Source organism: Erithacus rubecula, assembly GCF_903797595.1.
Source record: "Erithacus rubecula genome assembly, chromosome: 1".
Taxonomy (NCBI): domain Eukaryota; kingdom Metazoa; phylum Chordata; class Aves; order Passeriformes; family Muscicapidae; genus Erithacus; species Erithacus rubecula.
In genome coordinates, this window is record NC_136658.1 from 41,745,074 (window position 1) to 41,889,252 (window position 144,179).

The following is a 144,179-nucleotide window of genomic DNA, read 5'->3' on the forward strand; positions in this document are numbered from 1 at the left end:
TCCCATGAAGTCCCAAATGTGCAAGTACTTATCTGTAAGCTTCCAGCTGGTTTTGCAACCTCTTTTATATGGTTAAGATGTAACTATATGTCCATTCACATCCATAAATGTTTGCAGCATCACGTGGTGTGATTCTTGGGGCAGTCCCATGGAGGGCAAGGATCAATGATCCTTATGGGTCCCTTTTAAGTCAGGATATTCTATATGATTCAATAATTCTAACCTTGTCCTTCTCCACATGTACATTAAATACATGAAAGTATCTAATTGGGCTTCTCACACAAATGCTGGTGTATACTTTAAGAAGCTGAGCATACACTGATCAGCATTTTTATTTTTGTCATTTTGTTCATGCCTTCCAATGTCTGTGAACAACAGCAACAAAGTTTATTTGAAATTATAGCCTTTGACCAGAAAACTTTTGACATATATGCATTTTATTCAGCCTCTTTCCAGCTCTGCACATTTTCTACCTCTGGCTGTAAAAATCTGATGAACACTTTTGCTCCTATTTGCTGCTGGTAAGTGCAGCATGTCCAGGACTGAATGAGACAGAGCTCGAGTTTGCTGTGCCTCCTGATGGACACACAGCCCCTTCACTCACCCAGGGCACTCACTACCTCTGAGCATCTTTCTCCAAGAATATTATACTAAAGCCTTTTTCATGTGTAACTGAGCTGCTTCCCATTACAAACCAATAGACTGCCACAAAGAGGAAATTAATTCCTTCATAGAGGTTTGTGTGAAGAGGTATTTTTCAAAGGTAGAAAAGATCAACATGCAGGACCTTATACATCACTCATTCACTTGCTACCAACAGCACAGTAGGACTTGCAGCATCTGGAGCAATTGACATCCTTGCTGGATTTCAGGCTTTAACTCATTGCCAATGCCAATCTTGGGCAGTTGGAAATGCTTTTTTATTTAAATGGAGACTCTAATTGCTATCCTGATCATGATTTGTGACATTGGTAGTAGTGGAAAAGATTGGCCTGGGCCAAATTTACTAGAGAAATTGTTGTGGATTTTGTTCTGTCCTGTCCTCCAGTTCAAGTTCAACTTCAGGGTGTTATTATACATATGAAAATTAGGAAAGCATCAGACCAAAAGAATGGTCTGTTTTATGTTAGACCAAAGGTCCCTCCAGCCCCATTTTACAGCAACTGTAAAAAAGAAACTGGGAAAGAAACTAAGAATGAAGCAAGCATTGGTTTCCCAGAATATCTTCCCATCTATTATCAACATGCAGGTGAAGGATTTTGGACATGAGCTGGACATGGGCTTTGTATTTCATAGTGGTTTTCCCTTCCATGACATTGCATTGTTACATTTTGAACAAGTTTCAAGGTCCCCTATTGATGGAGACAAATAGCCACAATGGAAATGTAGCTCTAATTCGGTGCTGACAAATTCTGTTTTGTCTTGAAAATTTCACATTATACTGTCCATGTACTTTTTCAGCCTATCATAGGAAGGAACTGTTGCTATGAAATGTTATGCATAACATGGAGTTGAAGAATTTCAGAAATTCAAAAGAGTAAGAAGAGTTTTCCTGTGGAAAAACTCATGCATCTTTCTATTGATGGAAAAGACTTTATAACTTGTGAAAAATGAGAGTTATAAAGTAGGTATGCATTTATTCAGCACTGAAGTGCATGGAGGATAGCTCTTCTTAGAGTATGCACCCTGAAACTTCAAACTATTGTTCTTTATTCCCTAAAAAGCCTAGGATTACACAATATACCTAATACATATTGATGTCCTAGCCTTGCCTAATATCACTTACCTTTGCTTCATATTAAAATGAACCAAAACTCCTTTTGTATTTGTGCCTCTCCAATTCAGGGGTCACCAGGGGTCTCTGACGAAGGCTTCCAAACACTTCATTGCACTTGAACTTTTCAACTTTGTCTCTGGAGCATGTGTCTTACCCTCTTGGGCACATTCTGGGCCTTGAGATTAGTTCTTGCTGATTTAGGGTTTTGGATTTATCACTTGTCATTGGTAGCCTTGCACCCCTCACCCTGTTTGCAAGTTCTCGCTCCATTTATTATTCAAGCACAGTAAATGTCAGGAATACCTCATTGTCTTGGTTAGCTGATTTTGATAAACTATTCCTTACTCCTCAATTCCCTGTCTCACTATTACAGAGTAGCAAGATTTTCAGGCAACTAAATTTAAAATCCCCTACTCGGAGATGCAAATTCTCACGCAGATTTCACAGTCTGTTATGTATGTCAGAACCATGGCTTTGAAGCAATGGGTTATTTAGAGTTTAGTAGAATTTCTTGTCAGAAATTCACCTTGTGTAATAAGATAGACACAACTTCTTGGCTTTCCTGAGTGAGTAAAAAACACCAGGATCTCTGGTGTCATCTCTTTGAAGGACAAAGCTCCAAACATTTCTGTTTCCAGATGTATTTCAGGTGGTAGAGAAACCAGCAAAGATAAAGCATTTGCAAACAGAACACTTTCCTGCTCTGCTGCACCACCAGATCCTCACCTGAGACACAAATTGTAGAAAAGGTAAGATTTTAGCTAAAGACAGCTTTGTTGGAGTTAATTAGAGCAGATAGATAGGTAGGCCTTGCTGGAACTAATTAAGAGTTAGTAGTGAGTTAAAAGAAGCCGGATTTGATATGGTTATCCCAGATTTAAATAACTAATTGCTTGTCATTTTATGTTTGTTTAGCTGTGTTTGTTATGAAAAACGGAGAAAGTGATAAATAGACCTAAAGAAATACAAACAATTGCAAATCTTTCACATCTGGAAACCCATTCCAAAGTCAGGGACGGAGGAAATTTGAGTTCTCCCAGAGCTCATTTGTATTGCCATCTATGGGAGGGGTTACAAGTTCAGAACGAATAAGTTTAGCCTTACTTCCTCTTTTTACGACCCCTCCCCATAAAAAGGAACTCACAATTCGGGGAGCAAACTACTCATGCTTAATAGCCTTTCAAGCTAATTACCATAGAAAGGGAATGGGAGGTTTTAGTGTTATGAATATATAAATATTTAAACCATCTGTAGATAAATACACTCTGGAATTGCTTGTAACTTTGCAGCGCGTATTAGGGGACTACCCTGCACAGTTGGGGTAAACATACACTTTCTGACTCTAAACTGCTAGAGAGTCTTTCGTCCGCCAGAGCTGGATATCGATCTAATATCGATATCCATGTTTAATGAATCTCTTGGCTCCGGTTTTACCCGTTTAGCAGCGGCACGGTGGTTTGCAGCTGGAGGCATCGGCCGCAAGTTTTGGTGGCCGGGTGATCCCATTTCGGACCGCGGGGTACGGCAAAGACCGAGGTTTGTGCTTGAGAGTGTGGGCTGATTTTTGGGTTTGCGGTTTTGTGTATTCGGGCTGTGAATTAGCGGCGGGACGCGTGTGTTTTAGTTTGTAAGAACCTGTGGTATGTGCTTTGGTTTGTGTGTTTTTGGGAGCGCGTTGGCCGTGTATTGTACGTGTTTTGGATTTATGTGTGGTTAAATTGTGGAAGAGCTTTGCAATTTGCGCTTATTTAGCGGAGGGACACGGGGCGGGCAGAGATACCAGAGCGCTTCCATTACACTGGGATTGTGTGAACTAAGCTGTGTGTGTGAGTTTTGGCTGCCTGTGTGTATAAGCAGCGGGGTTTGAACGGCGAATGACCGGGTAAGAGCGGCAGCTGTGTGTGTTTAAGTTGTTTGTTTTGTGTTTAGAAGGAGAGAAAGGCGCGGCATAGGCCCGACTTTGAGCTGTGTCTCTCTGTCCCAGCTCAACCCCGAAAAGTTTTAAATGTGGATGTTTGTTTTAACTCCGAAAAAACACAGTTAGTTGTTTGTGAGGCTTTAAGATTGCTGAGGTGTGGGGCGGTATTCTGACAAAGTGTTGGTATCCCCTAGCCGCGGAGGAGTGAGGCGGGTTCGTGAGTTCGGAGCTACCCCCATCCCGGACGGATTCGCGCTGTGCCTCGGCCCAATTCCGCCGACTTTGTGATTATTCAGCACAAGGTACAACGCGGAGTTTGGGTTTGGTTTGGTTTGGTTTGGTTTGGTTTGGTTTGGTTTGGTTTGGTTTGGTTTGGTTTGGTTTGGTTTGGTTTACCAGCAATTTGTAACCAGCAATTTAAAGGGGGAGAAAACGAAGTTTTGTGTTGTTATTTTGTGTGTTTTGAGTGAAGTGATTGATTGTGCTGCCTGAGTTCCTTTAGAAGTGATCAAAATGGAGCTTTTTCCCCAGTTGTGTGCTGTGTGTAGTGAGCATTTTAGGAGAATATTGCCATTTCGTGTTGCATGTTTTTTGCCAGTGATTTGAGCTTTGAGCCTCATTTTTGAGGCAACACCGCCATCCTGTGTCAAAAGTTACAATTCCATAGCCTAGTTGATTTGGTTCACTGTTAACCCTTTTTCCTGTAGTTACTTTTACCTTTTCCTTTTTAATTTTTTCTTTATAGGAACAGAAGATACAGGGCTCAAAGGAACTTCCCTGTCCAAGAGGCAGCCGTGACTGCCACCCGTGGGTTGTGTTCTGTTGTGGAGCTTGCCAAGAGTTGTGAGTTGGACGAGGATTTGGGTGGAGGATAACTGGAAGTGGAATTTGTGATCTTTGTCGTACAGAGGAACAAAAGGCTACCCAGAGAGCTATACGGATTTTATTGATGCCTGGTCAGGAGGCACACACATTAGAGAACGGAATTTTAGGAACCCTACAGAAACCAGCAGACATTCAGACATTCTTAGGGTTGAGTGTGCTCAGTACATTTGTACCAAGTGAAGCTTTGGAGTTAGGACAACGTTAAAAAGTGTTGGGAGAAGAGGAACTCTCAGCATGGGGGCAAGTGAGAGCAAGGAGATTCCTAAAGTAAGCCCCTTGGGATGTATTTTGGCACATTGGAAAGAGCTGGTGGGCTATGGTGGTACAAAAACCAAGAAAGAACTTGTTAAGTTTTGCACACGATGGTGGCCACTTTATAGGCTTGAAGAGGGGGTGAAATGGCCATCAACTGGGACATTTGACTATGAAACTTTAATACAGTTAATGCTTTTTCTTAGGCGTGAACAGAAGTGGCAGGAAGCTACTTATGCTGATATGTTTTTCACCCTTCGGAAAAACCCCGAGTGGCAAAGGGACTGTGGGATAAGGCCACCCTCTGACCCCTTTGTATTGACTCTCGAAAAGGATTATAAAGCTAACAGGGGAAAGGTCGAGTGTTGTTGTTCATGTTCAATAAACCAAAGATGCATACATCCTGACAAGGTATACCAAACAGAGGCTTCCCCACCAACTCCTGAACCACGAGAGCCAACCCAACTGTACCCACTGTTACCCTCCAGTGACAGTGAGGAGGAAGGGCCCTCCCCACAGGGTCCTATAGCCTCAAGGACCCAGAAACAAACTAGAGAGGTCATACAAACACCTCTAAGGGAAGCAGTAACCCCTAAAGGGACAATAACGCTGATTAGAGTTCCCTTTTCTATGCAGGATCTGGAGGCCTGGGAAGAGATTGCTAAGAGGTATCAGAGTGGTCCAACAGGTGTTGCTAGGAGATTGAGGTTTATGATTAAACAGCATAATCCCGATTGGGATGACATGCAGCTACTGCTTGATGCTTTAACAGAGACAGAGAAGCAAATGGTTTTGAAAGTAGCTAGGGATCTGGCTGAGGATGTTTGTAGAAGAACACAGGAGCACATTAAGGATGTACTTCCCCTTCAGGATCCAGGTTGGGACCGTAAACCGGAGGGATTAGAGCAGCTAAGGAGATACCAAGAATTGATAGTGAATGGGTTGGAAAGAGCAATCCCTAGGCCATTCCCCCTATGCTATTAAACAGGGTCCCTCTCAAACACCTACTGAATTTCTAGATCAGTTGCGAGAGGCAATGCGTTTGCATACCACCTTGGACCCCCAGTCTGATGAAGAAACACCATAACTTGGTGAACTTGTTTGTAGGGCAGTCTACAGGAGACATCAGGCCAGAGCTTCAGAAGATCCGGGGCCCAGCAAGCCAGGACTTAGAGACTTTGCTGGATGAAGCATGGAGAGTTTTCAGCAGTCGGGAAGAGAGATATAAACAGGGGATGAGGAAATTAGTAGTAAGAGTAAGGGATGAAGAAAAGGGAAAACGTAGGCAAGGAGTACCCCAACTGGGAAAAGATCATGTGCATTTTGTAAGGAATTTGGACACTGGAAGAACCAGTGTCCAGAACGAAGGAGGGATGACAAACAGAGAAGAGATGATGGAGGAGAAAGGTGGTTGCTCATGTAAAGGAGGACTGAAGAGGACTGGAGGACACTACCCTGGTTGTAGTCAAACTGGGGAACAAAGAAAAAGGTGGAATTTTTAGTAAACACAGGGGCAACATATTTGGTGTTCAATAAGGCCCTGATACCTATAACAAATGATTACATTATGGTGGGGGGGGGGGCAACTGGCCAATCTGAAAGATTGTTTTTTGCAAAAAAATGGTTTTTGCAAACCACTGAAGTATAAATTGGGGGAACAGTGGGGAATTAATCGATTTTTGTACATGCCTAAGGCTCCATCTGTGTTTTTGGACTGCTAGAGCATCTGGAAGCAAAAATAATATTTTTAAATGGGAAAATTACTTTGGAGGTAAAAGATCAACAGTATGTGGAATTGTTAAGCTTAATGCTAATAACCAAAAAAATTAGAGCCACAAATTAAGAAGAAAATTTTTAAAAAATAATGGATCAGGTATTTCCTGGGGTGTAGGCCTCTAATATACCAGGAAGAGCAAAGAATGCTCTACCAGTACAAATCTGGTTTAAAGAAGGAAAACAACCAGTTAGGCTCAAACAATATCCCTTGAAAAAGGAAGACAGAGAAGGGATCAGTCCAATTATTGAGAGCTTTTTGCAGGTAGGACTATTAAAAGAGTGTCAGCCTGATTTCAATACTCCCATTTTGCCTGTGAAAAAGCTTGATGGGTCATGCAGGTTAGTACAAGATTTAAGGGCTGTTAATAAGGTAACTGAAGACTTGTACCCAGTGGTTGCAAACCCTTACACCTTGTTAACTCATTTAACAACTGAATTAACCTGGTTTATAATTTTTGATTTGAAGGATGCTTTCTTTTGCCTCCCTCTCCATGAGGCCAGCCAGAAAATTTTTGCATTTGAATGGAAGAATCCCAAAACTGGATATAAAACTCAACTCACATGGTGTGTACTACCCCGGGGGTACAAGAATTCCCCCACCATATTTGCAGAGCAGCTTGCAAAGGATTTGGAGTCTTGGGAACCCCCACCAGGAGAAGGACAGCTGCCTCAGTATATGGATGACCTCTTAATAGACACCCGGACCCAGGAGGCATGTGTGGATTGGACGGTAAGCCTCCTAAACTTTTTTATCCCAAAAGAAAGCCCAGGTGGTGAAACAGTTATTTACCTGGGCTTTGAAGTAAGTGCTAGACAAAGGACCTTGTGGCAAGACCACAAGGAAGCAATAGGCCAAACCCCAAAACCCCAGACAGTGAAAGAACTGAGAACCTTTCCAGGCATGGCGGGGTGGTGCAGACTGTGGATTTATAACTATGGATTGTTCCTTAAACCCTGTATGCCTTAATCATGGAAGGGAGCAGGGATCTTCAGTGGACAACAGAAGCAACACGAGCGTTTGACCAGCTGAAGAAGGCTCTTATGTCTTATGGGACTTCCAGACATGAGTAAGCCATTCTTTCTGTTTTCTCACAAAAAGCAGGGGATTGCCCTGGGAATACTAGCATAGAACTTGGGTCTGTACTGGAGGGCAGTTGCCTCCCTCTCCAAACAGCTGGACATGGCAGCCAAGGGGTGGCCAGGGTGCCTCAGAGCTGTTGCAGCAGTAGTATTTGTGGTAAAAAGTCTTAGCTGAAAACCATAAAACAACATTGCTAGAAGAGTTAAAAAGATTGTTGCTTACCTTATCGTTCTATCGACTCATTCGTTTGTTGGTTCTTTGATCAAGTTGTTATGTTCTTTTCCCCAGTTAAATGTGTAGTCCCTATGTAATTCAAACCCTGGTTTATTGTATTTCCCCTATCCCAGTTACTTCCTCCTTCCGCCCTTTCCCTTACCTCATTTCCGGCCTTACCATTTCCGCCCTTTCCCTTACCTCATTTCCGGCCTGCTGCTGCCTGCCTATCAAGTTAGCCACACCCTATATGTAAATCTCCAAAAGTTTCCCAGTACCACCATTACCGGAAGTTGTTGTTGAAGAAAAGATTCACAAAAATAGTCAACCAACACCGAACCCAAGTTCACAGATCATCTCAACTAACAAGCCAAGTCACCTGCAATATGTCCTTTGTAACTGTTTAATCACCGCAATCTAAAGGGCAGTTAAGAAGAATGACACCCCCAGACCAATGAGCCACTATGGAGATCTCGGACGTGTCCGTGAGGCTGAGACTCCCATCCCTACGTTCGTCGGGATCGGCAGGACCTCCTCCCGGCGTTGCCTGGCAGCAGCAGCAGCAGGCGTAGGGCCTACTCCCTGTGACCCCCCATTAATAAAGAGCTGTTTAATAAAGGCCTTGGCCCTGCTACATTCATTACAACTTGGGGGCTCGTCCGGGATAGGCCACGCCCAGAAGAGGACGTCGGAGGGGGAGGCACCACCCCGAAGAGGCCCTCTGGGACAGCTGGCCACCCCGGACCCGGAGCTGCGCGGAACCAGGACAACGCCTGGAGCACCGGTAAGTAGACCGGTGGCGGGCACGGGAGGCGAGCGAGTGTGGTGTGGATGAGACGGGGGCTGGCAGCTCAGACCCCCGAAGCGAGTGTGGACCCCTGAGTACCGCGGTTCCGGACTCCCGCGAGGGGGCCGGCCGGAAAAAGGGGGAAGCGAGTGAGGCCTACCAAGGCCTACAGTGTGAAAGAGGCGCCTCCTTGGGGCCTAGGCCCAAGCTTGGGGAAGAAGGAGAACCTTCGCTAGGACCCAGCTTTCTGTCGGTTGGGGAAGGAGGGGAACCTTCGCTAGGACCCAGCTTTCTGTCGGTTGGGGAAGGAGGGGAACCTTCGCTAGGACCCAGCTTTCTCTTGCTTGGGGAAGAAGGAGAACCTTCGCTAGGACCCAGCTTTCTCTTGCTTGGGGAAGAAGGAGAACCTTCGCTAGGACCCAGGTTTCTGTCGGTTGGGAAAGAGGAGAGAACCTCACTAGGACCCACCACTGTGTTTATTTTCAAAGAAGGGGGGGTGCAGGAAGGGGCAGCCGGCGCCCCGCTGGGACCGAGCCCCCCAGGGACGAGGGTTTAGGAAGGGGTATCCGGGCCCCGCTGGGACCTTACCTGACTCCCACCGGTGGAACTGAGAAGAGTAGAGGGAGGGGGCGACCGGGGCCCCGTTAGAGACCGGCTCTATCTCAGTTTAACTGTGGGCCAAAAAGGAGCATAGGGAGGGGGATATAGGTAAACCCCAGTAGTGACCAGCTCTTTCCTTTGCCCTGTTTTAGTTGCCCGTCATTAAATTTGCTTTGAAGTAGGGGCACCGTATATTTTTTTTTTTAAAGAAAGAAATTATACGTTAAGTTAGAAAGGGCCAAATTTTTTGTTGAGTGTGTCTTTAGTTGCCTGTCAGTTGTTTCCTTTCGAGTAGAGGCACAGTAAGTTTCTGTTAGGCCCGTTTGAAAAATCACTATGGGGTCTTGTATGAGTCAAAAGAGTAGAGCGAAAGAGAACAAAAATGTAAAGAACATCCCTCCTGATAGCCCTTTGGCGATAATGTTAAATAAGTGGGATACTTGTGAAGCTACTAAAAAGTTAGATAAAATAAAAATGATCCATTATTGTGTTGAAGTATGGCCAAAGTTAGATTTACCAGGAGCATGGCCATGGTTCGGTACCCAAGATCCATGGATGTGTACAATGCTGAATCAATATTTAAAGACTTGGGAGGATCAAATGTGGAACAACTTGAATACGCAGCTTGTTGGAGAGGGAGTAGAGCAAAAGAAGAACCAATAAAGATATGTAAAGTAGTAGAGAAAAAGGGACAAAGGAACGAGGAAGAGAAAAATAAAAGTAAATGGGACCCCCTTGATTATCTTCCCCCTCTTCCCCCGCCTGTCAATAACCCCGATTACCCACTTCCTCCTCCTCCGACCGTCACTCCCCTTCAACCTCCTCTTCCTCCTCTTCCGTCCATTACTTCCTTCGAACCCCCTGCTGTTTCTCTACCCACCAATGCTTCCAATAACCTTCCTTCTGCTCCATCTGTCAATTCTCCTCCTACCTCCTCTCCACCCACCAACACCCCCACTTACTTTCCTTCTTCTGTTCCACTTGTCAATTCTCCTCCTCCTCCTCCTCAAGCATCTAGCATAACTCCCCGGTCACCACCTTCCCTTAGTACCCCTATTCCAAATCAGCTTTTTTTACCTATGTGCCCACTTCCCAACCTGCCTTCACCCCTAGTATCTCCACAAACCCCAATTCCTCCTGCCTTGGTTCAGGCCCCTCCACCAATAGGTGTCCCTTCACCTCCTTCCAATTGGGAACTGAGTCTATCTCCATCCAACAGTAGCTCTTCCTCCAGTAATCAACAGAACCCTGTACCGGCACAAGCAGAGGGACCATATTATAATACGAGGTCAAGGGCAGCAAAAGCAGAAAGGATGTTTCCACTCAGGGAAGTCCCTATGGGAGGAATAGAGGGCAGACTTGGGTTTGTAGACGCACCGTTGACGGCCTCAGAAGTGAGAGGATTTAAAAAAGAAATTGGGAATTTAGTGGAAGATCCCGTAGGCATTGCCGAACAGGTAGATCAGTTCTTAGGACCTAGCATTTATACTTGGAGAGAAATGAATTCAGTTATAAATATACTATTCAACCCAGAGGAAGTTAGGATGATTAGAGAAGCCGGCCTACGCATATGGGAGAGGGAAAACCGGCAAGGACCACCGGGTGACTATAAACTACCTCTCACAGACCCGGGATGGAACCCAAACCAAGAAGAGGGGAGGCGGAATATGATTGACTATCGAGCTTTAATAGTGAGGGGAATAAGAGAGTCTGTTCCTCGCCAAAGTAACACCAAATTGGCCTTTGGAGCAGTACAAGAAAAAGATGAAACCCCATCCGCGTGGTTAAATCGGTTAAGGAAGAACTTTCAGCTGTACTCTAGTATAGATCCTGATAGTCCGGATGGCCAAGCAGTATTAAGAGTACATTTTGTCACCAAATCTTGGCCTGACATCCGAAGGAAATTAGAAAAGATGGAAGACTGGCAGGAAAAAGGGATAAATGAACTACTTAAAGAGGCTCTAAGGGTGTATCTGAGAAGGGAAGAGGAGAAAGCGAAATCGAACGCCCGAGTGATGGTAGCGATAGCTAGAGAATGTATAAATGCAACTGGAAATAAGCTAGAGAAGCCATGTGGATCTAGAGAAGGAGAACCTAAGATTGCGCCAGGCGCAGGAGGTTCTAATGCCAACCCTTGGCAGAAGGTCGGAAAATTTCAGGGCAGATGTTATTACTGTGGTGAAGTGGGTCATCTCAAAAGGTACTGTAAAAAGATTGCCATCGATGAAGCAATTGAAAAAGAACAGGAAAATTAGAAAAGATTCTGAGAGGGGAAGATTAGGGGTGTCAGGGGCTCTTCCCTTTAGGGGACCCAATGAAACATCTAGATGAGCCCTTGATAAACCTCAATGTTGGTCCCCAGAATTTAAGTTTTGAGTTCTTAGTTGACACGGGAGCTGATCGGTCCAGTTTGAAAGATCTTCCAGTAGGAGTCCATATTAGTAATCGAACGTGCGAAGTAATAGGAGCTGAAGGGACACCCTTCAAAGCACCAATAATTGAAGGAGTAGAGTTAAAAGGAAACTTTAAACAGTGTGTGGCAGAAATGATTTATTTACCACATTTAGAAAAAAATTTGTTAGGGAGAGATTTACAAGTTAAGTTAGGAATAGCAGTTATTCCAGAAAATGGGAGGATGGTTGTGCGTATTATGAAATTGACCGAAAAAGATATAAGTGAAATCAATCCCCAAGTATGGGCAGAAGAAGGGAAAACTGGCTTTTTAGACATAACGCCAATAAAAGTGCAAATGCAAGAAGGAACTACCCCAGTCAAGGTAAAACAGTACCCAATATCAGAAAAGGGTAGAGAAGGACTAGCCCCAATTATAGACCACCTTCTGGCGGAAGGTGTGTTAGAACCATGCATGTCCCCCCATAACACCCCAATTTTAGCAGTCAAAAAGGCAGAGGGAAAATATAGATTAGTCCAGGATTTGAGAGAAATTAATAAAAAAATCATCGCTAGACATCCTGTGGTGTCTAACCCTTACACTCTGTTGAGTAAAATTCCCAGGGAACATGCATGGTTCACCACCATAGATTTGAAAGATGCCTTTTGGGCGTGTCCGCTAGCAGAAGAATGCCGTGACTGGTTTGCATTCGAGTGGGAGTACCCAGGAGGGAAGAGAAAACAACAATTAAGGTGGACCCGTCTACCTCAAGGATTTACTGAGTCCCCCAATCTTTTCGGACAGGCTCTAGAAGAACTATTAGACCAGTTCACCCCTGAAAATGAGACACGAATCCTCCAATATGTAGATGATTTGTTAATATCTGGAAAAGAACAACAGCTAGTTAGAACAACTAGTATAAAACTCCTTAACTTTCTGGGAGAAAAGGGTCTAAAAGTATCCCGGAACAAATTGCAGTTCGTTGAACCAGAAGTGACATACCTTGGTCATATAATTGGAAATGGATACAAAAAGTTAAGCCCCGAAAGAATTTCGGGCATACTAGCCATTTCGACCCCAAAAACTAAACATGACATTCGAAAACTTTTAGGCTTGTTTGGATACTGTAAATTATGGTTAGACAAATATACTCAAAGTGTAAAATTTCTTTATGAAAAATTAGTAAACCCTGAACCCATAAATTGGACTGCACAAGACGAAAAACAATTAGAAGAATTAAAAGAGAAATTATCTTCGGCCCCAGTCCTAAGTTTACCAAATCTCACAAAGGAGTTTGAACTATTCACGAACACTGAAAGGGGAGTAGCTTACGGTGTACTAACTCAGGAATGGGGGGGTTGTCGAAAGCCAATAGCTTACCTCTCTAAATTATTAGATCCAGTAGCAAAAGGATGGCCACTATGTCTCCAAGCAATTGCGGCTGCAGTAATTTTGATAGAGGACGCACAAAAACTGACATTTCAGGGAAAACTTAAAGTATATACTCCACATGATATTAAGACTATCCTCAGCCAAGGGGCCCAGCAATGGCTAACAGAAGCCAGAATACTAAAATATGAAATTATATTAATGAATGCAAGTAATTTAGAATTGGCCACCTCTAAAAGTATTAATCCGGCTCAATTTCTCTCAGGGGAACCCTTGCCAGAGCTAGAGCACAATTGCCTGAAGCTTATAAATTTCCAAACCAAAGTAAGGGAAGATCTACAAAGTACACCGTTGCCATATGGAAAAGTATTGTTTACCGATGGTTCATCTAGAGTAGTAGATGGAAAAAGGGTATCTGGGTATGCAGTAGTAAAAAGAGCAGAAGGAAAAGAGCTAGAAGTGATAGAAAAGGGGAAGCTACCATCCAATTGGTCTGCACAATGTTGTGAGATCTATGCGTTAAAAAGAGGTCTAGACTCATTAGAAGGAAAACCAGGAACCATTTACACTGATTCAAAATATGCATTTGGAATAGTCCACACATTTGGAAAAATCTGGGCAGAACGCGGGTATTTAAACTCAAAGGGGAAAGATTTGGTACATAAAACCTTAATAAAATCCGTATTAGAATCCTTGCTCAAACCAACAGAAATTGCAGTTGTGCACATAAGAGGGCACCAAAAGGGAAATACCTTAGAAGAAAGAGGAAATCGGTATGCTGACAAAATAGCCAAAGAAGTCTCATTAAGTTCCGAAGGGCCTATAGAAGTCTTTAAATTAAATGAGATACCAGAGAAATCAGAAATTACAAAGCCCATTTCTAGTGAAGAAGAGTTAAAGATAATAAAAAAGTTAGAAATACATCAAGGAAATCAAGGAGAGTGGGTAATGAAAGATGGGCGCAAATTTTTAAACAAAAGTCTAGCCAGAAAGGTATTGGCAGAAATCCATGAACTGACCCACTGGGGTGTTCAAGGATTATGTGACCACTTCCTCAGAGAAAATTTTTGTATTGGGATATATAATCTGGCTAAATCAATAACTAAAGGGTGTTTAATCTGCCAAAAAGCTAATCAAAAAGTTATGCGAAAAATTGAATATGGGGGAAGGGAATTAGCATTAAGACCATTTCAAAGTGTTCAAATTGACTTCACCGAAATGCCCCCAGTTCAAAAATATAAACATTTATTAGTTATTGTGGACCATCTTACCCATTGGGTGGAGGCCTTCCCCACTATTAAAGAAACCTCAGAAGTGGTCATAAAAATAATCCTTGAACAAATTATTCCTAGATATAGATTAATTAATCACATCGATTCTGATAGAGGCCCACATTTTATGTCACATCGAGTCATTGAAGCACTGGGAATGAAATGGAGGTTGCATACTCCATGGCATCCCCAAAGTTCCGGCCGAGTAGAAAGAATGAACAAAACCTTGAAAAATGTATTAACAAAATTAATTGAAGAGACCCAAATGAATTGGCTCAAATGCCTACCTCTTGCCCTATTACGCATTAGGACCAGACCGCGTGCAGACATAAGAGTTTCACCCTATGAAATGATGTTTGGGCTTCCCTTTTTAATTACCCCTTTTAGCTCTGCAAACTATCTAGAAGGAGAAGCTGCCACCCAAGAGTATTTAAGAATCATTGGAAGAACAATAGAGCAACTAAAGAAAAAAGGATACCTGCCCCAAACCTCTCCCTTAGATTCAAATGCTCATCAGATCAACCCTGGGGACTGGGTTCTTGTTAAATCCTTAAGTCACACATCTCTATCTCCTAGGTATGAAGGCCCCTTCCTAGTCCTCCTAACTACACACACTGCTGTAAGAACAAAAGAAAAAGGTTGGACTCACATATCACAAATTAAAGGACCAATTCCACCTCCCCCTGGTGAATCGGACTCCACAGTATTTCAGCCAAAGGCACCTGAATGGACCATTACAAAAGGAACTACAGACCTCCAACTTAAGTTTAAGCGAAAAGAAAAAGACAGCTGAAAAGACTTAGACAGTTCCAATTTGAAAGCAAAGTGTTACTGTACGCAGTTTATGTTAACTCTAGTTGTTGTTATAACGTTGTTGTTGCACACCTGCAGTAGTCTTTCAAGTTCCCAGTAGTTCACTAAAGTTCTTGTTGTTACAAAATTGTTGTATCATACATCCTTCTCCGATTGTAAGTATCATTCAATCCTCTGTCGAAATCGTCAAATTAGAAGTTTGCCAAACCATAAAGACCAATTCCCCTACAGAACACTTTCTAAAAACACCTAAATTAGTATAAAAAGGGGATGAGAGAACTCTGGGAAAGTAAAATCTTACCTAAGGGGACCCCCACCTCCAAGAGGCAAGCCCGGGTGAGACTGAAAGCAGTTCATACCGGACTCTTGAGAGGAGTGTTGCTGGCCTTGCTAACAAATAACCTGATAAGCAGCGAAGAGGTTAAATGCAGCAAGTGTTACCATCGGATATATGATGGGGAGACCCAAGAGTCCCTAATAAGAATTCACACCAACGTGAATCCCAGCTGTTTCAATCATTCCCAGATCTCCACTTGTCAAGAAAGTGGAAAAACATATTGGATTGCTAAGAATACTGCCACTTTTCGGCAGCGGTTGCTCGGAGAATGTCCTATAGGAGAAGCCTGGTTTTGCTTTGAACACGAGAATAATCAAGGAGAATTAATAGATTTGATCAAAGAAAAACAATTAGTAATAAATACCAAAAAGGAAAACGAATTGGAAATACCTTTAAGGAAAAATTTATTCATAGATTTAGTTGAAAGAATTAGTAAAGAATTAAATATAACCAATTGCTGGGTATGCGGTAATACACAAATGTCTGAGATTTGGCCATGGGAAGGGATCAGTTTAAGCCCATTGGAAATTCTAAAATGGAAGCAAACTAACCAAACATCTCAATTACCTAAGCAAAAATGAAAGAAAGAACAATGGAATTTAAAATATAACCCTATTGGAGAGGAATGTATTAAAAGAGTTGGAAACCCATATAGAACATTTGTAGGAACTATGCCCTGCAAAAGGTACCTAACTATAAAAAAGTCAATTATAAGGTGGATACCTAAGGAGCCAAACAAATATTGGACAATACACCAAAAGGAAAAAGGATGTGTTTATCACGAAGGATATGATTTACATAAATGTGCTGGAAAGAAAATAAATCCCTTTTGGGGATTAGAGGAATTATCCAAGTATTGGTCATGTCCCACCGAAACCAACCAAACCTTTTGGACAGCACCCGAGTATCTATTCTGGATATGCGGAGACACTGCATATACCAATCTTCCAGGAGATTGGGCCGGGAGCTGTACAATTGGGATTATAAAACCTTCATTCTTCCTACTTCCCAAAAATTCGGGGTCTAAATTAAGAATTCCCTTGTACGATAATTTGAAAAGGGCTAACCGAAAGAAAAGGAGTATGATTAATTTAGGAAGTACTCAAAAATGGAAGGGACAAGTGTGGACACCTGAACGCATCATGGAAGTATATGGGCCAGCTACGTGGGCACAGGATGGGTCGTGGGGATACCGTACTCCCATTTATATGCTGAACCGAATCATCAGACTCCAAGCAGTATTAGAAATAATATCTAATCGAACAGCCCTCGCATTAGACCACATTACCGAACAGTTAACTCAGACCCGAGCAGTGGTCTATCAAATTCGGCTTGCAGTAGATTATTTATTGGCTGATGAAGGAGGAATTTGTGGAAAATTTAATACATCCGAATGCTGCCTGGAAATTGATGACAAAAGCGAAGTAATACGAAACATATCTAAAGAAATCCGAAAAATAGCATATGTAGAAAACCAACAATGGACCCCTCTAATGGACACTAGCTGGTGGGATGACTTCTGGTCCCTAAAAAATAAATGGTGAAAAAAAGTAGTCTTTTTAGTTGCAAGTGCAGTCATAAGCTTTTTATTTTTACCATGCCTACTCCCATGCCTAATTAGGCTTATAAATACCACTATACAAACCAGTATAAGGAATATGACTGATCAAACGAGAGCTAAAATTTTGATGATCAGAACCCAAAACCCAGAACATGATTCAGCTAAAGAAATCTTAAACCAATTTCTAGAACTACAAAAATTATACCCCCAAGAAACCGAAAATTGTGATTTGATGCGGGTCAAAGACCCGATCAAAGAGAAAGAGGGGGGATTGTGGTAAAAAGTCTTAGCTGAAAACCATAAAACAACATTGCTAGAAGAGTTAAAAAGATTGTTGCTTACCTTATCGTTCTATCGACTCATTCGTTTGTTGGTTCTTTGATCAAGTTGTTATGTTCTTTTCCCCAGTTAAATGTGTAGTCCCTATGTAATTCAAACCCTGGTTTATTGTATTTCCCCTATCCCAGTTACTTCCTCCTTCCGCCCTTTCCCTTACCTCATTTCCGGCCTTACCATTTCCGCCCTTTCCCTTACCTCATTTCCGGCCTGCTGCTGCCTGCCTATCAAGTTAGCCACACCCTATATGTAAATCTCCAAAAGTTTCCCAGTACCACCATTACCGGAAGTTGTTGTTGAAGAAAAGATTCACAAAAATAGTCAACCAACACCGAACCCAAGTTCACAGATCATCTCAACTAACAAGCCAAGTCATCTGCAATATGTCCTTTGTAACTGTTTAATCACCGCAATCTAAAGGGCAGTTAAGAAGAATGACACCCCCAGACCAATGAGCCACTATGGAGATCTCGGACGTGTCCGTGAGGCTGAGACTCCCATCCCTACGTTCGTCGGGATCGGCAGGACCTCCTCCCGGCGTTGCCTGGCAGCAGCAGCAGCAGGCGTAGGGCCTACTCCCTGTGACCCCCCATTAATAAAGAGCTGTTTAATAAAGGCCTTGGCCCTGCTACATTCATTACAGTATTGAACATCCAAGAGGCATGCAAATTCACCCCAGGTCAGAAGATGACTGTGCTGGTATCACACAGTGCCTGCAGTCCTGGAGGTGAAAGGGGGACATTGGCTTTCCCCACAAAGATTCTTGAAGTACCAGGCCATGCGGGGAGAACAAGATGATGTTGAAATTGTGGTGACTAACATTGTGAACCCAGCTTCCTTCCTCTGTGGGAGCATGGGAGAACCAGTGATCCACTGCCTGGAGACCATTGAAGCCACCTACTGCAGTCACCCGGATCTGAAGGACAAAGTCTCTCTAGGAGGCTGAGCCGGTTCACTGATGGGAGCAGCTATATCATCAGTGGTAATGACATGCTGGGTATGCAGTTACCACCAGCAGAGAGGTAATAGAGTCTGGGCCATTGCCAACAAACACTTCTGCAGAGAAGGCTGAAATAATTGCCTTAACCCAGGCCTTAGAGCTGGCAAAGCAAAAGAAATAAGCATTCATACAGACTCAAGGTATGTGCATTTGGGGTGGTTCACGCACACGGAACCATTTGGAAAGAGAGAGGACTGTTGAACTCACAAGGGAAGAATATTAAACATGCACAAGAAATACTAAAACTGTTAGATGCAGTTCAGTTACCTTAAAAGGTAGCTATTATGCACATCAAGGCACACCAAAGAGTAAGCTCTGAATTGGAAGAGAGAAACAGGCTGGTGGACAGAGAGGCAAAAGATGCAGCCAAAGGTGAGGCACCAGATGAGACATTTGAGGTAATGTTGATTCCAGATGGAAAAACTTCTATTGAAGGTAAGCCAGTATATAACCATATGAAAGATAGGATCATGGCTAGAAAATTATAGGGCACAGTAGTACAGGTAACTTGTCAGTGTGGTCTTTGCCTCTGAACTAATCCTAAGAGCACTCCAAAGCCTAAAGTTGGACAGATTGGGAAAGTTTGTGGACCTGGGCAGCAATGGCAATTTGATTTTATGGAATTACCCGGGAAAGGGGGATATTGTTACCTATTGGTGTTAACAGATACCTTTTCAGGGTGGGCAGAAGCCTTCCCTACCAGGACAGCTAAGGCATGAGAGGTGACCAAAGCACTGTTGCAAGAAACAATACCACATTTTGAAGTTACAGCCACCCTATCTTCAGATAGAGGGATACACTTTGATTTCAAAAATTGTGCAGCATGCTCTTCCATTGTCATTAGTGTGAATTTGGACAAAGCCAAGAGGAAAAGAGAAAATAAGCCCTTTTGAAATATTGTATGGGAGACCATATGTGGTTCAAGAGGGAACAAAGTCCATTCAAGTAGGAGAAGAAATCCTACACAGATACATGGTGGCCCTGAATAAACAACTTAGAGGAGTTGAAAAATATGTGGCTGGGGCCCAAAACAGAGAATTCAATGGGCCAGTACATGATGTACAACCTAAGGATTATGTATATGTTAAGTATTTTGCAGAGAAAACCCTCGAACCACCTGGACCATTCCAGGTGCTCCTCACCACTTTCACTGCGGTCAAGGTTAAAGAACAGAAGGCTTGGATCCATCACTCCTGAGTGAAGAAGGCCCCTGAAGGAATTTGGAGGGTCACACCAAGTGACAAAGGGCTGAAGCTGAAATTCACTTGGAATAATGAGTAACAGACTTATTATTATCATGAACATGAGGTAAAAGCTCGTTAGCACAATTACAATAGGAGTCAAAACAACACCACATGTGGGTATAATGTAATTAGGATATTTCAAAGCTTATGATCGCTACTCTCATAGGGCTTTGAAGAAAATGCTAAAAGTCATGAATGCAAGTATGTTGGAAGGGAAAAATATTTGGGGATGTGCGTATGCGTTCGTACCAGATGGGTTCCATGAGGCTCACTATCTACCTATGGAACTCGTCCAAGTTGGTCCTGGATGCTGTGACAAATGCTTAACTACGTGTCCTGAGTTTAGACTCAAAATTGAAGGGTGTGCAGCAAAAGGGTTTAATCTTGACTGTAACACCACCCAGGTATGCACTGAGTTTCATAAGGATAAAGCCAAAACAACCCCACCAGTGCCAAGGAAGGCTGTAACAACCCAAACTTCAATTATTTTAGAAGAGGAACAGTTTACTACTCCCACGATTACTAAAATTGGGCCATATGCTATTAAGAAAACAGGAATTCAGAGGCTATTGATTAACCTGGAATGATCTCTAAAATGAGTAGAAATGGGGATGCAAGTAAATGCTTCTGCCATACAGCCAGAATGTGCCCAATTTCTCAAAACTTCTTTTATGGATTGGACCATTTGGCTTCAAAGCTATATGCCCTCTAATTTTAGGGAAAAAAAGAGAGATTTTACTGGGTTATTAGGGAGAGGATTGGGAATTTAAATACAATGGATTTTGAAGTGTAAATGAGCAAATTGTCCGTAATTGGAGTGATTTGGTTACATTACAGCAGCCTTTGCAATCCTCTTCGTTGGCGCTAGGTAACAATCATTGGAAATTGTCCAAAGTATTACCAGAATGGGAAAACACAGAAGAGCAGAACCATGAAGTGATAATTAACACGCTAGGCACAGCTAGTGAAAACATCTCCTTGGCTCTTGGGTGTACTCAAGCAAAATGTGGATGCAGTCAGTGGCTGCTGCTGTTACCAGAGAATGGGGAGAAGGAACATTCCCTGCTGAAGTTCATAAAATTGTTTGGGGTAATGCCTCTGATATGGAGAGAGAGCTTCAGTCTTGGTGGGTTTTACTCAATTTCACGTATGACCTTGTAATGAATGAATGTGGTGACAGCCTTTATTATAACTATACACAATGCATCAGTGAGCTTCATACAGCCAACAGTCACTCTAGGACTAAATCATGAGGGGACTGTATTGTATCCCTCTGAACATAGAATGTGGGCATGAGAAACTGAAGGGAAGTGGTAAACCATTAACCTAGAGTCCTGTTCTATGAGGAAACAATTGGGATACATACATGAGGGGACTCTGGAAGATGATAAAGATACTTGTTTGGACATGGACCAAAGCATTTGTCACTTTGAAATGCACCTATATAATCAACCAGATTACTTCATTTGTGTATACAGAACAAGTTTGTCTCAGGACAGCATGTCCCACCATAATGATAGACAACCTAACAGTGAATGAAACTCAATTTATGATGTGTTTGTAATTTTGTTAAAATTGAGAGATGTGACTTTTCATATTGGCACCTGTATTTTAAATCAGTACATAAAGGCAAACCTAGTAACTGTGCAGAAAATACTGCCTGTGCCTATAGGAATGAATTTGACCCTAGTTGCTCAGTTGTGGAAACATCACAAATTGAATGAAATTTTAAAAGAAATTCAAGATGCAGGAAAAAAGACTTTGATCACAATGCACCATGACATGAAGACCATAAAAAGGGTTTTTAAAATGTTTGAAGAATACTTGTCTTGTCATTGCTGGGATGTGCTTTTTGGATGGTCACCAACAGCAACCAGTGCCTTGATTCACCCTATCATTGTGCTGCTTATTTTGGTTAGCATAAGTTTGATCCTGTCTATTGCAATATTTGTTTGGAATTAGAGGATGCTACGATGAGTGGCAGCTTTAGCATCACTATTGGAGGTGTATGGCTTGATCTTGAGAGACACTAGCTGTATGGTTTGGATAGATGAAAAAAAAAACTCTATACTGAGTAAAAGAATTTACTCATTTCAAAGAAGAGGTGGAGAATGAGACATGAATTTTAGAAAAATTAAGATTTTAGCTAAAGATAGGTTTGCTGGAATTAATTAGAGCAGATAGATAGGCTTCATTGAAAATAGTTAAGAGTCAGTAGTTAGTTAAAAGAACCTAGATTAGAGATGGTTATCCTGTACTTAAATAACTAATTGCTTGTCATTTTATGTTTGTTTAGCCATGTTAGTAATGAGAAACTCTGGAATTGCTTGTAGCTTTGCAGTGTGTATTAAGGGGCAGCTACCTGATATCAAATTAAATATACACTTTCTAACTCTAAACTGTTAGAGAGTCTTTTGTTCATCATAGTTGGATATTGATATTAGATCATTACTCATATTTAATCAATCACACCAACAAAGTGCCAAAATTCCCAGACCTCCCTTTAGCTACAGAATCACTTGGCAGCTACAGACACTCTCATGGTACTTGGATTACCATGGATTACTTGGATTACCTCTCCTTCACATTCCTGCCTTTTCTCAAACATGGGTTACTTCAGACCTCACCGCTCTTTCAAGTGCAGTGTTCCTGCTCTGAGGGTAACAGAGCCTGTGTCCCACTCACTCAGCTACAGATGGAAATTCCATGGGTTTATGGCTGGATGGATTCTTTCCTTTCTCTGATCTCCCTGAATATTTTAACTGAAAGGGATAATTTGACACGTCTATTTCCAAGAAAATCCTGGTTAAAACACATGTTCACAGGGAATTGATAGTGACCAGAAAAGCTAATGGTATATAGAAGTCTGATTACTTGGTGGATTTTTTTTTATTTTCAAATTTTTTTTTAAAAATCAAGTTGGATTTCTGTTTTGTAAATAAGTATTCATGCCACGTTCTTTTAGACAGAAGAAACAGAACTCAGAAAGACCCTCTGTAGTAATTTATACACATTATCTGCTGATAATGATACACATATTTAATGTTTATATCATCCTGAATTTTGGAATTCTTTATCCAAAAAAAGAATATGTGGTACCTTTTCTTAGCAGCATAAAACAATCCAAGCTGGGACTGCTTTTCTCTCAGGATACATCTTGTTCTGCAAGTGGGTCTCCAGGCTGGTTGATGGGAGTGAAATGCCTGGAAACTGCTTGCTTGCTTCTTTTTTCTTTCTGTTGTTTTTTTGTTTGTTTGTTTTGTTTAGGGTTTTTTTTTCCTTGTTAGTTTCTGCAAAAATCACCTGTGTGAATCCGTCCCACACCTGACTCATAAATCCTACAACAGCAAGAGAGGGACAGGTAGGGAGAAGAAGGGCCATCTTAGCTTCAGGTGAGGTTTCCCAGGTACTACCCACAAAGCTGGACAAGAAAAGGAAAGATGAAGCTGAGGACAGGAGGCTGTATCAATACCCATGTGCTATCTCTCTTGCTGAAACTGTTTGCCATCTAGTGGTTGGTTGGCCTCCTATAAATACAATCTTCAAAATGGTAAAGACTTGGAGGATATATTTACAAAAAAAACCCCAAAAAACAAAAAACAAGCAGCAATAAAAATCCTCCCCATTGCTCCAGAACCTATAGTAAAAACAAAACAAACAAACAAAAACAGCCCAACAACAACAACAACAACAACAACAAAAAAAAAAGAAATGATGAAGTGCCTCTTGCAAAGAGTTTACCATTAGAATGAATATCCCACAAAGACAAGGAACAGAAACTTGCACACAACCAAGGTGAGATTCAAAGAGATGACAGGTACACGTGGTTTGTAATTTTTTTTCTTTTATTTTACTCTGCTACTCTTTTCATACGAAAGTCCTGACCTAAATTGCTCCACCATTTTCTTTAAGCTTGCCCACCCAAAATTGCATATTATATAGAAATTAAATTATGTGGTCTCTGTGTTTAGGGGTGGTGGATGTCAGGGAGCAGCAAGATTTGGCTGCTTTGCAACAGAAGGTGTGCCAGAAATGAAGCACAATACCAAGGCAAGTGAAAGCAGTCACTTCATCACCAAGGAGCCAGGATGTGGAGTAGCAACCCAGGGCCAAGATTAGGTCGAGAGGCAGTGGTCAGGGTCAGACACAGCCCACACAGTCACCCAGCAGGGCTGCAGTGGCAAGGGAGGTCCAAGGCCAAGCCTGGCTGCCAGGTCAGTGTGTTGGGTTGATGTGGACAGCAAGTTATCCTTCTTTCCACTGGATTCCAGAGGAAAACCGGGCCTTTCCACATCATCCCTGGACCTTCAGAGGGAAATTGCACCTTCTACAGCAGCACTGCTTCAGCTGAACCACATCTGCCACTGCAGGAGGATGCAGCCACCATTTAATGGGACTGCTACCAACACCCTGACTGACAGGGTGTCAGGCTGTATTCTGACTCTGTCAGTGTTTTTGGGATTGTTCTTTGTAATACTGTATTTCTATTTTAATTTTCCTAGTAAAGAACTGCTATTCCTAATTCCCATATCTTTGCCTGAGAGGCCCTTTAATTTCAAAATTGTAATAATTTGGAGGGAATAATTTGATTTCAAAGACAAGTTTCTGCTTTTGGCAAACACCTGTCCTTCAAACAAGGACAGTCAGCAGGTCCGGGTGAGGGCCAGGCTCATGGAGATGTGAGATGTGTGATCAGAGCTGCTGCACACCTGAGGGCCAGCACAAAGCCACAGGTTAGAAGTGGCTCTCCAGGGACAGACAGACTCTTGCTGCTGGCTTTTTTCACAGCTCCTCTTATCAGTGAAGAAACTGACCTTGGACTCTGCCAACTAAATTTCTGCAAAGGGGTAACGTGCTCAGGGCCACAGCAGTCAGAGAGCTGGAACAGAGCTATGGAACATATCCAACACAAGGGAAGCAGGTTCATGGAATTGGCCTTTTCTGTTAACATGGCACATAAGTGAAAACCTCACATGAAAGTAGACTGAAGCTAAGTTCAAAGACCTTACTCTGTTCAGTTTGGGCAAGCCATGGACTCTTGCTGTTAATGATGGCTTCATTAATGAGAAGCAGCAAAGGACATCTGGATTATTAACTAATCACACTGACTTAAAGCTCACTGATTTAATTTGTACATGAAAAAAAGATCAAATGCAATCCTAGGATGTATCAGGGTCATGCCATTAGGGACACTCAGACTCAAGTTGAAAATTGATAAATAATTAGGCTTTCTCCACTTCCAAGGAATAAAATTTTGGGACTTTTTCACTGCAATTAATACAAGCAAGAAAACTTTAGGAATGGATAAATACTTCATTTAGATGCTTGAGTTGAATGTGACACCAAAGGTTTACATTGTAAGGTATAGAGGGTCCCTTTCCTGCATTATTTTCTGCATTAACCTTTAATTTACCATGAGCAGCCATCTGGTTGAAGTCAAACTAGATTATGTCATGTGCTCTTTTGGCTTTACAATATTAGACACCCAGCTGGAACTGTACACATTTAGCTGTATACTGCCTTAAGATTGTGCATATATAACCCCATGCTGTAGTGATAGCATTGAAATAATCTGCATTATTCTTGGCCACATTCTCTTGTAGTGCAAAAGAGTGAAATCCAATGAAAATGAGATCAGTGTGGTTTATGGATCACTTGGTTTATGGAAGACAGTTTGGAGGCTCTTGACAATTCCACCAGGATATTTCCACCAGAACCTACTCTTCTCCTTAAAGAAAATAAAGAAGTCCAAGTCATATAGTATATTATCTCCCTCTTCAATCTTATTCTGCTGCAACAAAATTATAAGGCATCAAGAATAATCTTTGCAACCTCAAGTGTGTGAGGTATTCCCTCCTATTTTCCCCGTTCATTTCCAGTCCCATTTGAAAGAAAGGTTTCATAGTAATTGTTGCATTTCTTCCTTATTCACTCAGAACTCTCCAGTTAGGGTGTGGTAGAATGAAGGGTATCAACATAACCATCTGATCAAAACTACCAGAGAGAAGTTAAGCCTGCATGTGCAGTCTGTGCTTGCTCAGGAAATTTCAAAATTTCCTGTGGCACATACTGGTACTTCAGCCACGCACCATGAGCGTTCACCCCCCGCTATGGAGCAGCACTGTTCTCCATTTGCTGATGCCCGTGTTTTAGAGTTTGGATCCTCTGTCCTAAGAAACAGTGATGAGGAACTGGGAACTTCTCCATGGTCCTGCCAGGACAGCACAGGCGGACGGCTCAGACTCCCCCGCTGCCAGCTGCTCTTCTCCGGGAGTTCCGCATTATAATAAGCTTTTTCAAGGGAGTTCCAAGTAGCATCGACCCCTTACCCAGCCCTTATCTGGAGCCCACTCCCCCACAGACCGGGCCACCCAAAGGGGCATTTGTGAAGTAGCGACGGCCCTTTGGGTGACTCCTCCACCGCGTGTCAGCGCCGAGTCCTCGCTGTGACGGGAAATCCGTCGTATACCCAGCCGGGCAGAGGATCAGCACACGCTGGGCTCCACGGCTCCGCTCTCCCGGGAAGCGCAGAGACAGGCTTGGGGCCGGGGGAGGCCGAGGGGGAGAGCCGAGGATGCCGAGGGCACCGAGGGCACTTGAGGGCACCGGCGGAGGCGATGGAGGCGGCGGGGGCGGCTCTCGCGCCGCTCCGCCCCTCCGCGCTCCGCCGCGCACTTTGCGTAACCCCGCGGTCACGCCGGCGGGGGCGGGTCGCGCGCTGCGTAAACGGCTGCGGGAATCGCCGCCGCGCGCGCCGCAGGCGTAAGCGGCGGGACTTTACCCCCGCCCCGCCGCCGAGCCTCAGCGCTCCCGTCCCGCCGCCATGGCCGCCCCGGGGCCGGCGCGGCTCCTGCGGGCCGCCGCCGCTTCCTCCCGCCGCTGGCTCTTCTCCTCCACCTCGCCGGCAGCCGGGCCGAGGCCGGGCTGCGGCGGCGCTGCCGCTGCCGGGAGGGCAGCGCGGCCGTTCAGCCTCTCTGCCCGGGCGGTGCTCAGGTAAGGGGGTCACGGCCGTGAGGCGCCAGGCGGGCTCCGGGGCGGCGGCCCGAAGGAGCCGGGCCGGGGCTCGGCGCTGCGGCAGCCGGGGCCAGCGGCTGCCTGTGGCACGGGCCGCCGGGCCGGGCTGGCGCGGCATGACCTTCCCGCGGTGCCCTGCCGGGTCCCGGCCCCTCCGGCCCTCGCCGGCTGTGGCGGGGGCACCGGAGCGCTCTGGGCTCCGCTCCGCCGGCTGTGCCCCGGAGCGCTGTGCCGCCGCTGCGGGCCCCGCGCCGTCCCAGCGCGGGTGAGGCTCAGGGTCGCTGTGACCTGGAACCCCGTTGAAATGGCTTGCAGAGTTATTGAACGCTAAACCTGCGTTCCGGTGCTCAGACTGGTTTTCCTAGAGGTTATGACCTTACTGAAGTTGCACTTGTTTTTCTTTTTGCTGTTGTTGGGTTTTGTTGGGTTTTTTTGTTTGGTTGGGTTTTTTTTTCCCGTGATATTCTGGCTTGGCTTGTGGTAGAAGTACAGTACATATCAAAGAGATCCTAATACTTAGTGTCTTCTGCTTTTGGCATAGTGTTTCCGTACTGAAGAGCACTTTTTCAGCTTTCTTCTTGGAACGACTGGACATGACAGTGCCATGATTTAGTTGACATGGTCATGTTTGGTAATAGCTTGGACTTGATGATCTCAGAGGTCTTTTCCAGGCTAATTGATTCTGTGGTCCAATCTAAACATGCAGAGCTCCTCCTCACCAATATGTATGAGCAGGTATTTCAGAGTGCATTGCATCTGTGGGTGTTTAATATTACACAGTCCACACCTGTAGTTTTGGTGCTTATTACAGGTAGTCACAGATTGTTTATGCACAGCCCTCTGGCTTGAAGTTTGTATATTCGAAGGCAGGTCAGAGGCTACAGCTAACTTTCAGTATTTAAAACTTATAAGTTTTAAAAGCATGATGCACTTGGTTGTCAGAGAAGTTTCCCAGACTTGGATCAGGACACCACAATCAGCAGCCCAGCATCAGGGGTGTAGCCTGGCCTGTTTCCAGAAGATTGGGATAGTGCCCTTGACATCAAAGCTGGCTCAGTAGTTTGTTTTTAAACTCTCCTGTAGGTAATCTTTGACTTTGTTCCAGCAGAAACTTTTAATATGGAGAGAGATACTAAACTTTTCTAGCCTATGACTTCCACAGGAGATGAATAAGTTGCTAGTCAGATCTTTTCTCTGAGGGATACTGATGTTAATCAGTTGATTTTGACATCCCTGATTTTAATTTTCAAAGTAAAGATGTGACATATTGACCATTTTGTTTAAAAGGTATTAAAATAATTGAAAAAAGAATTCTATAAGGGAAAACATTTCCTTACCCAATGTGAGGAAATTTCCTAGTAGTGTAAGAGCTGCAATCCCCTCATGTCTGTCACAAACAGGCTGAATACAGAATGGAATTTATTTGCATTCATTTTACAAGCACACCAGCAAAAAAGCTTATGCAAAAAGCATTTCCAATGTTGTTCATATACTCAGTGTCATAACCTGGCTGAGTTGGCAGAAAAGGAAAATTTTTGTATATTACTGTTTTCTCCATTTATGCATAAGTTACTTTCTGGGCATCGTTGAGACTCAGTTCCTGACCTTTATATAATCAGGCAGTGTTATTTCATTATTTATGTATGTAAAATTAGCTGTATTTGTGTAGAGGATGAAGACCTCACTATACAGAACATTACCTGGGGTGGTCCCTGTGAGCAGAGGTCTCCAAGGGTTTCAGTGGAGCATCAGGCATTATGTTTTCATTTTCCATTTCCTCCTTTCTCTTGCTCCTTTTTTATCCTTTGTTCTTCCTTTTAATTTCATGGTGAACAGTAGTTATTTCAGAGTTCTTTTATACCAATCTGGTTATCTGTACAAGGTTTTTGGTGCACAACATATTAATTGCATACTTTAAAGATTAGTCCAGATTTATAACTTCTGTTGATTGAGGCCTGTATAATAGTTTAATTCATGGAACTCCTCGGGTAGTTAGGGCTGTTAGATTTGCTGTTTATTAAAAGATCTGAGAATAACAGAGCTGGCTCACCATGTGCAGTACCAGGTTATTATGTTTTGTTTGGAGGAATGTAAGAGGTGATTCTTAACTTGGAAGTAATAGCTGGAGATTCAAAAGGATAATTCTTTTAAGGGGGAAGAAACAGTTGTTGAGATTTTTGCAGTATTTGCCATTATTTGCATGACAGGGACAACAGACAGCACTTACAGTTCTCTGATGCTCCTCTGTGCCTTTGCAGTATGCCTGATTTAGGGTATCCTTGTGAAGCTTGATGAAAAATGCTGCTAGTACTATAGCAGCCATATGAAGAAATTAATTGTATTTTACATCTGGTGAAAAGCATTTATCTGAGCATGGATTGGGATGTTTATGCTCCATGCAGATAACACAAAATAAATTGTGTTTTTCCTGATAATCCTGAGGCTATTCATACTTGCATAGACCTGGCTATGTTAATTGCTTGTGACTGGTTTGCAGCATGTTGCTGTTTGGATAGTTTTTTCTTGATACAAACAGTGTCTGGGTGGACAAAACCCGTATTTGAAATTTATAAAGCCTAAATATTGTTTCGTGCAGGTGAGATTTTTTTTTTAATGGTATCGCCCAGTCATTGTGAAGATTGGCTGAGTGTGTGGTTTGAGTGTCTGACTAGTCTGATTAGTAAATACACACACTTCTGGAAGTATTTTCCCCAAGTAAAGCATCAGAGATTTTTTTCTTTTAAATATTTTGGTGAAGTAAAGAGTGATAGAACATGGCAATAGCAAAAACAAAACAAAACAAAAAGAAACCAAACCCAAAACCAGATTTACTGAAATACTTAAGAAAGCTATATCTAACTATCAGGGTGATTTAGGTCCTTCCAAAAGGTTAATTACTGTATCAGTTTGTAACAAAGTCAGTGACCTGCCACACCATGAGGCGTGCATAGCCACAGTACAGGTCCTCAACTGGCTGAAGCAAATACCAAATTGCCCCTACTGACAAGGGCATCCCACTGCTGTTTCCTTGTTTTTGTTGTGGGCAGTGGCACTTTTGTCAGTTTTGCTTTCTGGTCCAGTTGGGTCTACTTTGTTTTTGTGATTGCTTTTCATCCACATTAGCAAAAAGGGTTGACTTGTGGTTGTACTGGTGCAAGGATGATGGTGGGTTGGTTTGGAGTGGGGATCATCTGAACCCACATTTTGATTTTGTAAAGAGATTTGTTTAATCTGATCATGAAACTCAGATTGTGTCATTGCAGCATGAAGTTGCAGTAGCACAGCCATTCTACACTGGTGTAAATTTCATCTAAGGGCCAGTCTGCCTCTGCTGGTTCTGACATCTGTGGGGTTATTGACCTTGGCTTTCAGCCAGTGCATTCCCGGACCGAGGTTACTGCAGGACAGTGTGAGTTTGGAGAGAGGAGGAACAAAGGAGCGGGGGTGGGACTGTTCTTCTCCTGGCACTGTGCTGTTTAATCGGATTCAAGTGTAACCACAGGTGAAGACAGTTTTCATGTGTGTTTTGAAAACTGGGAGGGAGCTGACTTGTTGTTTACAAATGTTCCAGAGATCTAATGGATGCCCAGACATCTTACTGTTTGGTCCATGGTACTTGTGAGTGCCTAATCGAATAATAAAGCATATGTTTAAGATACTGGAATAAATATTTAGTATATGCCATGTCTATACCTTGGGCAGAGCATACCAGAAATGCAAGTACGTATTGCATTGTGTCTTCTGTCAGTGTTGTTTTTTTGTCATGTTGACAGAAATATTTCAGCAAAGGAGAGTGTACTTTGAGCTCTGGAATGGTTTTTTTGAGGCAGTTAAAATTACACTGTCAGACGTTAGCTTAGGCTCTCAGAATGTGAATCTGTACCTTTCCAGATGCAGTCTAAACCCATCAATCTTAAGCTCCCAGAGGGGGTGGTGAATTTTGTACTAGTTTATCTAAGTGGGTGCTTGTTTCCTTGGTTCTGCTGTGGGAGGTGTTAACATAGCTGAGGAGCAAAATGAAAAGCAGAGTGGTTTCTTAAACCCCCACAGAATGGTTTGCTGGTGGTCCTTGGATATCAGAGGTGACTGTGCAACATAAGTCATATTTTGTAAAGATATTCAGAAAACCTAAATAATTTTTTTTATAGAACGTGCTTCAATTGCATGCTGCGGGTCAGCAAGGTCTACCCTTTGTTATCAATTACAGTTCTGGAATGAATTTGTAGTTAATAATACTTGTGGTTGCCTTCTGGAAAGTTGACTGAGGAATGATAGGTAAAGAATTGAACATGACATTCTAATGAATCATCCCTGAGCATACCAGTGCCAGTGAAACTTGTGACAAATGTAAGAAGTCCATAGCAACAAACATTTGTTGTTTCGTAACAAGCCAGGACTCAGATTGCTAAAAACATATTTTTTTGCAGCCAGTTACAAAAATAATTCGTTTACTGATTTTTCAGCATGGCCACTTGCAATTTTTTTCTTTAATATTCAGATGTACAGGTTAGAGTTTTCCAGGGGCTGACTTGATTTGCAAGTTTGCATATTTTTCATATGACATAAATCACAGTTACAAAGAAGAATATGGGTAATATGAAGCACGTGGTTCTTAAACATGGATTTGACATGGAAACATAAATTTTTGAATTAGTTTTTTAGTCATTCTATTTTTATCTGTCATCTCCTGGCAGATTTCTTCACTCTCCATCCAACAAGTTTTTGTTTTGCTCACTTACTGTTGGAAGAAAGTAGTCTGTTTAAAATGGAACATACTGTATTTTATTAGTATATTTAAAGCTTTCCTTTAATTTGCATATGAAATAAAGTAATATGGAAAGGAATAAAATTTAAATGTTAAAAGCTTTAGTCTTATGAAATTTTTGTGCAGACTGCAAGTGAATTTTTTCTTAAGTAAGCAATTGTCTGGGAAAAAAAAAGCAGTAAAAACTTTATTTCCTTGAAACCAGTGTAAAAACTTTGTACTTCACTAGAATTAATGTTTACAAGATGAACTCTTCAGAGAGTCTGTGCCTAAAAACAGTAGAATGCTATTGGAGTATTTCTGTTGTGGAAGGAGAGAATTAAATTTTGTAACTAATAAAGTAAAATACCTAAATCTCTAAGCAGAAATGGTAAAATTTAGAATTTATTCTAAATTATAATTATGAGACACAAAAAAATCATAAATCCAAAGCAAGAGTTCACAGAAAGGTGTGGAGAGAAGCATTTAAAATAAGCTCCTTTATTTGTTAAAAATGCAAATATTGTACCTAAAACAAACTGACTGTCTTTGGTAAAAGGCAAAACATCTGGATCCTATATAGCTTGTAGTGACAAAACAAACACCAAGGTTTGCTTTTTTTCTTATTTTTCACAGTCTTTGTTCAATGTACAGCAGTAAAAGCCTGTACATGTTACAGCTTTTAAAAGCCAGTAAATTAGATTTTTCTTTTCTTGGAGTAGACAGTAGTAGTATCAGCTATTATTTTAGTGGTATTCATCAGTTCTAAAGTGCTAAAAAACTTCTAGAATTCTTTAATTGTATTATATAATTTTCTTTTTCAGCTCAGAAGATAAAATAACTGTTCATTTCATAAACCGTGATGGTGACAAACTAACAGCCAAGGGAAAACCTGGGGATTCACTGCTGGATGTTGTTGTTGACAATAATCTAGACATAGATGGTTTTGGTAAGTAGATTAATTGAATATTTTAATCAGCGTCTAGAAATTATGTTTCTCTATGCATGAATATTTACAGTATCATTTAGATGGGAAAATACCCTTAAGATCATTGAGTCCAACTGTCAAAGAATATTTTAAATATATAAAACCTAGCTATTCTTCTCTTGGATTTTTCTCTCCTTTTTTCCTCCTGCAGATGCATAGAATCATTTGGTTAAAGTTTTGGAAAAAAACTTGGGATGATCTTGGCTTGAGTGTTAAAGAGGGGAAGGAATATGCACAGAGTGCTGTCAAAGTGCCACCTGCAGGCCTCTTCTGAGCTGAAAGGTTCTTTTCTGGAGGCAGCACAGAACTGGTGTATGTCTAACAATGTCTGGTTACTTTTGCAGTGCCAGACTGTCTCAATTTATTACCAGGCTCTTTGTAGCACCATATCTATAGCAGAGGAGTGCAAAGTGAAAGAAACAACCAAATCCGTGTTAGCAGGGAAGCGTGAAGAGTTTAATTCTTATTAAAGAACTAGGATAAAGGAAACCTTGTGATATTCTAGCTTGGTATGAGTTCTGTTTAAAATCAAAACAGGAGGAAGTTACAATTTGTCTCTATTTCTTGAGACTTTTGCACATTCCATAGTTAGAATCATAGGATGGTTTGGGTTGGAAGGGATCTTGAAGATCGTTCAGTTCCAAACCCCTCTGCCATGGGCATCTTCCACCAGCCCTCATTGCTCAAACCACTAGACCACATGGTTCAAAAGTATTAGGTAATTGCAGTTAAATACCTTGGGAAGGCATTTATATGAACATGAGCTGAAAAATTAATATAACTAAAGCAGAAAGTGGTAGTAAGTACAATTTTCAGAACTGAATGTATGGCGTGAAAAAAACCAGCAGAGTAGTGGAGCACAGTTTGTGTGTTTTAGTTAAGTGCAAATAAATTTTACTGCTAGTTATAAAATCTTTGATAAGATTTGAAATCTTGGTATCTGAGACATCTTTTATGTGTAGAGTTTCGTATATCTGGGGAAGAAAAATTGTCTTGAAAACTTCTAATGCAACTGGCTTTATGCACCACTTATTCAATGACTCGTTTAGGCTTATGGCTGGCCTGCTTGTATTCTACAGTAAATGTTCTCTGTGTCAATATCAGATGTGTTAAAACATTGTGGCAAAGCAGGAAGAAACAATGCTGTCAATAAAAGGAAGCCAAACTGAAAATTTGGAGTACTGTAACAATCTTTAATTATAATATGTGCTAGTCCCATTCAATAACCACTTGCTAATGAAACATCATACTAGGGCAGAAAAATAATAGTAAATCATAGTAATAATGTATGTTCTGTGTTTAAAAAAAAAAGTAATGAGGGAAAAATAAAATGTAAATCCTGCTTATTTGCTTCTGTCACTAGGGGGCATTCCATATGCATTAACAATAACATAAATATCTTTGTATAAAGGGTTGCAGCTCTATTGAATGATTCAGCTGCACTCAATTTGTTTGTTATTGCTAGTTGTTCAGTTGTGGAAAGACCTTCCATTGTTCAAAAAGACTGGTCAGTGTTCTTTCCTTCTTCCCTCACCCCTTCCCTTACTTTCCCAACATTAAGGATCCTTGAGCTGCTGATATGACAAATTTTCTGTTTGGTACTTTAATGAAATTCTGCTCTTTCATGTGTATTTGAAGACATTATGTAATGTAAAAATCCAATGTTGTATTGCAGTGTTGTGCTCACTATGCTTTTGGTACTGTAGCACCATGGTGCTTTCAGTGTTCTTGTGGTCTAATGATGAGTGCCACTATTTCTTTCCATAGCAGTAGTTATACATACAACCTTGCTTCCTTTATTTGCATATGATTACAAGGGTGATGTTGTCACAGTATTTTTGGTTCTGTTCTCCCTAGAAATAAGTGAAGATTGGCTAATGTGTTATCTGATTCTCTTCTGTCAATTTAAATCGGAGCCTGAGGTTTGTAATCTCCACAGTATTTAGCTTTCCCCGCTTCTTGAAGTTGCAGATTTCTTTTTCAACACTGTGGAGAACTTGATGCCAGCCTAAGACAGCCCAATATAGTGACAGAGAGAAATTTGTCAGGGTTCAAACTTCTCCTGTGCTGTGGTGTCCTAATTGCTGTAGCAGGTAGGTGGAGTTGGTGCTTGTGCTGCTCTGCCCTAGCAACTTGTTAGGTTCTTGATCCGAACTGGAACACCTCGTAATCCATTTAGTAGCCATCTCTCTAGCCTACCTTTGTTGCTGTGAATTAGTGTTCTGTTGAGTGAGAAGAAATAAGTAGAAAATCCCTCCTCCCTGTACTTCTAAGGAATTGTTTTTGTGTAGCAGGTATCTGCTGTTGAACTTTTAGAGAAAACCACCTCAAAAACCTGGAAAAGAGAGAGATAAGAAGGACCAGCATTGGAAATAAAGTAGTGTTGATTGACAGCATTGTCTGCTTTTGCATTCTTACAGTAAAAAGCTATTTTTTTAAATGATGGAGGGAGAATTAGTCAAGTATTTTAACTGATTTCTTAGCATTTTTTTAACTAATTATTTAGCATTTAAGTAAATCTTCATGGTATAATAACTGTAGAAATACTAGTAATAGTTGAATGCAGAGTAGGTGTGTGAAAGTGGGAATATGTAGAACATTATTTTGGCTAATCAACTGAGACTTCTTGTATGAAACAAACACATGTAGGATTTCTTTTGAAATTCAGCTGCAATTTGAAACTTGGGTTTTCTATTATCTTTATTTTTTTATTTTAGGTGCATGTGAAGGAACGTTAGCCTGTTCAACTTGTCATTTAATATTTGAAGACCACATATTTGAGAAACTAGATGCAATTACTGATGAAGAGATGGACATGCTGGACCTGGCATATGGCCTCACAGAAACGTAAGGCAGCATAACACTTCCCTACATTACTTCCCCAAAGAATGGGAAGAAAGGTTTGCAGAAGGGGCAGTCTGATATTCTTGGAGCACCTTAAATGAATAGCTGGATTCTGTTACACAAATTGGACTGCCAAGTTTAAATGTTGTTTGTCTGAATTAGTATTAAAAAGATGTTAGTGTTGGTTTTGTGACTGAAAAGTGCTTGGTCTTCAGAGGGTTTGGTGTAGAAATGTTAGCACTAAAGTATGACTGGAAACCCACTTCAGCTCTGCCACTGCTGTCCTCTGTGTAGATGTTCTTATTCTTGTTTCTCTTCCCTTCTGTTTTTTCTCCTGTGGTAGTCTGTAGATAATGCATTTTTTGAATGTATTTATGTCAGTATTTTAGGTTTTGGTCAGATCTTCTTTTCACAGAGTCACAGAAGGGTTGAGGTTGGAGGGGACCTCTTGAGGTCAACTGGTCCAACCCCCTGCTCAAGCAGGACTACCTAGATCCAATGCCCAGCACCATGTCCAGACAGCTTTTGAGTATGTCCAAGGATGGAGACTCCACCTTATCCAGCCTCTGGTATTTATGTACATTGCTAAGATCCTTCCTCTAAGCCTTCTCCAGGACAAACAGTGTACAGACATCAGTGTACATACTTGTCATGTTTTGACTCATATCACAGTGCTCCTTGTGCGCACAAACCAGATTCCCTTTTGGGAGAAACTCATCCTAAAGTGTGCTCTGGCTGCTGATAGGCATGAGGATTAGACTGCTGGTACTCTAAAGTAAACCTCTGTTCTGCATCACCCACACTATCACGCATCTTGTAGTTAATCCTCATCACAGACCGTTCCTGATGGGCTGTTGTATTTGCTGGTGCACAAGTAGCCTTTATCACAGAGCATGCTCACAAGAACAGTAGGCAGCTGTGCTTTGGGAGGTTTCATTAGGCCTTTCCTTCATGTTTCAATGGAACTGCTTGTTGAAGTTTGAGAATCTTTCCCATTACGTCAGAGGCTATATACCTTTATAGAGTTTGTCTCTGCAGAGAAGTACTCTGCATTAATTTGTCTGTCTCCTTGTATCGGTAAAAGGAATCCTGTACTCACAATTTCCTTGTGACAGTACACTTTTTCACTTCAGCCAAATCTGAACATTTATGGGAGGTTTGAAAGGCAAAGAAATGGCTATGAGAAACTTGTAGCTTTTGTTTTATAATTTTTCCTATGTTGCAAAAACCCAAAAACCCTTTTTCAGTTTTGGAAAAAAACCCAGAAGTCTACTAAGCCTGCCACCTACCATAATAAAGGGTAACTTTAAGGTTCAGGGCCAGAATAATTCCTGAATCGCTCTGGAGGCATATGATCTGATAAAAACCTTTTTTTCTTTGGCTACCTTTACTTAAAAAGTTTAAAGCATTTAAAGCATGAAGAATTGGGAAACATAGCAAGCCAGAGCTCTCTGTTTAAATGTTTCTATTTTGCCCTCTAAGTTCTTCATACAAAATTAAGTTTTGGTATTTGCTGCAGGTTACCTGGCTCCTGTGCTGATACAAATTTCTGTAATGGAATGCACTTCTAAGTTCTGTCGTAGGTATAAGCATAGCAGCCTATTCTTGTCAGTGACTCTGTATTTGAGAAAGCTTCAGGCAGCGACTGTCATGAAAGCTCATGTTTTTTAAAATGCAGGATTAATCAGGTTAAAATGAAATTGTTTTAATTAACTGCAGAGCAGTAGAAGGTAGTAATATGGAAGAGTGCAAATCCTGACAAGTTAAAATAATACTAAAGCAAAAATGACAAACAGCTTGCAAAAAGTAGTCAAATATTTTTTTTTCTAACCTATCAGAAACAGGAAATTTTGTCTACATGCAGAGCCAATGGGTGGTGTAGAATGTGCATGTAAAATAGAAAAAGATAACAAAGTTTCTTGTGTATTGTTATCTCTAGAGATTTATTGGGCTGTCTGTGTACTGGAAAGTTTCTTTGCAGAGGGTATCCTGGTATGTTCTGTGATCATCTTTCAAAGCAGCGTGTCCATGGAAATAGTATTACTGCAGATAAATAAACTTAGTGGTAGCAAAGAATAATGGCTGGGTAGCATTCACCCAGGAGCTCTATAGGAATTCAATATGGCATTTCTGAACTGCTGTCCGTAAGGCTTGGATAGTTGGTTTGAGATTCCTTCCACATCAAACAAATGGGAAGGTGGAAATCCAGATTTTAAAATGAGATTCGGCATTTTGAAGTGAGATTTCAAACTGGAGAACACTGTTGTGATTCTGTGGGCTTTTGCTTTTCTCTGCTGTCTGCTATGGGTAAGGAAAGAATTCAAGTGATCTTTTGTAGAGAGATGAAACAGATACGGAAGTTCTTCATATAAGTCACTGAGATGAAAAATGATCTTGCAATTCATGCAGTTTACTAAATTCTGAGATGCAACAGCATAAGAGCAAAGGACCTGTAACAGCTAACTAATTGGTTAAAAAAACCCCAACATCTTTTAACAAGAAGTACTAAGCTGCCTGGTAAGAGTATGTGATCAACAGCATGATGTAAAAGTCATTGGTCCTAGGTTTTAGTTAGTGTGAGCATCCTTGTGAAAGACTTAGGAAAACACAGTGAGGAGTAAGGTTTGTTTTCAGTGCTGTGCTAATATCATCACTTGCACGTGAAAATGTGCATGGGGATTTTATGCTCTTCAGCAATAGGAAATGACATTTGGAGTTGAAAGGCAAGTGCAGATAAATGCATATGGAGAGGTGGATAAAACAGTGGGAACTTTGCATTCTGGTAATAGGCTGTCAGCTAGCTAGTGTCTTGTCAGGAACTGGTGCTACGGAACATCCTTGCTGATGTCTTTAGTATTCTATACTTAAATATTGAGACATGGACATTGAATTAAAGTTATCCCAGCAATAAAAACAGCTTGTGATGTCTGCAGAGTTGTGTTGTGGTATTGAATCTTCTGGTTTTAATTGCTTGTGTGCAACATCTGTTTTTCTCATGCTGAATGATAGGTATAGAAATGAAGGATGACATCTCCTCCAGTGCCTTGAGTGTTTTATCTTTCTGCTTCCTATGTTTCTTGTGTTTTCACTCTTAGTTTTCTGGCTTACACCCAGTCTTGAGTTTTTTAGTTTGAGAACATTGAAATCTGGATGGAGGGGCTAGGCTGTACTTTTTCTGAGGCTTTTGTTCAGATCCATTGCCTTTATTTCTTCAGAGGTGCCAGATGTCCCTTGAGAGATCAGGCATCACTCCCTGCACTGGACTGCCCTGGTAGTGACCCACTGAAAAGGGAAGGGTCACCCATATTCTGCATTATCTCAGTGAGCAGGAAGTACTCAGTTGTGGGACTTTCCAGTGTGCTGAGCTCTGTTCTGGCTGTAAATCCTGGCTATTGCCACACAGATCCTTGTGCTGATGCACGTGGTTCACTCCTGTGCCAGATTAAGGCCCTGCACAAGAGAGGCTGTTCCTAGTTCATGATCTCTTTGGGATGACTGAGTGTTGGAGATGTAAGGGGGTAAATGCTGTTAGATTGCTGGTGGGCTAGAACTAACAATAATGTCCTGTTTCCCCACAGATCACGTTTAGGCTGCCAAATCTGCTTGAAGAAATCAATGAATGACATGACTGTTCGAGTACCAGAAGCTGTGGCTGATGCTAGACAATCAGTAGATATGAGTAAAAACTCCTAAAATAAACTATCCTAGGGGTTTTAAAAAAGCTTAATTATTTTTATAACTTATTTTTAAATGTGTAATTAAATATGGAAACTTACATAATTGTGAGTTATTTTATATGACTATCAATATTAGATTAATGCTATTTTAATTTTCTTTATAGAACCTCTTATATTTTTACGCTTAAAATGCAATAATACTTCTTATAAGTAATCATTGGATTCTAAACATTTGCAAGTGTATTACAGATTTCATATAACATTATTCTGCCAAAACATTTAAAAACTGGATCACTTGTACAGGACATCTCCTAAAACAAACTCTGAGCACTTCTAGGTGTCAGACCTGCATGTGTAAGATAAAAGAACTTGTAGGACTTCATGGGGTCTTTTTGAAGTGTTGCCATTAAAGATTGTGTGCTCAGAGCTAGTTAAAATTCTCAGTAAATATGATACTTCCTCAGCAAATAGTGGAGTTTCAGGATAGGAATTTTCCAAACTTTGGAATCTCAGTAAGATGTGGCAAATGTCTCCTGAAAATACTGCTAAACCCATGAGTTCTAGGAGCTGTGTTACAATTTAACCCAGCAGGCAGCTAAATGCCACACAGCCATTCACTTGCACCCCACTGCCCACCCCCCTTCCAAATGGGATGGGGAGTCGACTTGAGGGGAAAAAAGTAACACTCATATGTTGAGTAAAGACAGTTTAATAGGACAGAAACAGAAAGGAAAACAACAGTAATAATGCAAATAAAATATGTAAAATGAATGAGGCACAACACAACTGCTGACCACCTGATGACTGATGCCCAGCTAGTTTGTGGTCAGTGGCCCCTGGCCATCTTCTGCCCCAGTTCATATTTTGAGCATGACACTATGTAGTCCAGAACTTCCCATTGGTCACTTGGGGCCAGCTGTCCTGTACCCTCCCAATTCCTTGTGCACCCCTACAACGTGAGGTGAGAATCTGGAGAGGCCTTGACTTTGTGTTGCTAATCTATGTTTACATTAAAACACCAGTGTTTTATTAACATTTTGATTCTAATCAGTATAATAATCTGATTCTGGTACAGCACTGTACCCAGCTACTGATAGGAAAATCTCTCCCAGGTGAAATGAGGACAGGCTGATGCAGCATGTTGGCAGCAGCAGCTTAACCCTGGCCCAAATCAGATGTCAGTAAACCTCAACAATATTTACATTTGACTACACCACAAATACTGGGTGGCCTGATAGGTTTAGAAGAATGAATCCTTGGAGCTGTCCTACAGGAGAACATAACCAGTGGGAATTACAATTTACCCATCACAAACTCATTGTTCTCTGAATATGGCTGAGTGGGGATTGAACAAGGCAATGCTTGTCAATATCAGATTTGTTCTGAAATCTTTATCCCTTTTCAGTTTTGAGCTACAGGAGGCAGTCTGATGTTAGCTAGGGTGTTCAGCTTGAAGTGATAGCTTGATTCTGGGCCTTGCTTGCAGGATCATTCCAGTAATGACTAATGCAAAATGACCAAGTACATTTGTTTCATAGAAATGGCCTAGGTTCCCCAGAAGGTATAGGGAAACCCCTGTGGTGAAATGGCATCTGCATTGGTGATGAAGAGCTTTCAGTTGAACATTGTTTTAGTCTTTCTAAAGTAGCCCAAGTAAAATAATGTTTCTAAGACTGTTATTCTCTCCAACTTTACATAAATACTTACATGAACTGGTTATCACCAGTAGTTGTTAACTTTTGGTTTTTTTGGCATTTATTTATATATACATATATAAACCATGTTTGTTTACATTTGAATGATCTAATGCATTCATTAATGCTTTGTTTGAACTGGTAACAATGACACCTGGACATCTTTTCCTGCATTATTATATATATGGGAGGGGAGAAAAGTATTGGGATTATTTTGAGCTTTGTAAAGAGGAAAGGTTCCTCTTCATTATGAGAATTAATATTCTCTAGAACTGTATTGAAAATAGATGTAAGTCAGATTCTTTTATTTCTTCTCTTAATTACGTCATTTCCTTCTGTTATCTTTCAACTTTGTCCTAATGCAAGGTATGCTAATTGTAGTCTGCTCAAAACTTAATCAAGTAGGGGTTTCAGAATACACTTCTGATGTCACCTGAATAAAACTAAGACTTCAGAATTAAAATTTCCAGGCTTTATGAAAGGTGGAGAGAAGAAGGTCAGGGAGGAGGGTGGGCATAAATTGAAGAAATTTTCTGAATATGCTGCTGTCTTTCTCTTATGCTGCTGTGGCTCTAACCATGACTGAGAGGTTGCCCTCACACAGTCAGACATAAGGTATATGTCACTTTGTATTGCCTTTGTCCTGAGCTCATTTATATGCAGTTATTAGTATTAAATGGTGAGAATTTGGTTTAGTTTTTTTTTTTTATGAGACAGCTCATCAGCTTCTAAGAGAGGGAACTTGGATCATAACAATGTGTTGTGCATTTGTACTTCAGAAAGAAATGAGGTTTCAGTATACCTGTGAGGTTTAGGGGTAGATGTTGATATTTATTGAGTTTTGGGCTCTTGGTTTTTTGTTTTTCATTGGGTTATTTGGGGTTTTTTTTTCATACAGCACCAGGTACTTCTTGTGGGAATCTTGAAATGCTTAACACTGTGTTAAACAAATGTGGAACAACTCCCAAGTGAGTTTTCTTTCTATGCCAAGATGGTTTTGTGTGTTTCCTGTGACAGTTTCTCATTACAAAGACTTTGACTCTCCTACAGTGTGCCTGTGGAATGAATTACTCAGCACAGCAAGGCAAAAAAGGACACTTCGAAATTCATTTTGAATTCTAGAGATATCCCATACTGCATGCAAATGGACATCTCAGAACACAAAGGAACTGACTTGTAGTCCCCAAAATGCACAGCTCAGAGATAATAGTTTATTGTCAAAATGATTTGCAAATAAATCTTATTTTTAACCTCTTTCTGATACCTCTTGTTTTATGGATTTTTCTTTCTTCTCTAAACTGTTGCGTGTATTTCTGTGTGAAAAATGGAACTTACCCAGTAATGGTGCACTTTAAAGTGTAAGTATGAATATTGTGCAGTGACACACAATTACAGCATCAAAATCAGTTGAATACATGTTTACTTCCCTGTTCAAATAAAGATTACAGGTAATTTGCTTTCTAAAGCCATTTCCTTTCTCTGTTAAAAGATAGGGTCAGTGGGTTTCTTCTGTCTCTCCCCCCTCAAAAATGAGGAGCAAATCAAAATTACCTGTTTCCTTTAATTTGTAAGCTAAACTTTAGAAGTATACTCAAAATCTGGGGCTGGCACAGACCTTTACTTCACAAGCATTGCACTGTCTTCTGTTGTTTGTGGTATAAAAGGCCCTTTGCATTGGGTTGTGTTTGTGAGAAAAGCCAAAAACATCCCTCTGCCTTTTCAAGAGTGTGGGGGAGCTTGTCTGTGGCTCTAGACTACATCCCTTTCCTCTACCAGGTTAAACTGCAGTCAGGCCCAAGCCAGCAGTCCCACCTCTGTGACATTTTGTGTGTTTGTGTGGTGTCTGAAGGGGAAAGAAGGGTGTGCCTTGCATTCCCACAGGGCCACATCTTGCTATATCAGAAGTTCCCATTATCTGGACTGCATGCTGGCATGAGAGTGAAAAAGGCAAGTGCTATAGGCAGTTTGTGGCTTCTCAGATAAAAACTAAATTTTTAATTGGTTCAGAACTTAGAAAGTTCTTTATTTTTGGCTATGGGGCTCTAAAAGACTCAAGACAGCCGTGTCCAAACCTAATTGACATCCCAATTGGAGGCAAGTTGAAAAGGTTGTGCCCAAAAAAGCTTCAGGGAAGAGGCAGTGCTTGCCCTGCTCACCAGGTCCAGGCTAGAGTGTGGAGGATATTTCCTACAACCTATATTTTGCCCTTTCAAGGGCCAATGTGGTATACAAAGATGAGGTATACAAAAAAATCCTTACTCCTTGGGAGAAGAAAGAAGAAATAAATCTGTGAAGGAGGAGAGTAGATGCTCAAGTTGAGTCAGTGAGTTATCAAATAGTAGAAAACATTGGGAAGAGTGCAGCTGCTTGAGATGATTTCTCCTCAAGTGATCTGAAGAGAGGCAAGAGTGGGAATTTCCTGTGTCCTGGCTGTGGCCTCTCAGGGTGGCTGTGTAGTTCCATGTCCTGCTGCAGGCTGCAGCAACCTCGGTGCTTTCTCTCCCTGTTGCAAACATAAGCAAACAGGCATTAAAAGTATAAACTGTGGCATGAAAAGTAACCCCAAGATGTTCTAATCCACTGACCACCATATGATTTTCATGGAGTTAAGCAGAGGTTTTTGATGTGAGATTTAAAAATCCCATGACCTACCTGTTCAGCGCGGGACATTAGTGCTCCTGGTTCCCCCAGTGCTACAGCAGGGAGCAGAGCGTGTATTACACATGAGAAGTGGTAACAACTGGGGATGCTGGTGATAAGTAACCTCTTCCAGATAATCCAGGGAAGTCTGCAAGCGCCTGTGCAGCTGTACCTGCTTGCAGCTATGGCTGGTTTGGTTCTGCTCCTGTTGGCAGCAAGGTGGTGGGCTGGAATCTCTGGGTTTGGAGAAGTCTGCCATGTCACTAAAGGAACACCAGGCCATAGACTGCATTCCTCCTTCAGGATGTGTTTTGATCAAAAAAGCCTCTCCTTAAGGATCCAGTTTCGGATCAAACAAATATCCAGGTAAGCTGAATGTTCTTGCTCCATCCAAGTGCATCTGAGCAGGCTCAGGAGCAGGTTAGCAGCTCGTTTTTGGTTTACTCTTCAAGGAACAGCCCTGCTTTGCATAGGTAAACAAGCACTAGCTTTTGGTATGGTGAGTGCTCACAGGCTTTATGGGGAATGCCTTGGGAGAAGGGCATTCCCTTCCTAGAAAACTCTGACTGGAGGAGAGAAAGAGAAGGAGGCTGGACACAAGATCACAGTGATGCAGCTGCAGCTTCTCAGATGCAGGAGAGAGGCAGACATATCCCACCCAGAGAGCAAGCAATGGGTTTTGGCTGCAGATTAAAGGAGAAGGTGTCATTTCAGAGGAATGTTCAGCAACAGATGAAAATAGCTATAAAAGAAAACAAATGGTGACACAGAGACAAGGAACATGGCAGCTCAGGGTGATGGGGAAGCTTGTTCAGGCTGTGGTTCAGTTCCGAGGATTGATGACTGTCAGGAGGGAGCACAGAGTGGATGACTGGAGCAGGAGAGTCTCTACTTCAGATTTCGACACTTCTTGTTTTTTTTCTTCCAGCCTAATTGAGTTGTTGTGATCATCACAGCCTTTGGATTTTCATCAGAAAATCAGGAAAAACATGTTCTGCCTTGGCATGGAGAAATAAAAACAGTGTCCCTTGTCTTGAAGTCTCCTGCCCTCCTGGGGCTGTCCTTCAAGGAGAAGGGCAGCACAGGAGTCTCTGAGGCAGTGGTCTAGGAAGCAGAGCAGAGCTGCCCTGGGGGTGAATGTTGTCCTGGCAAGGAAGCTCAGGAGACTGGGATCTCCCTCTGCTGAGTGATGTATACAGAAAATGTTTTTCCAGCTTGTACAGCTTGTGTCTGAGCGTTGAATGCAAGCTTCACATTAAAAATTATCTTAATTAAATAACTCATCACTGGTCTTTGTTTTCTACTATTCTGCCTTTTATCAAATATTTGGTTAAAAAGGTTGGGAAAGACCTAGCATCTGAGTTGTTGAAGTATTTACTTTTGGAGGTAAAAGTATTAAAGGGGGGACAAAACATAAGAGATCTTGACAGCAGCATGCAGAAATGAAGGGGGGAAGGCAATTACTTTAATGCTTAGAATAAAAATAGAGAGTAACCACTAGATATGTGCTGTGGTTTTTCACTATAAAACTGGTTAATCAGTGCTGCCAACTGCCCATATTGGTTTACCATAAAGCCATCATATATAATACTTTTAATCCATTTCTACTTCCTTCCAGAATCTCCATAATGGCTCTAAGCACGGGAAATTTGCAACATTAACATTCCCCTGAGGGTCAGGTACCAGAAATTTTTATTCTCTGGCAGAATAATTTCCCCATATCTTTTAGCCAGTGAGTAAAAAATCAGCTCAGCTTGAGCTGTGCAACTGACCCAAGACCTGACTTACTGCCCGGTGCTGGCACAGGCAGCAGGTCATCTCTGCAAAGAGATTCTTCTTCACCAAACCAACAGAAACTTTTAGCCCTTTAAACCTGGAGTGAACTCAAAAATACACAAGAAGGTCCTTTTTGCTGTAAACTTGTGGTCACCTTCAAGCCTGGATGGAGACCCACACTACTCAAGGATTTCATTCCTGCCAGAAAATGTGGGTGGAGGCTGCTCTGACAGCATGTGTGAATCTGTCAACACTTGATCCAAATCCACTGAGGGAAGAAAAAGACCCTTTGCCAATCCTTGCCACTTACTTATCATCTCTCCAAAATAAACATGGTTTCATTTAGCAAAAACATTTTAACAAATTGCATTTGACACATGTCACAGTAGTAGTTCAAAAGTGAAAACCACAATATTCCTTCCAGAGCACACTGAACATTTAGAACTGAAAATAAACCACCTGGCCAGGCCCTGCTGGTGCATGCAGTGAGCTCCCAAGCCCTCTCTGCTGTTCCTACACTGCTTCTGCAGGAGAGCCTGTGATTTATTGACTGCTTCCCTGCCACTCCATTGCCTGCAGCGTCTCATGACTTCCACTCACTCAGGGGGCACATCTGTTAGGATTTTCTTCTACTCAATTTATGCCTTTTTTATGGTGTTCCTTTGTCAAAAGAGAATAAGGTATTCTGCAAAAATTTTCTTTGTACCACACAAGTCAATATTTGCATTGAAATTGAGCTCTGCTCATTTCAACAATAATGAAATTCTTCAGCTTTTTCTTACTTTCCAAGTAAGAGAACTGGATGTTCTGGATATTTCCAGATGCCTGGAATCCCAGTGGGGTAAACTGCTGGTAGAAATACAAACTCTGCAGGAGCTGCCAGAGGAAGCAGCTCCTGCCTCCAGTGCTACATCACAGGCTGTGTCCCCATTCCATGCCCAGGAGCTGCAGGAGGAGCCCAGGGTTTGACCCCAGCATGCCACTGCTGCACAGCTCAGCACTGGAGGAGCTGCCTGAATGAATGGAGCAGACATTCCCAGAGCCACACAAAGCCACAAAACCTCAGGTTTCTGCTGAGAGCCAAAGCTCTGCTGTGAAGTGCTGGAGCTGCATTGGTGGCTGAGCAGAGAGCAGGAGACAATTTAATTGGTGACTGCACAAAAAATCCATGTCCAAACAGCTCCATCCGACTCCTCAGCCTCCCTACACTGCCTCTGCCAGGCATGACTCTCTCTGCTGGGGCTGCTAGTGCTCCTTAGGAGCATTACCATCATTTCTCCTGAAAAGATGGAGCAGCAGTAGTCTGGGACCTGCTTCTCCATTTTCTCCCTCCAGGTTAAACTGAATTTCAGGCTACATTGTTTTCACAATTACTATTTTTATTTTCTCATGGAAAATGTAAATAAACTGCTGAATTTTTCTAAATTTTTTTCTAATTTTTTTTTTCTTGGAAAAGAAGTGTAGAATCTTAATAGTCTTCTTTTTGTTGGTCTCTACAAGTGCTCTTCAGTGAAGCAGTTAGTTTAAAATGCATGTGCAGAAAATCAGTTCTGGTTGGCACATGCACCATTTTATTCTGATAAGCTTGTTCATAATGTTTTCCAAGTCTGGAAAATACTGAAATTATCTGTCACACAGGATCTAAAAGGTCTTTCCTAATGTTGCATTATTTTTCAAAATGATGGACAGAAGGCTATAAACCCCAGCTATCTGGCTGGGGAGTCACACAATCTCAGAACAATTTGGGTTGGAAGAACTGTTCAGAGATCACTCATTTCAGCCCTCAGTGCACTTGATTAGGCAACTGCATAAACTTTGTCCATCTGGTAAGTTTTTTGCATAAAATTTCCAGTGTATCTGGTAAGTTTGTTGCTGACCTTGTCTTGATTTTTGAGGAAATTGATTACTAAAATTTGGTATGTTTTCACAGACTTTATTAGTTTAATATGCTAAATAATTCATGGTACATTATGAAGCATTTCTCCTTAACAATTTTTTTTTACTCCAGGAGGAGTAAAAAAAATTGCTCCAGGATAGCAGGAGTATTGCCCAAGACATTTTCTCAATGGGCTTTAAAATCAGTTTTATTACTGTTTTTCATAAATACAAATTCTATGAACAAGGATTCAGTTGAAGAGTTAGTTCAAAGTTTATTCTTTCTGTAGAGCTTCTGGTGTGGCATATGTGAACTCAAGGTGTCCTCCTCTGGCATAAGCTGAGTAACCACCAAGAGAATAAGTGGCTTTAGAAAGCAAAACTGTTCTCCTAGCAAAAGGAAAAAAAATCCAGAGAAAGCTCTTCAGAGATCAAGGATGAGAAGGAAAAATGATAATTGTTAGGAAACCACTCAACTGGGAAAATAGCCAAGTTCATGGAGTCCATAATTTTTAGTATCTGAAGTAATAATGAATTTCTCCTTTAAGATTTACTTTTTGAAAGCAACTGGATTTCTTGAGAATCAGAAGCTGAGAGCCAAAAAAAAAAAAAAAAAAAAAAAAAAAGTACATCTCTTGTGCTAACTGGATTCTTCTGGGTCTTTATCAGCTCTCCCAGTTAGTCAGATTTGGTGACTAATGGTCACTTAGTTTTTACCCAAATAATTTCTAATCTTAGGTAACTTGCTTCTGGTGATGAGATTGGAAGAGGTGGGAGGTATGTGGAGGGCCAGAGAGGTTGTGGGTAAAAAACCCCAACTCAGGTCTAAGAAAAGTTATTTATAAGTATGATCTTCCAACTAGATCATAATTATTCAACATTTTTCAAGATATACCCAGAAGGAGGAGAAATCTCTACAATCTTGGGTGGATCTTTTTGTTTTCCTGTCAGTCTGCATAGGGTATGTAAACACTCAGATGCTATCATTTGTCTTGGGAAATTAAGGAAATTAGAGTGGGAGGATTAGAGACATGTTTAATCACCCCTGGCTCTGCATCCAAGGATTTTTTTTTTGTGATTCATCTCCATCACAGGCAAGAAACTCCTGTGCTGTGCCTCAGAAGGTGCACACCCTTGTGTCCATTTCCCCCTGCTGAAGGGTTGGCTTTTAACCTCTCAATCTGTGGATCTTGGGCTGTTTTAGTTTGAGGGGGGTTTGTGTGTGCACCTCTCCTCCCAGGGCTGTGTCCGCACTCCCTGCCTGCAGTGTCCTGCCCTGTGGCAGCCTGTGGCTCAGGGACAGTGCCAGGGCACCCTCACAGCTGTAAATTCTCTAAATGCTTTCTTGTTTTCCAGGTTAGGACAGTCCCCTTCACAGCAGAGTATCTTTCTGTCTTAGGAAATGATCTTTGGAAGGGGTACAGCAGTGTTGGAAACAGAAATATGGCACCTATTTCTTGGGCCAAATATCAAGAGGCAAGCAGGGAGTTAAAAGGGTAGTACAGGCACTGTGTTATTTAAATGTATTTAGTGGGTAATGCTGATGAGTGGTGAGGACATTATGGAAAAGCTTTTGTTACAGGGAAGGATAAAAATAGAATTAATGTCTACCACAGGCAATTACTTTTAAAAATCACAGCTTGTTCCCTGTCTCAGAAGTTTAGTGGGATGATGGAGCTCTTGTATGGGAACAGAAAGGACCAATATGACTAAACTCAACTCCTGATTTGTGCCAGGTTTCTCCATGTGAAAATCCCCTCTCCCTACCACACCTTGCTCTTACCTCTGCAAGACCAAGAGAAGGGCAGCTTGAAGGGTCCAAAGAGCCCTTGCACACATAGCAACCCCTAGATCCCTAAATCCTACAGAACCACTTAGGCTAAAGGTTTCACAGCAAACAGAGAGGGAAATCACATGGAATCAAATGGAACCTCTAATTCCACTTGAGACATTAATTTTCTGACTTCTTCTCTTGGTATGTCTAAAAGTATGTCATTCATTGAAGCAAGATCTAACATGGAATTTAATTTTGCCTTTTTCATCTAAAATGTCTGAGAAAAATATGGATTTTCTTAGATAAAGAGAACAGGGATCAGCACTATTTAAACAGAAAAAATAATTCAAAAATCAATGTGTATTTATTAAATATTCCAATATAACTTAAACCCTTGTCTTCCAACAGAAAAATATTTTAACCAAGAATGTCCACCCAGCCTTTTGTGTGATCTACATTACCTGCCAAAAGCAGAATGTAGCAGATGAAAACAAGCTCTGTAACCACATGGCACAAGCTGCCTATCTCCCTTTTTTGCTTGCAAAAAGCTGCTCTCTAGTCACAACTGCAGCAGTAATAATAATTGCCAAGAATTTGCATTTCTGCTTATCCTAAAGCTTGGTATTTCAAAGCAGACACTTCAGAGAACTAATTAGCACAGAGGTTCATTAAATCTAAAACATGACCTCACTAGGTGAAGGGAGCATCCAGACCCTCAATCCATTTCCCAGAGGCAAACGCCTCCCTGCCTCCTCAGGCTTTTAGCTGAATCCCTTAAGCTGCAGGAGCGTGGGGAATGCCAGTTTAGATCATCTACAGCTCCTGCACTGGCTCTGGGCAGCCTGGGGGGCAGCAAGGGCTGGGGCAGCACCCCCAGCATCACCAGCATCCCCAGCATCCCCAGCACCCCCAGCACCCCCAGCATCCCCAGACCCCCAGCACTCCCAGCATCCCCAGCATCCCCAGCATCCCAGCATCCCCAGCACCCCAGCACCCCCAGCATCCCCAGCATCCCCAGCACCCCCAGCATCACCAGCACCCCCAGCATCCCCAGCACCCCCAGCACTCTCAGCATCCCCAGCACCCCAGCACCCCCAGCATCACCAGCATCCCCAGCACCCCCATCACTCTCAGCATCCCCAGCACCCCAGCACCCCCAGCATCCCCAGCATCCCCAGCATCACCAGCATCCCCAGCACCCCAGCACCCCCAGCATCACCAGCATCCCCAGCACCCCCATCACTCTCAGCATCCCCAGCACCCCAGCACCCCCAGCATCCCCAGCATCCCCAGCATCCCCAGCATCCCCAGCACCCCCAGCACCCCCAGCATCCCCAGCACCCCCAGCATCCCCAGCACCCCCAGCATCCCCAGCACCCCCAGCACCCCCAGCATCCCCACTATCCCCAGCACCCCCATCGTCCCCAGCATCCCCTGCACTGCCCCGCCCCGGGTCCGCTCCTCCATCCCCGCCACAAGGAGCGACCTGCCCGCGCTCCAGCACTCGGACAGCGCTGCCAAAAGTGCCGTGGAGAGCAAAGCTCAGCCTGCAGCCAACGTGCGTCTGTCTGCAGAGAGGAAACCAAAGGGAAATCACACCAGCTCTGCGCTCGCATTCTCCTCTCTTTCTTTTTCAGAGCCTAAAGAAATTGCTGTGGCTTTGTGTGGAAGTTAATTAATGATAGTAAATAATATTCCTTTGTGCTAGGAGTGAATAGCGCCCTTTATTGGGGGCTCTCAGCGTGCCTAATGCTCTGTATTTAATCCGGCTTCCCAGCTAAAGCTAGCTGAATTATTCATTGCAAATAAATTATCTGAAGAATACAGTCGTGTTTTTCGCTGCCTGTGAGCCCAGCCCTTCCTTTGATGCCCTTTTCCAGAGCCAGCATCGCCTTTGCAGCATTCTGGGGAGATGCCCCGCAGTGCCCGCTTCTTGTGTCGCCGGCTGATTGCGGGCGCGCCTGCACACGCGTCGGGACATTGGCACCGTCCAGGTCCTGCCGCTGCTCCTGCAGCCTCTGAAGGGCGAAGGAAGCAATAAGCAATGCTGGGCATGTTCCTCCTCTGCCCGCACAGATGAATACACCAGCATGCATATGGATATGGAGCTTTTCATAGGCATTTTCTGGCGCTCACGAGGTGCCCAGACTCCAATTAAGACCCATTTCGTATGGTAAACCGGCAAATAAGGGATTCAGAGGACATCCTTCTGGACTGATTTTTGGTATAACACTCAATGTTACGTACAGAATGCATCCACTCCCTGATATTCAGGCAAACACAAACCTCTCCCCCACAGCCTCCAGCAGCAAAAAGCTCTGGTTGCTCAAAGAGAGTGTGAGCTCCATAGCTCCAGGAAAGCAGCAGCTGTGTGTGACCTGACTGCCGGGGGTCCTGCAAGGTCCTGCAGCACACAGGTTCACTTCTGGATCCCAGGGTCTTCTGGATGCCCTAGGCCTGGGGAGGGGGCAGGTTTGAAACTTGGGTTGTGGTTTTAGCCAACCCTTCACCAGCATTTTTTTGCAGGTGGGCAAAGTGCCACTAGGTTAATTGTTGTGGTAAATAAATATGTGACTGAAAATTATGATTTCCAAGCTTTTAACATAAAAACATCTGCTTGCTGTTTTTTGTTGTTTTGTCTATTTATTTTTTTAAAAAAGAGCTCACCTTTGTAGGAACTGTTTGGGTTTTTCTTCAAAAAGATAATTCTGTGCAATTTTTTTCCCCTTTGGAAATAGCTAAGCTGCCAAAAAAAAAAAAGAAAAGAGAAATCCCAGGTGCATGTTTTTGTCAGTTCCTTGTAATCAATAACACCCACCAAAAAAAAGCTGAAATCAGCAAGGGAACAGGCTGAATCCACAATTGTTGGGCTGACATTTTGTAATCACATTTACTGAGAGGAAAATAAATGAAAGTAATCAGGCCTCCTGCCTTAAAGCTGATGGGTTATTTTGGTTTGTTGTGTGTTCACCCAAAGGCCCTCCAAGCACTGAGAGAAGAAAGCACTCAGACACTGGACTGGGCTCAGTGGGGATGTGATGCTCAAGGGATGACAAGAACAAGGATTCTCCATGCCAGGAATGGGCTTCCCAAATGTGCCCCATTCCTGAATTCCCTTTTCAGCTGATCCATGTAGGATGTTTTCATCTTGACTTCCAAAAGTATGGAAATCCATGGTAAAATGCCTGTCCTTGTCCCCAAGGACTCACCTCCTGGAGCTGAGCCCTGAGCTGCTGGGTCTGGCACATTCTGTTTTGGGGAGTTCAGCTGTTCCAGTGTCACCTGCACAGGAGACCAAAGGACAAGAGATTGGCAGAAACAAAGAGCAGTGGGCTTGCAACAGCAGAATGATGGTGACAAGTGTGTTGTTGGAGCCACTTTGTCACTGGACATGCAAGGATCATCAGGATCTGGTGGTTTATGCTGTTTGCTGTTAACTGATGGCTGCAGGTGTGATGGACTCTCTCTCCTGTGAGCTAAATGATCCACATGCCCAGAGACAGGTTTTCTCTTCAAGGATGGGCTCTAGTCTCTCACACAGGTTGACAATTCCCAGTGTTTCATTTTAGGCTATAGGAGAGCAGTGAAAAGGAAAATACAGCACAGTTCTTCATGCAATGGAGAAGCAAAAGAGAGAGAGAGCTTTATTTAAAGAAACACTGCACTTACATAGGGTAGTACATGCAAAACAGAAGAGAAAAGACTTTGATCAAAGAAGTCAACACTTCTTTGAAAATATGCTTTCTGCAAAACATCATGTTTCTCACGCAGCCTGCAGGTGCATAATCATTGTTATAATTTCTTGTCCTTGTGCAGCCTGAGAAAGGGCTACTTTTTGGTTCCCAGGAGTATCCTAATGTCACCAGAGTCCTCCTTTCTACTGTTTTTAAAGATGGGTACAATATTTTCCTTTTTCCAGTTACCTGGGCCTTCACTGACTGCTATGGCTTTTTCAATATCGTGGGGAGTGGCTTGGCAACTACATCAGCCAATTCCCTTGGATGGACCTCATAAGGTTGCAAAGATTTTTGTACATTCAGGTTCCTCAGATGGTTATGAACCTGATCTTCTCTTACAGTGGGACTCTGCTGCCTCAGCTCCCATCTTGCATGTGAGAGGTGTGGGAAGAGAGGCTGCCATCAAAGAATGAGACAAAAAGTTGCTGAATACCTCAGCCTTCTCCTTGTCCATTGTTCCCAGTGTACTGGGGTAGAGTGGATAGTCCCTCTGATGTCCTGCATGGACTGTAAACCTGGAGTGCAGTCAGGAGACAGGCCTGGCCATGCAAGCCCAATACACCTTCTTTTGGGTTTTTTTCAGAAAAAAATTCAGAGGAGGTTTCTCAACCACTTCTCTTGGAAACAAGCAGCAAGAGATCTCCTGGGATGCTTCAAGGACAAAGAAGCAGATCAGTGTTTGTTTTGGACCTGAATCCAGATTCCCAGTGCTCCTGGCCACCTCTGTCCCTGTCCTGCTCTGGACTGTCCTTTCCCTGCCCCTCCTCAGAAGGTGTTTCAGGCAGCTGGTGACACAGATCTGAAGAGCAAAGCAGTGCTGTACCCTGCTTTTGGGAGTTTGACTGCCAAACCCATTCATCATATTAAACCCAAATAAAATAAATTTGTTATAAAATGAATAGGTTTCAGGGCCTGCTTCTGCATCAGCCACAGAAGAAAATCAGATTTGAGAGCACTCATATTTTTATGAGATGGGAGTCTAAGCATTCCCAACAGAAAGGGAAGTATGGGGACTGCATTAAGGCCATAAGTACCTTGGGCTGTTGAGCCTGGACTAACAATCCATTCTACAGTGGGACCTGCTCTGCACCCACATCATGTGGGTCTCCTCACCCTGAGGCAGGGATGAGATTTTGTTCACTGAGACCTGTTTTCAGAATTATGGCTTTTATGGCCTTTTTGAATGTGAGAAAAGCGAAGAATTTACCCAGTAAAAATTCTTGGCAAAGTCAGAGCCTTCAATTTTTGTATAGTAAACCTATTACCATGTTGTTGAATTTACACACTTCAGACAAATCAACTGTAAATTCATATCCTAAGGTAAAAATATGGAAAAAATTTAGGCTTTGGCTTTGCCAAACATTTTATTGGACAAATCCTTTCTTCTATTTTTTTTAAAATATATCTAGACAGGATGCGTAAGTATTGAATACTTTTTATTATTTCTTACACAATATAAGAATATTTTGGAAGTCTCTATCAAATAATAGACCTCTGTAATATAAATTAAAACTGTAGATGGAAGCTTCATAGGAATATTTTTTTTTCAGTAAAGCAGGAACATCTGGTATGGTTTCTAATTTATTTAGAAAATAGGCATGGCTCCAGCCCAGTAAGGAATTTAAATGCATAAGCAATCTTATTGGACTTCTCTGGGACTATTTACACATAGAAGCCAAGCCCAGAAACTCTGCTGAAGGTGATCTTCCAGACTCCTCGTCTATCTCTGGGTGAAAAACATGACATCATTAGATTCTGCACATTTCTGTGAGTATTTGAATATTTAGTGGAGGGATAGCAATGCCATGGAAGTATTTGGATGGGACTGAGCAATGAAGAGCATCTTTCATTGACAGCCATCTGTGGAGACCAAGTCCTGCTTGGAAAGACAACTTTGGGCCATGAACCTCCTCATCTGCCTGCTCACCTCAGGTTCCTCGAGTCACAGACACCTGTGGATTTGGTATCAGGTGTCCCTTTCCTGAGCAGATGTGCCCATAAAACAATTTAGCTCAGCCCTGCCTCCCTCCTGCCACCCTCACCCAGCCAGGCCCCCAGCTCTGCTCAGGGAACTTTCAGTGGTGCTTTCAGACTGGGAACAGTGAATATAGCAACACACACACAACTCTTTCCAAGGCAGAAAGAAGCAGTTTGTTCAAAGGCCACTATATAGGGTAGTTTGTGCAATACAGAGTAGAAAAGGCTCACTGGTCCAAGAGGGCAACACCTCTTGAAAACACGTTTTCATTAAAACATCACACACACATTGCTCTGTGGTCAAACAGGTGCTAATCTATGTTTTGATTCTTCCTTTTCTTGTTTATCTTTGAGAAAGTCTTCAGCCTGGGAAAATAGTTGGAATTTTCCCTGAGCCTTAGCAGTGTCCACAGTGCTTTCAGTGGTGTTTCAGTGGTGTTAAATCCATTTCTTCAGGGAAAACATTCAAGTCGTAGCATTAACAAAGCTGCTGTTGCCTCCACGAGGTCGGGCTGCACATGAGCTGCTCCCTGCAGCAAATGGTGACTTGTCCCTTCTCTCTCCTGCACTAAGTCCTTTTTAAAGCATCTTGCACTATGTCTGTGCAAGCTGTCCCTGGGGCACCTGGCATTTAAAACCCCCCATTCTTGTCCAAAACTGCTCTCTCCTCACACAGTGCTGGCACACAGGTGAACAGCAGGTACTGCACCTTCCAGCTCATCAGGATCAACTTCCACCAGGCAAATGTGCACACACACAAGGAAAATGGATCTGTACCTTGGCTACTCAGCATGCCCCAGAGCTGGCCCCAGTTCCCCCGGGTGCTGGCACTGGCACCCTCCAGTCTCTGAAGTTCTGGTCTCATTCCAGCTGCTGGCACTTGGCACAGTTGCACTGCCCATTTGTCTGGCTTGAAGGTTGGTGCTGGTCTTTCACAGGGACTCAGGGCAGAGTGACCACAGAAAGTCAACGGAGAGAATGAAACAGTAATTATTATTAGCAGTGTATAATCAGTTGCATCATTACCTCTGAATATTTAGTAAGACCAGGGCAGGCTGTGGAGATGAGATGCAGGGCTTGGATAAAGGGTTGTGTTCTGTCACCCACACCAGCCCCTTTAATCTCCTTTCCCCTCTGTTTTGTCATGCTGGTTCCTCCCCCATCCATCTCAGTCTCTCCCTGTCCCTGCCTTTGATCCTTACCCTAACCATCCCAAACACACAAACTCTCAGCTGGGATGGTGTGGCCTCAGCTGTGCATACTGGACATTCCTGTCCCTCCCTCCCTGGCTGGGCACCCAGACCCCCACCCATCCCAGCCTCTGGACCAGCAGGGAACCTGTGGAAACTCTTAAAAACCAGGAGGAAGAGAAGGAGGAGGAGCAGGAGAGCCTTGCCTTCAATGGTCATATCAGAATTATTGCTGAGCCTTACAGCAGATTGGTAGCACATTGACAGAAATAGTTTGTGACATGAGAATCAAGTGCAGAGAAATGATTTCTGCACTGAAAACACCTCTCCCATGCAGGGTCACAGAACGGCTAAATTCTGAAATATTTAACTTAATGAAACTGGCAGCAGCTACCGAGTACTTGTCCTCGAGGAACTGCTGACATTTGCAGTGAAGCCACAACCAAACTGACAAAATAGGGCCTGGAGCAAACCTACTCTCAAGGAAAAATCATTGCAGACTGCATTGTACATATTTATAAAACACAAATTATGTCCAAAACCTTTAGGCCTTGTGTGGCAGCCATGCCCTAACAGAAATATTCAACACCTTCAACCAAAGAATCTCCCCCTTTGGACACCAGTGGGTCATTTAGTTTATCTCAGCAGTGGCCTCAATGCAGAGATGATGGTTGCTAATCCTGGGAGCAAGTGAGACCATGCAGGCAGTCTGTGAGAGAGAGCTGGCTGCCTTCCCCTGGTGCTGATGGGCAGACATCAAGCCCCAGTGCCTCTCACACTTGGCAGCAGAGAAGGACTCTTCCATGGGAACTGGCCTTGCACAAATGCCAAGGATGAGGCTGTATCCTTAGGCATGCTCAGGTATTTCAAACACAGGATGTGGAGAGATGCTAAATACTGAGGGAAAATGTAGCATAGTCTCTGCTCCTAATATGGAAGTCATTGGGATAACTTGATGATTGGATGTAAGACCACAGCTTTTTCTTAGACCTTTTCTGGATTATTTAGGACATCATCATCAATACTCTTGGGCACACAGTGTGACTCTTGGGGAAGGTGCTGTGCAGGGACAAGAGTTGGAATTGTTTACTCTTGTGGGTCTCTTCCAACTCAGCATAATCTGTGATATTTGACTCTGTAATCATTGCTCCAAAACCTTATGTTTATTTAATTCCCTGAGTTTAGTTAATTAAATTTCTTCAGCTGTGATAAACATCAATGTCCCTCATTCAGACATGAGCTACATGTCTTTGACACAAGCTTTCAATGCTGTCTCCTGGAGCAAGCAGTCTGCTATGGCTTGGACGGGTGAACTTTTGCTGAGTGAAAAATCTTTGCTGGCTGGATGTGTGTGCCTAGAGAGGGGAGGGGCATAGAGGTAAATCCCAGTCACAAGTGATGTTCCACAGGGATCAGTTTTGCAGCCAGCTCTGTTTAATATCTTTGTCAATGAACTAGGGGAAGGAATTGAGAGCCTCCTCAGTCAGTTCACAGATGACACCAAGTTGGGTGGAAGTGTTGATTTGCTGGAGGTCAGGGATCTGGACAGGATGGATTTATGTGTCAAGATCAGTTGCATGAGGTTAACCAAGGTCAGGTGCCAGGTCCTGCACTGGGGTCACAGCAGCCCCAGGCAGCACTGCAGGCTGGGGACAGTGCCTGGAAAGCTGCCTGGCAGAAAAGGATCTGGGGGTGCTGGTAGAGAGCAGCTGAACATGATCCAGGGTGTGCCCAGGTGTCCAAGAAGGCCAGTGGCATCCTGGCCTGGGCCAGCAGTGGTGTGGCAGCAGGAGCAGGGCAGGGACCGTCCCCCTGCCCTGGGCACTGCTGGGGCCACAGCTCCAATGCTGTGCTCAGCTCTGGGCCCCTCACTGCCAGAAAGACACTGAGGGGCTGGAGCGTGTCCAGAGAAGGGACACGGAGCTGGGGAAGGGTCTGGAGCACAAGTGCTGTGAGGAGCAGCTGAGGGAGCTGGGGGTGTTCAGCCTGGAGAAAAGGAGGCTCAGGGGGGACCCATCACTCTGCAGCTGCCTGGAAGGAGGGGGAGCTGGGTGGGATTATTCTCTTCTCTCAAATAAAAAAAGGACAAGAGAAAATGGCATCAAGTTGCACCAGGGGAGTTTTAGAGTGGATATTAGGCAAACATAAAGGGTTGTCAAGCACTGAAACAGGCTGTTCAGGGAGTGTTGGAGTCACCATCCCTGGAAATACACAAAAGATGTGTAGACGTGGTGCTTAGGGACATGGTTTAGCAGTGGACATGATGATCTTAAAGGTCTTTTCCAACCTAAAAAATCCTATGATTCTCTGATTCTACATGGATGTGCAAGCCCCTGGCAAGAGGTTGAACCAGAGGACTCCCGAGGCCCCTTCCAGCCTGAATTACCCCATTCCCCAGTGTTTTTATGGACAAAAATGAGAGGAAGCTGATAAGCCCAACTCAGTGAGATTATTTGGGATGTTTTGTAGATGCACAGGCTGATGTGCAAGACATGAAACAGATCTGTGTGCATGGGTTATGGCAGCCTCACCATGTGCATTATCTGTGATTGCACTTCTGCATGTGGCCCCCAAAAGCACCAGCCCTCTCCCCCTCCCCATATCTGCCTGTGAGTGGGCAAACAGTTATATTTAGGATGGGAGGAAACACCCACCACCACCCTGACCCAGCACACCAGGATGCTTAGAGAACTAAGATAAGTGGGGCAAAACAGGGAGCAGATGAGGCAAACAAATTTGCCAAATATCATAAAGTAGATCACGAGCAGAGCTGGAAATGAGATGTCCCAGGTCCTGGGACCACACATGTCCCCGGAACAAAAACGGGTGTGAAACAGCAGCTAGTAACAGAAATCCAGAGATTTGGAGTTTTGGATAGAGACACCTTCAGTTTAAAGGTCATGCTTCATTTCCTGGATCTATAATCTATTTTGCTTGAACTCTACAAACTCATTTAGACAAGGAATAGATGATACATGTCTTCCCACTTCCTGAGTTTGGCTGTGCTGGAGAGATGAAACTTGCAGGGATGAAGCAACAGCATTGTATAAGATTGATGGAGAAGAATGGAAGAGCCCACCAAAAACCCTCAAAAAATCACCAAGCCAAGAAACCTCAAAAAAGCTTCAAAGCAGGCTGAGAACAAATTGCTCTTAATTTACATTATAGTAATCTCTGAAATTACCTGAAAGGAATGATGGCTAGCACTTGTGAAACAGAGGTAGGATGCTCATTAACAATGAACCTCTGTGGGACAGAAAGTCCAGGTAATGAGGTAATTTGTCAGTATGCTCCATTTTCTGTCTTTGACAGCAGTAGATGAGAAGTCATAGCCACTGTTTCTTCCCTAATTCAGTCATCTTTTTCTTTTATGGTTTTACTGTGAGGTTTTGGTACTACACAAAAGAAGAAAGCATTTGGGAAACATCTCACCTACCATTTGTCACACAAACTTCAGTATCTACACCTAATCAGCCACCCTATTTTATGGAGACAGGCTTACATGGACTTTTTGGAGACTGGTGACCCACAGTGAGCAGGGTGTGTGTGGGACTGTGGGACACTCAGCTGGAGCCAGGGCAGGAGAAAGGGCTCAGCACTCAGAGCCATCCCTACCCACCACCTTCTCACAGAATGTGTTGGATTTACACGGCAGGGTTTTGGCAGTGGGGGGCTACAGAACAATTGGTGTGGATGTGTGTGGGTATGTGGGTGTGGGGGTGAAATGCTGTCAGAAGCCTCCCTGTGTCCAAGATGGTCCCACTGCTGGTCATGGCTGAGCCCAGCAGCTGGGATAACAGAGTTAAGAAAGGTGAAAAAATGCACAATGGCAGGAGGGAGGAGAGAGAATATGCAAAAGCGACAGCTCTGCAGACACCCAGCTCGGTGCAGAGGGGCAGGAGGTGCTCCAGGTGCCAGAGCTGATTCCCCTGCAGCCCCTGGTGCAGAACATGGGGAGGAGCTGTGCCCCTGCAGCCCATGGATATCTAAGGGGATGCAGAGATGCACCTGCAGACCATAGAGAACACCCACAGCAGAGCAGGGGAATGCTTACTGAGGTGCTCAGAGCTGCATCTGACACTCTAAAAGGGTTCAGTACAATTTTGGATCTTAGCAGCATTTAATTCCTTCACTGTGTGCTCGCAGCCCAGAGGTGTTGCAGACAGTGATTTTCCCCATTAGTGCTCTTTTTTGTGATTGTCACAGAACACGCCTTGTGCAGCAGCAGGGTGCATGTCTTGTAAGACAAAAGTGCATTTCAAATTGTGCTGGGTCTACATCCAGCTTGTCTGCCATACATTTAAAGCTGAAAGCACTCTGGCATTAGCTGCAGCTCAAAAGCAGACACATAGCTCACTTCACATCGAAGCACACTTTGATATACTCTTTCTTCAGACAGCAGAGATAAATGACTTGTAGGAAGAAACCATTTGCAGGACAGAAAATTTATATTGCAGAGACTAGAGATTTTCTAAAGATTTATTATTGATGCAATGAATCAGTATTTGCTACTCGATGCAATCTTGGCAATATGCTTTTTACTGTTTTGAAAGAAAATGGAAATGCAGAATAGCTGCTTTATTTCAAATCAGCACCACATCAATCAGTCTTTTTTTTTTTGTTTTGAAGGAGGTGCATATGTAGGGCTGTTAGATGACAGGTCTCAAAATGCATACAAACTATTCTATCTTTGTAAAGGTAAAACACCTTTACCTTTGTTTGTGTTACAGATCAGATTCTGCATGCTACTGTTTTCATTAAAATAGCTGAACATGAAAAAGAAGAGCCTGCTAATATTAAAGAATATATCTTGCTCTCCTCTCCTTGCTCCCAATCCTTTTATGTATTATCCCACAAGATCTCTCCTCACCTCCATATTGTTGACTGAACCCCATTAGCTGAAAACATCCTCCTACCACTAGATGAAAAGGGTAAGAATTCTTGCTTGATGATTACTAGAATTTACAAAAGTCAAAAGCATGATGGTATGGAGTGGGAATGATGCCACCCAAACTGCAGGAAAAATGCTTCAGACCATTCCCATACAGGATTTTCAGTGGTATCACTGGGACTTCTGCTTCAGCAATAGGCTTGTAGAACTGACACACAAAATAATTCCACAGAATATAAAGTGAATTTATGACATAACAAATATTTAATATATAGCATTGAATGCATACACATCAATACCAGTGCCATAACAACAAAACAGAACTTGTAAAATTAGCAGCAGTTTTTTGCAAGTACAAAAATACACATTTTTTTTTTCAGAACATATATAATAGCAAAATTTAACAGGATATATTATACAAACTCAAAGCATTTAGATAATGCATTACTCTAATATATTATATGAAGTATGACACAGACAGTGAGACTGAGTGCACTCTCGGCAGGCTGGTGGGTGACAGGATGCTGAGAGGTGCAGTGGACACAGCAGAAGGACAGGAAGCCACCCAGAGGACAAACTTGAGAAGTGGGCCCATGAGAACCTCAGCAGGTTCAACAAGCCCAAGTACAAGGTGCTGCATCTTGCCCTGGGTCAGGACAAGCCCAGGTACAGACTGGGAGAAGAACTCTTTGAGAGCAGCCCTGCCCAGAAGGGCTTGGGGGTGAGAGGCTGGGCATGAGTTGTCAGTGTGCACTCAGCCCAGAAAGCCAAACGTGTCCTGGGCTGCATCCAGTGGTGGCAGCAGCGCCAGGGAGGGGATTCTGCCCCTCTGCTCTGTGAGACCCCACCTGCAGGGCTGCATCAGCTCTGGGGCCAGCACAGAGGAAGACCATAAAGAGCATTAGAGGAATGGAAAACCTCTTCTGTGAGGAAATGCTGAGAGTTGGTCTTGCTAAGCCTGCAGAAGAGGCTTCAGGAAGACCCCAGTTAGGCCTTCCAGTACCTTTAGGGGGCTTATAAAAAGAAGGGAGATGACTTTTTATATGGGCAGATAGTGGCGGGTCAAGGGGCAAGATTTTAAACTACCAGAGAGCAGGATTAGATTAGGAAGAAATTCTACTCAGAGAGTGGGGAAGCACTAGAACAAGTTGCTCCAAGAAGTTATGGATGTCCCAGCCTTGGAAGTATTCAAGGCTGGGTTGAATTGGGCTCTGAGCAACCTGGTCTAGTGAAAGGTGTTCCTGTCTCTATTGCAGGTTGGAATGGGATGATCTTTAAGATCCTTTCCAACCCAATCCATTTTGTGGTTTTGTTTTAGATGTTGCGTAATAAAATTACACGTGTTCTGCTTGCAATAATACATAATGCCATTTACAGCAATGTTAAGAAACTATTCACAACTCAAACATGAACAGAACAGCCAACAAAGCACAATAAATGAAACACAGAGTTGCAAGGTGTTAGTTACAAGATTCAACGTTTCCCTTTACATATTTTTGGGCTTACTTTTTTTCTTCCATTTGCAGCGCGAAAGAAATAACTACACCTATTGAACATACTGTATAAACATACAGAAAACAACACACTTACTCCTTGGAGGACAATGAAGGTAATACTTATCAGTTTCAGAACAGTAGTATAATACCACAGTTATGGAAGCTATGCTGACTTTGCACGCTACACCAAAAGCACAAAGGACTGGGACTCACATCTGCAAGGCTCAACACTCGAGTGGACAAGGAGAGAGGCCCAGCAGGCAGCCCGCTGCCCTGGCAGGGTCAGGGAACAGGACACTGGCCTTAGTTACCTCCTGGGTCCCTTCCAGATTTTCAGGAGATTTCTGTTTGCTTGCTTTTAAGCAATTTTTATTATTCCTACAATGTTCTTGCAAAGCTTTCTATTGGAACAATACTCGGTTTCCTAAAAAAAGAAAACCTGTGAGTCCGGCGACTGCTCAATTAAATTTGAACAATCTGGATGTTAAACTTAAAATGAACACACATCAACACCAAAGGCATTTTCTTTATGGTGTTTATTTTAAGCATTAAAATTCCTCTGCAAAAAGCTTTGGTCAGTCTCTTCAAACTTTGGACTGCTGTAATGCCTTTCTAGACCTCCTCTTTGATCATGAAGTCTGTCTTTCCCAGCGACTTTCAGAGGCAATGGCTGAAGGTCAGGCTTAATCACACAGCCATCAACTCCATCAGTAGGTTTCAGGGGTGCTGACCTGCTGCTGGGCCCCACCAAGCCCCCCTCAGCCCCAGTGTCAGTAGGTTGTGGAGATGGTGGAAGAAAACAGTCATCAGCCAGGGCAGCAGCAGCGTCCTCGTGTTTCTTTAGCGACTGGAAAGTGCTATCCAAAGGGCAGGAGGTTTCACTTAAGGTAAACAGAGCCTGGTCTGAAAACACCGAGAAAGCACTGTCCAGGGAGCAAATTGATGACACAGATGGAGATGTCCCAGAAGACGACCGGCTGAAAGAGCTAAATCCTGAGCAAATATTGAATCCCTCTGGCGTCGGAGGCAGAAGACACTGGGACGGCTCTTTCCTCTCAACGTTTTGGTTTGTGTTGTCACCTTTCCCCAGGTTAATCCCTACGAACAAGCTGTGCTGGCCCAGCTTTGGCCTCTCCACCTGCAGGGAGCGGCGCTGGCAGAGGCACTGCTGCTCGTCCCCGCAGGCCAGCACAGCATCGCAGCTGGCTTTGCGCGCGGAGCCGCGGCTCTGCAGCCCCACGGCGGGCTCGGAGCAGCGCCGCTGCCTGCGCGCTGCCCGGGCTGCACCCGAGGGAGCTGCCCAGGGGAAGCCGCTGCAGCAGGGAGCCTCCCTCGAGCTGCCTGCCAAGGAGAGCTTCAGGTGCACGTCGGCGGAAATGGCCAACTGCTTCAGTTTGGTTTGGCTTTGGATTTCATCCGCCTCCGTCTGCTCCGAATCGCCGTCGCTCAGAGTGAAGACAGACTCCCTGCTTCTGTTATCCTGGTCACGGGTTTTAATCCAGTCACTGGAGGAAGAGTCGGCTTCATCATTTGCCTCATTTTCCAGGCTGTCATAGGAAGAGTCATTCTGATGCAGAGAAGCAACATCTGCAAGGACAAACCAAGCGTTAACACATCAGAGACTGAACCACCCACTTATTTTAAATTTTTTTTTTTCCCTGGCAAGTATCCTTTACTTTCAGGAGCATTTGTCCTTTAAAGATTCTTCAAGCAAAGTACTAATAATTTCATTAAAAATTACTGTCTTAGTTTAGAACTGGAGAAGCTGAAGCAAGTATTAAGCAACAGTTCAGTGAAGAAATGCAGGACAGTGGCACAAATAAGGGTCAGTGGGTTTTTGTTGTGGTTTTGCTTTAGTTTGGTTTTTTTAAGTGGATAGTAGCTAATCCAGTTGTAAATGATAAATTACGTACATATATACCCATATGGAACTGGTAATTTATTTAATTTTTCTTTCCATTATTGGATCTTGAAAACAACATTTAACCTTTCCTTCTTTTAGACAAATGAAGAGAACAGGGCATACTTCTTACCTCGACTGCTTCCAGAAAATACAGTATTTTTAAGAGCAACACTGTTAAGTTTTAGGCTCAGTTTAAACAACCACCTCATTTTCACTGAGCAGTGCACACCTGGGCCCTCTCCTGTATCTGCAGTGATTGGAATTACATTAAATCTCTTTTGCTCTGGGTTAGGCTAAGCTGCCTTATCTCACATTTGCAGCTGACATGGTTCATGCATGGGCAGTCACCATGCCTCAGTGCCTGCCTGAAAGCTCCTTCAGCTGCTGTAACCTGTCATGGGTCTGAGCTCTCACTGCCAGCACATCCCAGCACAGCAGATCCCATGTGCTTCACTCCTGGGGAGGGGGCAGGCCAAATTTCACCCAATCTCACTGGAAGCAGAGCATGAGGAGTTTGGAACAGCCACACTGAGTCAGTCAGACATGCTGACACAAGTGCCAGTACCACTTTCAGTACAGGCCACCTGTGACAAAATTTATTTTACAGAAATGCTGCTTCAGAAATACTTTAAGGAGAGACACAAAACTCCAGTCAAAATCAGAGGGCTGGAGAGGAAAAAACCCATTAATGATAACCTGGAAAGCTCTGTCAATTAGTCTGCCAAAACCTTCCAGTCACCAGTTCCATGATTTTTCTGTGCTAGCATCAAAATCTTGATGTCCCACTGAAACTCTGGAAATTTCTCTCTCCTGGTAGTGAATAGACACTTTCAAACCTAAGGTAATGGTGTGACAGCTGTATTATGACCATTGTTGATCAATGACCTCCTGATATTTCAGGAAAACACAGGCTAGATTTGAGAGTAAACCTTCTCTAGATTTTTTTATTTTCTCTGTTTCCCCTCCTTCCTTTCTTAACCATAGTGGTTCAGAGGACTGGTATAGGAGAGCAAGAGTCTTTGTGAAAGCATTTTGTCTATGGTAAGTTGAATCAGTGATTATGACCAATTCTTTGGGGAATTTAATAGAAAGAGAACAGCTGTATCTGGGAACACCACATGAAGAAGGAACAGCATTCTTCCATGGCATATACCAATATTTTGCCTGGCTAAGTTAAGCTGCCTTAATGGGATCAAACATCAATCTGCATTACCTGAGCTGTTCTCTCTCTTGCATGTCATCAGTATTTCTCCAAAGAGGGAGGTAATTTCATCTCCAAAAATCCTGCAGCAATTCTCAATGAGGAACTGTACCAGATTAGAAATCTGCAAGAAAGCAATGGGAGAGAGATGTCAGATCTTCTATTATTCAACTCAGGACAAGCTCACCATACTGATGAGGAACAAGAGCAAACTGTCATCCATGAAGGCAGCCAGGAACTATTCTCTCAGTCTCCTGGGCCCAATAAACTGTCCTGGTATACATCCTTGTAAACATCTTTTCCATTCTACTCTGTCCTGTTCCAATGTCACCACAACCAGAAATCTTGATGAGAGAAGCATTTTCCTGACAGACTGGGCATTGCTTTAGGACCTCTCTCCCCTTCTTCCAGGAAGATTATGAGAATGCACTGATGAATGCTGCTGGAGCCCTGATAAGAGGACAAGTCCTGATCTGAAGAGGTACTGAGTGTTCTTATGTTTGCAACCAACAACATTGAATGGGATGAAGGTTGGCTTGGTTTTCTGCTACACTGAAGTGTTTCTTACCTTTTTAATATATTCACTTTCTATATCAGGAGTGGAGGAAACAGGAGGCCAGAGCAGGCTAGGTGCAATGCAGACAGCCAGATTAAAGGCATTCATCTGGTTCTCTTGAGATCTCATTTCTATCCCATGCAGTACTCCAAAGATGTAACGTAAGAGAACAACATTAGCTCTGGGGAGATGCTCTATTAACCTGAAAACATATAAAAAACAGAATTCTTCACATTAGTAACCATTTTCCATAGATACACACAAGTCAAGATAATAAAAACAAGGTAACATGGTTTAAAATAATTAAACCAGGTTAATAACTAATTAAACCAGGAAGGGTGTCAACGATATTCTCTTCTTTCTGTTAAAAAAACATAATTGTAAGTTGAGTATTTGTCATTCTGCATTCTGGGAATACCTTTATAGGAAAAGAATGCTGAGAATATAAATAACTACCTTTGGATGCTTTTTATCTTCTCTTCATTATTTCCTTGATCCAGCACAGAGATCCACTTATCACACAGCTGGGATGATAAAATACTGCCTGGGATGTTGCGAAGAAAATCCTTATCAAGAGAAAAGCAGAACATGTGAGCAGCTGTTCTGGGGCACGTGAGGGGGTAGGAATAAGATACACAGATACAAGAGGAGGTATCCATGGGACAGCACTCACTGGCAAGCATATTGTTACACACAACAACCAAAACCAGAAGAAAATCATCTGAGATAGAGGCACTTTAGATTATGCTTAAAGTGAATATTTTCCTGCCTTTCCTTAACTTTTCCTGTCAAAATAGAGGTTTTACAATGCTTCATCTGATATTGCTAAACTAGAAGATCTGCACTGAGACTAGTTATGTTGATGTTGCAATAATGTCTGCCTTTACTTATCACTTAACTTCATCTGTAGTCCCTGTTTCTTCTCCTCAGCTGACAAGATCAAATACCTCCAGACCATAAGCACTCCAAGGCATCCCTACCTTCCTTCCCCTAATCAATGGAGTACTTAAACTAGTCATTGATAGTCCTGCTATTCCTCTTTCCTAAAACCTAAATCATGGGCATGGAAATTACTGCAGTTTAGGAAGAAGGCCAAATTGTAAGTTCCCAAAATAGTAAGGGTGAGGGAAGCTATGATGCTTTTTTTTGCACAAGGAACCTTGGTTTTGACATACAAGACTGTAACAAAAGAAAATGCATGGAAAAAATAATCCAAATATTTATGGCAACACTATAAACTCACTGGGATCTGCAGTGTAGGGTAGTACTAATGTGTAAGGAGACATGTCTGCCAACATGCCTTTTAGTATTTCATATGCAGAAATAAAGAGAGTAACAGGACCAAGCTGCAGCAGAGACCTCAAGAAAGCTGTTAGCAAAATAAGCTGGCTACTCGTCTTCCTCATCCTAACTCAGTGGTAGCCTTCTTTGGAGATCCTCACAAGGTTAATGTTAACCATCTTGTCAATTCAGTCCACCAATTCCTCTTTGGGCCTGTCTCAGCACAGGATCTGTGCTGCTCTCACCCAAAAAGGGAACAGGAACATTCTACACATACCTTAAACAAAGATGCTGTCACAAATATGGATTCACGGGCCAGGTCCACTTCAGTGCCAGAATCCAGCTTCTCCTTTAGCTCTTTAAACGTTTTTGCACTTCCAGAGCGTCTGAAAATACCCTTGGTGGAAGGCCCCTCTTGGTAAAGCAGGGAAAGCATGTCCTAAAAAAATTAAAAAGGCAAAGATGACTTCTCATAAATATATTTTACTGTCCAGTGCCACTAAAACGTAGTTTTGCCATTTTGCCACAGCTGAAAACCTTTTAGTTCTAAAAAATATCAGAAATCAAACAAAAGTCACGGCTGACTCTCCAAACCATACCAAACTGCACAGCAAAGCTGTGATTTGGGGCTCTCATTTTGGAAAACATCCCCTCAGAAATACTGTGCTGCCACTGCTGAGCACTCACTTTCTGCATGACCTTCCAGAACCTGTGCAAGTTTCAGCCAAGTCATTTAAATGTATAAAGACTGTGGTATGGGAAAAGGAGAGTGCTCTATCTAATTCAAAGCTTTGCATTTGACAGTGGCCTCAGCCAGACACTACTTTGCAGGAAGATAATGAGACCCTCACTGCTCATCATTACAGTTAGTATTATCACCAACCACAGATACAAAGAATTCTGTTTCACTGCTGATATCTGTTGCTTTGTTTGTTCATATATACCTGCACTTCTACAGCACATCAGAGTCAGGTTTTTACCCCCTTTGCTGCTTGTGAGTGGTATCAGACTCTGCAAGCAGCTCAGGGATGTCAGCAGAACCAACTCTGAGGCAAGGTGCTCCTGCTTGGGAGGTCACTCCAAGGGGGATAAAGCTCAGCTTGTGGCTCCCCTGAAGCCAATGAGGCTGCATAAGATTAAACAAGTAGGCAGATTATTATAGAGAAGGGAAAACAAGCAGATTCCTGCTGAGCTTTTCAGTAACAGGAGGGACTGATTTTTTTTTCTGTTAAATAATAGAGGAAAATAAGGAGCAAAGGAAATGCTGAAACTTCTCCTGAGATGGTATGTTCAGGATATTTGCCAGATGCTTATTTCTCTGCAGTCTCTCATGGGCCATCTCTCAAACATGAAGACCAGCTCTTGCAGGCCTGCTCCAAGGACTGCAGAATTTGTCATGTTTATCTTTTTGAAAGGGGAAACATGCAGTCTCTGGGATTATGCATGCAGTGGCCTGAGGACCAAACATGACAGCAAAAAAAGAGACACGGGGAGGGGTCCTGGGACACTGCTCCATCATCATTAATCTGAATTAGTGAACAGTAATGGATAAGGAATGGAGTTTGAGGACTTTCCTAGTCTGGGCTCTAAGGTAGGTCTGCAAGTAAGTCTAATGGAAGTTTATTCCTTTTGCTTTTATTCTTGAATGTTTCTCTCACTCTTGCAGAAGTCCAAGATCACGAATTCATGTAAGTGCAGATGCTTTGGAGGAGCATCTTTGTGGCAGCAGGACTCATGTCAGCATTTTCATCCTCCTTGCAGGAATTTAGAGCTCTCCCATCAAAACAGGCTGAGTCCCACAGCACAGGATGTTAGCACATGAACAAACCCTTTGAAAACACAGTTTGAACAAAATATTCACAAGATAAAAATGGGAAGGCCCTATTAAACTAACAAACCCAGATGCAATTACACAAATGAAGCTATGGTGCAAGACAACTCAGTGTGCAAAATAGCTAAAAGAGAGCCCTTCAGCTGTGAAAGCAAGCTGGAGGCTCTGAAGCAGCTATCCAGCTGCCTGCTGCATTCATCCCTGATATTTTCTTTCTCTTGAAGGTAAATCCCATTCAGTTCCCCAATATTATATTCTTTAGAAACGCTCCATGAATTCAGAAGTAAGTTATATTTTGTGGCATAAACACAATGTTTAAAATTCAAAGCATGAAGTCTACCAAGCTGTGATTCTATGCTTAGTAACTCTGGGGATTTTTTTCAAATAAAAATGTACTAATATTTATGTTTTGGAGAAATTTCTGAAATGCAGCACTGGCTCATCTCTCAAAAAGAGAGAAGGAGGGATCAGGTGATCATAGTCATACAGAATACATCTCTGGAGGGCTTTATTTAAATAACCTAAATAATGAAAGCACACACTTCTCCTTAAAAAAAAAACACTGTTAAAAGACCTGAAAAATCCTGATATGATTCACTATTCAGGCAGTGATAAAGCAGCACATCAAGCACCAGCTTAGAAAACAAAACATCTCTTGCTGTAAACTGGTGTGACCCCATTGATTTCAGGGGAGTTCTGGCAATTTCTTCCAGCCAGAAGCCACACTGTTAGGATGAAGGACCCAATCCTGCAGGGCTCATTATACTTCATCTGCTGTACTGACAACAGGCCTTCTAATGACCAAAAATACCACATCCATGCCTTAATTATGCCCAGGAATGGGCTCTAGGACAACCTTTTTAATGGTCCTAGGCTAGGTTTGAGAGCCCTGCAGCACCAGAGCACCCTCAAGACAAGATGAAAAGATGCTACTGTAGCCTCCACATTCCCACCTATTTTTTGCAGTCAGACCAAAAATGAGGACTCAAAAGTACTTGCTTGCCCTGGAGTGACTTCAAGAAAGGCTCTGAAATTGCCTGGTTATGGGCAGATGGCATTTTTATGCCTGTGTGGGCTGCCTATATGGGACAGTAGATGAGACATTTATGGATGTGGGGATTTTACAGAGATCTTGGGAGTGGTTTAAAAAGCATGTGTGAATGTGGCATTTATTTACACTGTTTAACTGAGGATTAAGAAACCAGCCTTATAGCATGGGCTATAAAGGAGAAATAGCCCAGAGCAGCAGACTGATCACATACATTTCTCAAGCTGTTATTAACTGGGCCTGACCACAGTAGAAGTTAAAAACCAAAGTTCTTGCTGGGAACCACAAATGAGGTGTCCCTATGGAAACCTTTCTGGCTTCTTTGCTTGGGTAATTTCAATGTCCCATTTACAAATATATCCTGACTTACTACATGGAGAAATTCCACCACTGTAAGACCCAACCCTGAGCCTGGGACTCACCAAGAGGGGTTTGGGCAGGTTGTCATCCTCACAGATGGTTGTTAGTAAGAGGCCAAAGAGCTTCCCAGGAGCAGCAGATGTTGAGGAGAGGGGTGCATTGTCCAAGTGAGAGCCTGGGCCACGCCAAAAAGCCCAATTTATGATAGATCTTTTCCTTTTAAATGACTTTTGGCTTAAGTCTGGGGAAAGAGAAAGGTGTTTATTACAAGAAATGCATTTCAATTCTAGTTCCAGTATTTGGGTTTTGGTGGTTGCTATGGTTTCAAAGGAAAAAATGTCATGAACTCAACCAACTCCTTGCATCCACCTAAGCCTAATCCACCATGTACATCCCTGTGTGTGTGTGTGTGTGTATAGAATATGTTGCCTTACTCATGCCCTGAAGAGGATCACCAGGATGTGCCCTGCACTGCTGGAGCAGTGTCAGCACTCTCCACCAAGTGCAGGATGGCAAACCTCAGCCTGCTGACTTCACACAGAGCTGCACTCTGCTAACTCATTTTCCACCCACAGGTGCAAATCCACTGCCCTCACCTCAGCATGCTGCCCAGAGCCATCCTAGCTCTCCTAGCAATGTGGGAGACTCTCCCCACAAGTAACACCAGAGAAACAACTGATGGGGTGAGGCATTTTCAGACCAGGAAAAGTCACTGCCTTTGCCCTCTCCTCTGCAATGCAGGAGTATCATCAGTGTCCTCACTCCAAGCATTTGCTGACCATGGTGCCTGCCCTTTAATCAATGCCTTCCAGATGGCACTCCAGCATGCTGCCAGCACACTGATGGGCTCTGCTTGTCTTCTCTGTAACATATTGCATGAGATATTGATGGCGGTGTACTAACTGCAACTCTGGTTTGGAGTGTGGAGAGAAGAAAACACTCATATTGGGACACAAAAAGAGGGTTTTTTATATGACCTTTCTCAACATCAGCCAGTGTGAAGTCTGCTTAATAGCATTGGTTACTGCTAAAAGGAAAATGAGTGTGGATTGTTTAGTCAGAAGTGCTAACTGGGAAAAACTTACTCTGATGTATTTTTCCTTTCTGAGGTGTTTTCAAAGCCAATCAGCATTGATTTAGTTGCTTGCCTACCCCATGTACATTTCAATTAGCTGGTTCTTCCAAACATTTTACTTTCTGCTGTTGTGGAGGCAAGAAATGAAGGCTTGCAGAATTAGGCATTGTGGTACAATACCAGATTTTTCTCTCCTATACTTTATTCTCTCCTATACTTTATTAGAATTGGTTTTTTAGCTCAAAGAGTGATTTTCATCATATGTCATTCCATTCCAGATCATGCCCCCTTTGGGAATGGGTGGAAAACTTTTCATTAGATGCTTACAGGATGAAAAGTTACAGTTTAACTCAAAATGTGAACATATGAATGTGAAAGCCTGAAGAAAAATGCTTTTCATAAAATATAATGAGGATATACATTTTAGGCAGTCCAAAGCTTCAATAAATTTAAGTCTGGCAGTGTCTAAGGCTTTGCTTGATACATCATGTTTTGGGAGAACATAACTGACCTGTAACTTTCAAAATGACTTTTTTTTCCCTTCAGATGAGATGGATATTAGTGCCTGAATAAGGTTTGCTTCACAAACTAAGGTTTGCCAGTGTTCTAGTGACACAACGCAAATACATACTGGTGTTTTTTTTTTTTTCTGTATACCCTGTCGATCTCAGTGGAAGCAAAAATTAAGATAAGCTATTTTGGAGAACAAGGAATAGCAGAAGCAAATAAAAAATAGAAGTCTTAAAATTAGGAACTCCTCTCAGTCTCCTAGTGATTGTTGCCCTCATGTCTCAAACTGAGAATGTGAACAAGGGGTCATTGCAACTAACTGCAGCTCTCTCCTGGGACAGGAAGGAAACCTTAGCCAGTGTTTTTCAGCACACCAGGGCAGAAACCAACAACTGATGTGTGGTAATGAAGTGCCCTTTCACTTAAAAACTAACGTTCACTGAAAAACAGGAATACTCATCCTTTTCATATCCCCTTTTTAAGGGTGTTGAGAAGTCCTAAGTTGAAGAGGAGATGAAAAAGGGTGGATGTACACTTTCTTTCCTTGAACCTGTGCAAAGTTATAATATCAGGAGAAGGCCAGACTCCTCTCAGCCAAAACAGTTGCCAATTATTACTCTGCAGAAGTCCTTCCATATAAAAACCTCATGGCCTTGCTCTGGTGGATTATTCTAAGCCAGAATCAGAAAAAAATTTGTTGGAAAATTTCGGTCAGAGCTGACAGCAGCCACCTCTTCTGCTCATATTTTACATGAAGGGAATGTCTACTCATAGTTAGTGTCCTAGCCATGGAAATAGCATTTCCTCTCCTTGAAACTAATCAGAAACTTCTAAATAAATCTTCAGCTCTATTTAACAATGTGCTTATGAGCATAATTTAATGGCTATGTTTAGCTGGTAGGTGACCATTCCTGTTACATCCTGGAAGGCTACAGCAGAAGCAACAGAAACATTTCATTTCTTCCACACAGAAAATTCTCCTGTACTTTTTTAACCATCTTACCAGGACAGTTGATGCAATTACACCACCACATTTGGTGTCCACACAACTACTTACTTGACATGAAGGCCAGCAGTCAGTCATGCCTGCCTGTCAGCACCTACACTGCTGTCTAACACTGGTGCACACTGCAGCTGGGCAGCTGCTCCTTGCTGCCTCCAGAAGGGACAGCATGCCCAGCAGTGTGTCCCTCTGCAGGGAAGTGATGGGAGGGCAGCAGAGCATGTGGCTGTGAATATGGGGTTACAGATGCTGCTCTCTGTACATTCACCTGTATGTGGCAGTGTGCCCAGTGGGTACCCAACACAGATTTTAGCTTGCTGATTTGAAGATCAAAAGCCATATCATAGCCTTGGCTTACATGCAGGTAATTTTTGCTATTTTCCAAACCCAGAACAGTTAGGAAAAGCACAAGGAACAGCACTGCATGTGAGATAACCTGCTTTGCAAGCAGTTACAGCTATACATCACTTTCAAGAGGTTTTGTCTGGTGAAAGAAGTAAGGTGAATGCACTAAAAGCCTCTTTCTGCCATTTAGTGCAGTCCCTGTGCATGACCTGCAGGTTGCCCCAGGCTTCTGCTGCCCCAAGCCAGGCTCACTCCACTCCTGCAGCTTGCACAGCACTGATGATAACACATCTGCATTAAAACTATACAGGCCTGATTTGCATTTCTATTTTCTTTTGCCAGTCAAGATCAGCTGCCAAAGCAGGGTCTGTAAACCTAATTACACCCCTTTGCTAGATTGCCTCACTCTTAAAATATGCCATGAAGTAATATATGACACAAATCACTGGAAAGGGGGTGGATGAATGCATGTGGAAAGGAAATTAATTTATATAAAATGTAATCAATTTCCAGAATAATTTGTAATGGATTCTGGTATAGCTTCACTGTATTTAATTTCTAAAAACATTACAAATGGATTCTATTCATATTCATATATTGTGGGAGATCTTAGCTATTGGAGAGTGCCCAAGGTAACACCGTGGATGTTATTTTTTTCTATGATATGGTTATTAATGGTGAAGAAGGGCTGAGTTCCAAATTGAGCTGAGTATTCTAGTGTGTTAAGAACAACACAAACACACCATGGGATGTATCCTTGCCCTAAGTCTAATTCCCCGGTCCTGTCATTATCTCCTTATTTGTTTTATCATGAGCAGAGCACAGGCATTATGTCGTTGACAACAGAGTGCAAAATGGAGAGCAGGTGCTCGTGTTTTTACAGCATCAAGGCCAAAGGCAGAAGAAAATATTGCTGTCTTTATTTTACTCAGAGAACTGTAACAAAGTTCTATTCGCTCACCTCATCTGGGTACCCAAGTACCTGCCTAGACTTTGTCACTTGAGGGTCCCAGTGAAGTAGATGTGTAGTCCTAAGTACCTTAGTGAGACGAAGGATGCTGCCAAATGCTGCATGGGAATTCTGTGCCAAAGTCAAGCCTTGACTCTTGAACTGTGAAACCACCCTGCCTTGCTGCAGAGCACAGCTTCTCTATTAGCAGAGAGAAGCTCAGCTAATAGACTCACAAAAACTGCAGGGGAGAGATTCTTTCTTTTGCTGATTTTAGAACCATCACTTGACAGGCAGCTTGTCAAAATGTAACTCACAAAGATGACACACATACAACAGCACACTGAAATCAGTGCGAGCTGCACTGCAAGATCCCCGAGCAGCTGGAAGATCCACCTGCGCTCCTGGGCGCTCGGCGCTGCGCCCCAGCCCGGCACATTTTCCTTCTGTAGCAGGGCCAGGTGGCCGGGCTGGGGGAGAGGGAGATGGGGCTGAGAGCACAACGTACCGTTCAGCTGCTGGCAGGCAGCCACCTGGCTGGGCTTCAGCACAAACTGGCACTGCAGCTCCTGGGGCAGCTGCTCCGGCGAGAAAGGGCCCTGCAGCTGCCTGGGGCACGCACAGTGCTTTGATCCGTGGGGCATAGCGTCACGAATGTGGCTCATTTTAATTCCAAAGGGATATTCATGTCCTGTTCAAAGAGAAATCGGAATAATCTCTGTTGGATTGACTGGAGACTTGCAAAACTCCATCTGCCCCGGAGGAAAAGCAGATTTTGCTTGCTGGCCTGCAGCACTTACTCAGTAATCTAAGAATTGCTGCTTTTCTCCATATTTGCACGGGCATAAATCATACACTGGCAGATAGGGAGTTACTGTGTTTGGTGTAGTAGATCTATTACAGCTGTATCACATAAAAGCCCATCAGAAAAAAAATAAAAGTGCCTATTTCTGAATCCAGTGTTTACTCTTTCTACTGCTTTTATTGTGGCACTGAAATTTTAGGTACTGCTTGTTCATATCATTCTGGAGAGAAATGAGATTTTGGAATCAGTCACATCAAATTTTTCTGAGCATGCAAACCAGAGAATTCCAGTGTGGAAGTGATCTTCCTTAACATGTTAAGTGTAACAGCCATCTAGTCAGTCAAATGAGACACAATTATGGTTCCTGTCTGAGGCTGAAACAGGAAGGAAATGTTAATCACAGGGCTGATGCAAATGAGCTATGCTTGGCTTTAACCAGCATCTTTGGGGACTACACAGAGGCAATTCATTTCTGGAGGAGCTTTCACAAATGCCACCGGAAAGATGCTTTTCAGACTTGTCTAAAGACCTGGTGGATTAAATATATTAAATGTGGATGCAATGCTAAGATGTTTTATTTAGCTTGCAGTTAGACTTGAACACTAAGAGAATGGAAGAGATGTTATTTGAGATTATATTATGAAGCTATGGCACAGTCAAACTGCTTCTGATGTGCACCTATAAAAGTTGAGCTTATCTTGAATAAGTGTCAAGAACAGTATCACTTTTATGTCAAATTCTTCTCTTCCAAGGATTGCAACTTGAATTTGCAGTGAGAGTCAGTCAATTGGAAAGGCCTTCCCCATTTCTGAATTCTCTGGTTCTATGTTTAAAACTATGGATGTGAATTGATCTGAAGAAACTCAAAGTCTGGTATGCTTCAAGGGCAAAAAAGTTTGCACTCTCTATAAGGTGCACAAGTTAGACATTTTATAAATATTAATGCTGTCTGACTCTGGTGAAGCATTTGTAGGTAAGGCTGCTTTGAGAAGGTACGCTAAGATTTACTGGGATTACATTTGCAAGAGAAAAGAAAACAGAAAATCCAGAAGTTTTTCTTGTTCTAATCATCTGCAAACTCATACAGCACAAGTAATGCTAGGCTTCTACAGAGAAATGCTCTTACTAATGGAAAAGGATTTGTTCTTAGTGAATCATGGGCCAAAATCAAATCATTCCATCCAATCACTTCTGAGATTTGTGTTGACTCCTGGTCTTGAAATGTTTTGAAAAGCATTTTAGATGGTGAATATGCACTAATTTGTCCTAATCAGCAGGGAACTGCCAGAATAAGAAATACAGGATTGGAAAGGACCCCTTGGATCACTTGAGCTGTGGAAGAAAACAACATTTCTCAAGACTGTGCTGAATTTTGCTGAGGTAGGGAGTAAACAATGCTATGGAGGTGTAGGAAGAAATTTAGGAAAGCTGGAAAACCTCTAGAAGAGGAGGTGACTGCAGAGGCCAACCCTACAGAAACACTGGGGCTCATGCAGCAAAACTGGGGCAGAAATAAATGAACTTCTTCAACCTCTTAGTGACATAAGCAGACAATTGCTCTTCAAAACAAAGGATCAGCATTTCTTTAACTCCCAGACAGGCAAACTTGCGTGATAGGGAAGTAAGAGAAAAAACAAAGCAAGAGGAAACTGAATTCCAGTCTTCTCTCTATTTCATGCTTCCTGCAGCAGTAGTAACTGAGTGAATACTGAAAAACAAAACAATGTCAGCAACTTACCAATAAGAGGATAAGGAGCATGTTCTCTTCCTGAAATCACCCACAGCTTGTAGTCTTTTTCAGAGCCCTTTAAAACCAAAATTAAGAATCACTTTGTCAGTCATTAGGGACAGGTTCTCACACAGTTTCTCACAATATAAGGATAATCTGCACCTTGCCAGCAGGGTCAAAGAATCCCCTTTACTTTTGCAGTGCCCAAGTCCGCCACCAGCAAAATTCCTGCAGTGTGTCTCTCACGTGCAATGTGGTTTATGTGAGCTGGGTTCAGCTCTGAGCAGTGAGAGGTGCTGGAGCCCATCACTTCTGAAGAAACAGAAGATTTGCCCCCAGTTCTTTCCCTCAGACTGGAGTGACTCCTGGCAGCAGAGGGATGGATGTCAGAGCCCACTTCACTACTTTGCTCCACCCTGTCCCCAGCTTTTCTACATCTCTAAGCAGGAGGAGCTCAGGATGGTGAGCCAACAGCATCTTGTGACTGACACTGGAGCACAGGGCAGGAGCACCTTCACCTGAGAGCTGAACCCACCCTAAGGATGCCAAGGCAAGAGTGGCAGCCCCACGCTCCTGGCACTCCATGCTGTCCCAAAATCTCATTGTAGGGCTGCTGCCAGCCTTTTTGGGCAGCCCTTATGTGTGGAAGGGCTTGGGACTGCTGAATGGTGTTTTAAGACTACTGAGCCCTCTTTAAAGTGTACAGCAGAGAGGGTAAATTTACATCAAAAGAGACCATTTTTGAAAGACTGGGGAATGTGATCATTTTCGGGAAAAACTGTGATTTAAATCAAATCAAATTAAAGCAAATTCGAAATATTGCCTTTAGCATAAATGAACAAAAGAAAATAGACAGTGGATAAGTACACTGCATTAAAAGTGATCTATTTTACCTTAAATCCCTTTTTGGTGACACTACTAAATCAGGATAGTTAAAATCTAAAAGTTTTCTGGCTATAAAAAGTGATAAATACCTCATGACAGCATTTATTTAGAACCAAAATTAATTCTTACCTCTTTTTAAACAGACTTGCCTACTATCCTACATTTTCTGGACCTTCACTTAGTGTTCCTAAGGCTTTTGAGACTCTTCCTACTTGCTGCATGCACCTGATGTAATGCTAATATACCAAATAAAGCCTCTGCAGTTTGCTCTCTGACTGACAGAGCTTTCTGGCCCATATTAGCACTGCTGTTAAGTCAGCTAGCAGGGGGCAGAAGGAAAATAAATAGGCTTTGGAGACATCTCTGATGCCTCAGGGCAAGCAGCCAGGAACAAATAAATACAGCTGAAGAGCACAAGAAAGGGTATTTGCTTTTGCTTTCACATACATATATGAAAGGATTCGTTGCTGTGAAGGGAAGCAGGGGAGGGGAAGAGCCTGTAAGAGTGGTTCCAGGAGGCAGGCTGTTCATCTCTGACTGCAAATGCTGTCCTTTATGGCTTTATGAGGCCATTTGTCAGGATAAATGTGACTGTCCCAGAAAAGTCAGCAAGTGTACTTACAATGCTGGGAAACCCAAGGCCCTTCCTTCTGCCCCACTTGATAATTTGGAACAGATGATCAATGCCATTTTGCACGAGCTAGCTGTCATTTTACCAGAGAAACCACAGAGGAAAAAACCCTGATGTGTTAAACCAGAGTGAACTCAGCCAAAGTAATAGCCCCATTAATCACACAATATGTGAAATGTAGTTTTTATAATTGCCATTGAAACGTCATGGAGCTCCTTTCAAGTGGTTCTCTGTGGTCAGAAATAAAAAAACCTTGATACAGTGCATGATGCAGAGCTTCCTTGCAGCCAGAAACATCCTACCAGGGGGCTGGGTGTTTGATTGATATGCAGGCTACAGCTCAATTTATTTAGCTTGTTTGATTTTATTGCTAATCTTATGATACGCCTCTAATGAAAAAAAAAAAAAAAGCTTTCTGCTATAAAGAAGCAGTGCAAAAATGTAATATATTAGTTGGGCAAATAATTCTGCAGGCAAGATTTTACATCTTGCAGATGGCTTTCATTCTTTTTCCACTTGAAATAAAAATGTAAAGAGGAGGAAAAGGTTGATTGTGATACATACAAAAGAACAAAATGCAGAAACCCAACCAGCTCCTCCTCCTGCTTATCTTATTCTCTTTAAATACTACCATTTTCCTGTTTTTTCTATACACAAAGTGAGGAAGCATAAAATGGGTAAAAATGAAGCATATCACAATAAAGACTTGCAGTTGTACTAGCACTTAGTCTCCTGATTTTTGGTGCAGAGCAGGGGAGACAATCTGCAATTAAAATCCTAATTTTAATTCACCTTTTATCCTTTTCACCTTGTAATCCCTCTATCAACTCCAGAGACTCCTTAATTAAATGGACTACTGGATTCTGAGCCAGAGCCCCAGCCCTGATGTAAATGAGATGTCTGAGCCATAACACGATGTGTAGACACAAATTGTTGTGCCTGGGAAATGCCAAGTGAGCATAATAGACCCTGCATTAAAAGCCTGTATAAATTAGGGATAATGCATGCTGGAGAAGGCAAATTCTGAGGTTACTCCAGCTTTTGCTGTGAGTCTCCAGAAGCCCCAGGGAAGCATAACAGTGGCATTTTGCTTATCATATTTGACTCTTCACACTCAGGGCTGTGGTGAGGAAAGACTTGTCAGATTCCACACAATGAGATCAATATATGCATCATAAGTAAAACATTTTTTAAAATCCTGTTACCCAAACAGCAAGCTGATAGACCAGTTAAAAAGCTGTCATCCAGGAGCTTCTGTATGATCACTGGTATTGGTTGGAGCCATGCTGTGAGACACAATGAGAGAGCCAGAATTCTTGTCTCTGGCACTGATCCTCTACTACACCTGAGGCACTACCTAGTCTGGTTTAGGGCAAAGGGAGCCAGTTGAGGCAGTACTTGATCTAGCAGGGACCACTGCACCTATCTGGTACACTACACTACACTACACTACACTACACTATCATAAGTTCTGTAAAAGCCTTTTTCCAAAACAGTTTCAGAACACTGCTCAAATTGGGTGCATTCAGATCCCAGGCAGTCACTTAGTTACATTCGTATATCACATAGCTCCAAAGGTCCATGGATATTTAGAGAACCTGACTGGGACACTTGAGAGCAGTGCAATCTGGGGACACAGCTGACCATGCATGCTTGCACACTTTACACCAACTAACAGGCAGACCAGTAGGCTTCTTGTTCACTCTGAAGCATGCAAAAGGAGTTCTATCAAACTCTCACTTCTTGTGTCAAGATATCTCCTCTTAGGCATCAGCAAAAGAGACTTAAAAGCAACTTGAAACATGACTGATCCCTTATAGGGATGAGAGGCTTACTCAAAACTTTTAAGGCACTTGATAATCTCTGGAGGTTTACATGTTAACAAGGCACTTCTGCTGCATTTCAACAACTCTGAACTAGCATATTAAAGAATTTAATTAATGTTCATATCCTTAAACTTGTAAAAGTGCAAGAGAAGATCTGATTGTTAAAAGTAACTACAAAGAAAGACTCATTAAAACTGGTACAAGGACTTACATTAATTCCCAGCTGCTGCAGGGCCATCAGAATTACATCATTTGCTGTATCAACATTGGTTACACTTAGGGTTTTTGACTGTGAATGGAAAAAAGGAGAAGGGGAAAGTGACATTAAAAGTTTGAATTCGCAAAGAGAATCTGAAGTGCAGTAGCTCTGCATAATTCATAGTTAAAAAAATGAGAATATCCTGTTAAAATCTTACTTGATAAATAAATTATACTACACAGATAAAGGTCCAGCTGTCTGAGACCAAGGTTTGATCCCTATGCTTTGTCACATACTTTCTGTGTTTGCTTCCTGCTTCCCCAACAGCTCAATCAGAAGAGACAGTATTACAATAACTGGGGACATGACTTCCAAAAAATATGCAAGAAGTCAGAACCATTAACTGCACTTTTAGACACTGCATAAGGGAAACCTAATGGTTTGATTAATTTAAAAGCATGGAAGCTTCCTTTGAAAATTGAAACATTTCAGGGATTTTTTTAATTGAAATATCAATCATTAATTTCTGTCTTTTCCAGCTGAAGATCTCCATGGTAAGAAAGTACTGTACACATGCTGTTCATCCTCATAACCTTTCCCACATTCTATACAGATTACTCAAAGCTAGATTTGGCTTAGCACCAGATGCACTTCCTCTTGGTAATGTTCCAACCAGTTAAAACATGACCTTTCCAGCATCCTCCAGAACCTGCTGATAGGCAGTTTGGAAAAGCATGGAGCAGCAGAGACCTCACTTTCTAACCAGCTATAGTGACCAGCACAAAGTGCCAAGCTTTGTGTCAGCCAAAGTGCCACTTTCCACAGGCAGTCTTTTCAGAGTGAGGTTTCAGCACCTGCTGCCTGGCACCAGTGCTGCTCCTGTAGTGCTGGGCAGAGCTCTGTCCCTCAGCTCCACGGGTTGCTCCAATGCTTGCAGCACCTCATCCACACTGGCCAATTTCCCAGCCAACTCACACACCAAGCACAGGTAACTGAGCCCTGTTAGAGGCTGGTTTGGCTCTGCCAAGGACTACACAGCTTGGGGACTGCAGCTGGTTCATGGCCAGACTTAGCAGAACAAAGACAAGCCCACTGCAACAAATCACCCAGGCCCACGTGATGGTCCAAAGAAGGGAAGGTAGCAGAGCTGGGATGTAGATGTTTACTGCCAGCCTCAAGACAGTTTGCAACACCCTGACACTTTGTGTAACACGTCAGTTTTACACTGGCCATAAGATGCTCAGGTGAAACAAACTCCTGACATTTTGCATTTAAAAAGATCTGAGCTGTACCTGAGTGTAAGACCCTGACCCTAACAAGCTGCCATGGCAATGAAAGGAAAGTAGTGAGAATACTGTGTATCTTGCTTCAGGACAGATCTGAATGCTCATACCATAAAAAATTTAACATTTGCCTGAAGCAATGACATCTGGCTCTCAGGAGTAGGTCAACACATTTGCATAAGTTTTGCTCTTGGCTAGAATATAGTTTGTGCCTTGTGTTCAGCCTTCCCTACTGTCCAAAAATGAAATAATTATTGGGCATCTCCAGCTGCTGTAGCACAGGAACCACAGCACCATAAGAACCATGTGCATCACAAAATTTCCATCTGTTCCTCCTCTGTTTTATTACTGATAATATCTAGACTACAGTGTGTCATTCCTAGGACTGTCAGTATCAAGAGAGAATATATGGCACAAGAGCCAGTTATAGCTAAGGTGAAAAGACACTGCAGAAAGCCCCAACAAACCCTGGTACAAGACTGCAACACCTGAGCTCATACATGATTTATAGACTTTTACACCCGAGCAGACCTTGATCTGCAGTCCTGAATTTGAACTGTCACAATTATTTGCATTGCTTATTAACTTTTGTCTTAGCAACCTGGCAGTTCTATGATTGTTTACCTTAATAATGATTTTCTGGGAAAAAAAAAAAAAAAAAAAGAAAAAGCCAGACTTCTTTATGCTTTCATTTATGCACATATAGAATTCCAAGTGAAGAGTCATTGTTGGGCACAGACTTACAATGAAATCTAACTTCTGTGAAAATTTCTTATGGCCATACCCATGCTTCTTAGGATTCTGAGCTTGAAATACAGATGTCACAAGCACAGTAAGAAAGAAAGGACAAAAAGCAGAGAAAGAATGGACTGATTATCACTGAATGCTAGGGTATCTCTATGGAACTGGCAATACACAAGAATTTAGCTTAAACTGGTTAAAAATTATATAGTCAAAAGGGTACAAATCACACTGTGGATGACCTTCCTTTACCATCTACTCTTTGCCTATAAATTCACCAACATCTATTATTTGATGACTAACATGCTTAAGGCAATTTCAGGGTGTTCTTATACACTGCTTTACTGACTTAAGATCATTATAAACAACAAAACAACTGCAACTTTGCAGAATTTAATGAAGGCAGCTGTGAGGTTAGGTAAGTTTTACAGGCAAAAAAAAAAGGGAACATTGTACTGACATTTCTGGAGATGCTTATGCATAAATTCTGCTAGAGACGTTTCTTGGGAATTCACACTGTACAGTCTTTAGTTCATGTGCCAGCACCAGTATTTCTTACCAAGCACACTGTCTTTAAAACAGAAATCATGTATTAAAGACAGGGAAGAAACATAGGGCTGTCTATGCCAAAACTTTTCAAGGGGCTGAATCCTTCAAGGAGATTGCAAAAAAAAGGAAACCTCTCAATATCCAAAGGATTTGCAGATGATCAGCACTACCAATGTGATGTGGATTTAGACCCCTGTTCAGCTGAAGAACACTTACATATGCACAGGTTCCCACGTCCTTTGCAATTATGGTCAGAGGAATGCTTTTAGGATTGTCTTTTTCCTTCTCTTCTCTTATTCGACTGACAAAGCAAGCACAAAACAAGTAAATTTTTAATATTGCACACATAAATAGCAAGATGTAGATTTATACAGCAATCAGGCAGTAACTTGGTAAGAAGGAGATTGTTTGCAGATGTACTGCAGTAGAAAGATCTCTGAGGACAAGAAAGCATCCAGCAGTATCTGGATGGGCTGACTGGAGCCCTCAGTAATGCCCTCTTGTACTGAAGTTTATTGCAGAAATCAGAGTAAGCAGCAGTGAAAGAGAATAGAAAAAAATCAAGCTAAAACTACCCATTATGTGATGCCACAGTCTGCACTACAGACTCCTACAAAAATCAGAAATCATTTACATCAGTACAGACTAGTTCAAAGGACTGAGCAGGCAAACAGTGAACTGGAAATCATCCCAGAAAGGATCATCAAACACAAGATCTGGGTGACCAGAAAACAGAACCATCACAAGTAGTTTTCTGTCCAAACACTGAATGAAGTGAGACAGCTCTATTTCTGCAAACCCTCCCACCTTACCCTCTAGCTTTGGGCATGTTTTTTCAGAACAAAATACTGCCAGCCTTGAAGAGCAGAAAGGTTAGAGCAGAGGTTTCTGAGCTGGGCTTGCTTGAATGCCACCACTATGGAAAGAGCTCCAGGCTCAACTCAAGCCATGGTGGCAGAGGCTCGTGCTGCTGTGCTGGGAAGGAACAATGTGATAGCAACTGCTCCCAGTTTTCTGCTGAGCACAGAGAAGCAATTCCCTCCTTGCACAGTGATTGTTGCATGAAAGCACACAACATCTTCTGAGGGAGAAGACATGAGATTTTTCATTTCTTAATATCACTTTGAAAGAGCTTATTTATCATCACAGCATAGGCACCACAGCTTGGGAATCACTGGTCTAGACCAGGACTCTTTCCAGTGTCTTTAAAAACCATATAATAAAGTACCTCTGCAAGAAAGATAGCCATGTTTCCTTTTGTTCTGCAGACCTGAAAGAATTAAAGAAAAAAACAGAACAAATCAGCCATTGTTCTTATACCAAAATATTCCTTCTACAAACCACAATGGTTTCTTGGTTGCAATTTCATAAATACCTACAGAAACTAAAAGGTTTATGCAGATTTGAATAAAAGGTCTGCTTCCCTGCAAAGTCAACTGAAGGTCTGCCAGGGAGATCAAAAATCCCTGTTATCAGTTTTCACCACAGAAGGTAAAGCTTCACCAGTGAATTCAGTAGGAAATATGTTGAGTTCTTAATGTCCAAATAGAAGAGGAGGGCACTTTAAAAAAAAGAGTTTAATTCAAAAGTTTAAAGGTATTTCCTCAGGTACACAGATTCATTTCCACTTTCACTATTCTAATTATCTTCTTATTTATTACTTGTTTTATCAGCACATACAAATACATACAAGCCCATTGTACTTAGCAGGGTTTAACTTTGGACATTTTGAAGCTTATCTCATTTATTTTTATCTCATGTGCACACTTGGAAGGATACAAAGCTGTCCAGTAGAACATGGCTAATAATACGACATTTCAAGGAATCTAACCTAATTTTGCTTCAACTTTCTTGATTTAAATCCTGTCCTAGATGTAGCTGCTATTCCCACTGCTGCTTTTGCAAATCAAGTTTTTCAAATTTCCACAATAGGCATTTAGGGAACTACAAACCTACTCAACGGTGCTGCAATGGAAATGCACTTTATAATTGTTACAAGTATGATTCTGATTTGGTTGTTTCAGTTCTGCTGGACAGACATCTGTGCACTCATGCATGGCTCCTTAGATTTGTCTGTGTACCTCCAGATATCAAATAATTTCACTTCTGTAAGATCTCTGGCTCTTTTTGACTGAAGCTTTTGCTTTCCTATTCAACTACTTTCAGTTATTTGCAAAGGATCACATACTGTCTTTAGCACAAAGTTCCTGTTAATTGGCAAGATTTCAATTGAAAATCAACAGAAAATTTCATCTGTGTTCTAGGTCTATTAAGTGTAAAATACATAAACAGTACAACCAGCTCAAGAGAGTGCAGTTTGTAGACAACATTGTCCTTAGGTATGGACAATGGGACATAGAAACTAAGCCAGAAACTTCAGCTTTTGCTCTGTGTTGATAAAGAAGAAAAAGCTTTTCCAAGACTCAGGCAAATGAATGTGGCTAAGCAGCTGGGATTTCAGGGGGATGGTGCCCTCCCTCATCTGAAGTGACGAAAGAGCCCTCCTGCTGAGACTAAAATTATCCTAATCACTGAAATTACCTCTACAGCCCTTATGTGCCTTACAGTCAATGCTGCAAAGACACACACAATTTTTTTTTCTCTAAATTAAAATTGAGAGATTCTGCTTTAAGAGGAATTTTGACATTTTCTCTAGCAAAATTAAATCAAAAAGAGAAATAGGACAAGGTCAGTATTTCACTGTAAGTTTCCTGCTATTTCCAATACATGGCTTTCTGTTTAAAACTGTCTTATGAGAATGTCTTTGATCCTTCCATTAGCTCGGCTGTTTAATATTTGTAGTTCATCTTATTAATTAGCCAAGGTATTAGTTGAGTTATACCAAAAAAGGTAATTTCCACTGAGCAAGTTTGCAGCACAGAAAGTGCTTTGTCAAATCACATATTTGCTCAATTTTTAAAATTATAGGCAGGATGGAAAATGAGGTATGGAGGGCAACTTGCTCAGAGCACTAGAAAAAACTGGTATAAGAATCAGCAAATTTCTGCCCCCCACATTAACTGGTGCTGAAATGAATCTGTGATACTCTCATGACCTGCCAGCCTTGAAACATTTACATACCTTGTTAAATAAAATATATCTTAATTCTTACCTGAAATTTGCCACACAGTTTGTGGTGGGCCAGCCCAAAACAAAGGAGCGGTCTGGGTCTGTGCTGCCTTCGCACACCTCCTCTGTACAAAACGCTGTCCACATCTCACAGAGACGTGCTTGGCACTTCAGTTTGAAATGAGAGTGTGACCTGCAGGAGGAAATTCACAGGTGTGTCACACACATGAAAACATGGACAACAGATTAAACAACTACAGTTCTTCTTCCTTCAGGCACACGTGAGGCTTAGGCTGGAGCTGATAGAAGAAGCACTTCTGCTTCAGTTAAAGAAAATGTTTTACTGGGTTGCATATAAAAACATATCAATATTTCATTTAAATGGGATCAACACATCTCTTATTTGTGGGATAAACAGATTGCTCCTAATCTGGATAGCCCCCTTCTCAGGGGAAATCTGCCTATGTCTAGAGTTGCCCTCCAAATCTTGCTATGAAGCAAAGATTGCCACTTGTATTTGATTCTACTTCAGAGACTTTAATTCCACTGAGGAGTCCACAACACAGTTCTATAGCTTGACTCCTGGGTCAAAAATTATGAGTTTAACAACTAGGCCAGGGCAAATGAAACAAACCTGAAGAAAGAACAAGTAGAAAATTGCCATTTGTGCTAACTATAGCACAGGTCACCACACAGCCTTCAAAAATTTTCTAAATGGTAGCTTTAAGACCACATCACTTGGAGAATGAGTGAAGACCTTGTGCATTCCCAAAATATTTACTCATCTACAAGGAAGATACCTAATTTTCCCAATATTAAAAAATTTGGCCCTTCCTATCATTTATATTACTAAATAATTGAGTAAAGGTCAAATTTATAGAATTTCACATTTTAACTTCAATTCTTTTCTTCCAATAGATTCCTCTTTGTAAGTCTCCTTCCTTTGTAGGATTAGTGAGTGCTAGTGCTATTGGACAAACAAGTAAAAACACCCAAAGTCAATCCAGCTCTGCAGCACTGCCACAGCCACTCACTTCAAGCCCTGCAGAATTATCTGAGCTATGGTTCTCCTGGGCCAGCAGGGAAAGGCTGGAGGAAAAGCATCTCCTCCCTAAAACCAAGAGCATGTCAGCTCACCACTGTGTGGCAAATGTAGATGGGGACAGTGCTGGGCATCATGGTGATTAGTGGTCTATAAATAAATATTCCAGGTAAGCAGTTTCTTAGGGCTTTGGTACACATGGACTACCTTGTCTGAGATTAGCCTCGTTCTCCAGGTATTTGATTCAGGACAGACTGAACTAATACAGTCTGAAACATGACAGCACTTGAACCTTGTGCTTTAAAGAGGACAGAGATGAACCTGGCTGGTCTGAGTTTTCCAGCTGACATTGTGCCAACAGGTGCAGTGGGATAGTGCAGCACATTCAGAGGAAAGTCAAGAAAGAACCATCAGTATATATCAAACCTAAGGCTATGATGTCTCCTGATCAGTTGAACATTTCACCACTCTTTATTACATTTTGCTACCCAATCAAAGATAAACTTGAAGTACAGGAGCATATTTCAACATGCTTGTTAGCAAATCAGTTTATGAGGCAACAATTCAAGTCTGTCAAGAATACAAAAAAAAAATGTATTCTGACTGACCATGGAATGAATTGTGAAAATGTAGATTTACAAAAAAATACTGCCCTGAATTCTAATGTAGATGCTAATAAGTTGATGTCTAGTCTGACTCCACCAAATCAATCTGTTAACCCTCCCTTTCTCCTCAACTTCTTTTTGCCATTACCCAGAACATTGAACATTACATGCTGTTTCATTTTTTAATATTTACAGTCCATAAAGCCAGATCCCTACAGTGCCAGTAGCGGGTGTCAGCAGGGTGTTGGCAGAAACACAAGGATGTTCTCCAGTCATGCTTGATGTATATTCTTACCCTGTTTGTCATTCCTAGCCACAGCTTTCAGCTATTATCAATATTCAAATGGCCTGGTTTCCAGAAGTGCTGAAACAGTAGCCTCCATTAACATCTAGAGAGCCTGAAGTATATTTTTATCCCTATCTGCCATGCCCTTTATGCAATCCATGGCTTCTCAGCATTTGTGAAAAATGGGTCTTCACATGGGTCATGTAAATGCCAAAGCATCACCTTTAGAAATGAATACATTGATGACTAAGGAAGCAGCATGATAGAACATTTAAAAAAGGGTACAGTAACAATCTAATGAGTACTGTATATTTTTAAGGAAGTCCCCTAGCAAATGTTACTGTGAATATCAGGCAGATCCCAAATCAACTGAAATCAACAGAAAAATCATGAAGGCCAATGCTGTGAATATTGACACACCCCAAGTTATGCCACCTCTGCAGAGTACACCTGGTTCCTTTTGCTTACAATTGTATACCTTGCAGCCAATAACAGATGGAAGATTAATTTCTCTCTAGATTTGCTAATCTCCTTAACTGAACTCTCTGACAAAAGCTTTTATGGATCTGGTGTGAGACTACTACTATAATTCTATGTATGAGGTCAGCCATTAATTTCTATGCCCAGCCACTTCAGGAAAATGCTCTTAAAAGGCATGTGGATGTATGCAGGTGCACATCACAAAGGAGAAAAAGGAAACCATTTCTCTGTGTCTCCCACACAAAAATGCATGTGAGACACCTTCATCACTGAACTTGATCCTTGAAATATTTACTCTGCCAAATAAAAACATACACTGTAAGAAATCTAATCAATATATTAAAGAGTATAACATTTTATATACTTAACTTTGGTTTAGTTAGAAAAACTCCTTCAGTAAATTCATTTGTGACTTAACCCTCACATAAAGGCAGTGAAGGACAGGGCAGCAGATGATCACAGCATGTATCATTCTTATTTTTTATAAACTGGTGTAATGCATCCTAGGACACCACAGGAGTTTTTATTTCAGAAATTATTAGAAAGTAGCAAAAAAATGAATCCACAGGCCCGTTGTCCAAAGTCACACATGGACCAATTAGAGAGAGGAGTTACTCCTCACAAATTCCAGTGGGAACAATGCCAATGTGTTGCCTTTAAGCAGGAGCTCAGTGCTGTACAAGCAGTTCACTCAGCAAGCTCAGAGGACACAAGATACTTGTTCTCTTTAGGAAAAACCTGTACCCATTTGCTGGTCATACAAAGCCTGACTGTGTGTGAGCTCCATTTGAACAGGCACTGTCACCTGCAGCTGAGCTCACACCTGCACAGGGCCCAGCTGGACCAATGATACCTTAGGGGTTCCTATGCCCCAAGCTGAAAAACTACTCAGGACAGAATTGTTCACAAGGAATAATTCTGAAGTTAAGTCAGATTCAAATGTATCATTTATTCAGTCCTAGTCTTACTGCTTTCACTCTGTACCAGCTATTAAAAAGTCAATAGTCACCAACAATCAAGGCCACATAGCAATACACACACTCGGGTTTTCCTTCTAGGAATCAGCACTGGCAATTTAGTGGGAGATAGCTTTAAAAATGCTGATTTTTAAGTAGCATTCATTAGTGACAGCTCTGATGCTTTAATTGCTGACAGGGCAGCTGTAGAGAGAACATCCCAATTAGTTCTTCAAAACACATGAAGTAAAATCACTCAAAACACTATTTTTACCATTTCTAGCAAAGACTTGCTCCCCCCACTTTTTCACATGCAAAGGAACAAATTGTTCTCTTCCACCCTTTTTAAACATTGTATCTCTTCAGCACATTAAATCTCATGCTGTAGGAGCTGTTATTACTCCCTGGGGAACAGATTTTTGTGCGGTTCCACCAACTAGTGCTTTCCTATGCAAATAGTCCCACTGGGACCCAGCCAAACCTGCAGCAATGTGCAGCTCAGCCTGGGGCTGTAACACAGCTTGTGCCCAGCAGGCTGACCAGGGAGGGAGGGCTTTATCCCTCCTGACTGCACTCATCCACAATTTAGGAGCTAAGCTAGTGGATCATGCCCACTGAACAGCCAGTGGACAGAGAAAGAGACCCCCAAGAGCATGACTCCCCTCACCCACTATCAATGCTCTTTCAGCACAGGTGAGCTAGACAGAGTAAGGAGCTGGTTTTGCATCATGACTGTAAGAGGATCTCAGAAACCTATGTAAGTTGAAAGTATTTCACTTTACTGAAATTAGGTGAAGTGAATTCCACCCTAAACCAGCAGCAAACAAAAATCAATACAGTAACAATGCTGCTACTGCTAGTGCTGGTAGAATACCAAGATTTCCCCTAAATATCCTTATGCTCTCCACCCACCCATAGTGGAACATGTTTTGTGTAAAATATCCTCTGTGTTGTCACACCACATCAAATGAGGGAGTTCAGCTGGGGGGGGTTATGTTTACTATGTGTGATTCAAACAGACACAGCTCGGATTTCTACAGAAAACACAGATTTCTCCTGGCTTTTCCCAGAAGCCCCTGAAACAACTGCTTAAGCAAAATGACACATTGCAAAAGCCCAGGATTCACACTGAGATTGCCCACCCTGTGAAACCACAACACAGTGCCTAACAGAGAGTGAAGCTACATCAGGATTTTTTATTATTATTTCTCCACAACCCATAACAACAAGTGAAAGCACCCTCTAAAATTGCCTTAAACCACAAATGTCGCATGAAGCTGGCATGCTAGACACAGCTTGTAAATGTGATTTAATTGTGAATGGTAGAGTGAATAATCAGAGCTCAACAGCAAGCCTGATTACACATGAGCACTACCCAGACTGCTCAGCATGGCTTCCCCTTCCCCACGCTCCTGCTGGCACAGGACAACCTACAGAGACAGACACTGCAGTGCTGCCTGCAATCCCTATTTTTATACAGCTGCTCATCCCTGGTGTGTATCAAAGCTGCTTCCAGGTAAGGGTTAAAACCTCTACAACACAACCACTGGTGTTATCCAAACCCCACAAGACAGAAGATGGCCTGGATAAAACAAGAAGTTGAAGGCAGCACATTGGACATAGCTGAGTCCCTATGAGTCTTTTGGGACATTGCACTCCCACAGTGATAGAAAACAAGAGATCTATCAAAGAATATCTGATACTTCCATAAAATACTGCATCCTGAATTTTCTCTATGGCTATGCAGTTTTCAAAGGTCTCTGGAGAGGTCAAAATAAAACATTTCCTTATAATTTAGGGAAGATTTGCAATTAAAAAGCATTCTGGAAATCCATGCTATGTTCCATTGAAGAAAAGGTCTGCTCTGCAGGAGCAGTGCCCGAGGGGCCATACTCACTTGGACTTGGCAACAACCAGAAGGTCTGTGAAGAGGAAAAGGTGTCGCTCCTGGGTTTGCAGACTCGTCTTCAGCTGCACGTGGCCGTCCAGGATGAACGTTCGGTTGTGGCAGATGAAAGACTGCACAAGGGGCCATGCCTCTGGGCTGATGGGGGACAAGCAGCCTTCCCTGCAAAAGGACATCAAATACATGGAATAAAGGAGAGCAAATCACTGCTACTCAGCCTGTGAGTGAGAACCAGGCAGTGGCTTCCCATAGTTGCTGCCAAAAAGTAATTTATTATTTGACCGCATTTCAGTGGAAGGTGAGAGGCACTTACAGGATAATTCAGCAGTCCAACTCTGACACAATATCTGTTAGGGACTGTCCTCACTGAACCTCTACAGCTCAAGCTGTAAAAGCTGTAGCATTTAGCATGAGTAGCATTTAGCAAAGGACAGTAATATAGATACAGCCCTCCCCATTTTGGCTATTTGTGTTTGTTTCCCTTTGTATTGAAGTCTTAGAGAAGACTTATCTTTCATTTTTCATCTCCTGCAAGCTCTCCAAAAAGAGAGAGGACACAAATGCATGATGAACAGATAACTGCACATCCATCTTGATCAGAATAGGACTCATACTCAGGGTTAAAAGCCACTTATAGAAATTATTCAGAAACAATGACAAATATAAGGTGTTACTGAACCATGCACTAGAGGCAACACGAGAAGCTGCTCAACCTTTCTCTCTCCCAGCACACAACCCACAAGCATTGAAGTAAGCTCCTCTGGAGGGCTGGGTTGTGTGGCTAGAGCACAGCTATGCTGCTGGGTAACCCAAACCCAAGACTGTGGGGGAAATACCAGGCTCTCTCCTAGAAGATCTGATCCTAGAAGAAGTGCAGCCCAAGGTGGAGACACAATTCGCTCAAACTCTCCTGATGCAACTGCTCTACACAAAGCAGCTGAATAGTTCTTGAAGCAGAAATAGATTTTCTCTAGCACAATGATCAGCTTACTCACCCAGACAGGATATCCCTACTTTCTGAGCCTTGCTCTAACAAATGACCATTTATATGGAGCCAAACCAAATGAATGTGAGGGTGTGAGAGGAGGATACTCCTTCTCTTTACTCTCTTCTTCTTTAAGGGTTCCCTAAAAGCTTGTGGCATGTCAGGCTCTTCCTCAGAAAGCCAGAGGAATGGCCTCCAGTGCTCACACAAAGCTCAGAGAACTGAACCTGAGTCTACTATACCCTGGTGTGCCTTAAATAATGAATTTCAGGATTAAATCCAGGAACCATCAGTATCTTTACTCATGATTTTGAAATTCAACTTTTTAATTATTGGCTTTCTCAAGAGATGATTCCAAATGAACCATTTCCCTCTGGGAAAACGAATCAGTTCAAATTTTATTCAAATGTATTTACTTATTTTTTTCTTATTAAAAGATCAAGCTAACACTTGGCAGGATCATCTCGGCAAGGGCAGGATGAAGTGAACAGCTTTGCAATTCCAGTTTATTCTTGGTTCCACTGTAATGGATGACAAACACATAATGATTTTTCTGAGAGAAGAAATGGAGCTTATACAGTGAAAGTCACAAAACAAACAGGGGGGAAATGAAAGAAAACAACAGCAAGCACAGGGAACCTTCAAAGAAGGTCATAAACCTTGTACCTCTCAGAGCCTGGATGACTCATGACCCTCCTCTCCTTGATACATGTGGCTGGATTATGCAAAAAGTTATTTAGGAAATCCTAACAGCTGGGAGAGAAAGGATAAGCTCTAAGACTGGCCTACATTATCAGGACACGCTTTCACTGATGTATAAGGAGCTGGTGAGAATGTCTACCTCCTGGGAAGGGACTTGGATTTGGCCTTGGATTCCCCTTTCTGGATGGAAGTCTTCAGTTTTTAAAAGAATTCCTCAACTTATTTTGTCTTAAACTGTGTCTTAATCTTGTCTTTCATTACCTACCCCTTCAGGTAAGTGAAAAAGAAGAGGAATGACTTACAGAATGAATAATGCAAAGTTAAGTTATTTGATCATTCCTATGCACAAGGGGTGTCCAGGAGTGTGGAGGTTAAAGCAGAGGGAGGAATTTTGGTCCAGCATAACAGGGATACACACTGTGTGCCCAGCAACAGGAGCCAGGGGAACAACAAGCATCTCTCCTACCCTGCCATTCCCATGGCACTAGAAATTGCCACCTCACCAGCTCATCAATGAGTGTTAGGTAACTCCATTAACTCCCCAACAGCACAGAAACTTAAGCAGAATTCAGAAATGCTGATTAGTCCACCTGTGGGAAGCCATGCATGGCCTTTATCTCAAAGATTAAATCAGGGATATGCTCACCTGTACTTGAACCCAGTAACAACAATTGTGAGGAAAATCCTTTTCATGTTACACTGCTGCAAGCATTCTTACAATCATAAGGTCTGGCTTTTATGTCTCCATATAGGCAATTCTGTTTGATTATTCCTATCTGTACATTTTCTACATCAGGATTCATAAGCCCAAGAGCCTCTCAAATTAAACTAAGCAAAGTTTTTGCTATGTTGCTACACAAGTGAAGGTGTGGTAGGTTTAGTAATACCAGCAGGGTTAAGCAAATTGAACTGTCTTTTGAGCCTTTCAAGCACTTTTGTCAGCTAAACTCTAATAAGCACTCTTACATACACTAATATTAGACCTTACCTAATAAACCTTATTTAAAAAAAAAAAAGCGCCAATATTTTCTTCAAAGTGGAAAAAAAAATCAAAGCCATTAATTTAGCCAGAATGTTCTAATGCCCCAGGAACAAGAAGGAGGAAATTTGTGTCAGTAGTGACAGAAATGTCTTTTGGAAAGAAGGCTTTTGATCCTCTCAATTAATGTTTCTTTGTTAGAAGACATGAATGAAACCCAAGTGTTGTTGCATTGAAGAAAATGCAGATCAGCAATATCCTCAGGCATAAGGATTTATATGAGAGATGTATTTTTGCAACTCAATTTTTAAAGGCTCAATGATTTTTCTTGCCATTAGATGGGTCTAATTTTGAAAAAGTGCTAAGTAGGTAAATACTGATTCTTTGAAAATTCCTTTCAATAAAATTAGGCAAAACTCAGATCAACATGATTTCTGATGGAAATAAAAAGTGAAAGTCAGTGATGTAGACCTCTGCCTTTCCTGTGTTTCCCTAAAAATTACTTTATGATTAGCACATGTAAAAGTCCCACACAGTAACATCTTTCCATTTTGGAAGAAAAAAAAAAAGCAAAAAAAAAAAGCTGTCATCCAGCTTAAGAATGTTAAGAGGGAACTGTGAATTGATTCCTGAAAGATGGGGTTAGATGGGGATCCTGTAGAGCCAGCAATCAGTCATGTTCCATTTTGTGAGGAAGAAAGGCTGACACTGATGTTTCAGTGGCATTGCCATTATAAAACTCCAGTCTTAAATGGGCATTTTTTTCTAAAAGTACTATTTTGGGCGTCTGAAATTTCCATATGGGATTTTAACTAAGGATAAAATTTTGTTATTTGAGGATATCTACAGAGATATTCTTGAGCTCTTCAGGAAAATACTAAAATTACTGTGCTGGATGAAACTAGAAGGAAGATTTCTCTCTGGGTGTTTCCGGAACATAAATTTTTATATCTCTTATTTTTCAAATTAATCAAAATAGTAATTTTGTGCCTATTCAAAAGACACTATGGTTTAAAAGACTGCTTCAATTTTGTAGGTGAAACATATGAGGGTGAAATCTACAGTAGTCAGCCAAATACTGAAAAACACATCTTGGCTGCATTTGGTGTGAAAGCAAACATCAGAGCTCACTTCATTGATCCTTTATTCACCAGAAACCACAGAAACACAAAAAATACTTCTTCCCCCTGAAGAGCTTCCTTGGGGTTTCCAATAAAGCTGATACCTGAATGGCATTGCTCACAAAATGTTTATTCTTGGTGTTAATGTCAGCTTTATTCTCTGTTTATAGTGAAAACAACAACAAAAATATACTTTTTGAAGGAGAGCTCAACAATCCACGCTAAATGGTTACTAAACCCATGATCCAAATGTCATTTATTCCAATAGGAAGCTTTCCCCTGATTTCAGTTGATGATGACTTCAGCCTATCAGGGGTTTAGATTAAGCTCTAAGACGCCTCAGGGGAACAACCTGTTCCAAGGTAGCTAAGCTGGAATGAGCTGCTGCAGGCATCTCAGCTGCATGACATCCCTCTCACAGACTGCTCATGCTCCATCCTAAATCTCATTCCATTGTTTTGGTTGTTGTTCTTTGCCAGAACTTTTCTCCACTGATGATCTCTCTGCAGCCACAAAAGTTGATTTCCTCTTATGATGCAGCACCAGTGCTCTCCACATGACTGATAACCTGTTGAAAAAAATGCCATTTCTCTTCTTAACCTCTGAAGTCCTTCTCAAGATATAGGTGAGAAATTCACCTTTTCATCAGCAGAGCAGTGAAATGATAGCTGTTCAAAAGGCTGAAACCTGAACCAGCCCAACCATGTGTGAGGCTGTATTTGGTCTGTCAAACACATACATAATACCTTTCCAAATTCCTCTTACAGTGAACAACTTGGCTTATGCTCATTTCACAATCACATACTGCAGGTATAAATCCTGCAAGCCTCCACTGGTATTGAAGCTCAAGGAAGGACCAGAGGCTCTTTCCAGATTTCATACAATCAATCATAGAATCATAGAATATTCTGAGGTGGAAGGGACTCAATGAATCATTCAATCACGGAGTCACAGAATAGCCTGGGTTGGAAGGGACCTTTAAAGGTCATCTAGTCCAGGACAGAGGACAGAGCAAGGACACTTTACATCAGCTTGTTCAGAGTCCTGACCAACCTGACCTTGAATCTTTACATGCATGGGGTATCTTAAAGGCCCTCAAGGAAGCTTAATTTACAGGCCACCTCTAGGTACTGGAAGGCTGCACTAAGGTCTCCACAGAGCTCTTCTCCAGACTGAACAGTTCCAATTCTGTCAGCCTTTCCTTTTAGGAGAGATGTTCCATCCTTCTAGTAATCTTCATGGCTCTCCTCTCCCGGCTCCAATAGGTTCATTTGCTTTCGGTGCTAGGGACCCCAGAACTGGACACAGAACTCCAGGTGGGGTGTCACTAAAGTAGAGTAGAGAGGGAGAATCCCCTTCCTTGACCTGCTGCCCTACTGCTTTTGATGCTCCCCAGGACATGCTTGGCCCTCCTGGCTGCCAGGGCATTGCTGACTCATGACCAGGACCCCCAGATCCATTTCCCTTGGACTGTTTTCTAGCATCTCACTCCCCAGCCAGTCTGTACATCCACAGTTGCCCCATGGCAGGTGCAGAATCCAGGATTTGCCCTGGTTAAACTTCAAGCAGTTGGTGATGGCCCATGTCTCTGACTTGCCCATGTCTCTCTGCAGGGCCTCTCTGCCTCCCAGGGAGTCAACAGTTCCTCCCTGTTTGGTGCCATGAGCAAACTGATGTAAGTGTATCTTCATGTTCTGTGTCCAAGTCATTTATGAAGACAGTGAAGAGGATCTGTATAGAGTAGAGCTTGCAGCTTGCAGCATAAATCTAACCTTGTTTTGGCTATGGGCTAGAGAGGCCACTAAGCAGAGCACCTGCTAACCTTCCTCACAGTGTTTAGAGACATCAGACTTACTCTGTAGATTTCAAAGGCCAGTCTTGGATGGCTCTAAAGAATAAGCAATTTATCCTTTAGGAATAATAAAGCCAATGAACTTTCAACTTCAGTGTCTCTCAGTAATGCATTTACTTTACCATCACTGAATCACAGCTTTAGGCTGGAGCAGCCCACGGAGAGAAGCAGGAGCTACTCATATCCTCTCAGGGCAATGCTTTTCAGGGCTGTGCTGTGAAAACAGCAGCTATCTGCACCACAAGAAATGTCTACAGTTCAGCCCACATTATGGATTTTTGCCAAAATGGATTATCAGTCAAGGAAAACATGTCATTTGTGACCAGCAGAGATATCCCCAAAAGTGAGCAAGATCTGGAAGGTAAGTTCCTCCACTTTCTTAATAGAGCTTATACTGGAAATCAGGTAACAGTACTTGCACGTTTTTTTCTGTGCCTCCCACTCCGACCCTTAAGCTCCTAAAGAGTCCTATGAGAAGCAATTTCAATAGGAGCTTAATAGATGGTTTCCTTGTTTTTTTGCTAATGAGGCAGGACCTGCTAACTGGAGCTTGGAAGCCAAGATGGTTTACTGCTGGAAATCCATTAACACACAGATGTATTACTCATACTGTGGCTAAGAGGGTGCTTTGCATTCAAGGTAATTAGTTTAATAATGTAGTGAGAACAATTGTTTAACTAACCAAAAGCAAATAGGTCGAATTTGGTGTGCAAGAGATCACCAAATAAAGTGAGATAAGGTGGAACAAAAAACCCAACCAAACCAGTAACTCAGCAGCGAGTACTGACTCACCTTGCAGCACTCCATATAGTGCACCAAATGGCAATGTTAAGGTTTCAGGACTTCAACACACATTAAATTTCATCATAAATGGTAATCTGGATGTGCCTTGAACTGTATTCTGGCCAACTTGACAAAATCATCACTGACTTTGCCAAAATAATCACACAAAACAGATCATTGTATTCTGTACACTAGAGGAGAAAAGTAAAAAACGAAATGAAAGAAGAGCTTTTCTTCTACAGTGAAAACAATTGTCCATGCTTGGGCCTGAATACAGGACAATATAGATAGTCCTGTTCATGCTCCTGATTAATTTAGTTTCTGTCATGCTGGCAGCTTATTGAAGCATATGGCTTAAAGAATCACTCCTCAGGCTAGAACGGCCGTGAAGAGAAAGGAGGCTACAACTGCACTACATCCATTTGCAGATCTACCTCCAAAACCTGTCAGTAAGGGGCTTTGTCTTTGAAAAACAGTTGAGGAATAAAGCCCTGTGTAAGTTATTGATCATTCCCTCAAAAATGCTGTAGATGGAAAAGGGAAGAAACAGGGAGATTCAACACGGTACTCCTCAGCAACATTATCTATCTGGAGATGTCCCTGTGATGGCTTCTGGCTTGGCACAAACTATCCATGGAGTAAGGAGTGGAAAACAGGGATGCCAACAGCCATGCCCACTTCCCATGACCTGCTCAGTCCAGCCTGCTCCATCGCCACTGTGCCTGTCCAGCATGACCACGCAAAGCCCTGCTGGCCTCAGGGACGAGCATTCACAGCTCTCATTGCTGTGAACAAGGTAACACCCACACGAAGCAATCTGCAGCTCACAGCCCTACTTAGACAGGTAGATATATATAGCTATAGATATATATATAGAGAGAGATATACAAAATCCTCTGCATTTTTAAAGGTGCTAACTGCTCCTTTCTGTCACTGCTCTGAACCACAACCAATGCCCTTGGCGAGTCGCCCACATGCTCAGGATCTGCCCACTTCAAATCTTCACGATCCTGAATATGCACTTCATCTACATTTTACAGCACTTTATTGTAATACATAATAATTATACTTGGGAGGGCAAAATAAAGCACAAAAAATATGAGCTTGGAGAGTAGGAGTGTTTTCCAGGAAAGTGGTAGGTAAGATGTGGGCCAGCACAAAGTTAGTATGCAGTTGTAAACTTACACAAACTATTTTTAGAAGGGACTTGTATAAACAAGCATAAAATTTTCTTAATCACATGAGCTGCCAACCCACTTCTGAAAATCTGCTGTCAATTGATCCCTGCTATGCCAAGGGAGCTTCGTTCTGAGGATGCTGGGCATGTTTTCATGCTGTTATCTTTGGTAAATCGTATGCAGTTGAAGCAGCACTTTGTGGAAACAGTGCAGCATTCCAGGAATAGCAAATCTATTTTCTGCAGCACTCCTTTAAAGTCCCCTAGGCTATCACCGTTGTGGGTACAGTAGCTTTTGTACCATGAAACAAGTGGGATCTACTTGGTTTTTCAAAGAGCATTAGTTGCTAAGTTTTACAATGTCTGATTCTAATTTACAAGTGTTCTTTACTGGTTGCAATATCTTTTTTACAAGTCATGTATTTGAACAAATATGGGGCAGTCACCCCTCATCTCTGCATTTTCCCTTATGGACTGTGCCTCTGGGTCTCGTAGGGAATCCTCTGACCTGGAGCACGTACCAGCCTCAGTTCACAGCCTCCAGCACAGGGCTGTCCTCACTGTACCCAGGCAAGCAGCTGCACCTCAGAAAATCACACCCAAGATCAAGCAGTGAGTCCCAACAGGGTCACAAAGACTTCAGATCAAAATGTGCTGCAACCCATCCTCCAACACTGGCAGGGCAAGCACAAGCCTGGACAATGGAAGGAAGATGTATGTTAACTCAGATTGGGAGCAAGTTTTACTCTGATAAATAGACAAATTTACATTTTAGGACAGAAATCAAGGCTAAAACTTATACTTCTGAAATTGGATAACACTCCTCTGCTTCTAAAACTCAGTGTGCACATTTTAATGCAATATATATTGAGAAAAAATATTCCAGGTTAAATTATAATAGAATTCTAAAAATTGTCTTGCATTATCTCTGCATGATGTCAAAACCTTATGAAACACAATAAAAATTATTATGAAGAACAAGCTGACTTACACTAAATGTTTCAGGTGCTGAGGCACATAACAGACTACTTTTCTGTGGTCTGGCAGTAAAATATCATATAGCTGTAGGGTAAAATGCATCATTAAAACAAAATCCTCACACTTTTCAGGATGGAAGCTTGGCAGCTTAACTGTAAACAAAGCTGCACTTAAGTAATTTTTACATAGCCAAAAGGACAATATCCTCTGCAGAGCAAGCATGCACTACAGCATGGAGGCTGGAGACAGGAAACACGCTTGTGGTTTGGTTTGCTTCCAAGCTCTTTTGCTTTATTTTAACAAACAGCTGCAAGGTGTTTACTCTGAAAATTTAACACAAGGGTAAAATTCTCTATTGGTATAAATTAGCACCACACATTGTGGTTGTATTTTGCCTATTCCCACCAGAAAATAATTTAGGGCAGGTTATTTAAATCCTATCGAAAAGCTCTTGCAGTGTGTGTGTTCTTGAGTCCTGCTATACAGGAGTCAACAAGTTCAAGGGGTTTTGGTCTAAAGCCCCCTGAGCAAGGGAGAGGTTTGGGAGAGATCACATTTGCATGCAGAAGTCAATAAAAGCTTTTTGGCCTTTGGGAGAATCTCTGTTCACCACTGCAATTCTCACTCACTTTTACTGATTGACATAGCAGCACCACCTTGAGCTACTCTCTCTTTGCAGTTGCACCAGGGAAATACCATTCCAGGCATTGTCTACCAAAAAGATTTCATTGTTCAGACCAAAAAAAAAAAAAAAAAAAAAAAAATCACCAAAAAGAATGTGACCTTTGGGGGAAAAAAAACACAAAGAGTATAAAGAAAAGAAAAATAGGAAAAAAAAAGTAGGATGAACTGAGGGGAAAGAAAACCCCCAAACTTAATACCCCAGCTCTGCAGTTCTGCACCATGGTTGTCTGGGCTTTTTGGAGCTTCTCATGGCCTACAAGAATCCTGGATTCACAGGCTACCATTGCTACCACCAACCAAGCTTCTTCCTACCCATTCTGAGGAGGCATACAGAGGAACATTCTGGGATCTCAGTCCCACTAGTGTTATTTAGGTCAGCTGAAGGGATAAGGTTTTTGTCCGACCTTAACTTTTTTGAGAAGCAGTAATTTCAATTAGGATAATTAATCCCACTTAATCACAACTGGAACATTTAAAAGCCTGGCTCAACTCCACTGACTTTGACTTACCTCATGGATAAAACTGACCTTTTATTGAAAAGGGTTTTCATATATCTTCTTATAAACCATATTACAACAGTTTAGCACAGGTCATATAGCAGCCAGGAATTCTGGGTTACCAAAAAAATATCCAGGACATTCTGCAGATCTCTACAGAAACAGGTAATTTAAAGCTGGTATGCACATGAGGTAAAAAGACAGTGTGGACATCTTTAGAAATAATTTTTGGAACATCATGGATGGCTGTCAGTGATCCTACATATTTCTGCTGACCCTGACATCTCCAGCTATATGTCACACAGGCTGTAGACAGGTAAGAGTAAGGCACTTGTGTGACCATGTCCTTTCAACAGAAAAATGGCATTTTCTATTTGGCTGCCTGGGTTCACTGCCTGTCAGTCACCCCACTCAATTATTGGGTAATACCAGTGGGGCTGCTCATGGTCTCTCAAAGTTCACTGTTCAACAGCCTTCCCCTTTAGGCTCTGATTTTCCCATTACAGAAGAAGCAATTCAGATAGGTAGGTTGGGATTAGATCTTAGGAAGAGTTCTATACTGTGATTGTGGTTAGGCACTGGAACAGGTTGTCCAGAGAAGTTGCAGATACCCCATTCCTGGAAGTGTTCAAGGCCAGGTTGGATGGGACCCTGAACAACCCGGTCTAGTGAACAGTATTCCTGTCCATGGCAGGGAGCTTAGAACTAGATAATCTTCAAGGTGTCATCCAACACAAGCCATCCTATGATCCTATGAACCCTGGGACACAGTGGGGTGAACTCCACAAAGCTCCACCACAGACATGGAGAGAGGATATGCTCAGCCCCTGTATTGGCTTCAGTTTGTAAGGATCACTTCTCTAAGAGGGATGACCAATATGGGTGCCAACATGGAAGACAGGACTGTCACTTCACCTGTCCAGCTGTTACAGGAACAAATCTGGCTTTGCTTTGCCTCCAGGACTTTGAATATATTTTGATACTTGAACTACAGCACAGGAATTATCCTATTACAGTGAAGAGATTACTTGATATGCCTGCTGCTGCCAGCTATAGCAAGTGTAGTGACCCAGATTCCTTATGAACATGCATGGAACCACATGCATGTTTGCTCTCCCATAACTAACTGCTCACCTATTTATTCAATGAATTTTTCACACAGCTACTCAGGCAGCTTAGTCAGAGGCTCCTACTCTGCTAGTGATCTGAACTGGGGAAAAAAACTGTTAGAGGATCACCTGCATCTCTGTGTCTTATGATAATTACCTGTTCAGTGCTGCCAAACAGTCAAGCTGTCCTTGGATGTGCAAAAGCAAAACTCTAGGTGTTTGGTAAGCATTCTGGTCAGCAGGACAGTGTCTAAAGAACAGAGGCACTTGAGAGGTCAGGAAGCCTCTGAGATGATGTCTTTCTTCATGAATTTAGAGTCTTGCCCGTGAGATTTATTATCCTTCATTAGATCTAGCCCCCAGTACTCAAACACTAAAAGAATGGGTACAGAAGATACCTAAATGCAGACTGTTCCTCCCATGATGTGATTAAAACCCCTCAACAGCAGCTAGATGCACCACAAAGATGCAGCTGGACCAGGGAAAGCAACTCCAAAGCCTGGAAGAGAGTCCAATGGGTATTTCACACTGGCCTTTGTCAGAGGTGAGAGCACCAGAGGCTGCACATCAGCCTGCACATCATTAGAGACTTTCTGCTTGTTTACACAAGATAAATGATCTCAAAGCAGACTGAGCAAGTTGGTCTGTGATTTCCTCAGGTATGCTATTGCCCAAACTGCTTGGCCACACCACCGCTTGGCAGAGAATTTTATTGTCTAAAATCAGCAATACACAATGGCTGGACAACAGCTGCATTCTGCCAGACCTCAAGGCCTAATCCAAAAAGTCCTTTAAATGAGCTGCAGCCAAAAGCACATGTGGATACTGAGACATCTGGACAAGCAGAGTCCTGTACTCATTCTGATGAGCACTGCCCCTCACTGTCTTCATACTGCCACAACCTTCTCCAAAAGGGAATCAGCTTAAGGCGCTGGTGTTAGTCAAACTATTAGTCATTTATTGTAAAATTAATCCCTTATTTTAAGTCCAATCCCTCCAAAACCCTGCTTCCAAGCCTTCCTTTTTCTTACCTCTAGTCCTTTCCTTTTAATAAAAAAGCAGCCTATCTCTGAAAGCCACAGCTCATTTCCATCTCCAGATGTACAAACATTGCTAAAAGCCAGTTTGTAGGTCATAAATGAAGAACTGAGGAGTTTTATCAAAAACAAACATATGCACACATACACTCCACAAAATAAAATAGAAAAAACAGAGCAGAGGGGCAGGATCTCTGAGTTAAAAGGCCATCTGAGACCTCAGAAAGTTCACCTTGTTAACAGTTAATAGAATTTTGTCCTCAGCTATTATTATGTAAAAGTAACTTTTGTGTTCAAACAAATGGTTTAAGGAAGCAATAGTCCAGTGTTATAATTAGCTCTAATCAGGCATGAATTAGATATACTAGAAACTGACAACTTGCAGAATGTCATCACAAATTGTTTTAATTATATGTAATTCCATTAAAAAGGAAGAGGATTAAATACAAAATAGCAATTAAAAAAAAAATTCCTATTTTCCTACAAACTCATATATGCTTACCTCACATAGGGAAACATGACATATTGAGGAGAGAAATCCAGATCAGTTTTCATGTAGAGATTTCTGCCCAATTTGATTAAGCGTAAGATATTAAAGCATCAGAACTTCCCACAAAATTAAAAAAAAAAAACTCAGAAAAAATCCTGATGGAATACTTCAAGGTTGAATTAAATCTAAGAATTAGACCCAGAGGCAAAGAAACCTTCATTTGCTTTGGTGACTTTTGGTGTTGGGTTGATGTGGCCAGAAATGTGTATTCTATTACCATCTGTGGCACATAACATCTGCTAATGGGCCATCTTTAAGACAAGGTGGGGCAGTCATCTTTATCCTCTCCACAACCCATCCTCCCTCCAGGAAGATATCATCTGCTGCTGGGCCATTCAGTCCCACTGTGTGACTGATAAAATTACATCATCCCACTGGGAGATGCTCCAGCCAGGGGGAGGAACCAAGCCTTTCCTACCTAGATAAAAACTGAGATTTTGGACAGCAAGTTATCCTTCTTTCTTCTGGATTCCAGAGGAAAGTTGGACCTTTCCACATCATTCCTGGACCTTCAGAGGAAAACTGCACCTTCTACAGCAGCACTGCTTCAGCTGAACCACATCTGCCACTGCAGGAGGATGCAGCCACCATTTAATGGGACTGCTACCAACACCCTGACTGACAGGGTGTCAGGTTGTATTCTGACTCTGTCAGTGTTTTGGGGATTGTTCTTTGTAATACTGTATTTCTATTTTAATTTTCCTAGTAAAGAACTGCTATTCCTAATTCCCATATCTTTGCTTGAGAGTCCCTTAATTTCAAAATAATAGTAATTTGGAGGGAGGGGGTTTACATTTTCCATTTTAAAGAGAAACTTCTGCCTTTATTGGCAGACACCTGTCCTTCAAACCAGGACAGTGACTGAGCCTGTAGGAATAGGATTTTCCCTCCTTTTCGATGGCTGCTGGAGCCAGCCGGGATGGCTGGAACCCGCCTGTGCCAACTCCCCTATGGTTCTGAGCCCCGCTCTCCCTGCTGGTGGCAGGCAGCTCCTCCAGAGGCAAATTCCCACATGTGGAAGGCAAGCTGGAAACTGGCACACACACAGCACGGCCTTTGCCCCTCACAAACTCCTGAGCGAGGCGCTGCCTGTCCCACAGCACCCCAGGGCTGACCCCAGGGCCATGTCCCCAGCCGCAGTGGCACCATCGCCACCCAGGCCATGGCGGCCCCAGCCCAGCGTGCCACTCCTCTGCCTGTGCCAGGGCCATGCCAGCCACGCTCCAGCAACCGCCGCCCTGGCGCCTGGGGCTGTGCCACAGCAACACCCACCTCCACATGGGCACGCAGAGCGGGCAGGGCAGCCTCTCATCGGGGCCTGGTCCCGCAGGGGCCAGCGCGTAAACATGGCCCAGCCCGCGCTGCCTCGCCATCGCCTCACAGCGACCACACTGCCAGGCAAAACCAGCCACTAGCATGAAGAACAACCAACATCATCACGGCTGGAATGTCTGCACAACAAGCTGGGTACTTGCAATGGACTTTTATCCCCTTCGTCCCTCCCATCGGTTTTGCCTGAAACACCAACTATCCGTCTTCCCTGTGAAAAAGAGACAGTTAAGGCCTCCTGGCAATTTACTTTTATTAAAAGTCTCTATTTTTGTCTTCTTCTAGTCACATAGCTTGGATCATCCACATATCTTCTGACTAAGACCCTGAAAACACAATGTCCAAGACTCTGGGAACACTCTGTATTTGACTCGCGCCAAGTGGAATGTATTACTAGATTACACATATGATCTTCGTTATCTGGGATATTTAGCCTTTGGCACAGGACCCCTGAAAGATGACATGCCAGAATCACTTACTGTGCACTGGAAGAAGGAAGAACAATCTCTCTGTGAATGGCATAACATTACCTCTATGTAAACAAGGGGAGAAAACATCTTGGAAACTTGTCAAATCTTCCATTTTTACCTTCCACTTCTTCAACCATAAAAGCCACATAACAAAATTGGGTAGGGATAACATTTTAGGAGCTTCTTTTTCAGGCTCTTTATTCAGGGGGTTTATTAATAAAACTTTCTAAAAAATATCCTTTGGGTTTTTTTTTTAAACAGCCTATGCTTCCAGCTTACACCAAAATAACATCATAAACACACTTGATACTGTAAAAAAGAGCCGTTACATTTTCAGTATTTTAACACCTTTAATGTGTAGAGACACAGATCTATAAATGGTCTTCCAGATTCAGAAACTGAAATTATATTACTTAGTTTCAGCATGTAAAAATATCACTTTCAAAGATCTGTTGAGGTGTGCAGTAGAAAAGGGGAAGCTGCTGGTGATTGCAGCAGTTTGGCTGTCCCTGTGAAGTATTAGAGATGCAACCAGAATACCATCAATGCAGAGCAAAAACATGGGTTTTGTCACATGTGAAAATTGTTTTGAGGGACAGCAGAACAAAAGCTGAAAATTTGACTTGAAACAAGTCTTTAATATTCTATATCAATTATTTGAGATGACAATACCTGATGCTTTAAATCCAGGCCTCAGACATTTCTGTTTCAAGCATGTAATTTGGATTGCACTGAACTGTATCATTAAGTTGTGCAGGTTTCACTAAAAGACACCATGAAGAAGTAAGAGGAAAATTACAACTGCAGAACAAGTCTGGGGATAAATATAACTAACCCAAATCCACTGCCTATTTCACACACATTAATGGAATTAACAATCAAATTTATTTTTTCTGCACCCAAATGTGAGCCAAGAAAATACCAAAAGCTTATTTTTCCAATGAATCTCTACAATAACATTGCTCAAAGTGCTTCTGAAGAGTAGATCCAATAATGTGAAGAGTCTTTACAATTTTGTGATGAAAAAGAAGCTGTTCAGGGAAAAAGGAAGAGAAACAAGAACATGTGGCAATGGTGGTCTGCATATCTTCATCTCTTGGATGTAAGGGCCCAAATTCCAATGTAATATCTACAGTATTTACTATGTTTCTCTTCTGCCTATGGTTACAAGTCAAGTGAAGCATAAATTACAGCAAGGTTTCCCTTCTGTGCACCACCATGCTATACAGCCATCCCAGAATTCTTCTTTAGGCTGAATATAACTCCTTCTATATGATTGACAAGGCAAGGCAAGATTTGTAGTGAAAGCTGAATGCTCATTAAACCAAATGATACAGCTGGAGAAAAAGACAACAAGCTCACATCCTTGTGTCATCACAGCTACAGTAACACCACCACCAAAAACCTTAGTCCTCTGAATGCTAAACAGCCATCTCCAGATGTCACAGTGATTTCTTTGAATAAATAGCATTAATAAACTTTAAAATGCCCCAGAGTAAGTCTGTCCAAAGTGCCACTACATTTTATGAAAGTGCCCTGTATATAAACCAGGAACACCTGACGTATAAAGTGGTGTAAAAATACAAACTGACTTGGCTTCTAAGTATTTCCTGCCCTTTTAAACTTTGCACTTGTTCATTAATTTCAACAAATATTGAGGTGAGCCAGCTGCTGAGGTGAGAGTATTCAAATAAATCCCTCACAGATGTTTGTTAACTTCAGATAGGAGCTTTATTATCTACAAGGCATTAATCAACCATTAACAAGTGTTATACAGTCCCACTATTGAGGTTCACTGCCAGAGAAGCTTAATAGATTTTGTAGACTGGTTGTGTCTATAAGAACTAAGAGCAGAGACAGGTCTGAGGTAAAACATTTGGAGGAGATTAGAAAACATGAGAAGTGATTTTGTTGCTCTTCAGCTCTCCTTCAGAGAAAGCACTTCACCAGAGTTAAGCATTTACACAAGAAACCAAGTGGAAAGATCAAACTCATCCATCAGTTTGGTGATGAAAAGGAATGTGCTTTGCACAGCCAAACAAGCAAGTCAGGCATAGGTGAGAACTGCTGCTCCTGTGAACAATAATAAACACCATGCAAAGTGCCAACCTCTAAACTGAAAGACTCTGAAGCTACAATATCACCTGCTCTGACTTCAGCATCCTCAGACTTCACCCAATACCTCTCACAAAGGCCACAGACTTCAGTTCAAAACAACAGAAGCAGCTGAATTGTTGCATGCCACAGGCAGAGGACATGACTGAGGCAGCATCCATCAATTGTGTAGGACAAGCACTGCTTACTGCAGAACAAGGAAATGCATTCCCCTCTTTGGTCCACTCCACCAGCAGCTTCTGTCAACTGGCCATATGAAAGAATCCTTTCACACACTAGATTTGGAAATAATTCTGATCTGGGCTACACAAGCAAGGCACTTAAGAAAGCATAAAATTCTTAGGTGAAAATGTAGTATGCATTAGATTCAGTGTCTCTACAGCTATTTCTGATATATATGGAGCAGGCAATAGAGTAAATTTAAAAAGTAGAATTGAAGAAAAATATTAATGTCTGAATACCAACAGGTAAATGAATTTTGACTTTCCTATTTTGCAACACTGATTTTTTCACAGAATACTTTCAGAGGTTTCTGAAATTCTGTGGAATTCTGCATGATGTCAAACCAGGTATTAATTAGATCAAAGCAAAAAACTTTTGAAAGCTCATGTACTGATTATTTAACACAGCACAGAGTAGGAAAAAATATTCCTTACAAAGCCATACTTTTATTCCCCTCAATAACATTTCTTCATAAAGAGCAATACACAGCTGGAAGCATTAACAACCTACCAGATGGTTCACTTCTTGATAAACACATTTGGTAAGTTTAAAGCCTAATGAACTGTAGTGCAGGGAGAAAAAAGTTATGTATGCAGAGTGGTTCAAATGGCAGGTCAGGGCTGGGGCTGGACAGGGGACTAGCTCCACAGAAACTTCCATTTCTATGGCAGCTTTACATTGGAGGAGGGAGGGAGGGAGGAAGGATGGCTGATTCTGGCAGAAGACAAGGACAAAAAAGGCTGAATGCTTAACACCCACATATTCAGCCAAGTGCTAATACTGGACAGGGGAATGTGGACACTGGTAAAAGGCAGGGAAAAGCAGCCTTGGATTTTCTCAAGCTGCTCAAAGAAAACATAAGCGAAAAAATTAATAAAGGTAAGCACCTGCAGGGTGCATGAGAGACGTGACAAAGGGTGTTACCTTCCTTGCACCAATGAAATCAGGTCTATCCTCAGCTCCACATAAAACTGTAGTTTGTTGCTTTAATAAAGAGCTTTTTGCTTCTCTTCTACCTGAAGAAAGTATTGTTGCTACATCCTTTTCGCTGCTCTCCTAGCCCAACAGCAGGGAAGGCTGTGATCACCAGATTCCTGAATTGTCCTGAATCAGCAGGTGCTTCCAGAGCCCTGGAGAGCCTGTACCATGCAGCAGGCAATGACAGAAATTAGCTCAAATTAAATTGTGCAATTCTACAGTGAACAATCCTGAGTTACTCCTGACACTGTGGAAGTGTCCAAGGCAGCAAGCATTCATCTTCTCCTGCCCATGCCATTTCCACAGCAGGCAATCCCAGCCAGTCACAAACTGTTTACAGCTGAACAGCCCAAATGTCACATTCCCAGCTGCAAATTGCAGAGCAGCCCTGCCCACCCAGCCAGGTATAAGCAGCTCAGTGTGGCAGCACTGGGGAAACCCTGTCTAGGAGATCAGCTTGGTGCCTGGGCTGGTTCTGTCACATCTTTCAGCAGGCTTTAGATCTGCGCAGCTACCGAGGAGCTTGAATTGTGTTCAACAACCTGCTGGGGACAATAGCTCAAAAACATTTCAAGTTTTGGGCTGAGAAACTGCAAAACAGTACAGCCAGCAAAACTCACTGACTCACCTTGAGGCCGATCTAGATCTGCTGAGTGCTTTGACAAAGATCAAAGATGGTGCAGACTGGCGTCTTTGGGCCAAACTCTTCATTTTCTGATTGGAAAGAGAAACAAAATGAAATCACAGGTGAGATTCAGAACAGTAACTGCACACATACAGACTGGGCACAGCCAGACTCCAATTTCAGGCTATGGGAAAAAGGCTAAGTTATTGCCCTCAGCAATCCTGGAGGGGGAAATATCACATGGTAAGGAAAGCAGGAGCATTACTAGAAAGCCAGTGTAAAGAAAAGCTGAAAATGACTGACTATACACAGATACTTGAAGTACTTTGCACACATGAAATAGACACCTAGAGCTGGTCCTCAACAACTTTTTTGACCCTTAGTAATTTATTGTACTTTAAATTTATCATATATCCAGGCGGTGGTTTAAATTTCAAATGCTTCATACATTTCTGTGTCAATTCTGACAGCTACCATAAATTAAGTTTTGGTCTACCTGACCTTGCATGCTACAGTAGGCTACCTTTTTTTAACAAATCTTTAGAGAAGAGAGCATTTTCCTTCCCTAGTAATCTATCTGGAGCATTATATCTCTCCCCTCAACAATGTAGTCAACAATGACATTTTTTTCATTCCTGATTATGTATGAGAAAAATAAAATAGGGAGAGGCAGGACAGTTGTTAGCATAGAACTAGAAAGAGAATACAAAAAAAAGGAGACACTCAGAGAACACCCTAGGGGAAAAAAAACCCGAAAAGCACAAGGAAGAGATGAAAATGTCAGTAGCTAACAAGGCAGCATGGATTTCCAGTCAGTGAAGTCGAACACTACAATAAAAATACTGAGCAAATAAATACCACCATTTTCCCTAGAGGTAGAAATTTTCCAAAGCACCCACAGGAGACAAAAACACACATTTCCCTGAATGCAAATGTATTCACCAGGATTCAGTCTCCCTCCTGCAGCCAGAAGCAGGACTGAGTAGTCCTAGCCCTAACCCTGGAGGGCTGTCTTGAACCAGTTGTGCAGTCTGCTGCCAAGGTGCACGACCTCTCCTTGCACTGCCCCTCCACCAGAAGGGTGACTGTTACCTTATTTAGCTCAAATACTTTTCAAAATAAACTGGTGAACAAAAGAACCAGGGTCAAGCTCCTCCTGGGACCCTGACAGGAGAATATCCAATGATGCCCTAGTACCTTACACCGCCCTGGCCACCACTGAGAGCCCACAAACAGGTGAAGTCATGAAGTCTCAGTTCTCAGCTAATCAAAAAGCATGACTCTTCTCCTTCATACCAAAAATAACCACTAACTACCAGGATAAATATGTCATGGCAGTCAGAACAACTGATTCTTCTGCCAATGCATGTGCTGGATGTGACATACATTTTGTTTGGGCAGGTGCACAGTGTGCTCCCTTCAGAGAAACTGAACTCTACATATTTTATTCGACTGTGACAAGTGCATTTTTTCCTCACTGCAGTCCATCTGTTATTTTGTCATTTTTTTGTTTCTCTCTTTATTGATGTGGAGTGTGCTTGTTTGTTTTGTCACTCAGTTATAGCGATTGTGCAGCAATTGTTATAAATCAAATTTGTAATTTACAATCCAATGTGTAATTTCAATTCACCTTTAAAAATTATTCCCTCCTCCCTATTTTATCAAAAATAACCTTCTCAAGACCGATAAATTAGATCTGGAAACATTTAGCTGTCTCCAATCAGACTATAACAGGATAATAAAAGATTACTAATAAAAGAGATGCCCATTTTTAATAGTTATTTTTAAAATAAATAAATAAGATAAATTGTTCTAGTGAATTAAATCAGGCTAGCAAATCTGAAAAGCTGCTAAAGGTTTTAAAAGTAGCATACCTATAAATATGAAGTCAAAAACAGATCTGTGTAACAATGCAGTGTAACATGCTACAGAAGACCAGCCACATATGTCACACAACAGGCAGATTTAAGGAGTTTGTATAAACCATCAACTCCCAGTGGGAAATTTACTGCAATTTACTCATTACTGGGCAGGTGGCTTTTGGGGGAGGTAAAAACTGGAGCATCTCAGCTCCTGCAAATGCAATGGAAGTTTGGTTGCATTTTCAAAGAGATCTTCAGGTCTGAAAAGCAAAGCACTGGGAAAAAAAATCACAGTATTTAAAAATCTATGGCAATTACAGCACTTATCTTAATGCTTGGGTTAGCAGTGCTGAATAGCACCTGTGCCAGCAAGATTCTAGTCTTGACTCAAATGTCTGAAGACCAAAGCAAAGTCCAGACTACAGCAAATTTTGTAAGAGCTCAAACAACTGGTAGAGATAATCCTGGTCAGAGGGAATCTGTGATGCAGCCTCTCTGAACCTGCTGACAGCAATACCCATCCAAGCAGGCCACTCTGGGCCACCTCCAGTGCAGGTCTGTGTTACCTCCAAGGATGAGAATCCACAGGCAAACTCTAAGCACAGCTAACAAGTAAATCTTAACAGAAAAAAGAATTAGCCTGAAAACATAAAAAGATCGCTGATGAGAAAAGGAAAATTTTCACAGCGCTCAAGTGAGTCAGGTCAGCTGTATGCAAATAAACACATTACACAGAGACATTGATTACAGACAGAAATGGGTGTTTTATTTTTATTTTGCTATGTACAGAGCTTGGGAAAAGAAAATAAGTGATCATCATGACAACTTGAATTAATTCACTTTGAGAAGGGAGAGGATAAATTCACTTTTCATTAAGTTGGAACCAGTTGCCCACTATCCTCATTTTTATTGCTTTTATTATGTGCAAGGATGGCAATGTGGAGAAGAGGAGATATATCCTGAACAGCTGTAGTGAGAGCAGATGTTTGGGAGGAAAAGAAGATGCACTGACCAATTATCTAAGCATGGAACACAGAGAAGCATTTCTCAACATGTGTCCTACATCATTACCTCCTATTTTTCATGTAAATATTAGAAAGGTCAACACAAACAGAAATTCTCATACTTGCTGGCTGAATAACATCCATGTGAAATGTATCATAAAATCAGTATCTATAATGAATGCTTACAGTGTACCAGATGCAAAGATGATAATCTTGTGTCAGTCAGGACAAACTAGAGTTATTTCTGTCTTCCTCACATTCAAAAGCTTGAGTTCCTGCCTCCTCCCCTCTGATTCAGGTTTAACTTCATACTTTCTGCATTTCTGGTTGTGGTTGTCTTGGCTTTTTAACAGAAACAAAAAGGTTTTGCATTTTCAGTTGTTGGACTTGTGATAGTATTAGCCAGTTTATCATTAGGTATAAAAAGTCATAGGTCTGTAGACTGGAAAATAATGAATTTACACCAGATATTGATCAGACCTACAATCTGACACCCTGTTTTGTAAACTGTGATGGTAGGCGGTTTATGAGCAAATCAGCCCACCATGCTGAGGACAGAAAGCTTGAAAACCATCACTGAAAATAAGCTGTCTCTCCTCAGGAATCAAAAGCCCTATGGGTTACAGTAAAGCTTGCACAAGCATCTCACAAGTCATCAGCTGAAGGAAAAATTGATTCCTGGATGCCAGTATTCAACTAATTTTGCCTTGCAGTTGAAGTGGATGACGGTACAATATGAAATTTATATAAACTAATATATTACCAAGTTACATTATTGATTTCCACTATGAAAAAGGTAATGTGATAAGATAAAAAAAAACCTGGAACTGTTCCTGCACTTTACTATATCACGCTTCCAAAGAGAATGGCAGAGCGTGAATTAAATAAAGAACGTATGAAAAAAATTAATGGCACTTACTATTTATTTTGTGATGACAAGTAACTTAAGTAATGCATATAGAGTGTTTATAATATTTTCAAGTATCCAGAGAAGTTAAAAATCGATGCAGTAAGTGGATACCCTGCTGCAGCTACTGCAGACGTGCCAGAAGTCAGAGCAGGCAGGCTGAGACAGGGACTGTGTGTGGTGATTCCCTGGAGCACACTGCACACATCGCCAGGTTGTACTGCCTGACCCATTCCATGGTCAGACACAAGCAGGAACATTCCACCCCACAGCCTCTGACTCACACACCTGAGCTGTTTGTTTGCCCTGTGCTCCTTTTATAGCTGTCAGAGAGAAAAGGACAATTTAGGGCACAGCTCGTCTTGTCTGACGAAGTTTTCCTCCACTGACTGTAAAAGAAAAGTTAGGTGACCAAGAAAATAGAGTTAATCATCATCAATCCTCTCCTTGGTATCTGAGCAAAGGACAGGGAACAGAGAAATGTATGTGCTCAGTAACACAGACTCTTCTTTCAGTGGTTTGAGCTTAGGATGAGAAAACAATGTTATTTGATGTTATCTGACTATTTAAAGACTCATACAAAACAGCTGAAAACTTTATTTAGTTCCCGAGTGACAGGTAAACACAGCAGAAATGCCTCCTCAGCAATGTGCAGATAACCTTGTTAAAGCCTCCTCAGACACTGAAGGATTTCAGGCTCCTGATTCACAGGCTCACTCCAGAAATGGGTCATGTCTGGGACATCTGCCTGGGTCATTTAACTGGGTGACAGGGACAACCCTCAGATGTGCCAATGCCTCAAGCTGAGGATTGCTTTCAAGTGGCTAAGCTCTCCCTTTCACTGCTCTATTTTTCTAATGAAAGGAAGTCTGATTTTAACAAATCCTACTCTCTAAATGTATTTAAGTTAATAACTGTGAGGGATTTCAACCATGCAAACTCTGCTCTTGTTATCTGAGCAACAAAGCATATCTGTGGCACACGCTCCTGGCTTAGCTAGAGATGAACCAAAGCACAGACAACAAATACTTATCAAAAATTGGGAGGCAAAGTGCAGCTAACTGACAATCAAAAAACCACAACAACCTTCCACATAGAGAGTTAATTTTCCAGGACAACTGGGCATCACTCTCAGCCCTGTATCACTAGGCCACTTAAGAGAAGCAATAGATTATATTTTCTTACATATTACAATCCAGTATTTGTTAGACTTACAGACCAGGGTTGTCAAAAAGTACCAAAAATAACAAGAATCTCTTGTACTGTGTTAAAGCAAGAAATGGACCTATGCTGACCTATAACATTCTTGAGCCCTCATAAACAGGGTGTGAAGATGACTGCACTTGAACTGCTGGCTCAAGCAGCAGAGAGAGATGCAGGTCCCACAGAGAGACTATTTACCATAAAGGCAGAGCAGGTGACAAAACTATGTGCTTTTGTTTATGCTGGCAGAATACTTCTACTTACAAGGACCTTCCTAGAAAGAAAGCCATTTTTGGATGGATAATTGTGGAGAAAACAACTGCAAGGGCACAAGAGAAAAGAGCTATCCACACAGTGGGACCAAAGGCAGATCATCAAGGAACAGCAGCTGCTAGAAAGCATGGCAAAGACTGTCTCAGAGTAGAAAGAAAAAATGGATAAAAGAAGCTAAGACCAAAACATGTTTCAGCAACTATTTTCCAAAGGATGCAAATCTTTGGAAGCACTGATATGGATGTCTTCAAAAGATTCCACTCATCTACATCACAAGATGAAGATGTGAAAGATTAGTAAAACATCACAGAGGAGGGGAACATTGAATTTGTTGCTTGTGAGTCCTGTGGTGAGTCAGGGCACTGCTCAGACCAGTGACTCTGTTTGTGGTTGTCTTGCTGAAGCCCAAAGTTTCCTTCCAAGCCTGTCACAAAGCAGGAAGGTTAATGCATGGATAAAATTCTGCCCCAGTTTCTGTACATAAAGACCTTCTCAGGAGCAGTTTATAGATGACAGAGAGAGGAGATTCCCCCCATTCCACATCCATACTTCAAGCAACATTAAGTAAGGAAGCAGTAATTTGTTATTTGCAGTTCTTGGGTATTAGATCCTACATGAACTATCCTGCCCCAGTCTTTCCTACTGCCACCAGGAGGGGCAAACAAAAATCCCAGGGATAGGAAACTCAGGAACTACAACACATCGTTTTCTGCATATTTTCACTAGTTCGTAATTGAGGCAGCATCAGGAGGCTCATCACAGTACTAAGTGACCATGAGCCAGCACAGCCTACCAAGGTGATTTTATTTCATTAAAGTAGGGCTTTTTCAGCCCTCATCAGAGACAAAATAGCTACAGGATAGTCTGCAGGATGACAGAAACTGTTCATCACTGAACAAAATAGTGCCAGAAGTGTTTCTATACGTTTGAAGTTTCCAGCCCTACCAGGTGTGATTTTAGAAACAACCCACCAGATCCTCAGCCAGGACCATAGTAAACAGGACAGAGTCTTGCAGGAAGAAGAAATCTCTGCTTAAGGAGATTGACATTAAAAAACATACATATATCAAGGTATAAAATATAATGGCAAATACATACTTGATTCATCTTTTCAGAGTAAAACAAGTGATGAAGATTATGCATGATTACTCTTCCAGTGCTATTAAACAGCATTAATTGATCCATTTAATACACTGTTGAGGAACACTATAACTCCCTTTTCCCTGCCAGTAAACTGTTGTTGCACTTGTGATCAGAATCACAAAGAAACACATATTTATGGTGGAATGGAATTCCCAGATGCCAAGTCTCAAACCATAAAGGTTACTCTGATTACTATTCAAAGTGGTTAATTTTTTGCACAATTTGTAGATGTAAATATTAAAAATTGCTGAGCTCCCAAAACATTTTAAGCAGTTACTTGAAATCTTCAAGGAGGCAGCAAAAATCCTAAGAGTGACTCCTTGTGCTACCAGATACTCTTTTGTGTAAAATATTCAGTGTTGTTGGTTGGAATCTGGCCCCTCTGAAAAGAGAGAAGTGAAACACCAGGAACTTACAAATATCATCATGGGTTAAATGACCCGGCTACTACTGCTGACACAGTGACATTGGCATAAAAGACATCTCTGCTGCATAGTTTGTTTCAACAAATTTTAGGAAGAAGCTCTATTACTATAATCGGTTTTACTCATGCTACTTCAATCCACTTAAGGGTAGCATCAATTCACTGGTATTGGTTACTAAGCTAAACAATACAAAACTTCTCTGTAGGTCAATCACACACAGTGACTCCAGTAAGTCCAGTAAAAGAGGGAAACCAGCCCAGAATTTTCCAAAAGCATTACCTAAAACACTGTACTTCAAGGTCACCTGTTAGCAGAGTGTCATGAGTGCCTTGTAAGCATTTAACAGAGAGAACCGCCCACAGACTGTGAGGGAGGTTAGCAAATTATTTTGCATGCCAAGAATAGGCAAAGAAATGTTTCCAAGACATTAGTTTAAATGGTCACATAAAATACATTTAAAAGCCCTAGACATTTTCTGTCCCTGTTCTGCTTCTGTGGTGTGATCAAGCACGTGATCCTTCAGCTTCGTTTTGACAGCCAAGCAGAAGATGAAGTAGGAGTTAAGAAAACCACAGAACAATGCAGCAAATCTCAGCTAATTTGAGAAAATATAACCACGATGATAAAAAGGGAGGAAGGTTCAGTGGTCGCCTAGCATCACATATTTAGGGGTAGCTTTTGCCAGAAATTAAAACAGTTGATGTTAAATACATATTTGCAACAAAATTGTTTAACTTGACATGCCGGGTCACCAGGATCAAAACTGATTTCTTGCCAACACGTTCTTCCATTTCACTGTACGTAACCCAGACAAACAAGGTAAGATCCCTGGTACCAAAAAAGACTTTCTGTACTGTAAAAAAAAGATGCTTTGGCACTGAGTGGAAGACAAACCGGAGGTATATATAGAGTCCAAAGGACCCAAATAGTAAAGGAAATATTTGAACTGTCACTGAGATCCAGCTTCAGGAAAAATTAGGAATATTCTTTCCATGTACATGGATAAAGGTAGGAATCTTCTTTCCAGAGAGGCATAAAGAAGTGGCATGCTAGTAGTCTCAAGGAAGCACCAGAACCGTGGACAAGCAGCTGAGCTGTTGGCTGGATGTTGGTGACTGCCTGTGTTGGCTGTGCATGGTGTACAAAGCTGCCATATGCTGCAGGGCACAGCCAGGGTCTCAAGCTGCTTCTCCACAGGAGGATCTCCATCTGTACCCCCACTGCATGTGCCTCCACGCTGAGGAATTCCAAAAGGGCTGCCAAGATCCGTAAAAAGTAATATCCCTGCTCCTTTGTCAGCGTTGGCAAAAACAAGGTCTGCATTCCTTTGACTGTGGGCTCTTTGGAGCAGGAATAGGAAACACAAGTGCTACCATTAACATTTGTCCTCAGAATGCTGAATAATGAAGTGGAACTTGCACAATAAAAACGTTCACCTTTGCAGTACTTGAACATAACTTCTCATTTCAGGTGAGTGCCTAGCGTCAGGGCTCTGCCAGGTTGGAAGGTACATGGTATTCTGTCTTCAGCAAAAATGAAATAAATGTTTGATAAAAATCAAAGCTGCATATGTAGCCATCTCACATTAGATCACAGTCCTTGGAGGGGGTGAGTATCTACTCCATCATTTTGCTCAGCTGGGCAGCAGAAGGTACTCCACCACCTTGTGTAGGTGTACCACATGCCCAGTTCAGAAACCAATCAGGTATTAACTACAGCAAAGTGTAGTAGAAATCTTGGCCAAACTCCCTCCAGGCAACCATTCCACCATTGACAGCAGCTGCCATAAAAAGAGGTCTCTAGGGCTGCAGTCAGGCTGGAGACATCTACCTGGGTCATTTAACTGGGTGACAGGGACAGCCCTGTACTATGTGGCTTGGTGGGACACAGCACCCACGGACACAAACCATGGAAACACACAGCATCACCTCCCAGCCTGAAGAGACACATCAGCAGGAATTCTCTCTGTGCCATGGCCAGCAAAATCCCAGTGACCACTTAGCCACGGGACCAGACACAAGCTCAGTCTGTACTACCATCCTAAATTGTCACCAGGTGGAGAGATTTACTAAGGGACACTAAAACCTGGCCAGTCATTCTAATCCTGCCAGCCTATTTGGCAGTCATCTGAAGAACACCTCTAAGGACAAGGCAGTGAATAGATTTAAATGTCATTGTGAGGCAAAATCGGCAAGGCAGCAAGGTACCAGCTCTAATTTGGATAGAAAAACACTACAGCACTTGCTGAACCCAAGAGAATAAAAAAGAATTCCTGTTTTATACAGCAGGAAGAATCTGGTTATCACAGCTTGCTTGTTACAGCTAAGTAGAAGGCAGAAACAAGTGCTTGGCTGTATGCAGAAGAAAGCATTTTGCATCTGATTGTGTTAGATGCTGAAAAGCAATTTGAGACATCAGACAGATTTTACAACCAGTTCTGAAGATGGGATGAGGCTACGAATTGTATGCACTTTGCACAAGATGCTTCTTCAGGAGGCTTCTTATATTTCTCTTGCACAAAGCACGTGCAAGAGCAGCCACCAAACACCCTCATCTCCACCAAACCCTTCCCTCGCCCTCTCCAGGCACACATGCAGCAGATCCCTCTTCGATCCCTCGGATAACCACTCCACAAACCTTTCTCCAGCTAACTCTGATACCCACCGAGCAAAACCTCCAGAAATCCAGTCTGCAAAACGTCCTTTAGGTTTCCCCATGAAATCCATGTAGCAAAGCCCCTTATCGCTCCAGCACATCCATGCAGCAACACCCTCCGCGCCAGACCACCGGGGAATCCATGCAGCAAAGCCCAGTGACCCCACCGAGCAGCACCCAGCAAACCCTTCCCGAGCTCTCCGGGACGGCGCTCGGTGCAGCGGCGCTCCTTACCAGCCCGGACAGCCGGGCAGAGCCTCCCTGCGCTCCGGGACGGGGGATGCGGGCAGCCGCCCCCCGAGCTCCTCGGGTCATGCACCCGCCAGAAGCACCGCCGCCCGCCCAGCTCGCCGGGGAGCACGGACCCTTCCCGCCGACAGCCCCGGCTCCGGCGGCGGCGGGCAGGACCGGGCAGATGACCTGCGCTGCCGGCCGCGGGCAGCTCCGGGACAGCGGCGAGGACCGGGGGGCGTTCTCCCGTGCGCTCTCCGGGGGCGGCCTCACCTTCTTGCTGTCGGCGGCGGCGAAACCCCTGCTCTCGCCGCTCACCGAGGACGAGCGGCCCGGGCCGAGGTGCTCCTGTTGCGGGGACATCACGTCCATACAGCCCCGCGCCGCCGCGCTCCCGCCGCGGGGACACCCGCGCCGCCGCCCGCACCATGGACAGGGCGCGCCGCGCCGCGCCACGCCCCCCGCGCGCGGGACACGCCCCCTCGGACACGCCCTCCGGTGCCACGCCCCCTCGACCGCACCGGGGGGTCAGGCAGCGGGAGGGCGGCGGCGCGCATGCGCGGGCTGCGGGCGGCGCGGGGGAACGGGGCCGACGGTGCGCGCGCTCGCGTCCCGCGCCTGCGCGCGCTGGGGGGCTGGGGGGCGGTGAGGCGGAGTGGGGAGGGTGTGAGGGGCACAGAGCGCGGCGGGGCGGGATGGGGGCACGGGAATGGGGCGGGTGTGAGGGGCACAGAGCGCGGCGGGGCGGGATGGGGGCACGGGAATGGGGCGGGTGTGAGGGGCACAGAGCGCGGCGGGGCAGGATGGGGGCACGGGAATGGGGCGGGTGTGAGGGGCACAGAGCGCGGCGGGGCGGGATGGGGGCACGGGAATGGGGCGGGTGTGAGGGGCACAGAGCGCGGCGGGGCAGGATGGGGGCACGGGAATGGGGCGGGTGTGAGGGGCACAGAGCGCGGCGGGGCGGGATGGGGTCGCAGGAGCGCAGGGCCAGGGCGCTGCGGTGGGTGCTGCAGGGGAGGGCCCCGCGGAGCTGCACAGGGTCCCCGTGCGCTGGGGGAGGATGGCAAGGGGATGCCATCATGCAATAAGGAGGAACCACTCGTTCCACTGATGGATGGTGTTGGCTCGAGAACAAATGGTTGTAAGTGGGCTATAAATAAATCTCAGCTGGAGAAGGGAAGAAAGCGTACTGATCGTACTGATCCTAAGGAGGAGGTTGCGGAGGATCCCTGCCAGCCAGGGGCAGAAGGTGTAGCTCTCTGGTAGTGGTTTGATACAGTTGTCATGTTGGTACATTATTGTATACCCTCATTAAACGCGGTGTCTTCAACAGTGAGGGGCTATTCCTCATCACCCAGGAGATTCTTTCTAACCCTTCCTACACTTTGTGAGGGATATTTTTATCTCCAGCTTTTCTAGCTGTTACAGACTCTACATGCATTTTCTCCCACATTGATCACACAAGAAAAAGCAACAAAAGAGATCCTACCATCTCGTGTGCAGCTTCTCAAAACCACCTCTTTTCTCCTGCAAGAAGAGTTTTTACATCCCTGTGGTGAATTGGATTGGGAATAGATTCAGCTTTAACAAGTTACTTTTCATCTGAAGAACCCGAGCTGGTTCTCCTCCTGGAAGCACAAATGGATGTGCTGCTTCTGCAGCTTAGTGGCGGTGCCTCTTGCCATATATGACTAAAATAGTGGTAAATGATGAATTTGATTCCACATTTTGTAGCTACCCTGGATGCATTATTTAGGCTCAGCATGTCCATGTAATAGTGCTTCAGTGATCTCTTTGTTGAGATTGATATGGGCATCTGCCCTCTCCTTGCACCCTCATTTCTGCAAATCGATGGAATCATGTAAGTAAGGAAAGATGAAATATTTAAGCCTGGAATGCAGTATGAGTTCTTCCGCCTCCTCAGAAGCACCGGGGTTTTGTGGATCTGACCTGACTTTTTCTCCTCACTGTATGACTAACCAATAAAAAGAAAATCATAGATATCTGTGATATCTGACCACCAGCTCTTGGATGACACTGTCTGATTTCAGAAAGTCCAGCAGGCTGCCCCGGATATGGTTGGGAAAGCAGTGGATGGTTAGGGCAGAGGTTTGTAGGCAGTGTGTGTGTTAATGTGTCGAGTTGTGGCACTTCCTCTTCACTGTGTGTGTAAGGTCTTTCAGCTGGAGTGTAAAAACCTTGAAATGATGCATTCTTGGTATCTGTACTAATTTACAGACAGATGGCCATTCATTGCTGAGCCAAAATAGTATGTTAAAAAGCCTTCTGAATTTTTAAAGCATGAGTGTCTGAAAAACCATGATGTCAGCTAATTTCTGTGCCTCTGGGCCGTGGTGCAGGCCAGCTGTGAGCGCCCATCCCCACACGCACTTGTGCTGGTGCTCTCCTGTCCTTCCATTCCCGTCCCTTTGGTCCTGTTTCTGCTCCTCCATCCTCTTCCACCATGCCAGCACTGCAAGGGGTTGGCAGCAAGGGGGGAACAAACAGGGACACAGGCTTCCCCTGGCACAGCACCCAGCTCTGTAACATGGAGACAAGCACCCAGCCCAGGGAATGCCATCCCCAGGCAGGTCTTTGAGTTCCTGTGGGAGGGCTAAGGAAAGATTTATCAGGGTAGAAAGGAAACAGTACAAAATGCCTATTCAAAGCACAGAATAAATTTAGCAATTTGGCAACCTGCTTTCCAAAAACATTTGCAAGTGATATTCTCGGTGACATTTTGGAAACAGGGCTGTACATATTTGTTTATTTGAAAATGAAATGTTGCATAAGCTTTCTAAAATTTGCACGTGCATAGATGTATTCTTTTATCTACTACCAAGAGCACATTTCCTACACTCTTCATTGAATACTGACTCTTTCACCTACTCACAGGGGCAAATAGATCAAAATCTTGCTGTTTTGTGACCAAGATGGAGAAGCTTTCTTATCTTCGAAGCACAATTATGTTTGCATATGCAACATACAGCCAACATGTTTTTTGCTAGTTTCAGGTGTTCTCCAGAGCCAATGTTTCCATGCCTTTCCTTAGCCTCCTCTGGCAGAAAAGCAGACAGGAAGGTTAGTGCAGGAGGTGTGAACTGGTGGGAATGATGGAGGGAGCAGGGTTTTACAAGCCTCCCTTCCCCTTGCTGGAGCACAGGTGACCAGGAGGAAGCATGCAGAGTACAGTGGCAATCCACAGGCAGCCTGGAGCACCTTGCCTGGTGTGACACGAGCAGCAAGTGGGTCTCATGACTTACTGTGATTAACCTCAAAGGGTAAAAATTAATGAACCCGCTAAGAACTGCCAAAAATGGGAAACAGGAAAAATAAGGATTCCCAAAATACTGTTCAGAGTTTTACCAACAGTTTCTCTCTGGCAGATCAGGACTTTGTTTGTTTGTTTTCATTTGGATTTTGAGAGAACCTGGAAACTTGAGGGCATGATCAAGGCTGGGGACAGGATGTGATTGCAGCCTGTGCAGAATTCCCAGAGCTGCCTTTGCCTGATGGTTAACCTTACTGTGCAGAGGTTCCCAGTAGGAAAATCACCAGCTCTGCCTCAGTGTGATGAAGAAAATCCCACATGGGCTGGTGTGAGGCCAGGCATGAGGACAGGGCTGTTGTTGCCTAAGGCACCCCAGTCCCTGCCACCCCACAGCACAGAGCAGGCACACTGTCACATTCCCCAGGCTGTGGGGCACCTACTGCATGCTGCTTCTCATGCTATCAGAGTTTTAACATCAGCCTGGGTATTTCTGGCCTATATTGGTCTGAACAATGAAAAGACAAGGTGTATAATTGCACCAAGTCATCCTTAATGCACTGTTATCACCACCAGCTGAAATCCTGCTTGAGTCCAAACCCTCTCAAAAAAGACATAGAAGGCTCAGAAAATAGCATGCATGTTCATAGCAAGATTTTCCTTCTGTTGCCTTGACCACGATGTGGTGTGAAGAAAAATATCAGAGAGACGGGGAGAACTGGGACAGAAAAATATATGGGTGTTGTAGAAAAATCACATTTGTACACAAGACGGGAGAATTATTCATGGGCAAACCCATCCAGGTGGAAATATGACCCCTGTAAATCTGCCACATCAGAGAAACCCAGAGTGAACTGTTAGCAAATGCAAGATACACAGGCTGCTGCTACCTCTGGGTTTTATGAGCTTTCCAAGCACATTAGCACTAGCAGACATTCCCTCCCAAGAAAACTATGATATCTGAGGAACTATGTGAGGCTATAAATGAATGAACAGTACTTAACCTGCACTAAAAGCCCATGGTTCTATCAAATCTGCCCCAAAAGGACACAGTTGCCTGAGCACTAATTTTATGAATCTCACAAGTGCCCCATGCAATTAAGGACATGAAGTTGCTCTGAACTGGAAACTCCAGAGGCAGTTGTATTTCAATGAGATCTGATACGATGACTTTCTGGGTTAATATCCCAGTACCTAGAATCTTGTACTGCTCGTGCATTGTGAACAGCTAAAAATAGGACCATATCCTGGATAGATTGGACCTACTCAGACAGAGAAAAGCTGAGCTGAAATGAAAGCTTGGAGAAGGAAACAGGATTAATGGAATGGATGCTGGAACTCAGCACAGGAGCTTTTAGAGGCAAGTATTTACCCTACAGTGTGAATCATCTTCATGATGTTTACTGCTGCTCCTTTCTCAAAAGGCTGTGGTAAACTGAGAGCATCCTCTATGCTCTCTCTGGACTGGATTTGGTAGAAGGTGGACCAGGTACTAGGTCCTGCCCTTCTGTTTTGATAGCAAACTGCTAATAAAACTGCTAAATACTATGTGAGCAGCTGCTAAGTGGAATTCATGCACGTCCTGGGATTCAGGCCACAGCAGTTATTAATGTTTTGTGCAGATAGTGCCACATTAACAGGAAGCACCCCATTCTGTCCCTTCCCAAGCAAAAAAATCTGCAGGGCCTTTTGTGCCAGATGTTCTGCCTCAGAGGCTCCTTGAGGGCTGGGAAACACCTCACTTGGGCTGTTCTGCCAAAGCTTGTCAAACAAACAGAGACTCACCCTCTCTCTCTACCCCAGAAATACAGGTGGTCCCATGAGAATGTGGAGTCCAAGTCTGCAGCACGTGGCGTGTTTCCAGCAGCAGGGATAAGTGTGCACACAGAATGGGGAGCCCAGCTGACAGCTCAGCTGTAGGAACAGGCAGTGCAGAACAGGGAGAGTCTGAGTGCTGGGTGCTCCACATGGGATCACTCGTCTGGCCATCCAGAACCATCCTCCCATGGCTAGACCTGCTGCCCAGATACGAGGAAAGACTTTTATGTCTCAGCCTCATGGATGAATCAGCCAATGATTCGACCAATTCTTAATATTCCCTTCAGTCTTATTACATATGCTCTGTGAAATTCAGTCCAGCACATCAAAGGGAAGTTTGCCTTTGAAGGGCTGCATGCTTCCTGCATGCAAACATTGCCCTGATTTAATTAAGTTTGATTTTTTAATCAGTATAGTTAAACCAGTACTATGCTTATGAGCAAATATAGCTGGCATAAGTATCTCAATGTGTATCTCAATGTATATGGCCCAATATCAATGCCTCCCAGATGCAAGTGGCATTTGAATTTTCCTACTGTGCACATTTTCCCAGTTTTCCCTGTATCTTCCATCTCATTTTTATGCCTTATTTCTTTCATTCACACTATTACGCTCTTAAGATTGTTTATTTTTGGTTTCTCTGCACTGGAGATTTTTTTGCTGTCCTTGTCCAGCGTTCAGTCTTTCAATTGCAAATTGCAAGACAAAGTTGAAAATCAGGAATGGGATATCCATCCACAAGGACCTCACAGAGGAGCTAAATATTAGACATGAAAGGATAGCACTTCATTTGAGATAAGGCCTAATCTCTTCCCTTTGTGTGCAACGTTTCCAAACTTAATCTGAGCACTTGTGCCTGGAGCCATTTAACTTTGCTCTCAGGTAGGTGGGTAGTGGTGGGAACACACTGAACTGAAACTGCAGCTTAATCCTGGGTACAAAAAGTAAGTGCCATTAAGACAAAGGAGGCTGACCTTAGGAAACATCTACTAAGTGTTCAGATATGGGCACAGCTCACATCTCTTCAATGTAAGTTTGAGCCTTATTAAATCTCAATGTACCCATCACACTACCTGAGTCCTGGAACACCCATAGCCCTCAGCACCCGCAGTGATACGCAGCATCAATGTTTGTTTCTATTCATATTCAACATAATCTTGAGAAAAGACATTCTATCACCTAAACTTTGGTGGGGGAGAGTGTTTTCAGATGCTGGTCCCAAAATTACAATTGAGAAACACAGTTAACAGCATACAGATCATAAATTACCTACACTATTTTTTGTGTTACAGCCAGGTGTTGCCAACAGACTCCCTGGAGCTCCACAAAGCACTGGGCACATAGACAGCCAAATCCCCACTTCAGTGGTTTGAGGCACAGAGTGATAAATTAGGTAACATGAGGCAGGTTGGCATACAAGGGACTGGTGAGAATTATATATTCATAACAGAAACATTTATAGTAACTACAATGGGAAGTTATTGAGGTTGCACTAAGAATAGGGCATCTTTGTTTTATGGCTGATGGGACTTAAATTTATTGCAAGCAGAAAGTGGACTGTTGACATTGGCTCTTTGGGAAACATGAAGGAAGCTCCCATGAACAGGGGACCCTCTCGAGTGTAGCATAGCTCATCCATAAAAGTTGCCACGTTATCTTGCTTGCTCTGTATCCATTTCAGGTATCACTTTCTCTGTCTCTCTAATTCACAACCCAGACAGGTTTTACTGTGACTGTGTTTAAGAACCCTGAGGGCTGTATTTTTTGTCAGTTTGTGTTTTTAATGTGCTGATGGATTGTATTGTATTTCTGATCCCGCCCTGGATTTGCTATTTTCCATTCACCATAGAGGATTCCCTTTTCGCAATAGCTTGTGGGACTGTCAGGCTGTGAATGACAGACATTAAAAATAAAAAAGATGGACAAGATTTTTAGTTGTCCTTTCATAACACACTGCAAATTTTTTCACTGCGAGACTAGGGTGCTTTCAAAAGTGATTCAGATGAAGAAAAAATGAACTAGACATCCTCCCACTCACTTGGGATCTGAAAGGAAACAGCTCTATTTTTCTTAAAGAGTGTTGAATTACTCCATAAGACCTGATGTACATATCTTCAGCCTCTGTAAGGTGGGAGCCCAGGCTTTACTGCATTCCATTGAGCAGGGTCTTGGCTCTCCTGCCTGTCTTGGCCATAACAGCACCCCCAGCATTTTAGAGATTAAATGGTCTGTTACACGAGTGTGCTGGGTTGACCCTGGTTGGATGCTAAGTGCTTACAAAGCCGTGCCATTGCTCTTCTCTGTCACTGATAAGCTCATCCTTGGCCAGTGATGGGTGTGTCTTGGAGCTGGCTGGCATTGGATCTGTTGGAAATGGGGGAAGCTTCTGGCAGCTTCTCACAGAGACCACCCCTCCACACACACACTACCAAAACCTTGCCACACAACCCAAATACAGTGAGGGCTGAAATTCCTGGATCTTCTGTCTGATATGGACAACGAGGACTGTCAACCCCAAATGGTGTTTGGCTTTTACTGCAGTCTAAGAGGGTGTAATTTCTAGGAATGAGAGGCCAGCAGAAACAAGGCAGAGGAGTGCTCAAAGTCTCTGCCAGGTTCCTACCACAGTCAGTCTGCCTCACAACTGCTACTTAGAGCATCTTAATGTTTTAAGGAAAAAACATGGTTTTGGAGTGTATCCAAGCTGTTCCAGACTCCAACACAGTAATTGCAAGAGGAGACTTAGGAAGGACTTAAGAAGATCACCTAACCTCATCATCAGGCAGCTTTCCCTCAGTCTTTCCTCAATTACTTGTTCTCTAGAAATGAGGGGTGATGGGAATGCGTGGCCTCTCTTGTGAGCCTGTCTCTTCATTGTCACCTCAGCTGGGAACTATTTTCCCTTATGAAACCATCTCCTCCTCAGTTAAGCCTATGACAACATGTCCTAACCCCAGGGGATATGAAGAAAGTTTATTCTTTCCTCCTTAGAGCTACCTTCTACATATTTGGACACTATGTCCCCACAACCCTTATTTCTAGACTAAACAATACCAAATCCTTCAGCTTTCCTTGCAGTCCATGATTCCTGATCCTCCGATCCATCTCGTTTTCTGAATTCTTTCCATTTTGGTACATTTCCTTTCTAAATCATCATTTCCAAAGCAGGATATGTTTTGTTTGTAAGGATGATGTGCACATATTTCTCTTCCTTTCACACCCCACTTCCAACCCAAATGTTTCCCTGCTTTTTTATTAACTGAAGACAGGTGTAGCTGTGGGGAGAGGTACAGAAAGGTTGGTGGTCCATCCTTAATATTTTACATAATTTTTTGTTATTCTCCATGATATGTAAAGCCATTTAACAAAGTAAAACACATTAATTTTACATTTCTTAAGTGACATTATAACTGTTGAACCCATAAAATATACAGAGAACTATTAAAATATTCGGATAGTATAAGTTTAGATGACATTCCAGTGTGATATTCCTATCACACTAATTTTTCAATATGAAAGCTGTGACCCAGCATTTCTCCTGAATCAGCAGGATATGGGCTCTGGTTATCAAGCAAAGCTAAATGGTTATTGCTTTTAAATTAACAGAAAGGTTATTGCTACTGAGATGCACACATTTGAGTGGAAAGCTGAGCTGTAGGACAATAGTGGGTTTGAGTTATTTTAGAATTCAGGCTTGTGGAGAAAAAAAGGGTTGTTACTGTAATCATGGAACCAAAGAATGGTTTGGGTTGGGAGAGACACTAAAGGTCATTTGGTTTCAATGTCTCCACCATAAATGCCAGATCCTTCAAAACAAACAACTGTTTCATAAACTTCATTAAAAGTTAAAATTTTTAGATCTCAAAGTAGGAAAACCAAAAAATGAAGAAATGGTTGTCACATTTTAGAAGAAAGATTCCTTCAGATAGCTGGAAGAGTGAAAATGTTCATTGCCATGAATGCAGAGGATTTGGGCCAAAGTAAGAGCAGGGAGGACTGGAAGAGTTGGAAGGAGATGGGGAGGAAGAGGAGGCACAGAGCTGGCAGCCATGGAGCTGGTGAGTCAAGAAATGCCAGATGCAGTGAGAGGGGACATGGAGGCATCAGGGGCATTGTGTTTTCAAATTACCTCACTGAAAGCCATGATTTTTCTTAAAGGAGCATGAGGTTTTTTCATGATGACTTTTTTTTTTTTTTTTTTTTTTAATATTGTACTTAGATAATCTGGTTCTCATTGGGGGTTTTCTCTCAAGGGAGCTCTCTGACATGGGGTTGGGCAGCATCAGCAGGACAACAGTGTCACACATTACAACAATTTGCACACAGCTTCAATACAGAAACACCTTATAATTACTTTAATGTAGCTGGGATATAAGCTAACATAATTCCTGAGAAATAAAGGCATTTAGCATAGATAATCACTGTTAGATGCTCCTGGACTATCTTCATGGAACATGGGATACATGGCAAGCTTCACATCTTATGTAGTTGCATTTGTCAAAACATAGTTGCCTGTTGGGATGTGTACTTGGTCATGAAAATAAAATATAACTTTCAAAAACAGCTTAAAACTATTGTCTAGAAGAGTACTGGCATTTATTAAAAAGAAATCTGAAGTAATTGTCATAGGACAATCATTTTGATTCTGCTGCTGTTCAAGGTTCAGAGATTAATTTCTGCCCTGAATAGATTTGCTCTTGGCTTGAGAACTTACAGGTCAGTGGAAACTGTTGATCCTGAGAGGCCTGTCAAGAAAAATGAGTGAATTATGGGATTTGGCGAAGTCTTGTGCTTTCCAGGCCAATTTCAGTAACCAAGGCAGCAAAAAATCAGTTTCAATTGAACTGAAATTAAAATGTGTAAAAATGTATGCTCTAAGTATTGCAGGATTTCCAGTGTTTTGCAGTATGACATAATTGCATGCATTTTTATGTCCCTAGGATAATTCTGCTGGTTTCAAAAGGCTCAGCTGACACTGATGTCATGTGATCTACTTATTCTACAATATATTCTGGCTTTGTGCTTTATTTAATGCTTTGCAATTTTCTTTGGACGCCCTAATTTTACAGTTACCTCACTGGATTGATGAGGAAAAGTAAAAAGCTTCCAGAGGAAGGTTATTTCACCCACAAATTCATCAGCAGTCCAGCCTTTCCTAGCTTACCTTTCCTTCTCTTGCACCTGAATGCAGACCCATTAAAAATAGTCCAGGAAAACTTCACCTCAGCATTCACACTCAAGATGCTCATAAATTATATTTTTTAAACAGGGGTTTATAATCTGATGTTAATGAAACCTCTAGGGTAGCACTGTGTCTGAGAAGGAGCTGGTGCCAGAAAAGAGGTTGATATATAGTTGCAAATCATCAGTGTTATCAGTGGAAGCCCTTGGAATTACATCAGTGCAAGATCCCTCCCTTCCTCTTTATTTGAGAAGTTTCCATTGGCAGAAGAATAAAAATCCTGCATCTCACCTCATGCACAGTTTACACTGCAAATTCCTGCTGCTCCACCACGTGGGTCCCAAGACACCCAGCCCTGCTGCTTCCCATCTGCTGCCAGCCCCTCCAGACCACCCCAGCAGTGGGAAAGGCTCTGTACCCCCCCTGGAAGATGCTTTTCATTGAGGACCCCTTCCCAGAGCTGGGCTGGCAGGAAGAGGCTGGCGCTCAGATGCAAAGCTGTGCTGCAGCCCTGCAGGAATTGAGGGTGCTTGGCAAAGTGGTGGGGGGCACACAGAGCATAGGAGCTGCCCCTAAGTCTGGAACTGAAGGTGTAATGCCAGCTCTATAAATTGTGACATAAAAACCAGTCTCTTGAAGCACAGCCCTCACACTGTCCAGCAGGTTGATGTCATTTGCAGAATCATTAACCTGCTAAATCACAGAGATATCCAGAATGTTGCAGCTGCCTGTCTCTTCCTCTTTCAAACCCTCTGAAAACAGAGTGTTGCTGGTGGTATTTCACCCCACCAGGCACCCCTGGCCATCCCACAACACCAGCATGCCCCATCCTTGTCTCCCCTTGGTCCATCCCCTGTGCTCTGGGATGGCTCCCCTGCATTTCTCACTATGGACCTCATGGCACTCAACAAAGAGGATTAGTGTTTTCACCTCTGCCTCTGGCTGCTGCCTACCCCAACCCAAAAAAGTATTTCTTCAAGCTCCATGTCTTAAAGAGTGCAGGAAATAAGGTGGGCTTGGCTGTGGCTTTGGCTGCTCTATTGCCTAGTGGGCGTATATGGATTGAAGTGTAATTGTCATAAGAGCATTAGGTAATGAGGTATGAGCATGGCAATGGGGATAACAAATGATTTGTTCTTTCAGAGAGTCACACCAGAAAGCTAACAATGATCACTGAGAGCTCCTTCTTTTACTCAGGGCTTTGAATTCTATAGAATCTGCCAGCAAAATAAATACCATGCTAAGGAATAATAATACCCTCCTGCTAAATTAATACCTAAATGACATTATGGAAGAATTTTCATGATAAAACTTATTTTCTTTCTGGCCTGTATATTGATCAATGTGGAGTGAGTATCATTTTGTCTACTAGTTGTTGCTGTTCTCAAGTGGGAATTAATCTGAATTAGGAGTTTTCTTGGCTCACAAGCCACTCAGCTTTCTGCATAAAGCACTATAATTTTACACAGTCTCTGTAAACTGGAGCATTATATCAGCTGTGGTAAGCATTTTCATATGATGCTTACCAGTAAAGTTGTAATGTTCACTTATGAGTGAGACCATAGAGTTACTGGAGCAAAATACTCCCACAATGCTGTAGAAAATTTCACAGGATGGCAATAAATGTAATATGACAATTGAAGTGCAGCTCAGAAGTGCAATTGTAGCTGGTACAAAGTCCCTGGTGTTTTAGCTGCCCCTGCATGAGGGGTGACAAGGATGGTGGTATCCAAAACCTACAAGAACTCTTCATTTGTCTGATCTCAAAGTTAACATTTTTTTGCCACAATTTCACTTTGCTTTCTACAGTTACCTACAGCAAGGAATATTTTCCCAGGCATAAACCAAATTGTTTTCCCTTGTTTCACCCCTATTTGTTGTTTGTTCATCTTTCTGAGTAAATGCTAGCATTAGTCATTTGTTCTCAGTGATGCTCACATGCTGCCTGTGTCTGGAGGACTTTGAGGCTAGCAGGCTACAGGCCAGAGACCTTGTTCTGGGCTGTACATCACCCTGACCTGCAGGTTGGCTACCACTGATCCTGGCTGTTAGACCCTGCTTTTCTGCAAAATGAACTGAAGGCTGTCCCATCATGAGGCTTCTCTACTCAATGTCTTGTTATGCTTCACAGCTCTGTGTTTGTAGCTTTCCAGCCAGTTTTTAATCCATGTGACAATGTTAATTTCCAGGCCAGTTTTGATTATTATTCTTTGCTGTGAGATACCCTATCATTTGCTTCCCCTAAAATCCCAGAATATTTCCTTTACGTCATTGCTTTTGTCCAGTAACAGTAAAACTCCATCATAAAATGTAATCAAGACTGTTTGGCAAGATCTTTCATTTGGAAACACATGTGGCTTATTGCACACAATTCCACTGCCATCTTGATCTTTCATGATCATGTTTTCAATCTTAGTGTTGTATTAATGTGAAGGAAAGAGGGACACACACACATACACACATATATTTGTTTCATACCTGACCAATCATTTTTTATGCATTTACACTTCCTATAATGCAGAGCACATATGCAAGGGAGCTGTGTTATTTTTCCATGTGGTTTAGGCTGTTTGTTTATTTTGTCATTAGTTCTCAGTGAGAAGGTCATCCTTTCCCCCAGATGTTTATTACTTTTCAAACCAAAAAAGATTTCTCTCATAACTTGCATTGCAGACCTAATACTTGTAAAATGCATGAACAATGCCAACACAGTAATGGTTTCAAGAACTTTCTACACACAGAGCTGGTTTACCACCACACCATGGCTCATCACAATTTAGTAGAGCCATAGCTTTTAATTACTAAACAAAATCTTGGCCAGTTTGAAGTCACAATGCATGGGATGTGAGAAGGGGGATGTGGGAGAGATTTGATGCACTGGTTTTTCTCTGTTTTCCTATTTACTTCCATTCTTTAGGTTATTATCACATATTCCCTACAAGAAGGAAAAAAAGTGTGACAAACAGGAAAGATTTGGAGGTTGCCACATTGGAAAAGACTAGTTCAAATCTGATAACTCCATTTTCAATCTTAACTTTTATACATTTCTGACTCCTCTTAGGTATATATACATCTCTGAAAATGTAGAGTGAATAAGCATGGAGGTTCCTGAGCTTTAAATACATTATCTCTACTGAAGAATTTTCTCTTTGCAGATTTTGTGATTACTGTGGGTGTACTCAGCTACTTCTGCATAGATTATTACTGACTGCAAGGAGAGCAGGCTTCAGAATTAGCTCATATACACATTATAGAGAACTGACAAAGACAAGTTAATACATTGCAGTTTCAGGTATCTATGAGTCTGAGGGTGTATATATGCATATGTTTTTTGCCTTTGGAAACCTTACAAGTATGTTTCTTTGAGGAAATGAAAGATGTAGATTCAGTAAATAATGTAAAAATGAACTGGTTGTTTGGAAGGGGTTCTGATATGTGGAATTTCTTCATATAGGGTCCCTATTTTTGCCTTGATAGCTTGAGAACACTGGTGGGACTTGCTAGAGGAGTTTATTTTGCTAGCCAAAAGCTGAATAGGCACCTCTGAGCAGCAGGTGGTAAGGACAAGAGACAGGTCAAACTAAATCACCATAATGAACAGGGTTTGATATAAGAAAAAAGAAATTGTTTTAATGACACCACATTCCACTTGTGACTTTCTCCTCAGCAGAGACAAGCTGTAACTACTTTCATGTTCAAAAAAATATAAATATTTTGGTCTGGTACTGTAATAGCCAAAATGTCAGCAATAATGTTGTTTGATTTAGAGTTTGTGGCATCCACTTGATAAGGAAAGGTGAGAGCTGTGTTGTAGAGCATCACAGCAGTAATCATACCAAATGTCAGGACAGAAACAGTTTGTTTCTTTTGCTCATTGTGGGACCTTTGCTACAGACAAGTCCCAAACAAGTAATTTACATCAGTTGTCCTGACAGCAAGGTTAGTGGTTATCTGCAATTCAGCATTTTTGTAAGTTTGTCCCAGAAATATTTCTGACTGAGTCTGCAGTGCTTTCACAGAAGCCAAATGTGGCACTGATCATCACCCACGTGCCTGGACAAGCAGACTTTGGGCTTGGCTGAGATGTGCAGTGAGTCACCTGTGAGAGAGACACGACTTTTCAACACCTCGGGGATGGAGAATTCAGATCCTGCCTCTAAATTAAGTTATCCTCTAGAAAACTGCTGACTCAGCCTCTAAATTAATTCAATACTATTTTCTGGTCTGAAATCATAGCACTTGGGTACATTGGTTCAGCTCACACGGTACCCTCAGAAGCAGCCAAATGGGAAACAGTGGTGCCCAGCTGAAAATGGAAGGGGCAGTGTCCAGGGGAAGAGAAGTAATTGAGGATAATCAGACTCAAGTTTGGGAAATATGTCTCACTAAATTCATTATTAAAATTGTAAAAAAATAATCTCAAACAAGCCAAGGTTTAAAATGTTTCAGATTCTGAACATAATTTTAATTTAAAAATTATTAAAATACAGCCTAATACATAAAATACAGCTGCATGGGTAGAAGTTGAAAAAATCCATGCACCTTCTGATGCATTGTTTTGGCTAGTATTCAGAAAGAGTCAATTCATCTGGCAAAGTATCTCACAAGCACTGCAGTAGATGGGAGTCTCAACTGTCCTTTGCACTTTCCCAGGAGCACTGTGGTCACCATCCCTGGATACCTGCAGGAACAGCAGGGATGCTGTGGGTCTGCCCCTTCCCACCTTAGTGATGGCTGTTGGGGAGATAATCTCATGAGGAGCAACCAAAACATATTTCTAGAAAACTGATACTCTAGAAATTTTTTATTAAATAAGACTGTGACTCAAACAAATCACAAAAAAAAGGTAAGTTCCATGCCCTTCCACAAGTTTTCTGCTGGTTAAGCTGTCTTTGGAAAAGGTGGTTATTATTGGCAGTTTAGCTTCTTATGTAAAAACAAAGAGGGAGAGTTTCTTTTCTAGCTGTTAAATTGTGTATGAAAGGATTTGTGTGGAAAATAGACAGTAATTATGTGTAAGCCTAATGAAATACATGTTTTCCAGTTGTTTATGATTGTTGTCATCCGTGGTGATTGCAAATGACATCTCTGTCTGTGCCTGCCTATAGTGACCTTCCCACTTCCCACCATCAGAAAAGATGGGAATCTTCCCTTGTCCTTTCTAGGTGTGACTGCTCCTTAGCACGGTGTGTTCATGCATTGCCCATTTTCCCTCTCTTCATCTGTCAAAACTCAGTATCATACTATACCAGCTCAGGCTTTCTGGATCAAAAGAGTGGCAGATCAACAAATTTTTACCTTGATCACCACAAAACAGTAATAACATGTTTCTTTCCCCCATGACAAAGAGGGAAGGTGTCCTTTAGGGTAAATCAAAGAGAGGCACTATAATCTGTCCTGCTTGTCTTGGAGGGTTTACTTCTGTGCATTTCTCTGCACTTTCCTCAGTCCCTCACAGGTGCACACATTCATGCACAGACACCTAGATGGATTCATCATTTTCCTGTCCATCATTCTCCTGTCTGCTCTGGTTTTACCCTGCGGTTTTCAGCCAAGGGCTCTGGCCTGTGAGGCAGCATTGTCCCAGTGTGCAAGCCCTCGTCCCACCCTCTCAGCAAGCCCTTGAATGTTCCTCCAGCTCAGCCTGTCCACAAGCAGCTGCAACAGGAGCCAAACAGGTGGTCTCTGCTTCCAGCTGGGAAGAAAGCATGTATCCTGCCCTCCTGCAGCTGGAGAGGCAGGAGAGGTCTGCAGTCATAAAATCCAAACTGTGTGATCTTCATAAACCCACACAACTTTATCTCCACAGGACAGAGTCCAGCACATGTGTTGGTACAAGCAGGAGAGCAGCTCAATGGGAAAGAGCTGCTGCAGTCCCCAGGTAAGAGTGAGCACCCTTAAATCAGACCTGGGACTGTGCTTTCCATGCTGGACTCACAGGCTGGATGGATGTTGTTATTTACAGCTTTGTTTGTGGCCAGAAAGGATCCCTGGTGTTAATGACCATGACCTCTGCTTTGAAACTGGGTAATTGCCACTTGATCAGAGCACACATGGTGCTGTACTGCAGTCATAGCAGCTCCAGGGAAGTAGCAAGTCCACGTCGCTTTCCAAGAAATTGTTTCAGTGCTGCTGCCCAGAGTTCAGCTTTGCACAGCACAGACAGGCAGCTGGTTTGTATGAAGACCCCATCACCTGGGAGTGTGTCCAAATCCCTCAAATGCCTGTCCCTGAGCTCAGAGGATACCTGTGAGGGGATCTCTGCCTCTCACTGCAGCTCTGCTGGCAATGGCAGCAGCAGAGGACTGGCCACCAGTTCACAACTCTGCTGCATACCGGGTCACTACTGGCAAGGGATTTTGTGGCTTGGCCTCTGAAGTCAGGAATTGTCTGGAGATGTTTCTGAATTATGTGGACAAGATGGAAGCTATAAACTGCTGAAAGTGAAGACATTTGTAAAAGAGGCCAGATGAGGCCAACCAGTCCTTTCTTGCCTCCACTGACATTCTTCCCTGCATTGGTGTGTCAAGCAGAGATGAACATTTCTGAAGTAAGAAATCCTATGTTGATCTGGCTAACAAAATGACAGAGCCATTCTGTGAAGTGCCTCAGACACTAAATCTGAAATCAATTCTCTTCTCACCCTAAATCCTGCTTTTTTACATCCACAGTTAATCATTTCTACTTTTCACGTTGTGTGTCATGACATGAGCCCCCCTTGGGAGCATAACCAGGTTGCCCCTCACTACTTCCATTCTCTTGGGCCTCTTGTATTACCTGCCCCTGGTAAGAGGCTGCCCACACACTGTCACTTTTATATTCCTGCAAATATACCCTGTATTTCTTGATAAAGCTGTCTGCTGCTGCAAAAGACTATCACTTACTTCACCCAGATACTTCTCCATGCAAAGGGTCCAGTTCCTCTGTTGTGCAATCTGTCTATTTGATCTTCTGACAGAAAAAAAAGAGGCATTTGCTATTTCCTCAGCATGCAAGAGACAATCAGCCCTTCTAAGGGGTAATGACTTGACAGAAATAACGTACAGTCCCTTTCTTATTCTTAGAATAAAACAGTAGCATGTAATTCAGTCTGAAAAATTGTCCCAGCACAGTGTATTCCCAGTAGCTTTTTGAGATGCATACAGTTATAAAATAGGTGGGAATTATGGCTTCCCTCAGGAATTCTACTGCTGGACATCAGCTAATGTTAATAAATCAAAGCAACTAGCTGCAAGCTGGATGAGTAAAGTAAGGCACCTGGTTTGAAACTCTTTGTCCCATTTAACTTCCAGCAAGTCATCTAGTCTGCTGTTCCCTCACAGCTCAGTTCATTGATCCTTTGCCCCATAAGGTGGTCTCCAATGCTGCCTTTCCAGTTTGTCCTGCCAGGCTGGGCTGACTGCTGGTGCTGGAGGGCCCTTGATGCAGCATCCCCAGGGCTCACAGCTGTGTCCCGTGGGTTTTGTGACCCAGCCAGACCCAGCACTGCAGGGCGTGAGCTTTGGTTTGCCCAACCTTGCTCCAGCCAGCCCATGTGGTGTCTTCCAGACAGCCCTTGCACACTTCCTCCCCAGTACTTTTCCACTTGCTCACTGACGTACCTAACCTTCTTTCTGATGTTTGCTAAATGTGCAGCCAGCTTCAAGCAAACCACGGAACCCAAACAAAAGAAAACTCATTCCTCTTTTTCCTGACCAGACCCAAACAACATCTATAACACTTCCCCAATCTGAACATTTGAGATTTGCCTGCCAGCCACTGAAAAAAACCCCAAATCATCCTATCTGGGAAACAGTGGTCAAGATGAGATGCAGCACTGCACATCTCTCTGCATCTTGTGCTCCTGCCTCCACTCTTGGGTATTAGACCTTGGATCAGCCTCTAGCACCCTTGGTTGTCCAATGAGTTGCAGCTAAAATATTTTTGACCTATTGAGTGTATTTTTTAACACCGTGCTCTGGATTTACTGCTGAGGTGGAGAGCTGTGTTTGATAGGTCCTGTGGCACTGTGGTATCTTCGTGATGCACTCTGTGTGAAAGGCACCCAGAGAGTGTTCCTGGTGCACCTCCAGGCCCTTAGGCACTGTCTGCCAAGGAGTTCTTTGATTGAGCTCATAAAATGAACCCACTGTATCCTCTGATTACATCAAAAGAGTAAATTTCCTTGCTTTAGGTAGCATATTATTTTAAAATGGGGTATTATGCAAATAGATGTGCGACAAGCAAAGCAGAAAGCCTTGGACAACAATCCCAGCCAACAGCTCATGGAAGTGAAGTGAGTCTAAATGACTGTGTGCAAAGTCACTTTTTATAGATGTCTATGAAAATCCACTCCTATGCAATTTCCTTTTTGCTGCAGTCCTCAGGACAAGAAGGACTGTCAAACCATGGGCTGTTTCTATTCTAGGGCAGCCTGTAAGAAATAACTGTGAGGTTCAGCAAAACAACAGCAGCCTCTGGAGACAGAGACCATCAGCAGCACTGCTCTCCTGTTCCCTTTGTCCTTTCTGTAGGCACTCAGCCCCAAAAATGCTACTGGTTTCCCTTCTCCTCCATGCAAAACTTGTTCCCTTCTGCTTTCTCCACCCTCACACATTTACCTTTCTCCTCTCTGTTTCCCTCCATACTGCAGTGCTTTTGCACTGACCAACCTGCCAGGTTTTATTGTCTCATCCTTTTCTCAGGACACTGCTGCTCCAATGGCTCAGCATCTCTGGCTGTCCCAGAAAGCCACCTTTTCCTTGTCCAAACCTCTGAGAACTCTTCCCCTTGCCTTGGAAAGTGCTCACATCCTGCCCAGCTGCTGAGAGTCCCTCAGCCATATTCCACCATATGGCACCGCATCCCCCCGCTTTATCTCATGGAAAACATCAAGATAATCAGACCTGCCTCACTGTGATTCATGTAACCATCTGTCTGAGCTTCCCACTGTTTGAGTGCTCTGATACCCACCCTGCTAACCAGAATATAAGTGGGCTTTTTACTATCCAAATTTCTTAATCTAAACACACACGAAAGGCCAAATTCTGCTCTGGGCTTTATTTGCATGAATCCCATTTGTGACATTAAATGGGGCTGTTCAAATCAGTGTGAGCATGGAGTTTGGCCCAGAGTTTTCCAGCTGATTTATGGTGTCCATGTGGCTGCTCCTAACCAAGGAGAGCCTGGCCTGAGCACAGTTTTTAAACAACAGAGTTATGCAGAAAGCTCAGCTATGGCCACAGCCATGCTTGATACCAGGAATGATAACGCAGCTCTGTCCCTCCTGTGTCACTTTCTCCTGAGCTTTCTGAAAAGTTGGACCCTGCCTTCAGTAAGCCCTCTGAAAAGGGGATGATGAATTTCTGCAGAAAGCTTGGCTGTGGCCAGTGTCACTGCTACTGGGACTGCTTCTGTAAAGCACTCTTCACCCTGGGTTACCACGTGTCTCCAGCTATAGGGAAGAAGCTGGGAGATGAACTGAGTTCTCCTTAATATCCAAGGTACTGGTTGCAGTTAGCAGGACCTTGAGCAGACCTGATCTCCTGAACAAAATCATGGTGTGTGGGCTGCTTTTCCAACCAGGCTGTCCACCTTGCACCACCAGGCTAGTGAAAGTCCAGCAGCACAGTCAGTCCAATTTCTGATGGAAATGTCTTAACACTGAAAAAGAAAATTTTTAAAGCTGAAATGTGTGTATTTTCTTCATATTGAAAATAAATGACTCCTAAAGTTCCTGATAGCCTTTGTGACATGCCCATCATCTGCAAGGTTTTAAGACCATTGCTCTTGAAACCCAGTGAACATTGGAGAATCTCAGCTTGCCTTTAAGAATTAAAAGGCTCCTTTTTCTTCACTTTTCAGAAAAAAATCCTTGTATTGAAACAAAGGAGCCTGCAGTATAGAGGTTACAAAATCAGTCAAAAAAATGCAAATAGAAGTGATGTGAGCCTGTTAATTTTAAAATTTCAAAATTTCTGAATGCCAGGAATTGGTGACACAGAATTTCCATACAGACAATTAAGTGAGTCTTCTAATCAGTCAGCATGATAGAAAGTCTTTTGGATGCTACCCACAGGATTTGTTATTTTTATAACTCTTGGCTCGTTTAAGTTATTTTTTAAATTATTCTATCTCATTACAGTTTGATGTTAATTAGCATATAGCTGAAAAAAGAAAATGTGTTAAATCTGAAAACGAGAAAGAAGCAGAAAAAAAAGCCCTAAGCTTCCAAAAGCAATGCCATGGCAGCCGTGTTTTCTAATAATTTCAGGCAGAAATTAATCTGAAAGTGGTGTCAAGAACCTACACTTTCACCTCTTTACCTCAAGCCAAGAAGGCCTCAGAACTTCTCAAAGAGGCCTAAAACTCAGGTATGTTTGAAGTGACCCCTTATAACCAATTTTTCAAAGACTCTTGCAAAGCAGAGGATCTGGAGCTGTGTGGGGTCATTCTGCAGGAACTCCCCATGTCCCAGCATGGCTGAGACAAGCTCTTGGGCATCACTGGGAGAAAGATTTTTCTGTTTGGTGAATTGAAACCCAGGACTTAAATATCTTTTTTTTCCCAAACAATAGGGGACCTTGGGGAGAAGATGTGAAATCAAAGGGGGAAAACTCAGTCCTGCTGTGTGTGCAAGCAGGAGCCTGGGTTCCCACAGAAGCAGACTGACTCCTCTGCTCATCTACTTCTGCTTTTTGGGTTCAATCTTAATCTGATGTAAACTGGTACCCAGTTCCTGAGGACAGAAAGGAGAATGCTGGAAGGCACCTCAACTCTACATTTGCATCTTTGCCATCCTCCCAGGCTAGACCATCCTCCCCCTTCACTGTTTTGCAAGTATCTTCCTCAAGAGAACAGGCACACACACACACACACACACAAAAAAAAAAAAAAAAAAAAAAAAAAAAAAAAAAAAAAAAAAAGGTGTACCATAATAAAGATAACTGCTTAAAATTTTCCTCATTATTGACTTTGCCTTTTCTCTGCCCTTAAGCCATTTTTTAATCCCTTTTAGCATTTTCTTGCCTATTCTATGCCATGCTTTCTGACCTTGCAAATCAATCTGTTGTGCAATGCAGTATTAAATGCACCCCTGACAGCTGGATGAACTGTGCCTACTGTTTCCCCCTTGTCCACTAATCCAGTAAGCAAATTCATCAGGTCTGACCCATATCCCTCCTTGGGGAGCAACAGTATTTCACGAGAGCCTCTCACAAGGCTGGAGAACAGAAGCATGAAGCCCAAACACTTTACTAGAGACAGTAACATTATTCATTATCATCCATAACCCAGTCCAGCTCTCCAGCATGAAGTGAGAGTAAAATTAATGTCAGTGAGGTGACACGTGAGTGGTTCTGGAAGGCACTGGGCTCTGCCACTTAAAATGCAAGGTTATATTTGGTTTTAGTGCTGTCACACCTGGCGAGGCTCCCGTGCTCCCTGTCAGCAGCAGCCTCACACAGCACAGCTGGCTCAAACCAGGAGGTGTGAAGGCAGAGGGCTGCAGAGCTCCTTGGGACATCACACAGTGCAAACCCCACACTGAGACAGGCTGTGAGACAGCCAGGCTGTCCCTGACGGATGTTTCTCTGACCTTGTCTTTAAAAAAAAAATTAATTATCCTTCTAATTAGAAAGTTGTAAAATTAAATGTCTCTGGCTGCAGAATTTAGCTGACTACCACTTGTGTGCCAGTCTGATCCCCAGGGAGGGAATGTAACAATGGATAAGAGGAGTTTGAGAACTCATTGGTATTTTTTAAGGGTTCAGGGTCAAAATCCAGGCCAAAGTAAGTATTTCATTACTGCCTTACTAGTGAAACTGTTATTGACACAGTCACATTTTTTGGAGGATAAGAACAGATAGGAAAACAAATGAGCATCTCAGAGCATGAAGGTGAGCAGTGCTGCTCCACTCATCTCTCCCCGTGGGCCCAGGAGAGGAGTGTTCTTTTCTAGTCTGCCCTGGGCATGTCCCTTTTATATTCTGTGCTCATGACTATTCAATGTGATGTCCCTGTAGAGAAAGAAAAAAATGTGAATTTTAAGTAGCAAAACTCAGTTTTTAATGCATTTTCCTCCTAAACACATGATTACTAGAGTGTTACAAAACACAAAATGTTTCCATTTTCCCCATTTTTTCTATTTGTTTCCCTGAGTTTCTGACAGTCTCTGCTCTCATTTCTGCCCCTTGCAAACCAAGGATTTGGCTCAGGAATTTCACTGCAAGTTCCCTATCTAACCTCAAAATATTTCCAAGTTCTCTTCTCTGCTTTCTCCCGCTTTTTGTCACATGTGAACATCAAAACTCCCATTCATGTGCAAGGATAGCTGTTGGCCTCTGACCTGAGAGAAGCTCGACCAGAAATTGGTAGTTTCACCAACCCTATTAATGGAAATATTAAATAATGTGTCAGATGGAGCAGGTTTCAGACTCCTACGAGCCACTGACATGGTCTGATGTCTCCTTGGAAACACTGCAGCGTGGGGTTTGGCAGAGCGTGTCGGTGATACTACAGATTGTGTATTGTGGGGCTGCTATAGCTGCTGCCACTGCACCCAGTCCTTCCAGGCTTTCTGTGCCCTCATGCTAAAGGCATCTATGCAGAAAACTATTTCCAAAGCTGAAAACTGCAATTCATGTTTCTAGGCTTTTTAGACTCTAGCAGCAAGGGCACAAAAGACACTTATTCCCAAATTATGCAAGTTTTCAGAAGGGTTTCAGCACATCCTGATGTTTTTCACTAGACATCTATAGAGACAGTCATGGACTGGAAGCTAAGAATGTGTTTTGATGAATTGTGACCCACATTCAAGATTTAACTCGAATAAACTGGCTTTCTAGTACCAATGATACTTATGGGGAATGTTGTGCTTAGACAGTAAAGAAAAGCTTTACTTTCTGATTGCTTTGGAATGAATAACCCATTTTTATCATATTTCCTTTTTAATTTTAGATAAAGCCACAGATGCATTTGAACACAGCAAAATGAGATAATCTGAGAGAAATATGTCAGGACAGATTGTGGAAAGAAGTGATATTTAGAGTGGATGAAGCAACCCCCAATATGAGATGCTGATAACTTTGGCTGCTATGTACCAGATTACATTTAAGAAAAAGAATAGGAACAAAGCACATGTTTTTCTCCTTCCTTCTGAGGAATCACTTTCAGGCAAGCCTCAGGAATTAACCTGTGATCTGTTGTGCCCCCTTCCCCACTGCAGCAAGCAAAGGTTTCTCAGAAAGCTTCCCCAGCCCCAGCTGCTGCCCTGTACAGCTCCAGAAACTGCTAAAGCAGGTGTAGCTCCACAGGGACAATAAAGGTGCAGCAGATTGGCCCAGAACAGGGATTTTGGAAGCAGGTGAAAGCTCTCCTTTGGTGGTAGGGAAGCTGCACTCTCTGGAATGGCTAGGGACACCTTCCACTGGGCCAGGTTGCTCAGAGCCTCACCCATCCCAGCCTTGAACACTTCCAGAGATGGGGAATCCATAATTTTTCTGGGCAACCTGTGTCTCATCACTCTGACAGTAATGAGTTTCTTCTGAATATCTAATCTAAACCTACTCTCTTTCAATGTGAAGCCACTTTTCCTGTCACTATATGCTCACGTAAATACCCTCTCTCCATCTTTCTTGGAGGTCCCCTTTAGGTGCTGGAAGGCAATGAGGTCTCCTTAGAGCCTCCTCTACTCCAGGCTGAGCAGCCCCAGTTTTCTCAGCCTTCTCTTATAGGAAGTCTATAATTGGTGGCCTATGAAATATAAATAATTCCCTTGGTTTTGTATGCATGGGATTAATTTGAATGTGGTTCTCTGTAGGAATGAGATGTATGTGTCATTATTATTAACATAAACATGTGCTCAGCATCAGCATAAAGCTGTTCCAGCCACAACCACTGAAATACAGCCATTCTGTCCTCACTCCTCACTCGTGCACTTCAGAGCGGGTTAAAATGGAAGATAAATCACTCTGCACAGAAGTGGCTAGAACTGGAAAGACTGGGAAAGTTAACTACTTTTTCTTGCTTATTGGTCCTGGGGAGGCTAAGAATTTATGTTACTCAGTAGCACAGGTGACAGCAAGGGCACAATAGTCTGTGTGGCAGTATCCTTCTGGTCTAACACACACACAGAAGCTATTTATTTCTACATATTATTGATGTGATTTTTCAGAATGAAGGCACTGAAGAACAGTAGCTTTTGTTCCTGTTGGGTGGATCAGGTCAGTAGAAAGGGAAGACATAAGAACTTGGTGATAACTGTATCCTAATAAAATCCTGTATTTAGGAGTGAATTTCATCCACCCAGCACAGCAGTGCAAACTTCCCCAACCATGGCATCCTCCAGAGCTGCTCGACTCTGACCCGGAGAATTCCACCTCTGGGGCTGAGAAACAGGATGGTATTCTGGTTTTCAACTCCTTTTGCTGTAGTGAAATATTTCCAGTAAAAATAAGAGCTGTTCAATGTGTGGCTCAAACATTTGCTGAATGACAGCAGCACTGGGACTTTTGCAGTTTAGAAAATTCCTTGTTCACCCTTATGCGATGTGTGAGATCATGGAAAGACAGAGCAATTCACCTTCTGCCTGCCAAACACCCAATCACCACTTAAAAATTTTACAGCATCCCTTGGTGGATATATATTAGCACCATTTAACTACTTGCAGATATTTTTCAGAGAAAGCAAATTGGAAGTGTGAAAAACAAGAGATAAACGGGACAGCCATCTTAGCAAGAGGAAGCCACAGAAGGAGGGCAAACAAGTCTTGGGAAACAGTTCTTCTCAAATGAGCAAAGTGCCTTTTTAGGTGAGTACATGTTCACTTATTATGTGATGCTATCACCAGTTAAACAAACATGAGTGTTTTTGGGGCAGTAACAGCAAGAGTGTGCTTCCCTGGTTAATCTGCATGCTGTCACACAACTCCTCAAGTGTTTCTCGCTGTTGACAGCAGGGTCAGACAAGTGCAGAGCCCATCCTTGTGGCTGCCTGAGTCACCAGTGCCAGCAGGAGAAGCTGGCAGAAGTCAGG

The 144,179-nt window shown here is 42.6% G+C and overlaps 2 protein-coding genes across 2 annotated transcripts; one reads left to right on the plus strand and one right to left on the minus strand.

The window, feature by feature from the left end:
• The first annotated feature begins 26,327 nt into the window (after positions 1-26,327).
• On the plus strand, positions 26,328-41,854 carry FDX1 (ferredoxin 1). Its single transcript, XM_079298764.1, has 4 exons — positions 26,328-26,625; positions 32,215-32,339; positions 35,096-35,225; positions 38,801-41,854. The coding sequence occupies exons 1-4, from the start codon at positions 26,456-26,458 to the stop codon at positions 38,913-38,915; spliced, it is 540 nt and encodes a 179-aa protein (XP_079154890.1). The 5' UTR covers positions 26,328-26,455; the 3' UTR covers positions 38,916-41,854.
• Positions 41,855-62,470: 20,616 nt separating this feature from the next.
• On the minus strand, positions 62,471-119,345 carry ARHGAP20 (Rho GTPase activating protein 20). The gene is made up of 15 exons (XM_079329236.1): positions 119,173-119,345; positions 109,200-109,285; positions 90,995-91,165; positions 85,772-85,921; positions 83,888-83,929; positions 82,876-82,960; positions 80,099-80,176; positions 76,555-76,621; positions 74,520-74,702; positions 70,192-70,370; positions 67,168-67,329; positions 66,066-66,175; positions 65,622-65,811; positions 65,066-65,177; positions 62,471-63,536 (listed from the first exon to the last, which is right to left on the minus strand). The coding sequence occupies exons 1-15, from the start codon at positions 119,269-119,271 to the stop codon at positions 62,491-62,493; spliced, it is 2,760 nt and encodes a 919-aa protein (XP_079185362.1). The 5' UTR covers positions 119,272-119,345; the 3' UTR covers positions 62,471-62,490.
• Positions 119,346-144,179: the final 24,834 nt, after the last annotated feature.

What these genes read in the sequence shown, in the direction of transcription:
- FDX1 (XM_079298764.1), top strand. Translation starts at nt 26,456, where the DNA reads ATGGCCGCCCCGGGGCCGGCGCGGCTCCTGCGGGCCGCCGCCGCTTCC. An exon ending in TCTGCCCGGGCGGTGCTCAG is followed by an intron (nt 26,626 to 32,214) that starts GTAAGGGGGTCA and finishes TTTCTTTTTCAG; the next exon opens with CTCAGAAGATAAAATAACTG. An exon ending in TCTAGACATAGATGGTTTTG is followed by an intron (nt 32,340 to 35,095) that starts GTAAGTAGATTA and finishes TTTTTATTTTAG; the next exon opens with GTGCATGTGAAGGAACGTTA.
- ARHGAP20 (XM_079329236.1), bottom strand. Translation starts at nt 119,271, where the DNA reads ATGGACGTGATGTCCCCGCAACAGGAGCACCTCGGCCCGGGCCGCTCG. An exon ending in CTGGTTGTTGCCAAGTCCAA is followed by an intron (nt 85,922 to 90,994) that starts GTGAGTATGGCC and finishes TTCCTCCTGCAG; the next exon opens with GTCACACTCTCATTTCAAAC. An exon ending in AACTGTGTGGCAAATTTCAG is followed by an intron (nt 83,930 to 85,771) that starts GTAAGAATTAAG and finishes TAATTCTTTCAG; the next exon opens with GTCTGCAGAACAAAAGGAAA.